The following is a 117,290-nucleotide window of genomic DNA, read 5'->3' as shown; positions in this document are numbered from 1 at the left end:
CTTTCTTCTTTCTTTCTTTCTTTCTCTTCTTTTTCTTCCTTCCTTCCATTCCTCCTTCCTCCTTTTCTTTCCTTCCTTCTTCCTTCCTTCCTTCCTTTCCTCCTTCCTTCCTTCCTTCCTTCCTTCCTTCCTTCCTTCCTTCCTTCTTTTTCAGCCATGCCTGCAACACATGGAAGTCCCTGGGCCAGGGATCGAACCTGAGCCACAGCAGGGAACTTAACCTGCTGGGCCACAAGGGAACTCCTAGAAAGGCTTTTTTTTTTTTTTCTTTTTGTCATTTTCTTGGGCCACTCTCGCGGCATATGGAGGTTCCCAGGCTAGGGGTCGAATCCGAGCTGCAGCCACCGGCCTACGCCAGAGCCACAGCAACGCAGGATCCGAGCCGAGTCTGCAACCTACACCACAGCTCACGGCAACACCGGATCGTTAACCCACTGAGCAAGGCCAGGGATCGAACCCACAACCTCATGGTTCCTAGTCGGATTCGTTAACCACTGCGCCACGACGGGAACTCCCTAGAAAGGCTTTTTGAAAGCTTTTTGGTTACTTACATGATTTTTGCATGGGCTCTGGTACTGGTCACCAAAGCCATGCAAAGTTCTTTATCCACCATGGGAATGTCATCACAAAATATGGCTTCACCCGTGGCATGTTTAAGACCTGAGAGGTGCATGATGGGGCGTCCGACTGGATCTTGGAGGGGCTGGTGAGAATCCACACTCTACAGAGAAAGACAAGAGTTTACCTGGAAAACATTAATCTGCAGAAGCGGCCTGGCCAGGCACCAACATTCCTGATTCTGGATTGAGAAATCTGAGGGTCACCCTTAGGCAACAGACACTGGAGTCTGACACTGGGTCAGATGAGCATGACAATTTAATGCTGTAACTAGCGGGGAGCTGTCATTTCAGTTAGGTTAGCAATGCTTTAGATGAGGCCAATGTTTTGGCAAAACTGTGATGCAGGTGAAGGGGGCACCTCTGCTTCTCCATTTTGGTATCTCTTTTCCCCAAGTGTTACCCCTGAACCCCTTTCCTCTGGAATTCAGAGGGTCTTCCTGTCCGGCTTTCTTACCTTTCCCATGATTAACCTGTTGACACAAAACTGATCATGATAATAAGGTCTAAGGGGATGTAGTTCCTGAGGGTGGCAGACCAAACCCTAAGTCAAAATCCTGCTAATGGACTTGAGCGGGCCCTCTGGCGGGGGAGGGGGGCCATGGCAGCCAAGGTGTAAGGTGCCTTGGCTGCCCTTGTGAGTGGCACAAAAACATCACTGGGGGTACTAGCAGAAGGAGAAAGTGTTTATTCTGGAACCCGTCTCAGGCAAGATCTATCTGTGTGTAGAATGTGTGAAGATAGGGAGGTGGAGGGCTTCTCTCTAACAGATGCTAATAGATACCGGCTAAATTGACCTTCAAGAAGAGGGGGTTCAGTTACTTGCAGGTTTTTTTTTTTTCCCCTCTCTTTTTGCCTTTTTCTAGGGCCGTTCCCGTGGCATATGGAGGTTCCCAGGCTAGGGGTCGAATCAGAGCTGTAGCCACCGACTTATACCACAGCCACAGCAACACGGGATCCGAGCCGAGTCTGCAACCTACACCACAGCTCCCGGCAACGCCAGATCCTTAACCCACTGCGCAAGGCCAGGGATCGAACCTGCAACCTCATGGTTCCTAGTCAGATTTGTTAACCACTGAGCCATGACAGGAACTCCCAGGGCTTTTGTTTTGCTGACTGGAGAGTAAACATTTGCAGGCAGGGCTGGAGGCCGAAACTTGCTACTATCCTGCTTTGTCCTTCTCCCACTGCCTGGCTTAGCTACTCTTCAAACAAATGCACAAGGAACATCTGTTTGAAGAAGCTCTGGCTTATTAGGTGCTCAAACTGCTTCAGGCACGTTCAGCCCTGAAAAAAGGACCAATGCTCCAGCAACAACTTGAAGGTTGGAAGGGAAGATTGCGACTCCGAAGTGCTTACTTGTCCACACAGCTATCGCTGTCCCTGAGTTTCTCCGTTTCCATTACATCAAACTCACTGACCTGGTACCTTTGGACTCCCTGGGGTACAGTGACCGGGGAGTCTTCTAGAGCATTTCGGAATCCGTGTGAAATTTCAGGAGAACAGCAGGTGCCCTGAGAGACAATTCAAAACAAGAGAGATAAGCTGATTGGTCTATGATTAAACTGGGCTTTGAGTTATGTGAAAGTGACTTGGCTAAAGTAGCCAAGAGACCGCAAGGTTCAGGTCGCCTGGAGAACGCAAATCCACATAGCCTCCCAGGATCTTGCTTCCTTGTGCTGTCATCCTTCCCATGGCTGGTTAAATGTGACCCTCCCTCAGCCTGAAGAGGGAGAGGCCTGTCAGCGAGCTGGGCAGAGGCAGGAGGAGAAGCAAGAACATTTGGGGCTGCATAAGCCATTTCTAGAAAGAGCTGGGGTGGTTAACTGTACACCGAAGAGCTCAAATCCTGATTGTTCTCCTCAGCAACGCAGCTTTTCTGGGAGAGCAGTAACACCGGGAAGGTTCTCTGGCTGTCACGGAAACACATCAAGTGTCTTGATTCAGAAATTCAGTGGGGACAAGAAGTGCTCTGGCAAATGTGGTGTGCGAAGGTCTTCATCTGAATGAATGAAAACCAGACAGTTTAGGGCCCCTTGGCTGTTGGGATGGGGTGTGGCTGGAGAACAGAAGTGCAAGGTAGGGTGAGAGCTGTAGTCGTATTTAGGGAGGAAAGATATATAGATTAGAGGAGAGGGGGGACAGGGAGAGAAAACGTTTTGTGTTGGTAACATTCTAGAAATTTATTTATTTATTTCATTTATGAGAGTTACAACATTTATTTCAGGGTCTCCTTCTCCCTCTTTCTTTTAAAGAAATTTGCCACACCCACAGCATGTGGAAGTTCCTGGACCAGGGATTGAACCTGTGCCACACTGCAGGGACCAGAGCCACAGTGGTGAAAACACAGGAGCTTTAACCTGTTAGGCCATCAGAGACCTCCCCAGAAATTTATAATCAGAAATTCTGCGTAAAAGGTACTTAAATATTAGCATATAAATAAATTTTTTAAAAAATTATTTATTTAGTGGCTGTACCTGCAGCATATGGAAGTTCCCAGGCCAGGGATTGCATCTAAGACACAGCTGCCACCTACACCACAGGTCTGGCAACACTGGATCTTTTTAATCCACTGGGTAGGGCCAGGGATCGAAACTGTACCTCCATAGCAAACTGAGCCTCTGCACTCAGATTTTTTTTTTTTCTCTTTCTATTTCTTTTAAGGGCCACTCCTGTGGCATACAGAAGTTCCCAGGTTAGGGGTAGAATTGGGGCCGCATCTGCAACCTACCCACTGAGGGAGGCTAGGGACTGAACTAGCATCCTCATGGATACTAGTCAGATTCTTTTTTTTTTTTTTTTGGTCTTTTGCCTTTTCTAGGGCTGCACCCATGGCATATGGAGGTTCCCAGGCTAGGGGTCTAATCGGAGTTGTAGCTGCCAAGCCTATGCCAGAGCCACAGCAAAGTGGGATCCGGGCCGTGTCTGCAACCTACACCACAGCTCAGGGCAAGGCCGGATCTTTAACCCACTGAGCAAGGCCAGGGATCGAACCAGCAGCCTCATGGTTCTTAGTTGGATTCATTAACCACTGAGCCACCACGGGAACTCCAGTCAGATTCTTAACCTGCTGAGCCACAATGGAACTCCTGCAGTCAGATTCTTAACGCACTGTGCCATGATGGGAACTCCAAGTTTTGGTTTTTTGAAAAATAAAATTTTATTTTACATTTCATATTGAATATAAAATTCTAGAATAGGCTTTTGCCTAATCTATAGTGTCAAAAGGAGATCAGAGGTTGCCTGGGGGCAGGGGTGGGAGAGCTGAAAGCACAGGTCAAAAGGACAATTTTGGAGCGACAGAAATGCTCTACATTTGGTGGCTACACCAGCGTACACATAAAACTCTCTGAGTTTAAATAGGTGCATTTCATTGTGTGTGATTATACTTCAGGGAAGTTGGTTTTAAAAGAAAAAAAATTGCACATGGGAGGCAGGGGCCCCATCATGTGTCCCTGGTCAGGGCATGAGGTAAGCATCTGTGTGCTGAAGACAGTCTGATGTCCTGAGCTTTGCATAGTGGCCCTTCCGGGCTGGATCCTGGAAGCAGGGACAGCTGGAAGCAGGGACAGCTGGGAGCTGACAGGCTGCCCACAGGAGAGTCTGCTAAAGCAATAGGAAAGTCGGGAGCTTATGGCTGCCAGGAGCCCATGAAAGCCAGAGTACTCACAGGCACAGGGAACTGCTCTACTCCCTTCTTCAGTTCCTGCAGAACTTCCAGGTAGAATTTGAAGAAGAAACTGACCACCAGAGTCCTCCGGAATTCCACTCTCCCGCCTGGAGCCCAGCCTGGGAGGGAGACTTCGTCCAGTAGCAGCCTGCAAGCCTCATCCAGCAGCAGCTCATCCCAGCGCCTGGTAGGGTTGGAGGCAGGAAGGAACTGGTCAAAGGGACGGTCTCAGTGACTAGTGGCATATGCTCGATATGGGAGGGTGATGGTTTAGCGACCCCAAAGTCTCATTTTATGAGTTGGAAGGGAATTTGGAAACCATCTAACCAAGCCCTTCAGGAAAACCGTGGCCCGAGAGGCTGCTCTAGGTAGCCAGAACGGGCTGGAACCAGGCATTCAATAAATAGACTGTTAGGGCCAATTCCATTATGGACTGGACAGGACTCAGACTTGGATATCGCCTTTACTGAGAAAGAGTGCCCCCCAGCACTGGGAGTGGTAGATACCACTTCGATGCTGCCTGGCGTAGGTTTGCTGGAGGGCTGATATGCACAAGCGCACTGGGCTCAACGCAGTCCTGGGCCATTTTTGTTGTACCCCTCACCCAAAGAGTGGCACCTAATTAATCAAAGTCAGATAAGGTTGGATTCACTTGGCAAAATGACAGAAAGAACAAGCAGTGATTCTATGTATAGGAGTTTCCATCTTCCCAGGGCTTCACCAACTCTTGCGGGAGCCAAATTTCCACTTTTTTTTTTTTTTTTGACATCAAGCTGTACCACCAGGGTACAGGGTTCGTCGCTTACCTCCCTAGAAGCTGCTGGCAGGACTTTTGTGCACTGACGGTGGCAGACCCGACCCCTCCGTAGGCGATGCTCAGGTCCTCGACGGTGTCCGTGCCATCTCTGAAGAGGACTCGCATGCCAGCGTTCACATCGGCCAAGGCATTTTGCTGGCACTCAGCCTGTCGGAAGGCTGACACAAATTCCCACTGCGGAGACAAAAACCGTTTGGAGTTATTTGATACGTCCAGACTAAGAGCCAGTGTTCTGCTTCTTGGTTCCACTCATGAATCACTTAGACTGAATCTAAAGGAACACAAAGGACAGTTGGCACAACTGGAGGGTGATTGTGCCAAAGTTCCCTCCCCCAATGCCCCATACCCTCCGAGAACGGGGATCACTGTGCATTTTCCCTGCACAGGAGGGCTCTGCACAGAATGCCTGCATCATTGCCAAGGTGGTGCCATGAACTCTCGTCGCCAGGCCCCTTTATCTCCTGCGAGGACGGGGGAGCTCTCCCAACACGGATGCTTTTGCACGTGATTTGCTTAAGGTGCACAAGAGACCAACCGCATCTCTTGGTTTGTAGAAACAGTCACTTTTTCATTTTGTGAAGCTCACAAAGGCACTGAATAGAACTTTCCAAGAGTGAGCTCTGGAGTCTTGTATAAGGAACACGAGACGGGAGGGTGCCGGCTGCCCCCACTGACTCTTGGCAGCATGACGGCTGGCGTGCTGACATGGGGTTAACGGAGACGGCCGGTACCCCAAGTGTGTTTCCATCTCCGTGGCCAGCGAAGGTGCCGTGTTTGGGTCTGCCTCTGTCTGTGTTTCTGTCTGCGGCCTTTACCCAGGTGCAGGCTGGATGAGGAACACATTTCAAAGTTTCCATTCCCGAGGAGAAACAAATGCAGATCTTACGTGGCTGAAAGCATCATAGAAGACCTGTGGCAAAACCAAGCTGACTCCTGGCTTTGGACCACTGTGTGTGTGTGTGTGTGTGTGTGTGTGTGTGTGTGTGTGTGTGTGTGTGTGTGTTGCATTATCCCTCTCTGGGTAGACTGTCCTCTGGGATTCAAGTACAGCTTTGAGGAGAAGCACAGGGACCAGGACCCTTTGCTTTGAGGACAGAGGGCCCCTTCAGAGCTGGCCAAGTGGCCGCATCTACCCAGGGATCCTGTGTCAGGTGCTCCTGTTCCTCTGAACTGCTGGGGTCGGCTGGGGTGGGGAGTGGGGAGTGGGGAGGCCCGGCCCCAGCCTTCGTCTCCTTGTGGGGCAGGCGGAGAAGCTTATTCCACAGCCAGAGGACTTTAATTTCCACCTCTCAGAGTCATATTGGATATGAGGGGGTGTGGAAGCAGGATTGCAGGCCGGGCAGGCCCCACCCAGCAGCTGAAATAACAACCCCGGGTCCACACCCTGGGCTGGAGGGTGGCTGAGGGCCCGGGGGCGGGGGGGGGGCCCACGCCAGGCCGTGGCTGACAGGAAACAGGTTTGTGGGGCAGGCTCATTTTCCTTCCATCTGTTTGCAAATTCCTAAAGATGCCCGGACTCCGTTATGGAAAGAAACAAACAGCTCTCAAAAGCGACAGGCGGAATTCTTACCTTCCGAGAGTGAGGGATATACACAGACTCCAAAATTTCCCCCGGCTTCAGGTCTGCACTTGCCAAGCCAGCAAGAAAATGTTCGCTTAGAGGAATCTGCCGTGTGCCTTCTGTGGAAGAAAATGACATTTTTGCACAGTTGTAGCAGGAATGCGAGATTATTCTGTACTCTTAAATGTCAGCAGCAGAGAAGAAAAGGTCACTTTTCTCTGCATGGAGCGATTATGGGGAGTATGTGACAGACCAGCGCGCCCCCCATCTATCCACAGGGGGCACCTTCATGACAGCAGCTTCATGACATTTATTCTTGTTAGCGCACATGCTATGTGAACTGGCTCTCTTCCTGCCCGCAGGCCTGCCAGGCCCGTTTTCATCTTTTAGCAGAGGCTGGTTAACTAAATCTAACTCGTTCAATACTGTGATCAAGGTAAGGGTGTGACTTAAGCTGAGATGGGGTTTGTTTCCACTGTTCACAGAGCGCAGATCATTGGATTTGCTTTTTTGTCCCTGCTGCTGCTTATTGGCGTCTAAGCTGGATACTCATACCTTTAACACAAAGCGAACGATTCTCTGAACCCCCCTTTCAGCCCAGCTGTCACCACACAGCAGTCAGAGCAGTCCCCACTGGCTCTGAAAAGTGGTTGTGGCCCCACAGGAGATGTGATAGGGAGATCAGACCGCAGCCTGGTGAATCTGACGTGGGTTCAGCTCGAGGCTCAGCAGCATCGTGCTGATGGGGAGGCAGGTGTAGAGGGAGGCAGGAGGGTTGCAAAGGCGCCCCCGTGGACCTTGGCTTCCCGGGTGCTGGGCCAGTGGGCTCACCTACTGGCCCCCCTGGGAGCCGGGCTGAGCTCAGGCTGGCAGAGGCTTTGGCAGAGCTGTGAAAACAGAGACCTTAAGCCAAAGGTAACGTCCTACACCCCAGTAGAAGATAGCTGGTACCACTCCTACCAGCCCTGGTCCCAGTGTAGAAAGCCCCCAGTATAGGGGACCAGGCTGTTCTTGCCATCTTGATGCCCCAGAGCCTAGGCTTCTTCTCTCCTAGTCTTGATGGGGTTGAGCTGGGGTCGTTCTGGCCCCAGGATGGCTCATGGGGCCGGCAGGGGTGAGGGTCTTTTTCTCCTCTCTCCAGGGCAGGCTCCACGCAGAGCTGAATAGGGGCATGAGGGCTTTTCCTCTGCCAGCTGGTTTCTCCCAACATTTCTCAGTTCCCACCAATCGGGGATGGGTTTGTGTTAACCAACACAGCCCTCGGGAGGGATACCGTGCCTGTGAGAGAATTTCTGGTTGGATGCATCCCAAAGTTCATACGGGAACTGCTCCCCTGCACCCCAGTGCCTGGGACAGTGTCAGCCCATAGGAGGGATTTGATGGGTCGTGGGTGAGGGAGGGGGAGGGGCAGTGGAAAGGGGCAGTTAGAAGCCCTGGGGAAGCGGCTGATGGAGAAGAAGCAAGCACGGCTGTTTGGAAATCAGGCAGGCTGGAGCCCACCTCTGCGAGCGATCTCAGCTGGGTGGTGGACATGGGAGGAAAGTACCCGGGAGAGCCAGTAAATGGGAGTGTCAGCATCCCGGGGGCAGGGTGAGGGCTGAGCACTTCTGGAGGGTGTGGGGGAAGGGACGAGGGTGGTATAGCACAGAACAGCCCATGGGAACATCCTTCTCAGCCAGCGTGTAAAACTAGCCATCGCCTTCCTCCTGCCCCCAGGGGCTCAGGGTGTCTGCAGCATGTCCTGTGGCTGCTCGCACAGCGATGGAGAGGGTGTGTGAAGAGGAGGAGGCAGTGGTCCTCAGGCACAGAGAGCCTTCACTTCAGCCTCTGCACACCACCCCTGGGTGCTCGGGGCTGAGTGTTGTGTGTATGTGGGGGTGTGGGGGGAGGTGTGGGAGGAGGCACCAGCCACTCTTTTGCATCTGTGTGACTTCCACCGGGAACCTGAGCTCCCCATGGTGGACTGAGAGACAGAGACCTGGGCTCTGGTATAGCAATTCCTTGAAAAAAGACAAAAAAATCTGCAGGTGTGGTTCAGAGGGTTCTGGGGTCACTTACTTTCTGATATCAGATTGAGGGTAGTGTTGCCCACAGTCAGAATGGGATTCAGATCCGAATAGCAATGCCGGCTTATAATATGTCCTCCTAAGGACTAAGGAGGGAGAGCGTTAGAGCCTCAGTCATTCAATCCCTTAAATCCCAGCCCCACCCGCACCTGCTTCTGGTCTGCTTTGGTAGTGAAAGGGTGGAGAGGAATCTGGGTCTCGCTCTGCAGATGAGACTCAATTCAGATGGTGGGAGGCTCTGAATCAGATGAGGAATGGATGGTATCTAACACTTGCATAGCGTCTGGTATGTTCCACCTGCTGTCTCACCCTTCACAGGTATTTACTCAGTTAATCCTCAGCGCAGCCCAGTGAGATGATGCCCTTATTTCCCTGTTACAGATGAAGACTCTGGGGCACAGAGAAAGGATGAAACTTGATCAACTAGGTGAAACTAGTTGATGAAACTCCCCAGCTAGGAAGGGGCAGGGCTGGGATTCAAACCCCAGCGGTGAGGTTCAGCGGCCAATTCTGAACCACTCGTATTCAGGTGGCACAGGGGGCCGTCGTGCTGGCTACAGAGATGCCACCCGGCCTTGGGATCTCAGCCTCATCTCAGGGCCTCTGAAAGTGCCAGACTTCCCGTGGGCCATGCTGAGGTGCTGGGCATCCACACTGTTGAGGGGGAGCTGCCCTCTTTCTCTTGCTGGGAGACCCCACTCGGACTTGGTTGAGGCTGTAGCATCTCAGAAGGTGGCTGTAGCATCTCAGAAGCATCTCAGTCATCTCAGAAATGACTGGCCATTCCACTCGGGACTCTCCTCTCCGTGAAGCGAGGGAACCCACAGTGACCACCCAGATTGCTATGATCTGGCCCGGAACAGGGGTGGGGACAGGGAAGCCAACCCCTGTTTTTTTATGAATAGCTCGATTTTAAAGTTCTTGTTTCCACTGAGCTGAAATCTGCATCCTGGCTCTCATCTTTTGGTCCTATGTCTACCCTTTGTGATCATGTGAAATACATCACAGCTCTTCTCAGGAGTCAGGATCCCTCTGATGGTCCCAACCATTCCTCTTCCTTTTCTTTCTCTCTCTCTGTCACACCTGTGCAATGTGGAAGTTTCCAGGCCAGGGACTGAACCTATGCCCTAGCAGGGACCTGAACTGCTGCAGGGATGACACTGGATCCCTAACCTGCTGCACCACCAGGGAACTCTACCATTTCTCTTTCCCATGTAGTTTCCAGTCCCTCACTCTCCTGCCACCATCTCCTTGACAGGGTGTCAGTCACAGTTCTTGACATTGAAAGGGATTATTTTGGAATCAGTTGATGAGCTTTTTCAAAGGAAACATGTCCTCCCCTGGTTCTCTCAATCCCAAGGATTTCTAAGCCAGCATTTCGGGTCTGTAAGGGAGGGAGCTGTGAGGGAGGGATCATACGTACTTTTTTTTTTTTTTTTTGTCTTTTTGCCATTTCTAGGGCCGCTTCTGCGGCATATGGAGGTTCCCAGGCTAGGGGTCTAATCGGAGCTGTAGCCGCCGTCCTACACCAGTGCCACAGCAACCTACACCACAGCCAACCTACACCACAGCTCACGGCAACGCTGAATCCTTAACCCACTGAACAAGGCCAGAGATCGAACCCACAACCTCATGGTTCCTAGTCGGAGTCATTAACCACTGAGTCACGATGGGAACTCCCGGATCATATGTACTTTGAAAACCTACTTCTGCTTGGTTCTGAGGTCAAAACCAAGCAGACCTTGAAGGGTGCCTCCCTGATTGAAGCATTATTCTCCAGCTACAGACTGAATAATCTGGGGTGGAGGAGGCTACCCTTCTTATCTTAGGTATTAGACTTTCTGTTAATGCAGGCTAAGACTAAATTAGGCTCTTTGTAGGTCTTATCACAAAATTAGCAAAATCATGATGTTCTTTTCCCACTTATCTTGCTCCTTGGCTGTTGAACTTGATTTAGAGTCTCCTTTTAAATACATTATTATGTAATTAATGTTTGTTCAATATTAAATGTTTATTTATTATGCCTAGTGTTTCAATAGGCTGAGACCCTCTGCATACTGATTCCGCCAGTGCCTATTTCAACATTTCAGTGGGATGAAGAAATAGGTACAGGACAAAACTTTCGTTCAAATAGATACATGCATCCTTTGTTCATCACAGTGCTATTCACAATAGCCAAGACATGGAAACAACCTAAATGTCCATCGATAGATGAATGGATGAGGAAGATGAGGCACAAAAATAAACTCAAAATGGCTGAAAGACTTAAATATAAGATAAGACATCATCAAACTTATGGAAGAGAACATAGGTAAAACACTCTCTGACATCAACCTTACAAATGTTTTCTTCAGGCCAGTCACCCAAAGCAACAGAAATAAAAGCAAAAATAAACCAATGGGACCTAATGAAACTGACAAGCCTTTGCATAGCAAAGGAAACAAAAAACAAAACAAAAACACAACTTACAGAATAGGAGAAAATAGTTTCAAGTGATGCGACTGACAAGGGCTTAATCTCTAAAATATTCAAACAACTTATACAACTCAACAGCAAAAAAGCCAACAACCCAATGGAAAATGGGCAAAAGACCTGAATAGACATTTCTCCAAGGAAGATGTACAGATGGCCAACAAGCACTTGAAACAATGCTCAGTCACTGATTATTAGAGAAATGCAAATCAAAACTACCACGAGATATCACCTCATACCAGTCAGAATGGCCATCATTAATAAGTCCACAAATAACAATTGTTGGAGGGGTTGTGGAGAAAAGGGATCCCTCCTACACCATTGGTGGGAATGTAGGCTGGTACAACCACTATAGAGAACAGTATGGAGGTACCTTAGAAAACTATACATAGAACTACCATATGACCCAGCAATCCCACTCTTGGGCATATATCCAGACAAAACACTCCTTCAAAAGACACACGCACCTGCATGTTCATTGCAGCACTATTCACAATAGCCAAGACATGGAAACAACCCAAATGTCCACTGACAGATGATTGGATTAGGAAGATATGGTATATATCCACAATGGAATACTACTCAGCCATAAAAAAGAATGACATAATGCCATTTGCAGCAACATGGATAGAACTAGAGATTCTCGTCTTGAGTGAAGTAAGTCAGAAAGAGAAACACAAATACCATATGATATTGCTTATATCTGGAATCTAACATATGGCACAAATGAACCTTTCCACAGAAAAGAAAATCATGGACTTGCAGAACAGACTTGTGGTTGCCAAGGGGGAGGGGGAGGGAGTGGGAAGGAGTGGGATGGATGGGGTGCTTGGGGTTAACAGATGCAGACTATTGCCTTTGGAATGGATTAGCAGTGAGATCCTGCTGTGTAGCACTGGGTACTCTGTCTAGTCACTTATGATGGAGCATGATAATGTTAGAAAAAATAATGTATACATGTATGTGTAACCAGGTCAACATGCCGTACAGTAGAAAATTGACAGAACACTGTAAAACATCCATAATGGAAAAAAATAAAAATCATTATGTAAAAAAAAAGAAGATGTGGTACATATACATGATAGAATACTACTCAACCATAAAAAAGAACAAAATAATGCCATTTACAGCAACATGGATGCAACTAAAGATTCTTATACTAAGTGAAGTAAGTCAGAAAGAGAAAGACAAATACCCTATGATTTCACTTATATGTGGCATCTAAAAATATGGCACATATGAACCCTTCTACAGAAAAGAAATAAACTCATGGACATGGAGAAGAGACTTGTGGTTGCCAAGAAGGAGGAGGAGGGAATGGGAAGGACTGGGAGTCTGGGGTTAGTAGATGCAAACTATTGCATCTGGGGTGGATAAGCAAGGAGTCCCGCTGTATAGCACAGGGAACTATATCCAATCACTTGTGATAGAACATGATGGAAGATTTTATGAGAAAAATAATGTATATATATATATATGTATAACTGGGTCACTTTGCTGTATAGCAGAACTTGACAGAACATTATAAATCAACTATAATAAAAAAATAAAAAAATAAAAAAAAGAGAAATAGGTGTAGTGGGCCTAGTGAGTAGCCCAGAGGACATACAGCCATGTTCCGGATCTGCTGGCCTGCCAGACTCTTCAGGTGCTTCAGGAGGGCTCGGTACGTCTGGGTCTTCTCCTCCGGAAGCTCAGATATGCTCTCAGCCAAGATATCATTCACCTGGGCCAGGCTGCAGCCAGCACCTATTGTCAGTCCTGGAAAGCACATTGTTTTTATAGGTGACATGGGAGAAGAAGCTGAATTGTAATCATGGCGCCTGGGCCTTAGCCTTCAGCTAGTGCAGCGGCTCTCCGCACTGACTGCACAAAGAGCCACCAGGAACTCAGAACACCACAGATGCCCCACTCCCATGTCAAGCAAATCAGAATCTCTGAGTGTGGGCTTTCTCAAAATCTCTCAAGGGAGTTCTCCTGGGCAGCCAGGGTTAGGAACCCTTGGGCTGGTCTACACTCTTTGGACAAATGCAAGAAAACAGAGGCTGGAGAGTGGAATGAGAGTAACAATTAGCAGTTGGAAGGACTCAACTAGAACCTTCTGTGGCCCCCTCCTGACTGACCACAGTGAAGCAACACAAAGCTCTTTTGTGATGAAGGGGGATAAATCTGATGGTATTAAACAAATAGATCAAAGGTCTTTCAATTGCCCAGGTCCTTGTCTAAAATCAGCAGAGCTTTGACTGCTGATTTGCTCTTCTGCAGATAGCCTGGCTACTCAACATCTTCAACCAGTTCCATTAGGGGCACTCCCAATCAGAATAGACACAGCCCATGCCAGGAGCTGCCCCTGGCTTTATGTTGGGTGTTGTTGGGTGTGGGGATGTTGGGGGTTCCCAGGGAGGGGCTAGGGAGGCAGGAGCAATGGGAGAGCACTCAGGAGGGTTGGGGCAAAGCTATTTGCTGCTTGGCAAGGAAGTAATTCAGAATTTAAAGACCACTGCAGCCATACTTGTGAATATTGGCAGGATATTAGCACCAGCTTTGGTTTTCTCTGTGGTAGGGATGTAAAAAGGGTTTAGAACAATCTTCGAAAATGAAGTCACCCAAACCACCAGGAGATGACTTAGTTGGCTTTGAAAAATTAATCTTTCACTTCCCCTGGGGTTTGTAGAATGTATCACTAACACACAGAGTATGATTTGACATCACTTCCAGGGCTGGGTTCCTTTTTTTTTTTTGTCTTTTTGCCTTTTTCTAGGGCTGCCCCCATGGCATATGGAGGGTCCCAGGCTAGGGGATGAATGGGAGCTGTAGCTGCCAGCCTACGCCACAGCCATAGCAATGCAGGATCTGAGCCACATCTGCGACCTACACCTCAGCTCATGGCAACGCCGGATCCTTAACCCACTGAGCAAGGGCAGGGATCGAACCCACAACCTCATGGTTCCTAGACGGATTCGTTAACCACTGCGCCACAATGGGAACTCCCAGGGCTGGGTTCTAACTGCCGTTACAGTTAGTCTGCTTTTTTTTTTTAACGGCTACATCCACAGCATATGGAAGTTCCTGGGCCAGGGAATGAATCAGAGCCACAGCTGTGGCAATGCCAGATGCTTTAACCCACTGCGCTGGGCTGGGGATCGAACCTGCTCCTCTGCAGCAACCTAAGCCGCTGCAGTTGGATTCGTAACCCGCTGTGCCACAAGGAGAACGCCACGTCTGTTCTTTTTTTTTTTTTTTTAATAAGTTGCAGACTAGGCTTTGATTTTGTGGATTAATCTTGGAGAATATGTCACCCTCCCACGTAGCTTCATTTTTGTTGATATTAAAAATGTACTTGGCACAGTACTTCCCCCCATTCCTGCCAGCATAGCCCCATAACAGTCCCCGCTGCTTCAATGATCATAGCTAGCCCAACTGATCAGGGAAACCACTAGCTGCTCCTTATTATCCTTATGCTAAGCCAATCTTGCCTAAAAGTGACCAAACTGCTCCTCTCCCCTGGAATGGCTCTCAGCTTGAGTCCTCAACCTGTATCTGCCTCGGTGTCTCATAAAAAGCATTCTATAACAGGGGCTCCCAACCCAGACCCATCTGTGATGGTCTGTTGCATCCCATCAAAGTTCTAATAAAGCTTGGCCTTTAACATCTGCAAAATCCTACCTTCCCTTTGCCTGCAGGAGCATTGGAAGACAATTTCTCTTATGCTATAGACCCAGAGCCTTATTGGGAGAGAAGAAATCGGAAACCAAAGACATTGTTATTATTACTATAATATTATCTTTTTAAGTTCAGAAGCACCCACAGACCAGCATGAGCCTCTCTTACCTGACACAGGTAGAGCAGGGCAGTTCAGTCCCATGAGAGAGTAAAATGCCTGCTGTCTTCTCTACTTACTGCCTGGGTCCTCCTAAGGATGAATTTCAAACTCAGGCTGAGGCCAGACAATCCACTTTGGGGCTTTCGTTTGGCTCTTTCCATTGCTCACATGACCCCCTCCCTTTGTGCCAGGCATGACATAGCTGTACTGAGAAAATTCTGTTTCTTGCACTTCTATTCAAATTTTATTCTATCTTTGGTCAGAAAAAACCTAGCAGGTATTTCAATGGAGTGGAAAGGAGCTTTATATTTGATTCTCAGAATGTGGGTTTTAACTCCGTATTTCTCAGAGTTTGTGGGTCTATGGGTTAAAAATGCAGTAACTTTCTGGAGCACTTACTATAGTAAACATTTTTTTGTGTGTGTCTTTTTTAGGGCCACACCCGAGGCCTATGGAGGTTCCCAGGTTAGGGATCGAATGGGAGCTACAGCTGCCGGCCTATACCACAGCCACAGCAACACCAGATCTAAGCCTTGTCTGCGACCTACACTACAGCTCGCGGCAACGCCGGATCCTTAACCCACTGAGCAAGGCCAGGGATCGTACCCAAAACCTCATAGTTCCTAGTTTGATTCATTAACCACTGAGCCATGATGGGAACTCCATTTTTCCTCAGATTTTAGAACCTGGTTCTACTTTGCCTGCAGAGTCTAGACGTAAAGCCAGTTGGACAGATGTGAGGTGGGCCTGGGAATGCCAGTAACGGCAGGAGTTCTGGAGTGGAAGTGGGAGATGTGCGGCTTGGGGAAGAGCCACAAGCCCATTTGGGGACCTAAGGCAAGTTCACTTTCCCTGAGTCCTGGCCCTGTTGGGGGAAGACGTAGGGGGAGCTCAGTGGGATGGTGAAAAGTCTCACCCCTCCAAACAGTGTAGCTGGTTTCCTTTTGCTAAAATTTGTTTGAGGGCAGGGTTGTGGTGCCAAAGACAAGTTTGAAAACCATGAGGCTAAAGGATGCCCGGGGTGAAGATGAGAAGGGTTTTTCCTGTCTTGAGCTTTTGCTGAAGCTACTTGTCTATACTGCCGAACCACCCATTTGACTATTCCTTCTTCGGCTTCTCTCCCATTTACTCACCCCAAGATTTCAGATAAACTTGAGCACGTTCCCCGAATTTTCTGAGGGGTCTTCAGGTGTGCTGCCTGAGTTGTCCTGAGGCTGAGCTGTGAGGCTGTGGATGCCAGGCAAAGCAGGAAGGGTCCCTTTCCTTGCAGATGGGTCAGCTGAGGCCAGGGAAGGGCAGGCTTGCTGGTCTGCAGCACAATCTAAGTTTGGCTAAGGATGGTTGAGGCTGGGAAGGTAGGACTCCTGGATGGCAGTGATACAGCCAAGGTGGGTCCCTCTCCTGCCAACCTCTGACTTCCACAAATATCCAGCGGCCTACCAGTCAGTCTGGACTAAAGCTTTCAGTTCACCAACTGCTTGGTTCCCCAAGGTAAGGAAGTCATTATTACACTGCATCCCAAATTCAACTTCCTGACTCACGCCTCCATTTGTCTCTTTTTTCCCCATGAAATTGTTTGTCAGTCACTTAGCACATATATGCATGTACCTGGGACATGCACTTATATACTAGGATATCTGGGCAGGTGAGGGAAGGAGTAAAATAAGATGCCTTTCATAAAAATTTTTACTGTGCATTTTTTTTTTTTTTTTTTTTTGCTTTTTGAGCTGCATCCATGGCATATGGAAGTTTCCAGGCTAGGGTTTGAATTGGAGGTAGAGCTGCTGGCCTACACCACAGTCACAGCCATAGCAATGCACGATCCAAGCCACGTCTGTGACCCACACCACAGCTCATGGCAACACTGGATCCTTAACCCACTACGTGGGACCAGGGATCGAACCCGTGTCCTCATGGATACTAGTGAGATTCATTTCTGCTGAGCCACAATGGGAACCTTCCCCATGCATCTTATTATTATTATTATTATTATTATTTTTTGTCTTTTGAGGGCCGCACCCACAGCACATGGAGGTTCCCAGGCTAGGGGTCTGATCGGAGCTGTAGCCATGACCTACGCCACAGCCACAGCAATGCCAGATCTGAGCAGTGTCTTCCATCTGCACCACAGCTCATGGCAATGCCGAATCCTTAACCTACTGATTGAGGTCAGGGATCGAACCCACATCCTCACGGTTACTAGTCGGGCTCATTAACCGCTGAGCCACAATGGGAACCCCGGCCCCACGCATCTTGAAGGCAAAGTCTTGCATGTTTCCTTCCTATTCTGTGAGTGCCAGCTTGCCCGATGCAGTATCTGCACATAGTGAGCCCTTAAGGATGTTGTAAGTGACTGGAGGGTGCTTGTCCTGGTAGATTTTTGTCTAACTATTTTGCCATTGTCCCCATGTGACAAGTGGCATTTGAGTGCCAGACACCATATTGCCTATTTTCCTCCTGCAAACATCCTCCCTCCCTGGAATTGACCATCCAACCAGTGGAGAGTGCCAGTTCTCTCACTAATGTGACCCTGCAAATATACTGCCTTTGGGTCGCCCTGGCTTTTTATAGGCAAGAATCCCGCATATTCAAGGTCTTTCACCATCTCATCTGAGTATCTCACATTCTGTGCAAGCTTTTGACAGTAAAGTTTCATGGTAGGGATTTAATATTACATCAGAAAAATGATGAAAAGTTAGAGACAGGCCGGAAAAAACAAATGTATGAGGAGGTTCCAGACTATTGGACAAGGGTTAAGTTTAGTGCAGGGACTGGCTCATTGATACTTTGCAAAGAACATCTGGAACTCACCATCACTTGTTTTAGACACCACACTCAGCTCAGAAATCCTAGCAGGAGAGAGGAGAACTGGGTGAAAACGTCCTTGGGATTTCATTGCAGGTCCTGAAAGTCAATGCAGAATATATTTTAGAGAGAGTTAGGAAAGAGAAAATGCAGTTTTTTGGCATTGAAAGTTTCTCATAAAACTATTCAGATGCTAATTTTAAAAACTGGCAATAAATGTGTATAGCTGTGAAAGCAGTGGCCATACACCCTGCCAAGTAATTTCATGGTGCATGCTCTCCCACTATATGTATTTATTTAGACTCACTACATGTATATAAAAATAGGAAATAAAATGGAGGAGAAGTTCTTAGAAAACTCTTCTTTTTGGCCATGCCCAAGACACGTGGAAGTTCTCAGGCCAGAGATGGAACCTGAGCTACAGAAGTGACAATGCTGAGTCCTTAAACACTAGGCCACCAGGGAACTCCTCTTAGAAAACTCTTGCATATGGGAACCAGGAGAAACATATAAAGATGTTTTTCATAGCCCAAACTTGGAACACACTCTACGTTTTTGAGCAATAGGGTGGATGAGCAAATTGTGTCCTGGACACACGATAGCATCCAGTCGTTACATGCAACAGGGGTGAATCTCAGTTCAAGAATGCTGAGTGCACAAAGCAAACTGCAGAAAAATAACACCATGTCAGTCTATTTATGTGCAGTTCAAAAATATGCCAGAGTAAGCAACGTATTGCTTAGGGACACAAATATATGTGGTAAAATGATAAAAAAAGGAAGGAGAGATGGACCAACACCATATTCAGGCTGATGAGTAGCTCTGAGAGGAAGGGGAAGGGAGGGACTGTGGTTTGGGGGCACCCACGGGACATCCGGAGCTCTTGGCAAAGCTCGACTTCTTAAGCTTGGGTATGTATTGTTAATATACTCATATGTATTTTATAAAATCCTATTTTCTTTACTCACTATTTAACCTAAACAAAATTAAAAAGGACAAGGTAAGTTAAATGGTAAACAATCCTCTAATACTCTTCCCCCACATCGCCAAGGGTTACACTGCACACTCCCAGGATATATGTGCCTCAAATTTGGGAGACCATTTAGTATATTATAGTATCCTATTTGTACTATAGTTTTAATACTATATATAACTTGCATGCAAAAGTATACATAGCCTATATATGCTAGTATTTTCATTTATATACAATGTTATTATATAAGTAATTATATAACACATATGATACAATATATTAGCACATTTTGCGATACATTATTATTATTATTTTTTTAATTTGCCCACTGTACAGCAAGGGGATCAAGTTATCCTTACATGTATACATTACAATTACATTTTCCCCCCATATTATTATACCATTTTTACTTAAAAAGATGAGGTTTTATCCTTAAAAAGTAGTTTTTGTAGGCTGTGACAGAGGAGAGGACAGGAAGGCCAGCTGGGCAGTAATGGTGGCCTGAGAACCGTCGGAATCACTCACCGAGTGAGGTGTTGCCCATGATGAGAGGAGCATCCCGATATTTCACTTTCAGCTCCAGGAGGTCCTTGAGGGTCCCAGGGGAGATCCAGGTGACCCTCTCTCCACGAAAGGTCAGAGTTCGTTTTTCTGGGTTCTCTGCCATTCTCTGAGTTGCAAATGACAAGTGTGTGTGCACGTGGGCACATCTGTCTTCCTGGGTTATAACAGATCCCAGGCGGAGGTGTAGGCTCCTCTAGAGAGCTGTCAGAAGTTCTGGGGTCCCCTTGACCAAAAAGATAGTCACTCCACCCACTGGCTAATGGCTGACGTTCCAGAATTAGATATTTACCCCTTTAGCTTAAGACTTGTTAATATGTAGTTTTTTGATGACGAGGGACAATATGAGCTAGTACCCGTCAATGACTCTGTGGTATAGATTAATTTAACATAATTGAGTATGATGGTCTTAAAAATCATAATTATACTAATATTCCTAAGTCTTCAGCCTTTTCTCTGAAATCCAAACTCATATACCTGAATGAGTACCTTTTTTTTTTTTTTTTGCTTTTTTAGGGCCACACTCATGGCATATGGAGGTTCCCAGGCTAGGGGTCCAATCAGAGCTGTAGCTGCTGGCCTATGCCACAGCCACAGCAATGTAGGATCTGAGCCACATCTGTGACCTACACCACAGCTCACGGCAACGCCAGATCCTTCACCCACTGAGCGTGGCCAGGGATCAAACCCTTAACTTCATGGTTCCTAGTCGGGTTCATTAACTTCTGTGCCACGACGGGAACTCCTATTTTATTTTATTTTATTTTACTTTTTGCCTTTTACTTCTACACCCGTGGCATGTGGAAGTTCCCAGGCTAGGGGTCAAATTGGAGCTACAGCTGCCGGCCTATGCCAGAGCCACAGCAACACCAGATCTGAGCCGTGTCTGCAAGCTACATAACAGCTCACAGCAACATCGGATCCTCACCCACCGAGCAAGGCCAGGGATAGAATCCGAGTCCTCGTGGATACTAGTTGGGTTTGTTACTGCTGAGCCACAGCGGGAACTCCTCCCTCACTTCCTTTAGGACCATCTTCGAATGCTACCTTTGCAGAGAAGGCTTCTTTGGCCAGTATTTGAAGTTGCACCTCCTGCACCCTATCCCCCGTCTCCATTTTATTCTGTTCTCCTTCTCACTTGCTGACACACTCTGTAATTGATCTATGATCTTGCTCCTTGCCTGTCTCTCTCACCAGATTACAAGCTCATCGGGGGCAGATCACTGTGTGAGTTTTGTCCCCTGCTGTTTATCCAGTGCCTGGTACATTGCTGAATGATTGATATTTGCTGAATGCATGAATAAACACATCAGAAACCCTTCAGAAACAGGTATTTTATAGAATGGGACGAGAAACTGGATGTTTGAGAAAAAAAGAGATGCTGATGGAGGAAAGGCTTGAAGGATAAGGAGGCCCTGGAAAGGCTCCTTGGGGTCGATGTCCTGGAGGGGCTGGAAGGACTAAGTTAGAAGCCGAGAAAAACCGGATTGCTTGGGACAGTCAATAGGGACACATGGCAGATGACAATGATGAGACTAATGATGATATCACTTTGAAAATAGCCTTAGCTGAGGCTTCAGGGGATATGTGTTGGGCATCAGTCAGGGCTTGGTGAGCTGGGCAAGGACAGGCACCCTGATTCAATCAAGGATTTCCACAATTTGATAATTTCACAGGCGGAAAGGCTGGTTTCAGAAAACCGAGCTTATAACCAGTGACATTTAAACAAGCACACAAAATACCCAAATCATCTTACCAAGAGTTCTGGGGGAAATATGAGCTCCTGGGTGGGGTCCAAGGGCTGGAACTCCTCTTTCGCAAATAACTCTGTGCAAATCTTTATAAAGGGCAGAAGAAGATGGTTCTGTCAGCCCCGCTCAACTGGAAACAGCATCATAATTCTTTACATCAGTCAGGCAAAAGGAACATAGTAATAATGCTCCAGTTTTCTTTATATGGGGAAATAATTCAAACCACATAGTTTTATGTCTTATTTATTTATTTTTTTTTTAGGGCCACACCCGTGGTGTATGGAGGTTTCCAGGCTAGGAGTCGAATTTAAGCTGTAGTTGCTGGCTTATGCCACAGCCATAGCAATGCCAGATCTGAGCCGTGTCTGTGACCTACACCACAGCTCATGGCAATGCCAGATTCTTAAGCCAGTGAGCAAGGCCAGGGATCGAATCCATGTCCTTACGGATACTAGTTGGGTTCATTAACTGTTGAGCCACGATGGGAACTCTCCAAACCATATAGTTTTAAATAAGAATCTTGTTATAAGATCAATACTGATTTGACACTAATGTGGTGCTAAAGAAGGGCGTGTTCTATGAAGCAGTTCAAACAGTACCCTGTGAAACACCAAGACAGTCTATTGAAAACAACCAGAGGGCAAACAAGCTCAGGAAATCTTCTCACTGTGCCCCAACCTCTATCTCCTCATCTGTCAAGTCAAGATTCAAAACACTAAAAACTCTGAGAAGTTCCATAGTTTAAGTAGAAAATGACCCTAGACATATACGCTCACGTGTAAACACACACACACCCACACACCCCACTTGCTTTAATACAGTCGTTAACATTTGTGGAGTGTTTACATCCCAAGTGCTTTTACACCTGTGGATTATTTTATTTATTTATTTTTTTGGCTGTGCCTGCAGAAGTTCCTAGACCAGGGACTGAGCCCACGCCACATTAGTGACTTGAGCCACAGCAGTGACAACACTGGACCCTTAACTGATAGGTCCCTGGGAAACTCCTTAATAATTTATTTAATCCTCACAACAGTTGTACAAAGAAATAAATTATTCTTCCCATTTTATCTCTTAGGAAACTAAAGCACAGTAAGAAGTTACTCCAACTGCAATCTTGTAGGAATCAAATATGTTTTGGCCTTGGGAACACTCCCTGGAAAGCTTCCTAAAGAGGTAAGGAGAGCCCTGTGGGATGCAGGGCAAGGTGGGGCTGTGAAGTTGGGGGAGCAGGAGACATGGGGGGCAGAGAGATCTGGCTTCATTCTCAGCTCTGCCACAGCCTGGCTCTCCGGCTCTCCCAATGGGAAAGGGACTTACCCTCTTTAGAGACTAAGTAGAAGTAATGCCTATTTGGAAGGGTAATTGTGACAAGCAGGTTATAGCTCGGTTTTCTAAATGACCTGACATTTGTCCAACATTCCCTCCTTTTTTTTTTTCCCCCTTCCTATCTCTCTAAAGTCTTCCTGGGTTCTAGAACGAAAACTTATAATTGTTCTTTGTGTAGGGTCCTAGTAGGATCACAGACTGAGGCATTACTGACCAACATCTGAAGGATCTGTTTTTTTAAAATTAATTAATTAATTAATTTTTTTGCTTTTTTTGCTTTTTAGGGCCGCACCCGTGGCATATGGAATTTTCCAGGCTAGGGGTTGAACAGGAGCTACAGTTGTCGGCCTATGCCACAGCCACAGCAATGCCAGATCCAAGCCACATTTGCGACTTATACTACAGCTCACAGCAACACCAGATCCTTAACCCACTGAGCAAGGCCAGGGATTGAACAAGTATCCTCAAGGATCCTAGTCTGTTCATTACCACTGTGCCACAACAGGAACTCTCAAAGGATCTGTTTTGTGTTAGTTGGAATTAAAAGTGTGGGCAGTACCTGGGGCGCATTAATGTGTATCTACAAAATCTAGAAATAAGACAGTGTCTGAGAATTAAAATGTAAAACAAACACAACGAATCAGAGCTGAAGACCTGAGCTGTACAAATAAAGCATGTCCATGTGGGAGCTGGGTAAAGTGGAGGTTCAAAGCCCAGGTTCTGACTTCAAGTTCCCCTAAATAGGGGCTAGGCCAAGACTTCACAGCTCCTCTGCAGATGAAACTAACATAGCTTCAAGAGAAGGGAGCATCCTGGGGCAGATGTCACAGGATAGACAAGCTTGCCATGCAGCAGGTTCACCTCATGGACAGGGGTCTTCTCTAATGTTACCCTTAAGTTTAGCCAGCTGCTCTGCCTCCATACCCACCAAGTGACCTTGCACTTACAATGCGGCTTCCTGCGTGTATTTCCCTATAGGGAAAGGTCACGTGGCTCAATGATCATAAGATCCACCTTAAAGTGTGTTTCCTCTTTATAAATGAATATCAGGGCATAGTCCAGTTTAAATATGCTTTTTTTTTTGAGTTTGATTAAAGTGACTCAGGTGGTCCCCAGAGCGCAGTGATGGCCCGAATTGAATTCCTGAGGCCACAAAATCAAGACTCAGACTTTAAAATGAACTGAGCCCTCCAGGGAGAAGTGGTCCTTGGTGCAGTTGTTAGGGGAGGGTGCAGCACCCCTTCCTTGGGGCATCCCCTGCTCCACTGAACAGCTTCCCCAGACCAAGGGAAAGTGACAGGGGAGGCCGAGGATGGGGACAAGGTAGATGTGAAGAATAGAAAGAGACAGAGCTGGGAAATGCCAGGCTCAGTTGCGTCTAAGGCCAGCTCTGTTCTCTTAGAGTTCTCTGTCTACAGGAAGCAGACGTCCCACATTCTAACTTCTCTAAGTAATTCCTTTAGGAACTTGGCAGAGTCTTTTGTGGAAACTAGTGTCTCTCAGAGAGCAGAGCAGACTGGGTGTAGGCTGGACTTCCCAGCTGCAGGGACCGTGAACTTGCCATGTGACTCTGGATGGGCTCCTCAGCCTTCCTGAGGCTGCAGTGCCCTCTGTCTGCAAAGGGGACACAGGGATGAGAGACAGCCCTGCACGAGGAGGGCCAGGCTAGGATGGGACTCCCCAGAGTTGGGGTGGGTCTTTTTTCTCTCATCTGAGTGGTGTATGTTTCATTGTTTCAGCCTTCCAGAGAGGGAAGGGGAAAGTCAGAGCCTGGGCTTTGAACCTCCACCTTACCCAGCTCCCACATGAACATGCTTCATTCGTATATGCACTTGAGACGTGTGTACGAACAGCGGAGAATAACCATCAAAACCAACAAACACAGCTTCCACACTGGCCTGCATTAAGCGATGCTCTCGGGGAGAGGACGAAACAAAGGGACTCACGTCACTTTTTCTGTCGAGTGAGGCAGAATCATTTTCTCCCTGATCCAGGCAGCATTTTCCCGTTCCTTTCTGTTGACAGCCACTTGACTCCTAGGACAGGGAAATGCCTTGAGATGAAAAACTTTTAAACATGTAAATGGGGTGTGTGCCTTGAAGGGTTTGGCAATTTAAATGAGATTCCAAATTTTTAGAGTCATTTTGGGTGGTTTCTGTTGGAAAGGGGTATTCATAAGATTTTTTTAATATATTTTTTAAATAAAATGATACAGATAGAATATATAGACTATAGAATATATACATAATATAACTTGCATAAGACAATAATAAAGAATATGGAAAAGCATCAAAGAAATAAATTATCATTATTCCACTGAAATTTTTTACAGAATATATATTTGCACTATATTTATGGTAGAATATACTTTTTTTTTTTTTTTTAAGGCCACACCTATGGCATATGGAAGTTCCCAGGCTAGGGGTCAAACTGGAGCTGTAGCTGCCAGCCTGCACCACAGCCACAGCAATGCCAGATCCGAGCTGCATCTGAGACCTACACTGAAGCTTGTGGCCATGCTGGATCCTTAACCCACTGAGTGAGGCCAGGGATTGAACCCACATCCTCATGGAGATAGTGTCCTATTCTTAACTCACTGAGCCACAACAAGGACTCCAGAATATACTTTTTACTTTGGTTTTTTGTTCATTTTTTTGGCCTATTGTTTTTTTCATTTATTTGCTTATCATTAAAAAGTCTTTAAAGTATAATTTTGCTGATTGCATAATAGTTCATCTTCTGGTTATTCCGTAATGTACTTGTAACATTTGCTATTGATGTATACTTAAGTTTTTCCCCCCAACATTTTATACCTACAAATAACATAATGAACATTTCTGTTCATTACATGCACAGCTTTGAGTATATCCCTGAATTTTTTCTTAGGTGAATTCCTAGTAGTAGAGTCAATTATAAGTTGCTTTTTAGAGCAATTTATGCATTATCTAGTATATATAAGATTCGACAATACTGAGTATTATCATTTATATAAGGACCTTGAAAAAGAAAAAAATGTAAAAAAGAAAAACGGGAGTTCCCATCGTGGCGCAGTGGTTAACGAATCCGACTAGGAACCATGTGGTTGCGGGTTCGATCCCTGCCCTTGCTCAGTGGGTTGATGATCCGGCGTTGCCATGAGCTGTGGTGTAGGTTGCAGACGCGGCTCGGGATCCCGTGTTGCTGTGGCTCTGGCGTAGGCTGGCAGCTGCAGCTCCGGTTCGACCCCTAGCCTGGGAACCTCCATATGCCAAGGGAGCGGCCCAAGAAATGGCAAAAAAAGACCAAAAAAAAAAAAAAACAAACCGAAAACCATTTTGGAAACAGATCTCCCTGACATTTGTGATCTGCTTGGGATGGACTGGGAATCAATAGACAATCAATTAATTCGTTTTCTTTTTTTTTTAGGGCCACCCCTGTGGCATATGGAAGTTCGCAGGCTAGAGGTCGAATCAGAGCTATAGCTGCCCACCTATGCCACAGCCTTGCAGGATCCAAGCCATGTCTGCGACCTACATCACAGCTCATGGCAACGAAGGATCCTTAACCCACTGAGTGAGGCCAGGGATCGAACCTTCATCTCATGGATACTAATAGGGTTCATTACCACTGAGCCACAAGTGGAACACCGACAATCAGTTGTAAAGAAGTTTTCCATTTGCCGGTTCTTTCATTTCTCATTTCCTCCAAGCTTACCTCTTGTATCTTCTTCCTCAAATAATTTCTCCTAAGTTTCTAGCAAAATAATTTCTTCCAGGCACTTCAGTTCTCCCTCTCTGCACAAGTGTCTCAGGCTGTCACCTTCCTACTTCTGTCCATGGAGCAAAACCAGCTGGGCCAAGGTAGTAGCGCTTCCTCTCTCACTCAAAACTCTGACCGCTTCTGTGATGGGTCCCGAGTGAGTGATAACCGAAGCAGCCAGTCTTCTCTTGCTTAGTCCGTAGCAGCCTCGGGTATTCCCACAGGAGCTCCTGCTCCTTTTAGCCATTAAGTTCCCTGGGGCTGGCTAGTGGCAGGGTGGGTCTCTGACTATATTTTTGCCTTTATCCTCAGAGTCTGTGTCTGGAAAGGTAGATAACACCCACATTCCGGAGGGAGCCAGGTTTCCTTTAACTTCCTTTATTTGTATTTCACAAGTGCTTTTCCATTTACACCAGCAAGTTGATGGGTTTACAAGCTGTTCATTTCATTTCTCAGCGCGTCAACTTTGGCTCCCCCGTGTGGCACTAGAAGATGGGACGCGCAAGCGCCCGGGACCTGCCTGTCGGTCATTCTCGCTTTGAAGAGTATCCGCACAGCCCCCTACTCACCGAGCAAAAGGTCTTTCCACTCTCGAGAATTGGCCGATACCCAGTGCAGCGGCAGAGGTTACCTAATCAGAGAAGAAGCAGTTATCAGTAGGCTTTATTTTTACTGGTTTCTTTAAGAAGTTAAACACAGGTGCTTCGTTTTGTTTTTGAGAATACTTAAATATCTGCCAGATGGTTTACTGCTTTTTTTTTCTTAGATAATTATCTCTCCCACCCCAACAATTCTAGTTTTATTCACTGTTCCAAAAAAGTTAATGGTCTCTCTGGTGCGTTCACTTGCAACCATCTATTAAATTATTCATTCATTCATTTAACACGAATCTATCGACAACTATATTTCAAATACTATGTAAGTCAGGGGATCCTTAAACAAAATAGAGGCCTTTTCTAAGGCTCTATATGAGTGAAATATCATGCCTTAGGCAGCTTGTTTGTAGTGCCTCTCAGTGGATTTTAGGTCACTGCATCAGAATTTCCCGGGAATATTTGCCTAAAATGCAAATCCCTGGCCTTTCTGCAATGTCCTGAATCAGAATGTCGGGGGACAGGCCAAGGAATCTGCATTTAGGAGGTCTGCGGGTAAGTCGATTGCGTGGTAGTGAGTGAGGACCTCAGATTTCCAAGGATGAAGACATGGGCGAGGATGGGGTGGAGGGGGGTCCGTGTGGAACGGAGTTCATCTGGGAAGGCTTCACAATGAGGCTCAGGCTTGAAGGATGAGCAAGCCGTGGTGGGTGGAGAGCAGGGGAGGGGCATTTGAGGTTCACAGAGCAGCATGAGCAAAGGTGTAGAAGTGGGATCGTGCGGAGGATTGAGGGTTGAAAGGAGACGGGCCAGCGGGGATCAAGGAGCTGAGGAGGAAGTTTGAGTTCCGGAAGCCAGGTTCTCTGAGTGGCAGGTGAAGGAGGTAGGCGTGGCCACACCGCGAAGGGGGAGGAGCTGCGGAAGGACCTCAGGCTGGCAGGGTTTCAGGCGACTTGATCTGATTTTCTAAAGCGGAGCAGAGAGGGTACAGAAGTCTGTAAAAGTAACTGGCAGATAGGAGAGTGTGCCCTGTGCGCTCTAAGAACCGTTGTGTATCTAACAGATGTCTTGTTTGGAGATTGTTGACACCTGCATGTGAGGTTTATTGATCCTGTGAAAGGGATGTGTTTATGAATTCCTCCGTAGTAACTTAACCACTGCAAAATTTAAAGGATCCCTTAGATACATGAAGGACTCCGTTATGGGTCAAATCGTGTCCCCCCCCCCCCCCAAAAAAAAGATCTGTTGAGGTCCTAACCTCTGAAACCTGTGAGTGTGACCTTATTTGGAAATCTGCAGGGATGCAGATATAATCAAGTTAAGATGAGGCCCTAAAAGTTCAAGGTCCAGTGACTAGATTATATAGAAGGGAATGTGGACCCAGAGCCCAGGGGAGGAGGCCACAGGAAGACCGAGGCAGAGATTGGAGTGACAAATCTATAAGCCAAAGAACACCAACCACCAGAATCTAGGAAGAGGGAAGGAGGGACCCTCTTCTAGAGCCTTCAGAAGGAGCAGGGCCCTGCCTGGCTCCTTGATTTCAGACTCTTAGCCTCTAGAACTGTGAGAGGAGAAATTCCTGTTGTAAGCTCCGCCCCTTCACCCCATCCAGTTTGTGGTGCTTCGTCATCAGAGCCTACAGGATGGCAGCCACATAAGTCACTGGCAGAGAAGTGAGGGGTCAAAATGGGGCCACGTGCGCTGCTTAGTTCTGTGCAGCAAGACATTCTTCTCTGCTCCTGGGTGAACAGCAGCTACGTCAGAAACAACCGAGGGGGGTCCCTGAGCGGGGCTGGGGGTGGCATTGTGGGGAGGAGCAGCCCGAGGCACACCCCCACCTGGCCTCGGGCAGACCTACCCCCCAGGGCTGCCAGGAGCTGCTCCTCTGAGGGCTGCGGGTGGTTCCTGAGCAGCGCATATATGGACATCACCATCCCCGGGGTGCAGAAGCCGCACTGGGTGCCGTGGCTCTTGGCAAGTCTCTCCTGGAAGGACACGGGGGTGGTCACAGGCCCTGCCTCCCTGCTGCCCCTGCCTCCCGCCGGGTCCACAGTCTGCGTCTCCCTCGCCTTGGTGGAACCCGCTCCCTGAGCAGTGCATCCTCCCCTTGGGCAGAGTGGCGTCCCCTGGCCTCTGCCGCTCCTGGAGGAGGTGACCCCGGAGCCCTGTTCTAGCATCACCGTCGCTTCTCATGCTCCAGGGCTGAGATTCTTCTCCTTGGAAATCAGGAATGCCCAGCCTCCATTCCCAGAATGAGAAGACTTCTCCAGAAATCAATAATCACGAGGAACGTGCGTGTGATTTCAAAAGCAGTTTTCTTGAGCACCCCCACGTCTTTCCCAGCTGGCTCTGACCGTGGAGACCGCTTTCTGATTAACTCCGGGATTCTCCACTGTTGATTTTGCCTTACTCTCTTCTTTGAATTATTTTGTATTGGCTCGAAGGAGCCCTATTTTCAAAGGTCCAAGATTTTGGTCTGTATCCTAGATCTTTGCTATTTAAAGTGTAGTCTGTGGACCAGAAGTGTTCGTTCCACCCTGGGGGAGCTTGTGGGAAACATGGAACCTCATGCTTCTGCTCCAAACCTCTTGACCCAGAATCTGCTTTTTTAAACAAGCTCCCAGCTTATTATTATTATTTTTAATATTTAGAAAAGATTTCTTTCACTCATTTGATAGCCTTTGCTCACATTGCAGGTGCACAATTTTCTTTTTTTTCCTTTTCTTTTTTTTTTTTGTCTTTTTGCCATTTCTTGGGCCGCTACCGTGGCATATGGAGATTCCCAGGCTAGGGGTCCAATCAGAGCTGTAGCTGCCAGCCTACACCAGAGCCACAGCAACTCGGGACCCGAGCCGTGTCTGCGACCCACACCACAGCTCACAGCAATGCCGGATCCTTAACCCACTGAGCGAGGCCAGGGATCAAACCCACAACCTCATGGTTCCTAGTCGGATTCATTAACCACTGCTCCACAACGGGAACTCCTGCATGCTTTTCTTTTAAGTGTGAGTCCGTAACACAATAATTGTGTACTCAGAGGGTTACAGCGTCAACTGGGCAAATGTCCAAATGTCCTTATTTCGCTATCCTAAAGGTACAGTAAGAAGTTGTGGGTCTGCTCCCACTTATTTAATTCCTGGGCCCATTAAAGCTTGAGAAGCCCTGCTCTGGATTCAGAATGTAGTGTAACTCTGGGATTCAGGTTTATCAGCCTTGGTGAGACCATCTTCTCTGACCTTCTCAGAGACGCTAGTATATTCTGCTGGGGCCTTTGCCTTTGCTGACCTTCCTGGAATTGATTCTCACATGGTTAAAATCCAGGCTCCTCCTGCCTAGAAGGACCTGCAGTGTTAGTCGGTCTGGATGTGTAACTCTCCAAACCCCCGTGACAATAACAGAGGAAGTGATGTCTTTCTGCCAACGCATGTCACGGTACTCTTAAAACCAGTCTCTGTGTTCCAGCTTCAAGTTAAGAATTGGAGAAATAATTGTCCTCGTGCTCAGGTACAGTCACCCTCAATTCTGATTTTACTCCAAAGACCTCCATGCCACAGGGAATAATCCTGAATTTTACCCTGTTAGCCTCAGATATGTTTTATTCTATGCATAATACCCTTTGTGCAATATTTATTCTGCATCACAGTCTAATAGGCATTAATCAATGTTTTGATCACACTGTTATCATTCAAGCAGAAAAAAGTCAGATGAAATACAGTCTTCTAATGAAATATGCATGATCTTTAGCTTTCTTTCAAATCACTTAACAGTTATTATTATCTTGATCAATATGCATCCAAAGCTTCTACTTACAGGACCGCAATCTTGAAGCCCTAGGAGGTACAACCAACACGGCATTGATTAGAAAGACAGAGTGAAGCAGTGAGAAAGTTAGGCTGTACGCTCTCACCTGCACGGGGTGAAGCCTGGTTTTGATGCTTCCAACTCCTTCCACAGTGGTGACAGCAGCTCCATACAGAGAGCAGATGGGCACCAGGCATGCGGTGACAGAGAAGTGTCTTTATATGAGAAACACAAGGAAAATCAAAAGGAATAATGTAGTTCTGCCTGGGTGCGAACTGGGAACCAAAAAGGGCAACAGAAACCCCCCCAAGCCCATCACCCAGCCCAGACGATGGGCAACTGGAGGGGTGGCTGGAAGGGAGAATTTAGAGTCCTCCCTGCTGACTCTGTACTATCTGTAAGAACTGGGGATCCTTAGGGGCAATATGGGCATTCTGACCTCAGAACACCTTGCCAAGCCCAGAAGAGGTCTACCTGGGTCTGGATTCATGGGCAATATTCTAACTAGTATTCATCAGGACAGTGGTCCCATAACAGGTAAAAGGCTTTGTTTTTTAACCACATTTAAGACTTTTTTTGCTTGTTCATTTTAAACTCTCTGTGTAAGGTCATTCGGCAGTGTGGGATGGCCAGTGTCCTGAGGCCATTTCTTGATTTCTTGGGCCAGTGGATTTGGGAGCAGCCCAAGGTCTGGAATCTGGCCCTTAATGAAAGGATGGAGTCATGGCCTGGGTCCAGCCCAACAGTAGAAAAAGCATTAGCGTCAGAGCCAGAAAATGTGAGTTCAAGTCCTTGTTCCATGGCTTACTAGTTATATGACCTTGAAACAGTTACTTCATCCTTTTAAGCCTCTGTTTCCCCATGTGTACAGTGAATGGTTAGCCTAAATTGGGGTTTCTTAACCTGGGATGCATTGCTGGGTCTTGGGAGGTCCATGATCTCCTGGAAAGTGGGTGCAAAATGTTATTAATTTTTGTAAAATCTCATAGCTTTATCAGATTGTCAGAGGGGTCTAAGACTTAGAGAGGGTGAGAACCACAAGACCAGAAGGTCCTTAGAAACCTTTCTCAGCTGGGAGATGAGAATGCAAGCCTGGCCTCTGGGCGTCTGGGCAGATACCTTATCTTCTGGGACACGGGGTCTCGCTTCGACACCATCACGGTGCAGGCACCACAGCCTCCTCTTCCGCAGGCATACTTGGTTCCTGTGAGGCATACTGGGAGGGGGGCTGTCAAGGAAAAGACTCCCAAGCAGACACGTCCCCTCCGGTAGAGCTGCCTCCCTCCCTGGGGTGTTGCAGGTGAGAAAAGATCTCCTTTGGGGGGGTGACGTGCAAGTCTGAGAAGTCATTCCCCTGCCTCCAGGCCTGGGTCGGGGACCCTCTGTGTCTTACTAGCTGTGACGCTGGAAGGTCACAGCTAACTAGCCTCTCCCTGCCTGTTTTCGCACTTGCAGCGAGGGAAAAGCAATACCTACCCTATCTTCACAGGCTTGTCATAAGCATCTTGCTGGATAACAGAAGTAAAAACCCTTGGGAAAAAATCTTATTTCATTATAGATGTTCTTCTGGGTTAATCATCTAACTGGAAGAGAAATTTCCATTTAGCAGTTTAATGTATTGCTAGTGTTGCCCAGTAATTTGTACTGCATTTGATACCAAGTGAGTGAGCCCTCAGAGAAAACCCCCATCCTTCTTTTCTTTTTCTTTTTTTTGTCTTTTTGTCTTTTTAGGGCTGTGCCCTCGGCACATGGAGGTTCCCAGGATAGGGGGTCTAATTGGAGCTATAACTGCCGGCCTATGACAGAGCCACAGCAAGGCCAGATGCGAGCCGTGTCTGTGACCTACACCGCAGCTCATGGCAACACTGGACCCTTAACCCACCCTCATCATCCTTAGTCGGATTTGTTTCCTCTGTGCCACGACAGGAACTCCATCCATCCTTATTTTCAAATCCTACCTTTGCTCCTGTTTGGTCCAATCGCAAGCCTCAGCCTCTGCCCCCTCTCTTTAGCCATCCTTCTCCCTCATTGTGGTCTATTTCCACCCAGTTTATGGATTGGATGTAATTACCTAGACTGGCTACAAACACTTCAGGATCATTGACTCTTTTTTTCATAAGCCATATAGCTTGTTCACTGAAGTTAGGTCATAACCATAAATGCTTATCAGAGAGGTCTGTGAATGAGTAGAGTGGGTTGGGTATAATTGGAGCGCTTGTGCTCCGCTTTGGACGGCAGGGGAGTGGGTGGTGATGGACAGTCCCCCACTCAGCTCTAAGCAAGACCGCTGCCAGGCAGGAAGGACTATCTTCCCATTGCTGCATGAGAAACTCCTATTTTTTAAATATGAGATTTCCTAATTTTCAAACAGTCGCCATAAATTAAAAGCTGTGTAGGCTTTCCAATAAAACTTGTAATTTCTATCTTTTGGGGGGGGGGGCTTCTCTGCGAGATTCGATTTACCAATTAAGATAGGTTTGCATCATGAAGATCTACATTTCAGAGTATAGAATGGTGGGGGCAAATCTGCGGTGAGAAAACAGATGTCGAGAAAGGCAATCTTTTCTTACGACAGGTGCTGTCCCTGAATCTGGAGATCTTGGTTGTCCTCCAGGGCAGGGGACGTGCAACACAAAACTCTATTGCATAACCACTCTCTTGGGGATCAGAAGGCCCTTAAAAGAATAATTAGTCCTGAAGTAAAGAGCTTAGCTTCTATTTCATGGCTATTAAATCGAGATATAAGGAAACTCTGGGGAAACTTTATCCTCTCCAAATAGCTCAATTAACTTAATATGCTTAGAACCAGTTCCAAAAGCAAATAGAGAGCAAGAGCCAAGGGGCCTGGCTGTGGGGGGTGGAAAGATCGGATTAATTCTGATAATCTCAGCTGGCCTAAGTTTTAAGGCAAACATAAGACACGGCCAAGACAGATCAAAAGGGTCCAGTTCTTTCGTAGGAAGGTCAGCAGCGTGACTTCTGGGTCCGCATTCCTCTCGATCACCTGCGTTAGCGACAGAAAAGGGATGATGGTGGGGTTGGAGTGGGTGACCCAGCGGAATGCCTGCCGTGGCCGACTTGGTTTATGGACTGGGCTATAGGAGGCCTGATTTCATTTGCCTCTTTTTTTGTGTGTGCTCTAAAGGCAACTTTTTCATATGTTCATAGAGTAGGAGACTCGCCGAGCAACTGTGCAACAACGCTCATCTACATGATGAGAGCTGGGAACCACCACAGTGTAAGATGCCCTGGGAGTTTCATTCTTCATGTTTGCTCCACTATCTAATTTTGTGGAGTCTTCCCACTCAGCCAAGTCAGGCTTTTGTACTCTTGAAATATTTCAAATTGGGGAAGGACTTGGATGCTGTGTGTGTGTGTGTGTGTGTGTGTGTGTGTGTGTGAGGGGGTTCTTGAGAGAAGAAGCTTGAATAGGAAGAGTTTCGATTCTTATTTTTTTTTAAATTTTTTTTATTTAAAGGCTGCCTCCTTGGCATATGGAAGTTCCTGGGCCAGGGATCGAATCCGAGTCACAGCTGAGACCTATGCTGCAGCTATGGCAACACCAGATCCTTTAACCCATTGTGCCAGGCTGGGGATCGAACCTGTGCCTCCACAGTGACCAGAGCTGCTGCTGTCGGATTCTTAACCCACTGTGCCACAGTGAGAACTCCAAGAATTAATATTCTGGCACCTCTGAGACAACTCCTGTGGGGAGCACATTTTGATAATATTAGGGATCCCAAGAATTGGTGGCAGAAAGGGGAAGCAGGGGAAGTGCTGCCACCCTGGTGTAGCCCCCGAGGATGCCAATCCCCTCATGGCAGCATGGTTAATGGTGTGCTTTGTGAGCCCAGCTTGGAACCCAGGGAGGCTCTGGAGGAACACTAGAATTCCTGCCTCCCTCAACTTGAAAAGTGGGGGATTTTTGGGTTCCATCATGGCACAGCGGAAACAAATCTGACTAGGAACCATGAGGTTTCAGGTTCGATCCCTCGCCTCGCACAGTGAGTTAAGGATCCGGTGTTGCTGTGGCTGTGGTGTAGGATGGTGGCTACAGCTCTGCTTGGACCCCTAGCCTGGGAACCTCCATATGCCACAGGTGTGGCCCTAAAAAGGAAAAAAAAAAAGAAAGAAAGAAAAGTGGGGGATTTAGCACTCTCGAACCATGGAGGGGCCTTCCTTGGTGCGTCTTTCTTACTTGCTTGTTTCCTGTGACTTTGCCTTTGGGTGTCCTGCCAATATCTACAACCATTCTGATGCAACAGAGGGAAGGGAGCTACAGTGGGCTGTTCATGTGACATTCTTCTTTCTCCCCAGAAGAAAAACATGCACTTGTGTAGCCCTCAAAGAATAAAAAAAGTACAGGAAGCTGCTTCCAAGTTGAGATATTACAATTCAGCTGCTCTCTGGATCTCCAGGGGGCTGCTATCACTGCCAGAAGCAGCCTCCTCTGCCTGCCCTTACTCCCATCCCAAGTCCTTTGAAAGCATTTGATGAGAATGTGGTTGGATAATACTTGTATTATCTAGCTGACTCTACCCCTACAACACAGTCCGTATTTCCTCTAGCCCTTGGCTTATTCCCTGTTCTGGCTGCAGCCGCTTCCTCCCGGGCTAATGAATCAGAAGGGATGTGGGACAGAACATAGAGCAAGGAGGTTCCAAAGCCTAGGCCAATGGAACAAGCCAGTAAGGACTCAGCTCGTGAGTGAGTTTTGGAAGAAATTATGGTGGCTGCTGGCTGTGGAGACTGGATACAGGAGAGAGAGCTTGAACGGAAATGATGGGAAGAATATAGAGGCTCTGTGTGCTCGCTCATTCCTTGGGCCGAGCCCCTGCGTGGGGCGGGGGTGGGGGTACATGACCAAACCCTAGTTAGGTTTGTGGGATTGGGAGCTGAGGGGCCCTGGAGGAGAGGTGGGCAAGACCCCAGGAAAGCCGCATGCCTTGGAGCCATAGAACGGCTCCCTTGAGAGGCAGATAGAGACGCATGAGAGGCAGATAGAGACGCATGAGAGGCATGGGCCTGGCAGGCGGCACTGAAGGTGATCTTGTGGCCTGTGTGGACTGATGGTGAGGCCTGGAGGGGAGGATGCCAGAGAAATGTCAAAGTTTCCTCCTGGAACCTAACTGCAACTCAGGGAAATAGGGTGGCTGGAAATTGCAATTACATTTCAACTACTCCTGGAGTTCCTGTCGTGGCTCAGTGGTCAAACCCGACTAGGATCCATGAGGACTCAGGTTCAATTCCTGGTTTTGCTCAGGGGGTTAAGGATCCAGCATTGCCATGAGCTGTGGTGTAGGTCGCAGACGCAGCTCAGATTCTTAGTTGCTGTGGCTGTGGCTGTGGCTGGTAGCCATAGCTCCAGTTTGACCCCTAGCCTGGGAACCTCCATATGCCATGCGTGCGGCCCTAAAAGACAAAAAAACAAAACAAAACCCCAAACCAAAAAAAATTTCAACTACTCCTGTATAACGGAAACTCCACAGAAAATTAAGTTCATAAATAGAAAAATAAAGAAACCCCATGATCTTTTCTGGTTTGTCAATAGATCATGGACATATAGGACAGACTCGTGTTTGCTGGTAGGGAGGCATAGGGAGTGGGATGGGTTGGGAATCTGGGGTTAGTAGGTGAGAACTCTTGCATTTGGAGTGGATGGGCAATTAGATTCTGCTGCATAGTGCAGGAAACTATATATCTAATCACTTGTGATGGAACATGATAGAGGATAATGTGAAAAAAAGAAAGTACATATATATGTATGATGGGGTCACTTTGCTGTACAAAGAAATTGACAGAATGTTGTAAATCAATCATAATAAAAAATTAAAAAAATAAATAAGGGGTTGCCAAAAAAAAAAAAAGCTCCATTTCTTATCTTCCTGAGTTTGAGAATCAAGGTATGTTGCTTGATTCTACAAGGTATGTTGTAGAATAGAATGCTTGCAATATATCAGGCCCAGTGCAATGGGCTTATAAGTATTTAAGAGCTTCCTAATCAATGAAAAATCATCTCTCTTTTAATCTTTATAATAGCCATAGGAAGTGGATTCTAAAGGTGGGTACCCGGAGATGCAGGGAGGTGAAGCAACTTGTGGAAGGTTACACAGTAAATGGCAGAGCTGGAATGGATGCCAGGCTGTCTCACCCCAAGGCATGTGATTAACCCCAATGCTTTACCGCCTCCCCGCCTTCCCAGAGGCTGAGCCCTGGCTGAGTGGAGAACAGGCCAAATTAGCCTGGTTCCTGGTCTCTGACTTCTTGTCCCTGCCTGGAAGAGTCCCAACCCACAGAGGCCACAAGTGCTCCCCTCACACTTCACGTTTCCTGCTGTCTCCACAAACAGGGTAGTAACCCCCCCCCATACTTACCTTCCTCCCGTTCACGAAGAAAACCAACTCATCTGATCTGGACGGGCAGGGCATTGCTCCTGCAAGTAAGTTTCTCTTTACAGGTCAAGGTGGGAAGGCTCTTTGGCACCAGCTGCAGAAATGAGCAGAAAGGATTTCGGTCCAAGCAACTGAAATCTCTCCCTGTGCAGAAGCAGATGGCTTGGAGCCCCAGGGCGAGGCGTGGAGAATCTTTTTAAATGGAGGGCCCCCTTGTGGCCCGGCCTCCCAGCTCATGCCTCACTTTGCCTCCTACCAATCCTGGCTTGAAGTGTGCTCTGTGAACAGCCTGCACCCTTTCTTCTTTCCTTGGAGGCTGGAAGCTGGAAGCTGGAAGCTGGAAGCTGGAAGCTGGAAGCTGGAAGGCCTCAGAGTGAAAACTGTAAACAACCATCTAAACATAAACCCGCTCTGCATGCTGCCTCTGCCCCAGGAATGCGTCCTGGATGGATTTCATCCTTCTCAAAGAGAGCTAGCGGTGGGCTTTCTGAGACTCCCGTTTTCCCCAGCATTGTTCTTATTCTAGCTGCAGAAATGTCTTCTTGTAGGAAATCATATGCACAAGCCCAGTCTGTGTCCCAAAGTGGAGGTGTGGGGTGTCACACCAACCGAGTCCCTTCATGCCTTTCCTCTCCACCCACGGGAATATTCCACCGCAAAAAGTGATCTAGTCAAGGGGACCACTTGACAGGTAAATACACTGGGGCCCAGATAGGGGAATTCAGTAGCGCAGGGTCACACAAACAGGCAAAACGGGAACTAAAACCAAGATTTCTTGAATTAAAATAACTTTAGTGTGCAAACAGATTCATTAATTTAAAAAAATATCATTTTTGATATGCTTGAAGATCTCCAGTTAGATATATGTGTATAAATTCAAGCAGTTCTTGGAGTTCCCGTTGTGGCTCAAGGGTTAACAAACCCGACTAGTATCCATGAAGATGCGGGTTTGATCCCTGGCTCGCTCAGTGGGTTAAGGATCCGGCGTTGCTGTGAGCTGTGGTGTAGGTTGCAGACGTGGCTGGGATTCCGAGTTGCTGTGGCTGTGGCGTAGGCCGGCAGCTGTAGCTCTGACTGGACCCCTAACCTGGTAACGTCCATATGCCGCGGGTGCAGCCCTAAAAAGACAGTAACAAAGACAACAAAATCAAGCAGTTCTTCTTTCCGTGAAAAGAACACCTGGGACTGGCTTCCCTGGTGGGTGAAACAGGTTGCGGCCGATTGGTCTGGTTTCAGGACAGGAGGCAAGAGCAGCACTTCCTGGCTCACTGTTGTCGGAATTGCTCCCTTGTCTGAAGGTGACCTCTATGTGGCACCGCCTCAGGCCAGAGAGGGCAAAGACCTGGCATCCTCCTGCATTGCCTAATTGACGAAGATCCTCTTTCCTGCTTGGTCCAGATGTGGCTTCAGAGTCCTTCCCCGTGCAGAGCTCTTCCAGAAAAACATTCCTTGTCAAGTGGAGTTGCCAGCTTCCAGCTCTCTTTAGAATTCTAATTCCTGGGTCCCAGCAGTGCCTGCTTCATATACCCACGGAGATGCGTGTGTCAAAAAGCAGTTAAATGAATCTACAACCGGGGCAGGAGAGGAGAAGTTGGAGATCACACCATGAATTAGAAGGACCTTCAGGTCAGCCTTTTTGACCATGACACTCCTGCTAAAAATACCCCCAGCAGCGTTCCAAGGCTCGGAACCTAAGGTCCAAACTCCTCAGCCCGTGTGAGAAGCCCTCCAGGATCTGCTCTGGTTTCTGGCCTCGCACTCTTGCTCTTCCGGAGATGTCTCCTGCTCCAGCCAAACTGTTCCTCTCATTGTCATCCTCCTGCTTCAACTTGGCATCTCTCTCCTTGGAATCTCCCAGTGGCCCCCACTGCACTTGGCAAAACCCCACAATGCTTTCCATGCAGACCCTGCCCACCTGTCTGAGCACAGCTTCGCTCTTTCCCTTGGTTGTGTCTCTGCATGTGGGCCTTGTCCCTGCTTCTCGAACATGTCCTAGGTCTTGGTGCAGGTTATTCATTTCACCTTGACTTTTCTGCTCTCAGGCGTTGGCCTGGCTGTGCCTTTCTGCTCCTTGGGTCTGAGCTCTTCCCTGATCGCCTCGTTAGGAGGAGCACCTCTGTCACTCCTACTGCTCTGATTCCTTTTCTTCCTAGCATTGCATCCTACCTGAGGGGCATGCTTCTCCACCTGCTATTTGCTTTCTCCACTAGAGGGTAAGCTCCCTGAGGGCACCACTGCATCCTGGGCCTGAAATGGTGCTGACCATATAGAGTATTTTTTTTTTTTTTGCTTTTTTTAGGGCCGCCCCTGTGGCCTATAGAGGTTCCCAGACTAGAGGTTGAAGAGGAGCTGCAGCCCCCGGCCTATGCCACAGCCATAGCAACGCGAGATCTGAGCCTTGTCTGTGATCTATATCACAGCTCACGGCAATGCCAGATTCTTGACCCACTGAGTGAGGCCAGGGATCGAACATGCATCCTCATGGATACCAGCTGGATTTGTTTCTGCTGCACCACAATGGGAACTCCCAGAGTGCCTAAGTGACTGAGGCAGGCTCTTCTGTGTCTGCAATGATAGCAACCTCGTTCCTGTCCTGCTATGATTGTTCGCCGTCCCGCCTTCTCTATTTACTGTCAAAAAGCAGCATCGATTCTCCCTTCTCTCCTGTTCTCTTAATTGTAAAAACATCTGCAGTTCCAACTGACTGCTTCTTTACTTTCCATTTAAAGGAACCAGGAAACCCATCTCTAATCTGCCAGGGATAGTTGGCTGTCTTTTCAATGTTCATCTCTCCTTTTCCCCAATAGGTAACAAGTTCCTGGAGGTTAAATAGCAGGTGATATCCCCCACCGTGCTCAGCACGAATGATGACTCGTTCATTGGAGGGGGTTAATGAATGTGTGTGACTGATGACCGAACCTGCTTTAAGTGAGGGAGCATTAGCGATCATTCCTGCATTCGCTTGGTAGTTACTAAGCATCCGCCTTGAGTCAGGCACTATGCTAGGTGGTAGAGGCACCGTGGAAAACAAGAGCTACGTTTTCTTCCTCCAAAGAGGGTATGGGTAGGTAGAGGGACAATGAACGTGGAATTAAATTTTAACCATTGTGAGAAGCATAGAACAGGGGAATTAGCTTTTTCTGGGGAGTGGGATCAGAAAAGTCTCCATGAGGAGGGACCTTTAGGCTTGTGAAATGACTAGGGGTTGATTCCCAGAGAGTTGGGTGTGGACGGGAGGTGGGCTGGGAGAGAGGGAAAGCAGCCTGGGGAGGGGGGACGAAGGCCCTTCTTTTGGCTGCTTCTGTGTAGGGGAAAACTGACACAGGTATTGTTTTTAAGGGCCCCCAGTTTGTTCTGTCATACACTATCCTTGAAACAGGGCATCCAGTGAGCACAAAAGGCACACAATTCCCATGTGCAGGAGCAGGGGCCCTACCAGTGAAAAGCATGAGTACTGGTGTTTCAAAATATTTTTGAGAATCACTTCTTCAGGGTCAATATAAAACACTGCATTGGGGAGTTCCCAACATGGCTCAGTAGAAACAAATCTGATTAGCATCCATGAGGATGCAGGTTTGATTCCTGGCCTTGCTCACTCGGTTAAGGAACCGGCGTTGCTGTTGCGCTGTGGTATAGGTTGCAGACGCGGCTTGGATCCATCATTGCTGTTGCTGTGGTGTAGGCCAGCAGCTACAGCTCCAATTCAACCCCTGGCCTGGGAACCTCCATATGTCTTGGGTGCAGCCGTTAAAAGACAAAAACAAAACAAAACAAAAATGAAAAAAAGAAAGAAAAACCCACACATAGCACTTAAGGTAGAAGATCCATTTTATCTATGTATTTATTTATTTGGATTTTTTTTTTTGGATTTTTTTGGAATTTTAGGGCCGCACCCGCAGCATATGGAGGTTCCCAGGCTAGAGGTCCAATCAGAGCTGTAGCTGCCGGCCTACACCACAGCCACAGCAACTCGGGATCTGAGCCACGTCTGCGAACTACACCACAGCTCACAGCCACGCCGGATCCTTAAGCCACTGAGCGAGGCCAGGGATCGAACCTGCAACTTCATGGTTCCTAGTCAGATTGGTTTCCACTGTGCCATGACGGGAACTCCGAAGATCCGTTTTAGAGTACTAAAGTTGGACTGCAGTATTAGAGTTGGAAGATATAATTACAGGTACTTGGGATTTACTTTGCACTAGGGAACCAAATACATTGCATGGGAACTGGAAATTGACCTTGACCTTGACCAGGGAAACTTCTGTTTGAATGGTATCTTGTGAAGTGTAAACAACTTTTTAAAAAGGTGACTGCTTAGCCCAGAAGGCTGGGGGTGAGGCCTGAAGTCCTCTGCTTTTTTCTCCCTCAGAAACCCCCAGGGCTCAGGCTGCTGAGTCTAAAGCTCGTGGGCTGCAGTGTAAACAAAAGTTGTTCACAGTAGAAAAGCAGGAGGTTGTCTCTGCCAAGGTCTCTTATTCTCAGATCTTATTCAAGACAATGGGAAAAAAGCAAGGACTGCTTTTTTTTTTTTTTTTTTAAAGAAAAGGGAAGATTGAATTTCTTTACTTTCAAATGGATTGTTCTGGTGGGTGAGAGAAAATGCCACATCTATTGACACAGGTGCTTGTATGTTTGTTCTGAAAAAGATCTTAGTAGTTACATGAAAGAATCTGAGTTACTCAGTGAGAGGATTAATATTGGAAAGGACACTGCCCTTCCCAACAATTCAAACAAAACTATTCCTGGATTAAAAAACTGTAACAAGTCTTGGCCGCGGATGTAAATGGAAAAGTACTGGCCATGACGTCTGTGTCTCTGGGATGCCACCTTATGCTGTGAGCGCTTCAAAACCTGAAGAGGGAACATCAGCCACAGACTGACAGTGGGCACTTTTTACGATCCCTAGGTTGGTCATTAAATGACCTTGAGTTGGGCCTTATGCCTTCTATTCTCAACCTCTTTGTGAAGTCCCTTCTCTTCAGCTCCCAGCTCCCATCATCCAGCCTCTGCTGAGCCAGGTGGCTGCTGGGCTTCTGAGAAACTGTGTGCTAGTGACGCCTGGGGCTGTGTGGGGGAGGGGTTTCAGGCCTGGGGAGAGCTGTAGACCTGCACCTTGAAAATCATGAATCTGGAGGAGGGCTTGGTCCTTTGGGGTGCAGGGTCAGGGCGGGTGGGGACACGGAGAGGAGTTTGACCCTGGTGTGAACGGGAGGTCAGCAGTGCCACATGGGTGGTCCAAGCCCTTCCTTCCCATGGGTCTGGGCCAGTAGGAGGAATCAACGGAGCTGGAAGGTAGAGTTCCCTTTGAGGCTCAGTGGTTAACAAACCCAACTAGCATCCATGAGGACATGGGTTCAATCCCTGGCCTTACTCAGTGGGTTAAGGATTCGGTGTTGCTATGAGCTGTGGTGTAGGTCAAAGATGTGGCTCGGATCCCCCATTGCTGTGGCTGTGGCATAGGCTGGCAGCTGTAGCTCCGATTCGACCCCTAGCCTGGGAACCTCCATATGCCATAGGTACAGCCCTAAAATAGCAAAAAAAAAAAAAAAAAAAAAAAAAATGGAGCTGGAAGGTGAGGCTTCCTCCAGTTTCCTCAGTAGGGCACTGGCAGCCTATGTGCTTCTGCCCTGCCAGGCCATGGGGTAGATTGGGGTCACTTTGCCTTCTATAGTCTGGTGCCTCTTAGGGTACCCCGATAACTCTGGGGCCCAGTGAGCTGACAAATACAAATTTTATTTTTTAAATTAAATTATTATTTTTTGTCTTTTGTCTTTTTAGGGCCGTACCTGTGGCATATGGAGGTGCCCAGGCTAGGGGTCAAAGCAGAGCTATAGCTGCTGGCTTATGCCACAGCCACAGCAACGTGGGACCCTTAACCCACTGAGCAAGGCCAGGGATCGAACCTGAGTCTTCATGGATACCAGATGGGTTTGTTAACCACTGAGCTACGATGGGAACTCCCCTGAAAAATACAAATTTAAGGGGCCTATTGTGGATGGCCTGCTGCATTTTCCAATGTGATCTCATTTGGAAAGTGGGTCTTTATAGGCAGAATCAAATTAAGATGAGGTCACACTGGATTAGTGTCGGCTCTAAATCCAGGGACTGGTATAAGGAGAGGGAGATTTGAAGACAGACTGACATACACGGAGGGAAGACAGACACTTGACGATGGAGGCAGAGATTGGAGGGCTGTGACTACAAGCCAAGGAACACCCAGGGTTGCTGGCAACCATCTCAGCCCAGGGAGAGGCAAGGAAGACTTCTTCTCTGAGCCTTCAGAGGAAGTATGGTCCCTCAACATTTTGATTTCAGACTTCTAGACTTCAGAACAGTGAGAGAATAAATTTCTGTTGTTCTAAGCCAGCCAGTGTGTGATATTTGTTAGGGCAGCCCCTGGAATCATACAGACCCAAGAGCTAGAGAGGATCATTCAAACTAGAACACACCCTGCAAAAGAGAGAGCTCTTGGAGGAGACAACTATCAATTTGAAAAAAAAAAAAAAAAAAGAATGGTGGAGCTCCTGCTATGGCACAGCAGAAACCAATCCAACTAGGAACCATGAGGTTGCAGGTTCGATCCCTGGCCTTGCTCAGTGGGTTAAGGATCTGGAATTTCCATGAGCTGTGGTGCAGGTTGCAGATGCGGCTCGGATCCTGTGTTGCTGTGGCTGTGGCGTAGACTGGCAGCTGTAGCTCTGATTCCACCCTAACCTGGGAATCTCCATGTGCCTTGGGTGCGGGCCAAAAAAAAAAAAATTACTGACCAGCAGCCTCATCAGGGCAGCCCCTTGCAGCAGAGGGCCAGAGTGCAAGGGTCTGGGAGACAGAATGATTTCAAAGGAGGGCCTGCCACTGCCCTGTGCTCATGCTGTAGGCTCCACTCCCCACCCAACTGGTGATGCGAGTCTGAGGGCCTTTGGGTGGTCCAAGCCGCATACCTCCCCCTGCCTGCTGGGTGCACCAGCTGGGTTGTGGCTACCTCTGCCTGTTGTTGGGGGATGGAGTCTCCTGGAGCTGTGCTGGCCACCGCGCAGAGAAGAGCCTGAGGGAAGAACTGCGGCAGACAGTCCCCCCTAGGGCAATGGCCAGCAGAGAGCCCTTGGGTCCACCTCTTGCCCAGCAGAGCTGAGGGGGTAGGATCATTATCCAGTGGGTCCTGAAGGCAGAACGCAGCTCCAGTGGGCCTGGAGGGTAAAATACCTAGCCAATATTCTGGAGCCCTAAGGACTTGGACTTCTCTGGATCTGCCGTTCCTACTTTTTCTTCTTCTTCTTCTTTTTTTTTTTTTCCCTATTCCTCCCTTTTGGAATGGGAATGTCTATCCTCCAATGTATTTGGAGCCAGACGGCATGTTTGACTGCCTAGGGTCACAGCTGGAGAGCAGTTTGCTTACATGGGAGAAGGACTTGAATTTGGGGTGGTGGTGCAGAGATGGAATGCTATGAGCTGAATGTTTGTGTCCCCCTAAATGAATATGTTGAATCCTAATCCCCAAGGTGATGGCATTAGGAGGTGGGGGGCTTTGGGAGGTGGTGAGGTCACAAGAGCGGAGGTCATATGTGGGATTAGTGTTCTTTTTATAAAAGAGACCTCAGAGAGCTCCCTTGCCTCTTCCACCAAGTGTGGACACAGCTGGAAGACTGCAGTCTGTAAACAAGGAAGCTGGTGCTCACCAGACACCAAATCTAGTGTTCTGATCTTGGACTTCTGGCCTTCTATAGGAAATAAATATATGTTGCTTATAAGCTACCTAGTCTATGGTATTTTGTTATAGTGCTTAATGGACCAGACAACATTTGCCCCCAAGCATTCTCAAGGACAAAACCAACCAGCCGACTAACCAATAATTCAGTAGATGGAGGTAGTTTGGAGTCATGTGTCTGAAAGCGGGGAAACACCAAGGAATGCTGACAACGGCCACAAGTCAGGGAGAGACCAGGAAACCCAAGTCAGTGTCTTGGAAGAGAAAGTACAACACATATACCTTAGTACAGAGTAGAGACTTATAGAAGTAGCAATCCTGAAGGGCAAAATAAGAGACCTGGAGCCCAGACGCAAGAGATAAAGCAAAAGAATGGGACAGCTAAAGGAGGAAAAGGACTAGATAAAGGAGAAGCAGCCATTACACACTCGAGGACACTTGGAGCTGGAGTTCCCATCGTGGCTCAGCAGTTAATGAACCTGACTGGCATCCACGAGGATGCAGGTTCAATCCCTGGCCTCGCTCAGTGGGTTAAGGATCTGGTGTTGCCGTGAGCTATGGTGTAGGTCGCAGATGCGGCTCGGATCCAGCGTTGCTGTGGCTGTGATGTAGGCCGGTGGCTACAGCTCTGATTGGACCCCTATATGCCACAGATAGGGAACCTCCATATGCCACAGATGCAGCCCTAAAAAAGAGAGAAAGACAAAAAAAAAAAAAAGACACTTGGAGCTGATGAGAGATCTGAGTCTAGAGACTGGATTGCTCGTCAGGTTCTACGCTGGACTGAAGAGAAAGGACACTCATCTGACATACCTGACACCATTGTTACTCTGAGGAAAGAAAGAATGTCTTACAAGGTACCAGGTTGAAAAACCAAGTTTTTTTTCTCTGAAGGAAAAAGCTTTAGCCTGGCCTCAAACGTCTTGTTGCCACAGTGAACGCTAGAGGGCAGGAGACTCGCAGCTGTGGGTTTGGCTTCTGCGAGGTGAGGAGGCTCAAAACAACCCAGATAAGAACAACCAGATAGGAAAGGTGAACCAAGATAAGAAGCCACCCAGATAAGAAAGGTGAAGAGGAGAGGGAGGCTGAATTATATAAACATATGATATAAATTACATAATTTTCTATATACTACATGCATAATAAATTGGAAAAATAAAAAGTTTAAATAATTATAATTATAAGATATAGAAGTGAAGTAAATATTACCACTTAAAAATAATGCCTAGCAGATTGGATAAGAAAAATACCCCAAACCTAAATATGCACTATTTATAGGAAAAATGTTTAAAGTTAAAAAGAAAGGACAAACTACAGATGGGTCAAAGAGATAACAGGCAAATGTAAACAACGAGACAACTGATTATGGAAAAGGATGGAAAAGATTAAAGCTCTATCACTGAACAACACACCAGGAACAAACGTATTTATAGATGAATTTTACGTAGTTGTTAAGATGATGCCAATGTTATTTAAACTCTCCTAGGTCGTATACAATGGAAATTCTCCTCAATTCATCTTATAAACCTAGTAAAATTTTAATACTGAAACCCAAAATGGACAGTACGAAAAACTGTAGAATAGTTCTGCTTAGGAATATAGACACGAAAGTTCTAAATAAAATACTAGTAAATAGAATCTAGCAATGTACCAAGAGATAATTACCAAGTAAGGCTTGTTTCTGGGACACAAATGTGGTTCAATATCAGAATTTTATCACATTTTAAAACTTAGTTTGTTACATCAAGAAAATAAAGGGTGGAAACTAATCAAATTCATAGTTGCTAAATTACTTGAGACAATGCAGCAGCCATTCCTAAGAAAAACTCTAAATCAAAGAGAACAGGCATAAACTACCAAAACAAAAATACTTACAAAGCCCAATAATTACTATTATTCTTATGGGCAAAATTTTCAAAATTCAATTAAAATCAGGGATTATGGAGTTCCCGTCGTGGTGCAGCAGAAACGAATCCGACTAGGAACCATGAGGATGCAGGTTCCATCCTGGCCTTGCTCAGTGGGTTAAGGATCCGGTGTTGCCGTGAGCTGTGGTGTAGGTTGCAGATGCGGCTTGGATGGAGATGCTGCCATGGTTCTGGGGTAGGCCGGTGGCTACAGCTCCGATTAGACCCCTAGCCTGGGAACCTCCACATGCCGGGGGTGGGTCCCTAAAAATACAAAAACAAAGTCAATATAGTCAACTATCTTAAAAAATTAATATATAAACTTAACATGATTCTAATTAGAATTCCACCTAGGTTTTTTTTTTTTTCCCCCTCTTTTTTGGCTGCCCTGTGGCATATGGAGTTCCTACACTTTTAACCCATTGTGCTGGGCAGGGGATGGGACTGGTGCATGTCCTGGCACTGCTGAGCTGCTGCCTGTACCACAGGAACTCCCTACCTAGGTTTTAATTTTTTTCCTTTTTTTAGGGCCACACCCACAGCACATAGAGGTTCCCAGGCAAGGGGCTGAGCCAGAGCTACAGCTGCCAGCCTACGCCACAGCCATAGCAACACAAGATCAGAGCCCCATTTATGACCTATACCACATCTCACGGCAATGCCAGATCCTTAACCCACTGAGGGATTGAACCTGCATCCTCAGGGATACTAGTCGGTTCATTACCACTGAGCCACAATGGGAGCCCCGCACCTAGGTTTTCGAGGAAGACCAAATCAGTAAGAGGAATGTGAAAAATAACGGTGAGGGAGAACTTGCCGTGGTGCTCAAATTAGAACAAGCAGATCAGTAGAACTGATGAAAGAAGCTAAAAATAGACCCCAGTAAACGTGTGCATTTAATAAATGACAAAGAGTGAGCGTCTCACAGTGAATTCCCTAGCAAGTGAATTGGTTTACTTGAGGAGCAAAGGTCTCTGACTATAATTTTTGGAAAATGTTACATATTAAACATTTCAATCAAAACTTACTTATTCTCATGACTTTTGGGGACAAATATAAGCTTTCTTATAATACTTCTTACATTCTTACATCTGTCAACCCGACCTTAGAATTTTAGAGCTCTGCAGAAAGCCGTATCTTCTTGAACACTTCTACATTGTCACTTATTTATTCTGAGCAAATTAATTTTCTTGACCTAGTGTCAATTCCAGATAATAAAACTCAGGTAAGAGACTTTTTCCCTGAAGTTTTATTTGTAATTAATAAGAGCCTCTGGCACACAGTGAGCTGATAACTGAATTTGACCAATTCATTTGCATAAGTAAGGAAAGCAAATAGTGAACATATAACATGGAGATTTCTGTAGGTGCTGACTTGAAATGCTGCAATGCTCTATATACATAAATCCTGCATTTCTTTGAATGTAAAATTATTCTTTTCTATAAAGGCAATTCATCCAATGAATAACTAAGTATGAATTGCTACTTACATTCTGTCAGATTTGCATATTTGTAAACTCACAAATCAGGAAGGCTCACTTTGGTAGATCTCTGTGGTAGATGGGGGTGAGCTGGCCACCCAGTTCCCCTTAGAGGAAGGACTTGTCCCAGGCTGTGGGAATGTGGTCAGCTGTCAGCGCCCTCAGGGTCTGCCTAGGGCAGAGGAACTTCCTTGCTCAGTCAAGCTTTTCCCAGGCAGTGCCGTGACAGAGTCTCTTGGGGACCCAGAGGTCTGTCCATTTCATCCTGAGCGGGACACTGTCCTGCTGGCTTCCTGTTGCTTCAAGGGGCCTGCGTTGCTTGCTTTCTCCCTCTGCCCAACTCTGCTTCCTCAACCTTCCCTTCTCAGGTATTGATCCCTAAGAAACACCCTGCCCGGAACCTATCTCAGCAACCGCTTCTGGAAAACTCCATCCATTGTAGCTCCCGCTCTGAAAGTATGAAGAATGCGGGCAGTTTACATCGCTGAAAGTATCAAGTGTGGAGGAGGTAAAGTTTTTTCCTTGAAAGAAACAAGGTAGCTCTCCAAGCCCTCCTGACCCTTTTGACCTTTCCAGCTTTTTCACCCCTCCTCCCCTGCCCCATTTCTAAAACTTGAATGCATGTGCATGTCTGCAGGGTCAAGACACTAAATGAAAATAAAGCCCTTCACCACCACGAAACTGTTCATCATTAACTTTTGGTCCAGGAGAAGTAAGACAGCCTTGGCCCCATGGGTCCTTTAAGTTGAATGAACAAAGGCAGCGAGGGTAGCACCTGCCAAGTGTTATTTCCCTCCTAACAACTTTTTTTTTCCCTGAAGGGAATTATTATTTTTTCCCTCCCCGCTGTACAGCATGGGGATCAAGTTATTCTTACATGTATACATTTTTCCCCCACCCTTTGTTCTGTTGCAATATAGTTCTCAATGCTACTCAGCAGGATCTCCTTGTAAATCTATTCTAAATTGTATCTGATAACCCCAAGCTCCGATCCCTCCCACACCCTCCCTCTCATCCCTCCCACACCCTCCCTCTCCCATTGGGCAGCCACAAGTCTTTTCTCCAAGTCCATGATTTTCTTTTCTGTGGAGATGTTCATTTGTGCTGGATATTAGATTCCAGTTATAAGTGATATCATATGGTATTTGTCTTTGTCTTTCTGGCTCATTTCATTCAGTATGAGATTCTCTAGTTCCATCCATGTTGCCGCAAATGGCATTATGTCATTCATTTTTATGGCTGAGTAGTATTCCATTGTGTATATATACCACATCTACCGAATCCAATCATCTGTCGATGGACATTTGGGTTGTTTCCATGTCCTGGCTATTGTGAATAGTGCTGCAATGAACATGCGGGTGCATGTGTCTCTTTTAAGTAGAGTTTCTCCTGACAAACTTTTATTGAACCCACAATTAAGCAATAGTAAAGGGAAGTTTCTACGAGGAACAAGCACTAGCAGTTTCACCCAGAGTTAATAATAATCATGTGCTTTTTTAAGGGTGCTTGACTGTTTACTGAGTCCACTGGTTAAAAAGATCATTTTATATACTTTTAGCATGATGATCACTGTTAATAACATTTACAATTAGACAGATAATAAGATATTTATCTAAATTAGTAATATAGATTACATTTATAAGATACTATACATTGTCAGATTTTAAAGATAATTGAATAGCAACCTTGTTTGAAACTTGTTCTCTGTTAAAATGTACTTTTTTTTTTTTTTGGTCTAATTAGGGATTAGGGCAGTACCTGAGGCATATGGAAGTTCCCAGGAGCTGCAGCTGTTGCCCTATGCCACAGCCACAGCAACATAGGATCAAGGCATGTCCGTGACCCACACCATAGCTCATGGCAATGCCAGGTCCTTAACCCACTGAGCGAGGCCAGGGATTGAACCCACGTTCTGATGGATACTAGTCAGGGTCCTTACCCCTGGGCCACGACAGAAACTCCTAAAATGTGCTATTTTTATAAATTCTTACTCTACAACCTCACTGCTAACATGCAGTTATTGTCCCACCACAAAATTACCTTTTTTTTGGGCTGTGCCCGCGGCTTGAGGAAGTCCCTGGGCCAGGGATCAAACCCATGCTACAGCAGCAACCAGAGCCAGTGCAATGACAACACTGGATCCTTAACCTACTAAGGCACTAGGGAACTCCCCAAATTACTATTAATAAATGCAGAGCTTTAATATCTAGCATGCAGATCCCAACAAATGATTTAGTTTATTTGTTTTCGAACCTCACAGGGAACGGAACATTTTCTTTGGCATGAGACCACATTTTCTTAGGAAAATGCAATTTAAAATAGCTAAGAAATAACTGAAAAAGAACCCAGAGGATTTTGAGGCTCTTGGATATGGCAGAAGGAAGGTGGTGCTGATTTTACTTTTTAGACATTAAGCCAAAGCAAGGGACTTCAAAGGGATTTGAGATTTTTTTTTTTTTTTTTTTCACTCTCTGTCATTTTCCAGGTAAGGAAGACATTGTGTGCATGGCTCATGGCAGATGAGGACCGGGTGGAGGCTCTGGATGGTTTACTTTTCTTTCTTTTTTTTTTTTTGTCTTTTGCCCTTTGTTGGGCCGCTCCCGCCGCACATGGAGGTTCCCAGGCTACCAGTCTAATCGGAGCTGTTGACGCCAGCCTACACCAGAGCCACAGCAACTCGGGATCCGAGCCGCATCTGCGACCTACACCACAGCTCACAGCAAAGATGGATCCTTAACCCACTGAGCAAGGGCAGGGATCGAACACGCAACCTCATGGTTCCTAGTCGGATTCATTAACCACTGCGCCATGACGGGAACTCCAGGATGGTTTACTTTTCTAAGCCTCATCTAAACAAGTGGCAGGGAGTGGCAGGAATCCGAGGATAGTGGGCTTGCACTGCTGGAGATCGTGAGCCGATTTTGAGCATCTTCTCCAATTCTACATTCAGAGACCTCAGGTCAGTGGCTGAGAGTTGGCCAGTGTGGGAGTATTTACACCACGGAAATTGGCAAACACAATAAATCGTGGATTTCTCCAGGGTAGCTGGTTATTTCCGGCACACCACTGGCTTTGGGGAATCCAATCTCCAGAGTTTTCGGGGTGGACAATTTTGGTGGTGAGCAGATTTCTGTAGAACAAAGTCTGAACAGTCTCTCTTGAGTTGTGCTAGGGTAATGGAAACTCCACCATAGTTTAAAACCATGAGGCTGTAGATCTTCAGGACAATATAAAGTGAAGAGAAGAATTTGATTCTAAGTTTCATTTTACATTTTGGTGAAAATATGAATCTTAAAACACAATCATGCAGTGACTTAAACTATAGCGTATACTTAAAAGATGCTAAAATTACCCTTGACATTTGGGAGCGAACCTGTATTTTGCTCAAATATGAAAATTTTAAGGCCCACTATGTATTCTTTCATTTTCTGAGGAAAACATAGGATTAAGACACACGGATGGACCAAGGTGTAAATGTTGAAGGATCATCTCTGGGAATCTAAAAAAAAAGATCAAAGGAAGAAGGATAGTTAGTATTAAAATACTGTTACATGAAAAAAGTTGTAATTCAGAGAAAAGATTATTTTTTAAAAAAGAGCAAATAAATATCCATTTTATTATTATCAAAATTATATAATTTTCACTTTTCTTTCAAGTCTTGAGTCATAAATCTCCTTATCCACATAAGCCTATGTTTGGGATAAGATGCACCTATTCAGAAGCTCTGTAACCACAAGGACATAAAGTGCAATCTCATATTATACTGGAGACTCATTTAAGGCTGCAGTACACAGTTCAAAATAGGAATAGTCTCCATAGGTCTAGATATATTTTTAGCAGCTGGAAAACTGAACTACGTTCTATTAGTGTGTGATTACAAGGGATATCAAAGTGTGCCCAGTGACTCAAAATTTTCGTTTTCTTTTCTTTCTTTCTTTTCTTGTCTTTTTTAGGGCTGAACCTGTGGCATATGGAGGTTCCTAGGTTAGGGGTCAAATTGGACCTGTAGCTGCCGGCCTATGCCACAGCCACAGCAATGGGGGATCTGAGCCACATCTGGAGACACACAGCTCACGGCAACCCTGGATCCTTAACCCACTGAATGAGGTCAGGGATCGAACCTGCATCCTCATGGATACTAGTCAGATTCGTTTTCTGCTGACACCACGATGGGAACTCCCTCTTTTTTCTTTTTTATTAAAGTATAGTTGATTTATAATGTTATGCAAAGTTCTGCTGTACTGCAAAGTAACTCAGTCATACATTATGTATACATTCTTTTCTTTATATTATCTTCTGTCAATCTCAAGAGGTTGCATATAGTTCCCTGTGCTATACAGTAGGATTTCATTGCGTATCCATTCTAAATGTAATAGTTTGCATCTACTAACACCAAACGTTCAGTGCATCCCACTCCCTCCTCGCTCCCTAACTAAATCTTAAAAAACAAAAACAAAAACAAAATCAAAACAAAGAAGCAGGAAAAAAGATAACTGTCTTTATAAGTCTCATTATATATAACACATTATGGGAGTTCCCGCTGAGCCACCAGGGAACTCCCATTATATGCATATCTTGTTTTTTCCTTTTTACTGCTGAAAAAGTATTCCCTTGAATGGTAATCATTATGAATCATAATAATACGTGACTTTCTGTATCTAGCTTCTCTCACTAAGATTTTGTGACAACAAAGGGCCAAAAGAATTAGAATGGAAGCTTGTGGAGGGAACTGGGGATTCCAAAATGGGAGAGAGGCAGAATATACTAGGGTCTTGGCGGCAGCCAAAATGGACCATTTGTGGCCAAGAGAATGGTCTGTGAGAGCCTTCAAACGGGGCCATACTCTGAGTTGGAAGGAAGGTATTGGATGACCTGCATAAACCAGAGATGCAGGAGAGGCAGCATTAGGGGGTCTGGGAGGTGTGTCCATGTTTCCCTTGGAAGAGTCAATCTGGATTCCTGCCTCAGCTAATTGCTGTTGTGAGCTTCTTGTGTTGGCTGAAAACCCTTGTATTTGGCTTTCTTGAGTTCGCTCTATGGTTCTAAAACCAAGCCTGTAGTACTGTTGGATGTATCTCCATTTTTGAGGCCATTTCTTTCTGAAGGCTGGGGGTGGGATATGAGCTTTTATTGAAAAAGAAATTCAAATCTCTCAATTGTTTCTTCATGACCATAGTTCATTTCCTGTGTGGATGTTTCTGGGATTTTCCTTTCGAAATGTCCCCTGGGTCTGACATCCTGTCATCTAGCTCTGCTTCCATGTTCTGGTCCAGTAACCAAAATTTTCATTTAAATTATTTTTATTAGTTTTCTTGACAAATACTTTCTGAATAATTGATCAGATATCTATTTAATCTAACTTAGTTATTGAGATAATTAAAATACCATATCAACTGCATCTTGACAAAATGTTTAAAGAACCTACCATGTTCATTGGAGTTCCCGTCGTGGCGCAGTGGTTAACGAATCCGACTAGGAACCATGGGGTTGCGGGTTGGGTCCCTGCCCTTGCTCAGTGGGTTAATGATCTGGCGTTGCCGTGAGCTGTGGTGTAGGTTGCAGACGCGGCTCGGATCCCGCGTTGCTGTGGCTCTGGCGTAGGCCAGTGGCTACGGCTCCGATTCGACCCTTAGCCTGGGAACCTCCATATGCCGCAGGAGTGGCCCAAAGAAATAGCAAAAAGACAAAAAAAAAAAAAAAAACCTACCATGTTCATTTACTATGAGCACTGGTTCAGTAAAGTGTGCATTTCTTTGGTGTCTGAAACATTTAAACTTTTATTTGAAGAGGGTCACTTGCTTTGCAGTTGTGTTTGCAGTTTGAAGTGTATAGGAAGTAGCAAGAAAAGGCAGAATGAGAATTTTAATTGGAAAAGATGAATCTGCCCTGTAATTTTTTCATGGTTACGAATCCATACCAAGAACCTGAGAGCCCACATAGAGGGTGCTTATGATGGGACCTCTCCTCCCTACACTTACCAAGTCAGTAAACTGGTCCACACAAGTCATCCTAATCAGCTCAGGGGTTGCTGGGCTACTCAGGGTGAAGGTCTTGGTCAGCCCCCTCTCTCTGCGGGCAGCGGTCACTGCATCGTATATGGCGAACAACACGGAGGATCCCATGAACATTGCAGCCTCACCCAACCCCTGAGGAGGAGGACAAAAAGACTGTCAGAAACGCACGGTTCTTTTATAGGACTAATTTGTGCATGTGTGCGTGTCTGCACACACACACAGACACACACACTTCCTTTCCTGGCTTTATAACCCTCCTAATGGAGTGTATCAGAATTATGACATGAATTTTCCTCGTGTTGATTTGTGTGTAGGCTCCTCCTCAGAGTAGCTCATGAAAATGTGCCAGGACATTAGGACTCCAGGCAACTAAAAACTCCTATTTCCCACCCAGGTAAAGTCCTGGAGACAAATGCCCTCAGTGTCTTCTAGGACACTCCAACTGGGGATGCAGACCATTTGTGTTTAACTCAAAACCGTAACAAAACAACCACGGTCTTCATAGCCGAGCTTGCATGACAGTGAGGTGGTTGCCTCTGGAGGGTGGACTGTTCAAGTTTTCATACGAGTTAACTTCCTTGATACGTGTTGGGTGCTTTTGAATTAACAGTGTCAGTGGCATTATATTTGTAATGATTCAGCAATACATCTTTGAACTGATTTTTTTTTTCTTTCTTTCTTCAAAATAGTCTGGTCCTTGGTCTGTGTCCGGGGACTTAAGTGGAGATATGGGACCAAGGGCCCAAGCAGAGAAAGGCTATCCCAGTGAAAAGCTGTGGTTTTCACTCTGAAGCAAATGTGGAGGGAGAGGTGGAGCTGATGGAAGGAGGAGTTTCCTCTGAGGATTGGAGCAGGGGGTGAGGTTGAGAGCAGAGAGCCTAACTGGCAGAAAGGTGGCTAAACCCCAAGGGACAGGGTTGTGCCTGCATAGATTCCCCTGGTCAAAGTCTGGTAAAGTGGAGACAGAGGCTGTTCAAACAGAAGAGTCCTATCTTCCTCTCAACCTTGACCTACTCCTAAGAAAGAGAGGGAACTCTCTGGAAATCTGAGGTTGAAGTTGTGGTCTGTCTGGCCAGATGTGGGTTCAGAACAGAGCTTAAGTTGGAGAAGCTGTGTGTTTTGCACTTGTGTTTGGGGATCTTGTCATAAGTCTTTACAGGCCCGTTAGAGCCTATGGGCTTTAGGGATCATGGAGTCAACACCTCTTGTATCAGTGGCCATTAACACCTCAGAGCAAATTGGCAGTGAGAAGCTTGTATGAAAGTCCTTTCTGACTTGGGAAGGGTGTGGGGAGAAGCAGCATGAGCAAGAAATGGTTGAGTCTGGAGGTCACAGGAAGGGTGCAGAAAAGAAGGCTCTGGGCCAGTGAAATTTGCTTACAGCTTCGGTTTTATCTCATGGTGGCACTGAGCCCAATAATCCAAGATATTTGACTCCTCTTTGACCCTTCTTGCTTGATTTAAACTGTTTCATAATCTCTCCCAAGAATGAAGACTCTACTTGGGCTTCTAAAGTCAGTAAATTCTTGCTTTTTTCCCTTATCCTTTTGGGAATTGCAACTCCAAGGACTAAACAAATTCAGGGGACTGCTTCATTATTCATTTTTTTTTTGTGGGGGGAGGGCTGCACCCTTGGCATGTGGAAGTTCCTGGGCCAGGGATCCAACCTGCGCCACAGCAGTGACAACCCTGGATCCTTAACCTGCTGAGCCACAAGGGAACTCCCATTTTATTTCTTGAAAGAAGATGTTTCTATGGCTGACTTGTGCCCTCCTCAAACTCATATGCTGAAGTCTTAACCCCCAGTACCTTAGAATGTGACCATATTTGGAGATAAGGTCTTTACAGAGGTCCTTAAACTGAAATAAGGATTTTAGGGTACGCCTCAACCCAGTATGACCAGCATCCTTATAAGAAAAATATATTAAGACACATGGAGAGAGACACCAGGCTTGTGTATACACATGATACATGAAGACACTGTGAGAAGGTGGCCCCCTGCAAGCCAAAGACAGCCTTCAAAAGAAATCAAATCTTCATCTCGATCTCTGGCCACCAGAACTTTGAGAAAGTATATCTCTGTTGTTTAAGCAGCCCAGTCTGTGGTATTCTATTATCGCAGCCCTAGCAAACCCACATAGAGGTCTCGAGTTCTTACCTTGGATGAGTAGATGGCTATGGGATTTTGAGAACGCACCAAAGTGACATAAAACTCTTTGGGTATTTCAGTGACGGTGGGAATTTTGTAGTCATCTGGGCCCCGAGAATAAAGCACACCTTCTGGGGAGTATTTCAGTTCTTCTGTGGTATATAGTCCCATGCCTTGGATAAATGCTCCTTCAACCTACAGGCAAAATTTCAGTTTATAAGCATATGATGTTGATCAAATTCCAACGTGACTGGAAATGGAATTCTGGACCACAGCAAGCCATTCCTGAAAGCACTGTGGTGGACTTTACAAAGGGTGCTTTGGGATCTGGTGCCTGCCACCCTGCCTGACCCCATCCCTAGCTCTTTTCACCCAGGGACCCCATACTCCAGGAACCCACACTTGTCAAGTTGTGGGTAATCCTCCAAGCCCACCAGATTTGTCAGACCTCCAAGTCTTTTTTTTTTTTTTTTGTCTTTTTAGGGCCGAACCTGTAGCATATGAAGGTTCCTAGGCTAGGAGTCTATGCCACTGCCACAGATCTGAGTCGCTTCGGTGACCTACCCCACAGCTCACGGCAATGCTGGATCCTTAACCCACTGAGTGAGGCCAGGGATTGAACCCGCAACCTCATGGTTACTAGTTGGATTCGTTTCCACTGTACCACAATGGGAACTCCTAGAGTAGATCAATGTTAAACGAGTTGGACTGGAAAAGTTATTTTTATTAAATTAAATGTATTCAATTAAAAGCCATGTTGTACTCTATTTACAAATGATTGCGCTCTTAGGAAAAAGAGAGGGAGTTCCTGGTGTAGGCCAGCGGTTACAGCTTTGATTAGACCCCTAGCCTGGGCACCTCCATATGCCACGGGAGTGACCCAAGAAATGGCAAAAAGACCAAAAAGAAAAAAAAAAAAGAAAAAGAGAGTTGTGTTTCAAAGGGGTATCCTCCTGGAAGTTAAAAAAACTGAAGAAGAGTTTGTATTTTATTGAAATGTAAAATTAAAGAATAAGGTAAACAAATTTAAACACTAAGTTTGGTTATTTCCAAATACTTGTCTCTGAAGGAAGAGGTCAAATTTCAAGAGTTCCCATCTAACCCATTTCTGGTTTTCTTTCCTTTTCCAAATGGGACAAATATAAGATTTTTCTGATTATGACATCTTTCTTTTTGCCTCTGCTTAAGGGAAAAAAAGACAGGAGTGAGCTGGGAGGAGGAGGATGAAGAGGGAAGGGGAGGCAGGGCCTGGGGCTAGCTGTGGTTCTCAGGCCTTACTGGCTGCAATGAATTCCAGGTGCAGGTTAAGTGTGCAGATTTCAAGTCCCAGCCTCGTAAAGTTATGATAGGGCAAGTCTGGGTCTGGGTGGGCCAGGAATCCTCATTTCCAATAAACACTAAAGGTTCTTCTGTTGTGGGGTCTGAGGAGTGCATTTTGAGAAATATCCAGGGACCCACTTGTTCTTTTTTTTTTTATTTGTCTTTTTAGGGCTGCACCCATGGCATATGGAGGTTCTCAGGCTAGGGGTCGAATTGGAGCTACAGCTGCCAGCCTACACCATAGACACAGCAACGTGGGATCCGAGCAGAGTCTGTGACCTATATCATAGCTCACGGCAAGGCCAGATCCTTAACCCACTGAGTGAGGCCAGAGATGGAACCTGAGTCCTCATGGATACTAGTCAGGTTCATTAACCACTGAGCTACAGCGGGAACTCTCCACTTGTTCTTTATAAAGCGCATTGGCCAATCTGGATAAATCATTCTCCTAGGACTTGGGACAGTGGGAAGCTGTTGACACATGAAGGTACCACAGGTCTGTTGGGTTTGATGCTGGGCTGCTTGCTCAGCCTGTTCAGACTGCTCCCCAGGGATGGACTGAGGACCAGGTGACTCCCCTCACCAGGAGCTGGTTGGCAGGTCTCAGGAGGGTTGATATGGCTGGTTTTTGGAACCTACTTTGAGTAACAGGCTAGAAAAAAGTAAAGCTACAACAGCTAGAAAAGTTTTTTGTTTTTTTTTGTTTTTGCTTTTTAGGGCCAAACCTGTGGCACATGGAAGTTCCCAGGCTAGGGGTAGAATTGGAGCTGCAGCTGTAAGCCTACACCTCAGCCACAGCCACATGGGATCCCCAACTCACTGAGCAAGGCCAGGGATCAAACCCACATCCTCATGGATACTAGTCATACTCATTTCTGCACAATGGGAACTCCTCAGCTAGAAAGGTTTTAACTCAGAATTTAAAAGGACTTTGGCTGTGTTAATTTTACTTATTTGTGCAATAAAAATCAGAAATTCAGCAAGGGGGAAAAATGTTTAAGCATTTCTTTTCTCTTATATTTCTCCACACAGTGGGCTATTTAAATGCCTTATTAATTTGAATACTGTTGTAATTTTATTATTATATATTTATAGCATGTTCCCTAATTATGAACATTTTGATGTTCACTGAAGAAAAATTAGAAAGCACGGAGAATTACAAAGCACGTTAAATCACACACATACCTGCCATGCAAGGAATGTTAACTTTTTCATGCATTTTCTTCCAATATTTTACCTCTTTGTGTGTTTAATATATAATATACCTGCAGAACACTTGCACCAGGTATAAACAACATTTTGAGGACTCTGGGAAAGAATATTCTGAATGGAACTGACCAAAAAGCCCTGTGGGGGCAGTTCTGGTATCACGCACCTGTCCAATATCCAGGGCTGGGTTTATGCTGAAAGCAGCATCCACAAAGATGTCAGTCCTAAGGAGCTGTGTCAAGAGAGAATATATAATGGGAAGTATTATTTCCTTAAAATAGATCTTTACTAAAATGATAGATCTGTCATTGGTTCTTCCGCCAGGAGGATCAAGTTGACTTAGAGCATCGAGAAAAATGCTCGTGAAGACGAAGAACACGCTGTGCTCTTTACCTTATGAGCCCCCGTCAGACAGTCGACTTCAACCTCAGAACAGGATGCTCCACAGACAAAATACGGGTAAGGGTTCCCTTTCCCCTTCTCCCAGTCCATATTTGTTTGGTAGCCTCTGAGAAATCAGGAATGAAAAGAAAAGGCATTTTTCCCATTACTGGACAGACTGCCTGCCGTGCTCTGGGTCCCGGCGATGAACAGAGCACTCCCCGTGGCTGAAGACCTTCTTCCCCTTCCCCTGTGAGGGAGACCTTGGGATCAGAATTGCAAGAGAAGGAGTTCCCATCGTGGCGCAGTGGTTAACGAATCTGACTAGGAACCATGAGGTTGCGGGTTCGATCCCTGCCCTTGCTCAGTGGCTTAAGGATCTGGCGTTGCAGTGAGCTGTGGTGTAAGGTGCAGATGCGGCTTGGATGGAGATGCTGCCGTGGCTCTGGGGTAGGCCGGCGGCTACAGCTCCGATTGGGCCCCTAGCCTGGGAACCTCCATATGCCGCGGGAGCGGCCCAAGAAGTGGCAAAAAGACAAAAAAAAAGAAAAAAAAAAGAACTGCAAGAGAACCCTGTAGACACAGGGAGAAGGTCCGCTGGTGCCCAACCCCACCCTCCAGCGCTCCGTTGCTGGGGTGGGTCCGAGTGTCCCTCCACTGTGGCAGCTCGTTGTGGTGTCCCTCCAGGTTGGTAAACAGCTGTGGCCCTGAGGAATCCCTGGCCCTCCCTAGACCTCCCTGCCCTGACTGAGGGTTAGCACTGGGCCCAGCGGAGCGCCAGTGCTCCCCGGGCATCTGTTCAGAGAGGTGAGCACACACCACCCCTGCCCAAGTGTCACCGCAGTCCAAGTGAAAATGTCCTTTACTTGAAATATCCGGTAGTTGAGAGACTGATGGATTCCTCAAAGGCTTTTGCAACCTGGAAGAGATGATTAGTTACAAAGAAATATAAGTGTGGGGAAAGTAATGAAAAAGGGCTTCCACGGGGGGCTTGAAGCCTCCTCTTGTTTGCACCAAGCTCTGCATGTGCGTCCACCCTGAGCGAGACCTATGTCTGTACAGCCCACCCAACAGGTCATGCTTTTCAAGGGAGGTGCCGAAAGGCAGCTGCTGGCTATGCTTTGGGATCCTCTATTTTTTGAGACCACAGTGTACAAGTTTATTATTTTTTCATCCTTTTTGGCTTCTTAAATTAGAAAAGGAGCTAGGCCACATTCATATATGCACACAGGGATGCATATATGTATATTTAAACACGTGTATAGGTGGCTATATGTGTGCATGTATATATGTATGTATATGTTTTCACTCTTTTCCCCCAAATAGTTCAAGTGGTAGTCCCAGTATATTATGGCAGCTTCCCTGCTGGAGTAAACTGGGTAGGGCTGGGAATAATACTACTAACGGTAATAAAAAGAATAAGAATTAAAAATAATTCTTAATAATAACAATATCATTATGACAAAATTATTAAAAATGGAGTAATTCTTTGATATTAGGACCACTATTATCTCATCTCCATTGCTCTGGTGAGAAAATCAAGGCCCCGAGGCACCGAGAGGGTAACTGTCCCACAGAGCTAGTAGTGACCAGGCAGAGGCAGCAACACTAGGTGTGTTTTACCTTACAGCTTATGCTGTTATCATGCTCCATGAGAAATTAGGCTCTGGGAGTTTCCGTTGTGGTGTAGAGGAAACGAATCCAGCTAAGAGCCATGAGGTTTCGGGTTTGATGCCTGGCCTCGCTCAGTGGGTTTCCTTGAACTGTGGTGTAGGCCGGCAGCTACAGCTCCGATTCGACCCCTAGCCTGGGAATCTCCATATGCCGTGGGTGCGGCTCTAAGAAGCCAAACAAGCAAACGACAACAACAAAAAAGTTAAATGCTTGGTTTGACCCAAGTGGGTGTGTTTGCCTTTTTCCTGCAGGGATAATAAAGAGAACACTCACCCAGTCCTCCCATGTTCCCTTAGGGTTTTTCCTGATGACCGGCTGAAGACGGGCCATGAGAATTTGGCAGGCGTTCTAAAAATGAAATACTTGAAATGACGTAAGAAAGAAAAGGCACAGGGAATAGCAACACGTGAAATATTTAAATCAACTCAAATGTAGACTGTTAGTTTTGTGAACCTGCCACAAGCACGGCCCCCCAAAAATAATAAAAAACAAAATAAAAGATACATTGCTACTAAAAAAAGAAAAGAAAAGAAGACTCTCCCATTCCTCTGCCTCCCAGCTCCTGGGAACCTCTAATCTTTAAATTTCAGAGGACCCCATGTATCAAGGCTTCCTGCAAGGGAGGAGCTGTCTCTGCAGAAAGAGGCCAGAGGTGGCCTGGAGCTCAGGGTGGGCCTGGGGAACCTCACAAGTGGCTAAAGCCGTGGGAGAGGCACCGCCAATGTCAAAGATGCCCAGAAGGGATGCTAAGGAGTTCAGAGTGGTGTCCATGAGGGAAGAAGTCAGATGTAACAGGGCCAGACCACATCGATGCCAGCCAGTAAAACCCACTCGGCCTCTTTCCTCTGTGCTCGCTCTTCCCTGGACTTTACAAGGGTCTGAAATGTAGGCTAGGAAGGTGGTGGGAGGCAAGAAAGTCAGGGGGGGAAATGGAGAGAAGCCACACCGGCCCCTTTCTACCTGCAGGCACAAGCTGGGAAGGAGTAGAGACACTGCAATTTGAAGTACATTTTGGAATTTTGGACCGGACTTTTAAATTACTGAAATGAGACGGTTTCTGTTAATAAACGTGACCAATGGATTTTAAGTTAGTTGAGTGATGAGAAAAATTATAGTTAGATTTTATTCAAGTGTGGGAAGAAGAGGCCCACAGAGGGAGCTGGAACCACTTGGAGTCTTGGCTCTGCCAGTGATTTAGAACCTGTCGCTTGCCCCCTCTTGGCCTCAGTTTCATGTTTCATGAAAGAAGGGATGGGACAAAGTCCCTTCCAGCACAGTCACTGGGTGACCATGAAGTGAAAGAAGAGTCACCTGCACGGCCTTCCCGTTGATGTCTGTCCCCATTGACCCGGCCGTGAAGACAGCGTTGGGTACCGTGATTGTGCTTGTCTCAGGCAGGTGTATATACGATTCGGGGATGTTCAGTTCTCGACTCGCCACCTGCCAGGAACAGAAGAAAAATATTATTTATTTCACTGACTCTAATTCTCCCTCTTCACACGCTAAAAACCTTTTAATTCTTCTTTGTACTGGGTATAAAGCCTGGCTATCCTATAGTGACAAACACTTAAGAGAGCATCTTAGGTTTTACATACAGATTATTTGAGTTTGAAGTTTTTTTTCATTTTATTAAAAATTTTTTTATTATAGTTGATTTATGAAGTTGTGCCACTTTCTGCTGTGCTGCAAAGTGACCCAGGCATACATATACATACCTTTCTTTTCTTATATTATCTTCCATCATGGTCTAACTCAAGAGACTGGATACAGTTCCCTGTGCTACACAGTGGGACCTCATTGCTCATTCATTTTAAATGTATAGTTTGCATCTACTAACCCTAAACTCCCAGTTCATCCCACTCCCCTCCTCTTCCCTTTGGCAACCACAAGTGTGTTCTCTATGTCTGTGAGTCTGTTTCTATTTTGTAGATAGCTTCATTTGTGCCATATTTTATATTCCACATATAAGTGATAATATAGGGTATTTATCTTTCTCTTTCTGACTTACCTTGCTTACTGTGAGAATCTCTAATTGCATCCATGTTGCTAGAAATGGCATTATTTTGTTCTTTTTATGGCTGAGTAGTATTCCATTGTAGGCACCACATCTTCTTACTCCATTATACATTAATATATATTAATCCATAATACATTGTATGTACCACATCTCATTAATCCATCTGTCTATGGACATTTAGATTGTTTCCATATCTTGGCTATTGTGAATATTATTGAAATGAACATACAGATGCATGTATCTTTTTCAAGGAAAGTTGTCCGGATATATGCCTAAGAGTGGGATTGCTGGGTCATATGGTAGTTCTATATTTAGCTTTCTGAGGTACATCCATACTGTTTTCCATAGTGGTTGTACCAATTTACATTCCCAACAGCAGTGTGGGAGGGGTCCCTTTTCTCCACACCATCTCCAGCATTTGTTATTCGTAAACTTCTTAATGATGGCCATGCTGACTGGTGCAAGGTGGTACCTCATTGTAGTTTTCATCTGCATTTCTCTAATAATTAGTGATGTGAGCATTTTTTCATGTGCCTATTGGCCATCCAAATGTCCTCTTTGGAGAAATGTCTATTTAGGTCTTCTGCCCAATTTTCGACTGGGTTGTTTGTTTTTGTTGTTGTTGAATTGTTTGTATATTTTGGAGATTAAGCTCTTGGTGGCTGCATCGTTTGCAACTATTTCTCCCATTCTGCAGCCTGTCTTTTTTTTTTTTTTTTTTTAATGGTTTCCTTTGCTATGCAAAAGCTTGTAAGTTTGGATATGTCATTTTCCAGAGACATGTGGCCAACCAAAGAATCTTTCTGTATTTTCTTTTACAGCAGTTTCACAGAAGGCATGTGGCAGGCAGTATGGTCACTCTGAGACATCTAGTTTAGTACGACACACGCAGACAAGGTTGAGGTCTGGTCTTACTGTTTTACCTTCATCTTTTCCTCATTGTTCAAGACAATTCAGCAGATTACGTTTCTTTTGTGGGGCATTTTGCAGGCAAAACATTTTGATTTACTTATTTATTTTTTTTTGGTTACACAAAAGTTCCTGGGTCAGGGATTGAACCTGTGCCACAGCTGTGACAATGCCAGACAGTTAAACTGCTGAGCCACCAGGAAACCCCCAAAAAGGTTGTTTTTTTTGTCTTTTTTTGCTATTTCTTGGGCCGCTCCCGCGGCATATGGAGGCTCCCAGGCCAGGGGTCTAATCGGAGCCGTAGCCACAGGCCTACGCCAGAGCCACAGCAACGCAGGATCCGAGCCGCGTCTGCAACCTACACCACAGCTCACGGCAACGCCAGATCCTTAACCCACTGAGCAAGGGCAGGGACCGAACCCACAACCTCATGGTTCCTAGTCGGATTCGTTAACCACTGCGCCACGACGGGAACTCCAAAAAGGTTTTTTTTTTTTAAGGAAGTAAGATATATTCAAAGAAGGTCTTGTGGATTTTTGTGATTTCCTATTTCTAAGCACACTATTAAATAATACTTTTTCCGTAAAGAAAGTATCTTCTATTTCTTATTGTGAGAGAGGATTTTTCTGCCTGTCTCCTCACCCTCATTTTTGGTTCAGATTTCAAATTCAACAAATTCTTATTTAATATTGAAAAAAGAAGAAAAATTTCCTATTACCAGGAATCTCCTGCTCTTTCAACAGTATTAGAAACATTTCTTTGAATTAGCACATATAATGGCCAGTCATGTGGAGTCCCTAAGCAGCCTGTGAATTCTAGGAACATAATTTCCTATTTCCATAATTTCCTAACCATATTCATCTCTAATGAAGATTTGAATTAGCACAGTATTGCTTTCAGCAGTTTCTGTAAAACCAAAAAAATATTTCATTTGAAAATTGAAATTACATTTTTCAGAAGACCCAGGGACTTGGTTCTTTGGTATACAGAAGGAATAATGTGACATATTTTCTCAGGTCTAACACCCACTTCTCTCACCCCTCCTGCATTTTTGTGTTCCTGAAATCAAAATGTCTTACAATTGACGTGTACATTCAGAGGAATGGTCAACAAGATAAAAAGCTGTTCAACTGGCTGTAAGGTGCTACACTCATATGATGGAGAAAAGGGATCTGTATCTCACCTGGATCATTTTGGTGTGAAGACCTTGTCCTATTTCACAGCCACCATGAATCACCAAGACAGAGCCATCGAGATAGATGTGGACTAGAGCAGCAGCCTGGGGGGTATTAATTGTAACACCAGTTTGGAAATGGATGTGGCCAAACGTTGCTGTGAGTTTAGCTGAGGTTACCCAATGAATGGTTTTGCTTCAATGAGCCAGTCTCTCATTGTTCACACTGGAGAAAAACGCCCATTACAGGTAGCTACAGGTAATCCCTTTCAATAAACCCCAGACTTGAAAACCAGCAATGCAGAGACATGAACCGTGGCTCATCTCCACTCCCACTGTTCTGCCCACGGAAGGCATTGCGTGGTTGCCTTGGAAGCTGCCTCTGCAAAGCCCCAACCTATACAAAACTCTGTTATCCTTTCTTCCTTGAACATGAAAATTAATTTTAAAGCAAATGGAGTCTATATAAATAAATTTCTAGGCACAACCTGCCCTGGATACTAGAGATGCTGGAAGAAACTTGAGATGTTTTAATAGTTTCCAAATGCTGCTGACCTTCAGAATCATAGTGGGGAGGGGTGTGGGGCCCATTATGGAAATTCTGATGCAGTACAAGGTTGGACTTGGAGCTCATGTAATCGTTTTTTAAACTCCCAGGTGATTTTGATAGTTGGCCAGGTTTGGGATACACTGATCCAAATTCTTCACTTCGCATATGGAGGAATAGAAGCCTACACAGGAGGAGGCTTGGCCAAATCCAGGTGCCTGGTTCTGCAGTTAAGTCAGGACTGGGACCCACAACGCCTAATTTGAGCCCAGCATCCTCCACACCCATGCTGTGCTGCCTCCCTCAAACTAATTGCTGTTTCCCTCTGTGGGGCTGGTTGTTCCAATGGAAGATTCCAAGGGTGGGCCTGTGGCTCCAGGGACCAGGTGACAGGAAAGTGGGTACTGTGCTATATTGGCTGGTTCTGCAGGTCACTGGAATTTTTATGTAAAGCAATCTCTGTCATAAGCTCACGCACTTGGTCCAGCATCCTGCATCCACCCCCTTGGGGTCACTCCCCTCCTGTTGTGTCCTCACCACCACAAATTCAAAGTATCAACTAACTTAGCTCCGCCAGTCTCTGGGTCTGAGACTATGTTTTCAGGACTGTTACATTGTCTTATTTTTTGGTCTTTTTGCCATTTCTTGGGCCGCTGCCGCGGCACATGGAGGTCCCCAGGCTCGGGGTCAAATCGGAGCTGTAGTAGCCAACCTACACCAGAGCCACAGCAACACAGAATCCAAACTGTCTGGGACCTACACCACAGCTCACGGCAACGCTGGATCCTTAACCCACTGAGCAAGGCCAGGTATCGAACCGGCAACCTCATGGTTCCTAGTCGGATTCGTTAACCACTGCGCCACAGTAGAAACTCCAGGACTGTTACATTTTCTATAGGAGGTTTCAACTTTGTGCTTTCACCTCATGGCAATCTAATAAGAGAAATGGATGAACAAGTATCAACAGTACTGCCACGTGTCAGAGCCCGTGTCAGATTTTATGTAGATGATTGTATAATCGCTCTGACTGATGGGGTATATAATCGCTCTGACTGATGGGGTATATTAGAGGAGGGCAGTGAGGCACCACATACTACATAGACACTTTGGATAAAGACTTTAAAATGCCCTGTGCAGCGGCAGCCAGAACCACCATCGTTCTGTTCTGTGAGGATTTAGTTTTAGAAAAGCAACATAATCCACTATGTTAAGTTAATGTCACTATTTTGAACATTACTGGCATTTACAGTACTATTTTTATTTAATTTCCATATTTGTGTTTTATAAAGGCATAAGAGCTAAGAAGCTTATTCTTGGAGTTCCTGTCATGGCTCAGTGGTTAACGAACCCAACTAGCATCCATGAGGGTGCAGGTTCGATTCCTGGCCTTGCTCATGGGCTAAGGATTTGGCGTTGCTGTGAGCTGTGGTGTAGGTCGCAGATGCAGCTCGGATCCCGTGTTGCTGTGGCTCTGGTGTAGGCCAGCAGCTACAGCTCCGATTCGACCTCTAGCCTGGGAACCTCCATATGCCGCCAATGTGGCCCTAAAAGACAAAAAGACAAAACAACAACAACAACAAAAACAAAAAAATGAAAAGGAGCTTCTTCTTTGTTTTGTGGTTTTGCACAGTTAAAAAACATTATTAAATTATATAAGTAACCATTGAGAGTCTATAAGCATTTTTCTCCTTTAAAGGGGAACAGTGTGTGATTGCGAAATACCACCTGACCATCTGCTCCAGACTCTCCTGGCCTTCCCTCCCTCCCTCTCACTTTGCTTTCCACCTTGTTAGCTGTCTCCGAGGAAGGGTGTGTGAGGAAGGTCATTTTGGAAAGAGACAGCTTGGCTACACTTCATTCACACCAAGAAGGGGGCTGTAGTCTTTTCTTTGTATGAGTTTGTTTGTGAGGATATTTCAGACATTGATGGGGACAGAAGCAAAAAATAAAAGAATCAGAAATAGAACCCTATGAAAAATTGTTTAAGGTGAAATTAAAAAGGAGGCAAAGTAGTTGCAGAGCCTCAAATAGGAATTCCAAGTTTCTGTGTTAATGGGAGTAGCTCTATTCTTAGCTATTTTTGAATCTCTATCTTCAAATGACCTGGTGTCACTAACAAATTAAGAAAGAGAGAAAGGGGTCATCTTGTTTCCCCCAGTTCCAGCCTGGATTTGAGGTTTGGCCCCACACTCTAATCCTCACACTCGAGGCCCAGCCGAAAGCCCAACTCCAGGAGCTGGACTGTTGATTGCTTCTGAAGTCCCTGGGACTGTGTCACCCCAGGTCTGCTCTGACATCCACAGTCCACATGCTTACCTAAATCCACTTTGTTTCCTGCTAGAGGAAACGGCCCCATTTCTTTTCCTCTCTGGGGGGACCATCCTTAATTGTACATGATTGCTTTTTTCAGACAATCATGGGGAAAAGAGCTGGTGGTGAGAAGACATCTTCTCGACCTCACCTGATTGTAGTAGGTCAGGGGGATCCCAATGGTAAATTTCATGGGGACCACAGCAAGCCCCCTCTTCTTCCAGTAATTGTTTTTGTTGAATTCCTCTGCAGCCTGTTTTCTAGCAGAGAATGAAGATTTCTCCAGACATTCTTTCCAGCATCTTCTCAAGAGCGCTGGATTAAATGTCTGCCCATAGGCTGTTTCGCTAGTTCTTTTATACATGTTTATTTCTTTAACCTAAAAGACAAGAAAATAAAAAGGATTTGAAGGATATATGCTTATTTTCTATGTGAGGCACATATTTTTGTTATATAATCTGATATGAAGAAAATATTTCTAGAAAAAGAAACAACTATTTAATATCTATGGATAAGTAAGTGCAAACATACGTGTGTAAACTTAATGATAATAACAATAACCATAATTACAATGGAAACTACTAATGAACACTCCCCATGTTCCAGGTTGTTGGCTAAGTGTATTCTCACCACTTCATAATAACCCTGAGAAATAATAGGTACTAACTATTATTTAGTCACAAGTTTTGTTAATATTGAGACAAAATTCTTCTGGCCCCCACATCCTTTTACTCACACATAATATTTCCTTATTTTTAACCGTTCTCAGATTAATTCATCAAAACCTTGGAGTTCCCATCGTGGCACAGCAGAAACAAATCCGACTAGGAACCATGAGGTTGTGGGTTCGATCTCTGGCCTCACTCAGTGGGTTAAGGATCCTGCGTTGCTGTGGCTGTGGCATAGGCCGGCGACTAAGGCTCCGATTCGACCCCTAGCCTAGGAACCTCCATATGCTGCAGGTGGGGCCCTAAAAAGGCAAAAGACAAAAAACCAAAACCAAAACCAAAACTTTCAACTGCGGTAGAATGTTTGCACACATGGCCATAATTATTCCATTCTCGCTGTTCATGCCCTTCAGTACTTTTGCACCAACTCTAGGATTGGCCATGTGACTCGTTTGGCCAGTGGGACAATACAGGCAGGGACCTGAGAAGTGCTTGTGCATTAAGGCTTGCCATGTTCGTGCTACTATTGGGAATTCTCTGAACCACTGTGAGAAATGATCTTGGCTGGCCCACGCAAGGATGAGAGACTCTGTGGAACAGAGAGAGCTTTCTCAGCCGAGACATCCCCAAAGACCACCAGACAAGCTGCCTTAGACTAAAACTCCAGTTGAGCTCACCCTGACCAGAAGACCTACCCAGCTGATCCACAGAATCGGAGGAGCTATTTCTTGTTTTAATTTACTAAGATTTATGATTGACTTGGTACACAGCAAGAGCTAACTGATGGACAGATGATATACTTTATTTCTTTGAATCTACTTAGAAGCTGGCATAAAGCTGTATGCAGGTATTCAACATATATTTGAACGAATAATGTCAGAGTTTTGTTAGGGCATTCTGACTGATTACCTACCTGTTCAGGAGGTAAGTTACACTGAGAAGCCACTGCAGTTATGTAAGCTTCGACTACCACTGTGGCCTGGGGGAAGCCAAATCCTCGAAAAGCAGTATTGGATGGCAAATTCGTTTTGCAAGCCCTGCCCCGGCACCGGAAATTAGGAATATCATATGCATTTTCAGATTTCAGCACAATGAACTCGATCACCTGAATTAAAACAAAACTTCATATCTATCAAATATTCAAAACCACTTATCCAAATTTTACCTTTAACTCGAACCTTTCACAGAATTTATCTAATTTGTATGAGCAATATTCACGCAAATAAAGTGTGGCACAGACAGCTCAACCGGAAACCTAGGGGAAAGGCATATTTCTTATTTACCATCTCAGACTCATCAGGAGTGCATCCGCCATTGATATAATATTCAACATCAGCAGCTTTGATCACACCATTGTTCATGAATCCAATCTGCAAAGTGATAGAACAAGTAAAGCCATTTCCTCACTGGTCTTTTATATCCAGACCGTGCTGTATACAAACACACATGATCACAGTTGTCACTCCACACCTAGCTTAGGCACATGAAATGATGTGACAGTCACCAGAGGGACACCAGAGGATGGTGCCCAAGTTGACCATAATTCCAAGGGAAAGTTCTGATTAGTTTTACGCAGCATCCAAATATCCCTTTCAAGTGGTATGGAATTTAGTGATTTTCTGTGCTATTGGTTGGTTATCACTGGACAGCGTTTTAAGTGGTTTCTTGAAATTTTTGCTTTTACTCACTTTGTACTTTCCGAAAAGTGGGTGGCGGCCAGCAGTTATCAACATGTCATCACCACGTTCCAGAACAAATCGTATTGGGCGGCCGGTCCTATAGGAAATGACTCTGTTAATATCCTGGATGCTTCATAGAGTTGTAGGAATGTCAAAAGGGAAAGGAGGCTTAAGATAATCTGGATTAGCATAGGGAACTCTACCTAATATTCTGTGATAATCTACATGGGAAAAGAATCTGAAAAAGAATGGATGTGTGTATATGTATAACTGAATTAATTTGTTGTACTGATTCAGTACATTGCAAATCAACTATACTTAAATAAAATTAAAAAAAAATGTTTAGGCGTTCCTATTGTGGCGCAGTGGGAACGAACTGAACTAGCATCCATGAGGATGTGGGTTCGATCCCTGGCCTTGCTCAGTGGGTTGGGGATATGGTGTTGCTGTGAGCTGTGGTACAGGTTGCAGAGGCTTGGATCCCACGTTGCTGTGGCTGTGGTATAGGCCAACAGCTGTAGCTTCAATTCGACCCCTAGTCTGGGAGCTGCCATATGCCGCAGGTGCAGCCCTGAAAAAAAAAACCAAAGAAAAAAATTTTTTTTTTTAATTAAAAAAATCTGGTTTAGTGGCTTTCAGTAGGAGTAGTAACATGCCTTAAACAACATTTTGGAAATGTGTGGAGGCATTAAAATGCGAAAAAACCCTGCCTATTGCTATAACTATTCTGGTTTAGACACATCTGAAAATTTAGATGTTGAAAAGATACATTATTTGATTATAAGTTACTGTCCTTTTATTCCTTTTTTATGTTACATTAAGGCACTGTATGATTATTTTGCAATTATGTGTATAAGTAGGTTATAGTATCATGAATTTCACTTTGGGATATTAAAAGAGTAATTAAAATATTTGTCATAAGAGGCTAAAAGGGCTGAGAATCAATGCTTTGTTAAGGTCCCTCACTCCCCCATTCAGACTCTTCCTTCATAAAGTGCCTACTGAAGACTCTTCTGGCTTCTGGAGGCCTGCACACCTGTTCTTAACAGACAGTTTCTCTGTTGTTGGAAAGTGCCAATGAGGAGTTCCCGTCACGGCTCAGTGGTTAATGAATCCGACTAGCAACAACGAGGTTGTGGGTTCAGTCCCTGGCCTCGCTCAGTGGATTGAGGATCTGGCGTTGCTGTGAGCTGTGGTGTAGGTCGCAGATGTGGCTCAGATCCCGAGTGGCTGTGGCTCTGGTGAAGGCTGGTGGCTACAACTCTGATTGGACCCCTAGCCTGGGAACCTCCATGTGCTGCAGGTGCGGCCCTAGAAAAGGCAAAAAGACCAAAAAAAAAAAAAAGTGCCAATGAGCTAAAACATTCATAGTATTTATTTTTGTAGTGGTAGCCACGTTAAGTTTGTCCTGAATATACTTAGAGAATTTGGTAGTTACAAGATTCATTCACAAAAGTCATGGCTACTCTTGGGCCTGGTTATTTTACCCAGATGATGCAGAGGCTAAGAGAACATTCCTAGGCATCAAAAGATCTGGCTTATTTCATAAGAAAATGTGGCCCTTGTAAGGTTGGGATTCTGACCCTTTCTCCCCTCAACCAATCTCAGCTTCATTTATGTTAATGGTTTAAAACATAAACATTTAAAAGTGAAAGTCAATGCAGTTCATGAAAAAGGAAGACATATTTACATCCATGCAATGAGTCAAAATTCATAGTGATTATGCTTATTTTACACAACAATCTTGGAAAACAGGTAGCTATCATAGGTGAGGAAACAGGTGACTTGCCCAAGGTGACCTTTGAGTGAGTGGGCAGAGCAGGGCTTGCTCATAAGCCCTCCTGGCTCCAGGCCCAGTGTGATTTCACCCATATGCTCACCATACCCTTTGGAAACAAAGGGCTATGACCAACAGGATGAAAGCTGGGGTACAGTGCTGGGGGGACATGGGTGGCACCTGCCCTGCAGTCACTGTGACTCTTACTTGTTGGCAGCCACAGCACAGACAGCGCCTAGCAGAGCAGGTTTGGTCACTTTCCCCCCAAATGCTCCTCCAGCTCTTTTCATGTGACAGGCGATTCTGCTTCTTGGGACATTTAGTGCTGCAGCTACATATTCCTACAAGAGATAAGTCCCCAAAGTCACATAAATACAATTTAATGGTTTATTTCCTTACTTACATATTTCTCCTCTGCCTAATAAAAGAAATTCAGTAATTGAACAAATACAACAGTTACAAAACTATATGCAGCCATTGTCATAATCTGATTTTAGAATATTTTAAGCCTTCTCCAAAGACACCTTGCATTCACTAGGTAGTCACTCCTAATCTTTCCCTAACCTTAACCCCCTAGAACTAGGCAGCTACTAATTTGCTTTCTGTTTCAATAGACTTACCTGTCTCAATAGGATTTACATAAGTGGAATAATATAATATGTGGTCTTCTGTGACTGGCTTCTTTCAGTTAGCATTGTGTGCTCAAGGTTTGTCCATATTGTAGCACAGATCTGCATCCATTCCTTTTTATGGCTGAATAATATTCCATTGTACAGATATGCCAGATACTTTAATCCATTAATTAGTTGGTGGACATCTGCTTTGTTTTGGCTATTGTGAACAATGTTGCTATAAACATTGGTATGTGAGGTTTTTGTTTTTTATTTTTATTTTTTGCTTTTTAGGACTGAACCTGCAGCATATGGAAGTTCCTGGGCCAGGGGTTGAATCAGAGCTACAGCTGCCAGCCTACACCACAGCCACAGCAACTCAGGATCCAGGCCGTGTCTGCAACCTATGCTATAGTTCACGACAACACCGGATCCCCAACCCACTAATTGAGGCCAGGGATTGAACCCGAATCCTCATGGATGCTAGTTGGATTCGTTTCTGCTGCACCACAATGGGAACTCCTGTGTGTGAATTTTTGAATGGACACATATTTTCTTTTCTCTTAGGCAGATACTTAGTTGTGAAATTGCTGGATATATGGTCACTCTATCTTTGACATCCTGAGAAACTGTCAAGATGTTTTCCAAAGTGGCTGTGCCATTTTTCATGCCTACTGCCAAGGTATGACTGCTCTAATTTCTCCACATCTTCACTTGCTGTTGTTTGTCCTTCTGATTAGCCATTCGAGTGGTGTGGTATTGTGGTTTTCATTTGCGTTTCCTTAGTGACAAATGCTGAGTGTCTTTTCACGTGCTTATTAGTCATTCATAAACCTTCTCTGGAGAAATGTCTTTACTCAAATTCTTCACTGAGCCTGCTGTAATGCTGTCCCAGGTTCTGTGGTGACCTTGGGACATTATTCCTTTGGAACCCGGAGTCACACACTCTCTGCCAAAAGAGACCTCAGATGTTGTCTTTATCAACTCCCTCAATTTATAGAAAGCGATACTGATGCCTAGCTGCTTGTAGGGGATCATGTGTCTTCTAAGGGACAAAGTCCATTTCCTCTCACTCCTCTTTCCATTTCAAAACTTGCAGGTGTGGAGGCCACAGCTACATCCCAGCTCAGCATCAGTCCCCTCAGCCTTTCATTTTGCCTTGAATAGCAGCTGGGAGCTCTCTCCTCTCACTGAGGCTAGCCACCTCTTCAGGACTCAAGGTACCAACTCACTGTGCTCCACCAGGAAGCCCCCAGCATTCCCCCCCAGATTGTCATCACTCCTCCTCCTAGAAAAACTGGTTAAGTATCCCCCTGTGTCTGCCACTATTCTAGGACCCACAACTCCACATTTCAGAAGAGGGGACTGTCACAGGATTTTCTTTACTTGCCTAGGTGTGGCAGTGCCTTCCATCTCAACCACTAGAACAGAATTAGGATTCATATGCTAATATGCTGGGCTTGGAAATGCAATCACTTTACATGTGCACCATTGATAACATGAAAACATTCATATAGAGAAGCAACACAGGGGAACCACAAAGGGAAATGTCAATGTAGTATTAAGGCTTTGCCCTTCCTGAGATTAAATTTTACACTATCAGTTTTTTTTTTTTTTTGTCTTTTTGCCATTTCTTGGGCTGCTCATGAGGCATATGGAGGTTCCCAGGCTAGGGGTCCAATTGGAGCTGTAGCCACCAGCCTACACCACAGGCGCAGCAATGTGGGATCTGAGCCACGTCTGCAACCTACACCACAGCTCCTGGCAATGCCGGATCCTTAACTCACTGAGCAAGGCCAGGGATTGAACCCGCAACCTCATGGTTCCTAGTCGGATTCGTTAACCACTGAGCCAGATGGGAACTCCAGACTATCAGTTGTTTTAAGGGAAAGAGGGACTTGGCTCTCTAGCAACATTTTCAGATCTCTTTGAAAGATCTGCCCTTTCTTCCATTCTGGACTTCAGCCAGGGTCAAGTATGCGGGAAGTTTGAGGCACAGGAGTGGGAAGAATCAAAAGGTCCCTAGAGTGGAATGTCTGGTTGTAAGGCCACCATCATACAGCCATCTGGAGTCTCACTTTCCAAAAACATCCTAATACCTGCACATGGGTTGGAAACTGTGTTCCTAGGTGGAGCACCATTTCTTTATCTTCTTCTTGGGGAATAGCCAGGACGGTTTGCGTTTCCATGTAAAAATGTTCCTGTCCTTCCACATGGACCTCACCTGTAAGAAAAGAAAGCATAAATACAGGACCATTTTTTCTTCAAAGTCCTGACTTGGGGGTTCTTGGTGGTGTTTCGTTTGTAAAGAGCACGTGGCTTCAGTTTATGACTGTTGGCCCTTGTATCATTTGGTTCAATCACCTTTTCTCATTCATCCTCACTGTGCCCCACCAACTGCATGGCCCTGGTGACTCACTCCCCTCTTGGCCTGTCTGGAGTGTGGCGAGACCCATGATGTGCTGGACCCGAGCGCATAGGTGAACCTGGCCATACATCCTGGCTCCACCATCTCCTTGCTCAGTGAATCTGGCCAGGTTATTAAAGTCTTGTTTCCAGAGTTCCTGTCGTGGCTCAGTGGTTAACGAATCTGACTAGGAACCATGAGGTTTTGGGTTCGGTCCCTGCCCTTGCTCAGTGGGTTAAGGATCCAGCGATGCCATGAGCTGTGGTGTAGGTCGCAGATGTGGCTCGGATCTGGCATTGCTGTGGCTCTGGTGTAGGCCAGCGGCTACAGTTCTGATTAGACCCCTAGCCTGGGAACCTCCATATGCCGAGGGAGCAGCCCTAGAAGAGGCTAAATAAATAAATAAATAATAAAATAAATAAATAAATAAATAAATAAATAAAATAAAGTCTTGTTTCCTCATCTGTAAAATGGGGGGCAGTGATGGTGATATGTACCCTAATTAGGTGATGTCAGGATTATTGAGATTCAGAGAGGAGAAGTAGTTTGCTAAAGGATAAAAGGTTCACAGCGGTGGAGCTGAGGTGTTTCCTACCCTAAAACCAGTCTGCTCTTCCTGGTTTAGTGGAGATTTGTGGCTTGTACAGTACATCCTTATTGTTTTGTGGGCTGTATGGAGAGAGGCATTTGGTCCTTGTTTAAATATTTGGATGGTTGTACATTTACTTTAAAACTAACCAAAGACTCCCATGCTGTTAAGATACGTGAATTTTGCCCGGAGACAAAGGATTTTTTGAAATTATTTCTTGGGACAATGGAACATGTCCCCCCTACATGCACCAAAAAAAAAAAAAAAGGTTTGCTTTCAGCATGTATATACTGAATTTAATCCAAACCCAAGTTTATTTAATAACTAAATAGTTTTTACATATGCTAGGTATTGTTTGAGGCCTACACACTTGACAGATAATTAATTTATTTAATCCCCATACCAATCCTATGGGGCAGATATTATTAGGAAACTGAGACACCGAAGGTTAAATAAGCTTCCCCAGGTCACAGAGCCAGTATAGCAGAGCTGGGATCTAAATTCGGGCAACCCAACCCCAGGATACATGCTCTGAACTATTACAAGACACTATGTTCTCTGTAACTCTTTGTCATTTCTGCCTCAATTCCAAATTGTCTTAATATTTCAAATTTCCCACTTGTCCCCAAATTTTGAAGTTCCACAATTGCCAAAATCCTGAATGACAAAGACCTAGCAACTGTTACTCGTGGTGAGAACCACAACAGACTATACTATTGTGGTTAGGAGCAAAGGCCTGAGAATCAGCTGCGGGGAGCCAAAGAGATGCAAGGACTCAAAAAAAGGACCTTGCCTGATGGCAGAAAAACCTGAAGGCAGGTTCCTAGCTGAGGAAGGGAGCTTGCCTGAACAGTGCAATTCCGAAGGCAGGCTCCTAATCAGAAAAAGGGGCCTGCCTGAACAGTGCAGTTCTGAGGACAAGCTCTTAATAAGGAAAAGGGGCCTGCCTGAATGGTGCAGTTCCAAGGGCAGGTTCCTAAACAAGGGGATGCCTGCCTGCACAGCACAATTCCGAGGACAGGGCCCAGAAGACAATAAGGCTCGCCCGCTGAGATAGGTGGAAAACTAAATTTCCCAGGAAATAATTTCCATTTTGTGTTGCTGAGTGGGGATTGTTCCATGGATGACTTAGTCTTTTCTGTTATTCACTTGTTATTTAGTTTTCCTCAGTCTTTCCTGATTATTTACTCATTATTCTTATTTTCCATTCTTATTTTCCTGTGGTGATTTGTGATTTAACAAAATTACAACAATAATATAATAAGAATTTCATCCTAAAGGACTTTTCCCTATTCAAATCCAACTTAATTAAAACATAGTGTTTATCTACTAACTAGTTATACAGTAAACTTTAGAGTTAGGATTTTAATGAGGTTCATAGAAGTTAGACATATATTATTCTTGATCAAAAGAAACCCAGCTGTGCGTTTTGTCCTTGATTTTAGAAGCTTCTAAGCAGTAGCTAATTAAGTTGATTTATATTTCTTATACTGTCTTCCTGCCATAACACTTAAAGATGTACATTAGTCTAAAAACAAGATTTGTAAATGCCAGATTTTTGTGTCTGTAACCTCTTCAGCTTGTGAAAATTGGCTGGCCATGAGATGGTTTGTGCTGAGTCTCCTCTTTCCCACATGATATGCTGCACCTGTTTGTCCTTGAATTGTACTCATTAAATTTAGTTAAAGATTTTAGAATGTGACGTATTGCTACTGTACCATGTGATCTAAAAACAAAGCCTAATAGTTAACCAATGTACTTTTAACACTATGATGTAATCTGTAGTAAAAAACTGTCTATATAATTAACCACTTATGCCAATAAAGTTTGAGCAGTCCAGCGCCCTGAAAGAAGGGACAAAGAGGCTGTCTCCGTATCAAACAAATGCCGACACTGTCCATCTTCTTCAGGAAAGCGTACACTCCCTGGCTGCCGGAGCTGGCCTCCAGCAATCAGCCAGTCCTGGGCTCCATCCTAGTTCTACTGCTAACTGAATATGAGACCAGAGCCAATTATCTAACTTTTCTAAGCCTCAGTTTCCTCATCTGTAAAATGGAACTACTGACATATTCCTTCTCAGAGATGTTCTGCTTGTGTATCAAATAGTAAGTAATAACACTTAGCAGCTTAGAATACTATTTTTTTTTTAGGGCCGTACCCGCAGCATATGGAGGTTCCCAGGCTAGGGGTTGAATCAGAGCTGTAGCTCCTGGCCTATGCCACAGCCATAGCAACGCCAGATCCGAGCTGAGTCTGTGACCTACACCACAACTCATGGCAATGCCGGATCCCCGACCCACTGAGGGAGAGGCCAGGGATCAAACCTGTGTCCTCATGGATGCTAGTTAGATTCATTTCTACTGAGCCATGATGGGAACTCCTAGAATAGTTCAATAATAATACCCATTTATTAGGGTTGTCAGGATTAACTAATATAACACATGTGAAATACTTAGCATGGTGTCTGGCACAGAAAGTACTGGATAAATGTTAGCTGATATCATTGTTATGACTAAACAACTTTTAGCCCAAATTTATAGTCTTTGTAAAATCTCATTTAGTTTCTTCTATAAAATCTATTATGGAGTAATGAATGCCTGGCACAAGAGCATTTGAGCATCTTTCATGGCTTTGCTGGTTGTATTTAACTACTCTTCTGAGGCAATAAATTGTTTTTATAATTGGCAGTTATTCTACACTTTCTGCTTAAACAGAATAATATTGGGAAACAAGTATTCTAAAGGTCTCCCCTAGGTTTCAGTGAGAGATAAAAGCCTACAGCACTTGCCGTTCCAGGTAATAGATTTTAAAATTACTGTAAAAATCACTATTTTCTTTTACCCAAGATGAGTGGTAATTCTCTCAGTAAAGAGAGCTGTGACTCTCAACATTGGCCACACATTAGACTCACTCATCTGGGGATCCTTTAAAAAAATACTGATGCTCTGATGCTCTACTCCAGGGTTCTGATTTCATGGATCTGAGGTGGGATCTGGGCATTGGTACTTTAAAAATTCATCCTAACTAGGTCTTATCCAGTGCAATAAGTCAAGACAAACACACAAGCAAGCAAATAAATATAGTCAAGATTGGGGAAATAAATAAAACTGTCATGACATGATAATATACACAGAAATTCAAGAGAATCTATAAGACTATTAAAATAATAAGTGAATTTAGCAAAGTTCCTGGCTATAAGATCGGTATGCAAAAACAAACAGTAGCTTTATATATTAGATACAAAATAAGTAGAAAATTAAATAAAAATACATTTACAATAACATTATAAAACAAGTACTGGAAAGAAATGTTAAGAAAGATGTGCAAGAACTAAACTAAAAAGACTGATAATAATAAAAGAACAATGGAACTCTCACAATTGTTTTTAGGGGTAAAATTGGAAAAAAATTTTCACGTTTGGCATTAACTAAAGGTAAGCATATTACAGCACTATTGCTTGGCAATTAATTCTACTCCTGGGTATATGTCGTTGGAAATGAATGCTTATGTTCATCAAAAGACATGTATAATACTAATGTTTATAGAAACTAGTCATAATAGCCCCAAGTTCAAAAAAAAAATCAAATGTATATCAATGATAGAATGGATGAATAAATTATGGAATATTTATGCAATGGAATACTCCTGAACAATAAAAAAGAACAGTGCATCTATGCAAAAACATGGATGACTCTTCCATACATAATGTTGGATAAAAGAAGTAGGCATGCAAAAGAAGTTGTATTGTTTTCTTTTCTTTTTTTTTTGTCTTTTTGCCATTTCTTGGGCCACTCTCACGGCATATGGAGGTTCCCAGGCTAGGGGTCCATTCGGAGCCGTAGCTGCCAGCCTATGCCAGAGCTACAGCAACTCAGGATCCGAGCCACGTCTGCAACCTACACCACAGCTCACGGCAACGCTGGATCCTTAACCCACTGAGCAAGGCCAGGGATTGAACCCGCAACCTCATGGCTCCTAGTTGGATTCATTAACCACTGAACCATGAGGGGAACTCCAGAAGTTAAATTTGAGTCCTTATACAGGAAGTTCAAAACCAGTAAAATAATCTATAGTTGGTCAAGGTTAGAATAAGATCTTTGGGAGGATTTCTGACTGTGAAGAGGCACAAGGAAGCTTTTGGGGGTGCTGGAAATACTCTATATCTTGAGGTGGAAGTATTTTCATAGGTTTATGCATATGTAAAATTTATCAAGTTGTAAATCTATTATTTGTGCATTAAAAATTATGATATAACAATCACATTAGGGTTGAGAAACTCTGTTTTAGAGTTTTAGTATTTCTCAAATCAGATGACTGAATTCAGAGGCTTCCCTTTTTTGGCCCAAGACCACTTACCTTCAATGATTTGGTCGACATATTTAAAGGCTTGCTCTACATTTCCTTGCTCAATTTTTTTCTCAACAGAAAGAAATGAATTGTGCTCTAAGGCTTGCTGCAGGGGAAAAAACCAAAAGAAACAAAATCATGTTTATTAAAAAGATTCTAACAAGCCATTCGTCCTTTATCAAAACCGCAGGCTTCTCCTTTATCAGACCTTCACACATCAAGACAATCCAAGTGGTGAGGAGAGACAGCAGAAATTGGGTTAAAGTGGATTACAGGTGTTGCCGACTCTTTCGTTCGGTTCAGAGCTGTGAGGAAGAGCTGACTGGGAGACAAGGATAGATATATAAAATATGATCCTACTCTTTAGATTGCTGAGTAAAGCCCAAGGAATTTTGGTATCAAAGTGCCAATTTTGTGGTCAGGGGGGAAAATAACAGAGTAAAGAGAGGCCAAGAGGAGTTCCCAGTGGGTTAAGGATCGGGTGTTGTCACTGCAGTGGCTCGGGTCACTCCTGTAGCTCAGGTTTGATCCCTGGCCCCAGAATTTCCAACTGCCTGGGGCACAGCCAAAAGAAAAATAAAAGAGGCCAAGAAGGGAGAGGTTGGTGGGGCCAGGCATGCTCGAGGGGTACTGAATTGGATGAGATTAGGACAGTTAGAGAAGAGAGGGAAAAGCATTTAAAGTCAAGGGCATCTCATAAAGCAAAAGTTTGATGTTGAAAGCAAGCTGAGGGGCCAAAATGAGAACAAGGCCAAGCTGAGCAGGTAGAGGTTTTCTATCAGGAAGAAGTTGGATGAGCTTGAGAGGTGGCTTGAAGTTGGAATAAGAAAGACCTTGAGCTCCATACTAAGAACCTTATCTATGGGGATGCTGTTGTATAGGAAAAGTGACCTGATGAGCTTCTTGGCTTAGGAAGTTAACGTGATGGAGATGGGCTGAAATAGAGAACAAGAGCCTCTTTATTATTTATTTATTTAGTTATTTATTTACTTTTTGTCTTGTAGGGCTGCACCGGCAGCACATGGAGGTTCCCAGGCTAGGGGTCGAATTGGAGCTGTAGCCGCCCGCCTATGCCACAGCCACAGGAACTTGGGATCTGAGCCACATCTGCAACCTACACCACAGCTCACGGCAATGCCAGATCCTTAACCCACTGATCGAGGCCAGGGATCGAACCCGCGTCCTCATGGATGCTAGTCGGGTTCGTTAATCACTGAGCCACGATGGGAACTCCCAAGAATCTCTTTAAGTGGTTATTAAAGTAAATCAGACAATAGGTGGTGATGACTGGACTGAAAGGCGAGATGGGAGTGAAAAGTGAGAATGGAAAGAAAAGGGCAGACTTCAGGGGCTTTTAAAGAATAAATGGGAGTTCCCGTCGTGGCTCAGTGGTTAACGAATCTGACTAGGAACCATGAGGTTGCGGGTTAGATCCCTGGCCTTGCTCAGTGGGTTAAGGATCCGGCGTTGCCGTGAGCTGTGGTGTAGGTGGCAGACGTGGCTCAGGTCCCGCGTTGCTGTGGCTCTGGCATAGGCCGGTGGCTACAGCTCCGATTAGACCCCTAGCCTGGGAACCTCCATATGCCTCGAGAGCAGCCCTAGAAAAGGCAAAAAGACAAAAAGAAAAAAAAAAAAAGACTAAATGACCTGACCTTGCTGACTGCTGGAAAGATTGGAGGAGAATCAAAGTGGATGATGAAGATGGCCTCCTACCTGGCCAGGTTTAATCCTGGCCAGGTTTAATCCATCCCCCCCCCCCCATTTACAGGTTTAGTGCTTCACCAGGTCCTGGGGTTATAAAGCACCATGAATACGTTCTTGGCCTCATTAACAGCTAAAACCAAAAAAAAACAAAAAAACCCAACACAAAACAAAACAGCTAATGCTTATTGAATGTGTTCCCTGTCCCAAGTGCACTTCTTCTTCTTCTTTTTCTTTCTTTTTTTTTGCATTTTAGGGCTGCACCCATGGCATATGGAGGTTCTCAGGCTAGGGGTCCAATAGGAGCTACAGCTGCCAGCCTATGCCATAGACACAGCAACGTGGGATTAGAGCAGAGTCTGTGACCTACACCACAGCTTAGGGCAACGCTGGATCTTTAACCCACTGAGCAAGGCCAAGGATCAAACCCAAAGCCTCATGATGCCTAGTCGGATTTGTTTCCGCTGCGCCATGAGAGGAACTCCCCAAGTGCTAGTCTAAGCTTTGGAATGCTTTCCTTCAAACCCCACAGTCATGTTTTGGTGTAGGCACTTTCAGGCATCCCGTTTTACAGGTGAGGAAATGGAGGTATGAGGAGTTTAAGCAACTTGCCAAAGCTTTCATTGCTACTGCAAGCCCATTAAATGACAAGGTCAGACAGTGAGTCAGAGTCTTATCTCTAGAGCTTGAGTTTAAGCAAGAAGTGGGCGAGGAGACAGGGGACCCAAGATATAATTCAGTAAATGTTATGGCTATTCTGAGTTTCGCAGTGCTCTGGATTTTCCCACTGCCTAGTTTTGCATGCGAGCTCATAGAATATTCATTCCCCTGGTTTTCTCTGTTTTGTGTCCACGCCTTGGCACAAGGCCATGGGAGAAGAAGGGGGCTCCAGGAAAGAAAATTATCAGTATTATCTAAAAGTATAGATAACTCTGAACCCAGTATAGGTGGAGCCCAAATTACACTGTTTTGTGACTCCAGGGGTTGAGTTCTGTCAAAATTATACCACCTGAGTCATTCTAGAAGACACAAAGTGGCCTGCATACCTCTATTGTGATAATCCTGGGCTCTAGGTCTTCATACGCAATCTTCACTTTCTTAGCAGCCTCTTTTGCATGAGCATAGGTATCAGCAGCCACGGTGCAGACAATCTGACCCACGCAAATTACCTGCCGAAAAGCCACACTGTATTATTTTCAATCTCTGAGAAGAGGGACTTGGTACAAAATTTGGATGCAGGCTTTAATGAGCTGGTCTGTGATTGTCTTTGGCTGCATTCCTCCCCATTCCCACATCACACAAAATAATCCAGTTATCCTGAAATTCTGTTGGTTCATGTAACATTCTATGCTCTGTATTGCATCTATAGTGTTCATGACTTTTTAGAAGCTCTCCTTGAGAGGGCTTATGGCCTTTTAGCAGAATCTCAAAAGGGTCCACACCACTCAAGAGATATATATATATATATATATTTTTGGTCTTTTCAGTGCTGCACCAGTGTCATATGGAGGTTCCCAGGCTCGGGTCCAATCGGAGCTGTAGCTGGTGGCCTACACCACAGCCACAGCTATGTATCTGAGCTGTGTCTGTGACCTACACCACAGCTCATGGCACCGCTGGATCCTTAACCCACCGAGTGAGGCCAGGGATTGAACCCACATCCTCATGGACGTTAACCGCTGGGCCACGATGGGAACTTCAAGAGAGAAGTTGAGAATCGCTGAGGCGGAAGTCACTGGGTCCCTGCATGCCTTTGTGATGTGAACAGGAATCCATACCAGTAATCATTTTGGCGTTTTCAGCAGAGCATTGGAATAATAAGCCACACAGAAATCACACACCTCATTCTGTGCATAGAAAATCTCTCCTTGATGGTTATTATCTCCTGGAACATCCTCTGCTGTTATCACATCAACAACACCTGGAAGTGCCAGGGCTTCTGAAGTATCGATTGATCTAGGAGGGAAAATTTGAAAGCACATATTAAAGTTGCAGGGGTAAGTTCAGGGTAATACAAAACTCTTCTCAAACAATGGGAAAAACTATAGGGGACCTCATATAAGTCCTGGGCAGTACTCTATGTTGAAAAGTGCTAGCAGTTAGCTGGTGTCCTGACTTTGGGTGATAGAGTCTTCATAACTTTGCTTAAAAATGATTGATTTCCAGAGTTCCCATCATGGCTCAGGAGTTAACAAACCCTACTACTATCCACGAGGACACAGGTTCGATCCCTGGCCTTGCTCAGTGGGTTAAGGATCCAGTGTTGCCGTAAGCTGTGGTGTAGGTCGCAGATGCGGCTTGGATCCCCAGTTGCTGTGGCTCTGGTGTTGGGCCAGCAGCTACAGCTCAGATTTGACCCCTAGCATGGGAATTTCCATGTGCCTCGGGTGCATCCCTAAAAAGACAAAAGACTGAAAAAAAAAAGTTTTATTCCCATGCAAAAGAAGAGATTATTCTTAATTGACTCATACATAATAAATTCTCAATTTGAATATGAACTTGTGAAATGCAATTCCAGTGGCATACAGGAACATTTTATGTTTCCTTACATGATCTTTGCATGAGCTCTGGTGCTGGTGACTACAGCCAGGAACAGTTCTTGGGCGATGGGGGGCATGTCATCAACAAACACAGCTTCCCCTGTGGCGTGTTTAATGGCTGACTGGTGCATGACTGGGTGGCCGACTGGATCTTGTGGGGGTTGGGAGGGATCCACACACTGTTTATGAATAAAGCAAGAGATTTTACTGCCAGGCATTCTTATGCACTGAAAATTGGGGCTGACGTATCTGGCTTACCCCAAAGTCAAGAAAAACTATAGGCAATTGAGTATCCATGTCTGTGAGTCAAAATTAATGCATGTCCATTGGGTACTATGGTAAAGGATAAATTTTGGTTAAAACTACTCTTTTGTTCCCCCCTCAAAAGAAAGATAATTTTTCCTGTTCTCAAAGCTGCTACAACCTTGTTGAGGTATCCAAACACACACAAACATGTTAACATAATGTAATCAACTTTGTATAGCAATAAAGAATAGTTTACACAACTAATTTGGTGCAAGAGAAACACATAAGTTCCTAGGAGATTTAGGATGGTTGTCATGAAGCAGGGAAGTTTTTCTAGAAGCAATAAATGTTGAGTGAGGTTTTAAAGGACAGACATTGGCCAAGAAAAGGAGGAAATTTTAAACAGCAAAACTGAAAATAGTGGGGAAAGGAGAATCTAATTCCACTGGTGGCCTTGAGTAAAAGCACAGACGCTAAACCAACCAAGTCATGTGTGGGTGACAATGGGTAACAACAGCTGGCTTTAGCAGATTTTATCTTTACATGTAATAAAAAATATAGTTATTGAAATGAAGGGAGATGCATGCATAATGCATACATCTAAATCACAGACTGATTAAAAAACAAAAAAGCCCTGCCTACTGACCTGGAACATCTGAATTCCTTGGGGTGTTTCTATGGGAAAGTCTTCCAGAGCACTCAGGAACTTTTCTGGGATATTGGGAAACTTCTGGGGATCCTGAGAAGAAGATTATTTCACATTTAATTTTACAATATGAGTGACTAGGTTGGGAAGACACATGTAGAGAAATAAGTTATCCAATTTATTCTCCCAGATATTAGACACTAGTTTTGCTGGAAGAGAGCCCTGAGGGTTGAGATCCCTATAACAGTAGCTATTATTTGAAGAAGTACATCTCCTTATGCACACAGAAAGGTGAATGTTATTTCTGGAAAGTGAAGACCTCCCTTTACGACAAGGTCTCCCTTTGTTTTTATTTTGTTTTGTTTTTTTTATAGCTGCCCTTGCAGCATATGGAAGTTCTTGGGCTAGGGGTTGAATTGGGGCTGCAGCTTCAGGCCTATGTCACAGCCACAGCAACACCAGAGCGAGGCCAGGGATAAATCCACATCCTTACAGACACTGTGTTGGGCTCTTAACCCACTGAGACACAGTGAGAACTCATAAGGTCTCCTATTAAAAGGAGGGAAATACGTAACTTCTAATTGGAGACTGTGCTTTCAAATCCAGGCCAATCTTCTGGGCACATATCTCAAAGAAGCTACTGAGGGAGTAGACAAAAATTAACCTACAAGGATGTTTGAGTACAGACTATCTGTGACAGTGAAGAAGCTAGAATTAACATAAATATCCAACAAAAAGGAAATGGATAAACCATAGTACATCCATAAAATACAATATTCTGCAGTTACTAAAAATGATTTTGGGAGTTCCCGTTTTGGCTCAACAGAAACAAATCCAACTAGTATCCATGAAGATGTGGGTTCGATCCCTGGCCTCCCTCAGTGAGCTGGGATCTAGCATTGCTGTGAGCTGTGATGTAGGTTGCAGTTGCAGCTCAGATCCCATGTTGCTGTGGCCATGGAGTAGGTTGGCAGCTGCAGTTCCGATTCAACACCTGGCCTGGGAACTTCCATGTGCCACGGGTGCAGCCCTAAAAAGCAATTAAAAAAAAAAAAAGATTGAAGTTCCCATCGTGGCTCAGTGGTTAACAAACCCGACTAGCATCCATGAAGACTAGGGTTCGATCCCTGGCCTCACTCAGTGGGTTAAGGATCTGGCGTTGCCGTGAGCTGTGGTGTAGGTTGCAGACGAGGCTCGGATCCTGTGTGGCTGTGGCTGTGGCTGGTGGCTACAGCTCCGATTTGACCCCTACTAGCCTGGGAACCTCCATATGCCACAAGTGCAGCCCTAAAAAAAAAAAAAAAAAAGATTTTGTAGCACTGTACTACTGGCATTTGTCATACAAGTTTAAGGCAAATGGAATAACAAAGTTGTCCTCTTCTCAGCTCAGGAGTAAGGGAAGTGAGGAAGAAGGGAAACCCGAAGGGCCAGGAGGAAGCTGCTGGAGCCTGGGAAGGATGCCCTGAGGGCTCTACACCCGACACCCTCCAAGTGTTGAGGAGGTCCTTCTTGTGCAGACTCATGCCTGCCATGCCAAGGTACCCAGAGACCCTGAGAGGTCAGTTACCATTTTATTCAGTCCTTGTCTCACTCTGAGGTAGAATTTGAAGAGTAAGCTGATGATGAGGGTTCGCCTATATTCCACCATGCCACCCTTAGCTGCTGGCGGGATGTAAATCTCATCCAGCACCAACCGGCAGGCATCACTCAGCATTTGGTCATCCCATTGCCTAGTTGGAAGGAATGTAAGCATTTCATGGGAGAGGCAGACAGACAAGAATCTAATGGAGCAAGAAACAATGGAGAGCAATCTCTCTTCATCTTTGATGTCTACACAGAATACCTTCAGATACCTCAGTAGCTTTCTTTAGAATCCGATGCAGTGGTTCCCAAATTTCCCTTACCAAGTCCTCCTTTTTTAGAATCCTTTGTAGAATTTTAATTTTCATTGCAATATAATTGACATATAACATTATATTAGTTGCAGGTGTGTAACATTATGATTTGATATTTACATGTATTATAAAATGATCACCACAATAAATCTAGTTAACATCCATCACCACACACTGTTATGATTTTTTTCGTGTGATGAGAACTTTTAAGATCTACTCTTTTAGCAACTTTTAGATATACAATGTAGTATTACTAACTATAGTCACTGTGCTGTCATGTTACATCTCTGTGACAATTACTTTACAGCTGGAAGTTTGTACTTCTTTAACCCCCTTTACCCATTTGCCATGCCACCCTTCCCCCAGCCACCCAGGAAACCATCAATCCATTCTCTGCATCCATGAGCTCAGTTTTTGTTTTGTTTTGTTTTATATTCCACATATAAGTGAGATTGTACAGTGTATGTTTTTCTCTGACTTATTTCACTTAGCATGATGCCTCTGAGGTCCATCCATGGTGTCACAAATGGAAAGATACCCTTTTTTAATTATGGCTGAATAATATTCACATACATCTCCTTTATACATTCATTCATTGATGGAAACAGGTTGAATGGACACTTAGATTGCTTTCATCAACATAAATAATGCTGCCATCAACATGGGGTTGCTTATGCCTTTTGAGTTAGAGTTTTCATTTTTCTGGGATAAATACCCAGAATCAGGATTCTTTGAACATATAGCAGTTCTATTTTTAATTTTTTGAGGAACCTTAATACTGTTTTCATAGTGGCTGCACTATTCCCACCAATGGTGCATAAGGGCTTCCTTTTCTTCACATTCTTCCCAACCCATGTTACAGTTTGTCGTTCTTTAAAAAATTTTGGCCCTGGTGTGCACCTGCTTGATGTGGGGTCTCAATTCCCAGACCAGAGATTGAAAGCTGGGCTGTAGCGGTAAAAGCACTGAGTTCTAAATCACTAGATCATCAGGGAACTCCCTGTTTCCTGCCTTTTTGATGACAACCATTCTAACAGGTGTGAGGTGGCACCTTATTGGTTTGGACTTGCATTTCCCTGATTATTAGTGTTGAGCACCTTTTCATATGCCTGTTGGCCATTTTTATTGTGTTCTTTGGAAAAATGTCAACTCCGACTCTCTGCCCATTTTCTAATCAGATTGTCTGTTTTTATTATGTTTAACTTCATGGCCTGGGAATGTTGATTTACCTCAAATAGCTTGGGTAAAAACAGAACTAAAATCAAGCTTCCCAAGATCTGGGACTTTGCCTTGTTCACTGCTCTATCTCCAGTAACTAGACCACGCCTGGCACAGGCACCACACAGGTAATGAATGTATTGTTGATGATATTTGCAATATTTTTCACAAATGAAAGTTTCTATATAAATGATTTGGAAGCACTGAGTTATTTCAGTACCTGAGAAAAAAGTTGCATTGAGTTCTAACTGTTGACAATGAATATGATGGGTGGATAAAAATTAACGTGAAAACACTAGTTGGAAGAATTTTTAAAACTTACTTTCCAAATGCTAGAAATTATGACAATGACAGAAGGAAGGCCAATTAACCTTTCGGAATATTTCATCTTTTTTAAGCTGTTTAAGGACATTTTCTGTTGCCTTAGAACACAGTATTGGAAACATTTATTTATTTTGCACGTTAATTAAAAGTGAAATTTTAAAGTTAATATCTACTTAGATTAACTTGCACATTAATCTTATAGAAACTGCAACACAAGAATCATTGTATCTTCAAGGAGGTTGGTTTTGGGTGGTTTTTATTCCCTTTGTACTTTATTGCAGTGCTTAAAATTTCTGCACAGTTATGTCTATATATATATGTTATATATATGTCTATATATATGTTATATATATATAGTTATGTCTATATATATAATTATGCATATATGTTTCATAATTGGAAAAAGTTCTCCATGTGCTATTTTCATTAAAATACTAAGATGGAAAGGGCTGCATTCCACATTCCAGATGTGCTATGACATACCTCCCAATAAGCTTCTGGCAGGCTTGGCTGGCAGAGACAACAGTGGGGCCAACACTTCCGTAGAACATTTGAAGGGCCTTGATCCTGTCTGTGCCTTCCTCAAACTGCACACTCATCCCGGCATTGGCAATGGCAGAGGCATTCTCTTGACGTTGGGCCATCCGGAGTCCTGACACAAAGTGCCACTGGAAACAGAAAAACACTGGCTTATCTCCAGTGTCCAATGTACAGCAACAACTATGATGGTTATTCATAATGAAAAGTATCCTGTGAATGACATGCGTTCTCGCCTAGGTGTGGTTATTGGGTATAGTGCTGACTGCGTGTGAGTGCTGCCCTTGTGCTTTGCATGTATTAATGTTTAATCCCCACAACAGCTCTACTCATGTCCAATTTACTAATGAGGAGACTGAGAGGTTGAGTAACTTGACAATGTCACACAGTAAGTGGCAGTACTGGTGTGTTGAAATCCAAGCAGTCTGGCTCCAGAGTCTATGCTTATCCACTTTTGACTCTGAATCATACCACGTGTGGCCTTGGGCAGGTGACTTAAACTGTTCCAGTTTTATTTATTTATTTTTTATTTATTTTTTGTCTTTTGTCTTTTTTGTTGTTGTTGTTGTTGCTATTTCTTGGGCCGCTCCCGCGGCATATGGAGGTTCCCAGGCTAGGGGTCGAATCGGAGCTGTAGCCACCGGCCTACGCCAGAGCCACAGCAACGCAGGATCTGAGCCGCGTCTGCGACCTACACCACAGCTCGCGGCAACGCCAGATCATTAACCCACTGAGCAAGGGCAGGGATTGAACCTGCAACCTCATGGTTCTTAGTCGGATTCGTTAACCACTGCGCCACGACGGGAACTCCTGTTCCAGTTTTAAAACAATAAGATTAAATTTGATCAGGTGGTGCCTCAGGGGCTGCTGAGAGGGGTGAGGGGAAATCAGGAGGCGGGGCGCCTCTCACAGTGACTATATCACCTCCACTTGTAACTGTTTCAGTTTGGTGTTCTGTGTAGTTTTTATTTGAATAAAGAGTTCTACTGTCAAAAAAAAAAAAAAAAAAAACATAGGGAAGATATTCTCCAAAGTGCTTTCTAGGTTTAAATCTAGAAAGGTTAAATATCTAAATTTCATTACTAGTGTGCAACATTGGAACCATCAAGTAGGAAAGCCTCTCAGTGTGGCCAGTATCTCGGTGGGGGTGGGGGAGAAATTAAACCCAACTGTCATGGACCCTGCTGAGGACAAAACTTTTCTCTTTTTTGCTTTTTAGGGCCACACCCACAGCATATGGAAGTTCCTAGGCTAGGGGTCCAATCAGAACTGTAGCCACCGGCTTACACCACAGCCACAGCAAACGCCAGATCTGAGCTATGTCTGCGACCTACACCACAGCTCACGGCAACACAACACTGGATCCTTAATCCACTGAACGGGGCCAGGGACTGAACCTGCATCCTCATGGATACTAGTGGGATTCATTAAATGCTGCGCCATGACAAGAACTCCTAAAACATTTCTGATATAGAAAGCAAAGGGATGAAGTGTTTGAGACACACTGATCATACTTGCTCTATAGTACCAACTGGTGAGGGCTTTCCCCTCCACTCCTCATTACCCTCTTCCACCTGAATTATTTCATTAGCCTCCTAACTGGTCATTCATTCAACTTTCAGTCTATTCTCTAACCAATATCTCCTCTATCTTTCTAGTGATTGATATTTCATTAAGATTTTCCGTTGCCTTAAAGCTTTCAGAGGGGGCTGTTTGCTAGGACACGTACAATCTCCTTGATGGAGCAATAGATGTGCTTGGTGATGGTGCCCCACCTCCTGCACAAACTCATCTCCAGGCTGCTCCAGCCCTCCTGCCCTGCTGCCTGGCCCCCAACCTGCCATCCCCCATCCCCATCCCCATGCTGTTCTCCTGCCTAGAATGACCACCCCTGATCTTTGCTGATCCCAACTGCCTCCCCTTGCCTTTAACAACACCAGGGCAGGCCTCTCCCCGTCACCAGAACTACTTTAGCTCTTCGTCCACTCATCTCCTGTCTGAGATGATTAGTTTTTCCCTATTCCAAGCCCTTCCCCTTAGACTTAGAGACCTTTGAGGACAGTACCCTGTGTCTTTTCAATCCTTGTAGTCTTCGGAGTTTAGCACTGTGCCCAGCATGTTGCATGGTAGGTATTTAATCAGTCAATAAATGTATTTAAAATATTTGGTTAATAAATGCTGGCTGACTTGGAAGTATCTTTACGGTGATGAACTTTCAATTTACAGTCAACTTGCTGATGACATTGACTATGGTTTTACTCAGTCTTGGCTAAGTTATGTATTTGTCTGAAGCCCCAGATTCAGCTCTTCTTTTGTACCCTTTAGGCAGAGAAATAGGGTTCAGGGAAATGTTTTCATTTCTCTTAAAATCAAAAGAAAAAAATGAGTATAATAATAATGAATATATAACATTGAAGGCAGCCTAGATTATATTCATATGTACAGTCGTGTGTACTTTTTTACTTGATCTTTTATGGAGGGAGAGACTCATCAAGGCAAAGTGCCTAGAGCCCACAAGGTCCTACTGTGGCCCTGATATGAGAGCAAATCCAATGGTCACCTGGGAAGGTTCCCCTTCCTGTGAGCAGCCCCAGAGGGCTCCCTGCAGCAGGTGGTTGGAAATGGAGAAGACATCACTCCCTTGGATGCCCATCTGTGGCCCACTGCTTGGGGTGAGTGGGGCGTCCCTGGGGTAGGTGCAGGTCAGGGTGCCCTTACCTGAGGAGAGTGGGGAATATACACAGATAACACAACCTCTTCGGGCTTAAGGCTGGCATCAGGTGATCTCTCAAGGAAATGGCCGTCTAAAGGAATCTGTCGTTCTCCTTCTATTAGAGAAAATGACTCTGATTAGGATGAATTTGCCAAATTGGAGAATATTCGGTGAGGGGCAGATGTGATGCCTCTGGAAGAAAAGAGGGAGAGCAGCTGGGAGCCAGGTAGGTGGGTTCTCATTCTGGCTCCCAGGCTGGGTCACCTGAGGCAGGTCACAGAACCTCTGGGCTTCTTGTTCCTCATCTGCAGAATGGCAGAGTCAGATCTGATATGCTAAAAAGTCTTTTCTGGTTCTTATTGCCCACATACACCACTCACAAAATTTTGGCTTTGAAGAACTTTAAAGCTATTTGGAAACAACCCAGGGCAATGTAGGTTCACAGAGAGAAAACAGGCAATGGTTAAAATGCATTTCACGAGTGGAAAAGCTGAGGCCCAGGGTCTAGAGAGGTCAAGCGACCTGTCCAAAGAGCTAGAGACGGGATGAAGGGCAGAGGTGGCATGCTTGATACAGCATTTTTTAAAAAAACAGTTTACCATACTCTCGTATTTGATCCACCATATTTTAAAAATTTTGATTTTAATCGAAGAGAAGATATATCAATAGCCCTATGACAAATGTGCATTTGTCCTTATTTCTCTAAGTTTAAATCATTTTCCCTTGGCAAAGCTCAAGCTAATCATTGACCAAAGAGAGAAGTAATGAGTCATATGCCCCCAAAACTTGATTTTATTTAAAATGAAAAGTACTATAAGGAAAATTTGCACCTTTATGAAGCTCTGAAATGAAATATACCTTAAGACTTTAAAATCACAGATATACATCTCATTAAAAATTTTAAACTGCTTTGATTCTACAATTTGGACTGTACATAAACATGGGCAAATAGTTAAGAAAAGTTGTCAGGTTAACTTATCTGACCTACAAAATATAGAACATCTAGAGAACAGGGAGAATGACCTCAGTTTTATCCTTATTTTTGAGGTAATGTAGATATAGCCTATATATTTGGTGAGTCTAAGATATATTTGGATTTCTAGTCCTTAATTTTCAGAAGGAGCTACATAACTGATGGTGATAATTCTAAAACAGAATGTCTAAACCTTAATCTCTTACCTTTAGATATCAGATTGATGATGGCATTTCCTGCTGCTAGAATGGGATTTAGGTCAGAATAGTTAGGCCTGCTCACCACATGTCCCCCTAAAGTCTAAATACAAAAGAAAAGATGACATTTAAAAACTACTTGTAGTTAATTGACAAATAAGGAGTTATGTATATAGGGACCTGGGGTAGGTTTTTAAAATTCTCTTCTTTGTTTCATAGAAAGACCTGGCAAAGTTTGGGGGCAGCTAAATATAGTCAGACAACACACTGTCCAAGATTCTCATCCCCTGATCTCAGTTTAAATGTATTACTTGAAAAATATTGCTTCTCCATGTGCAATGAGGAGAAAACCTACTTTGAGAACTGACCCCAGCATAAGTGTCCAATAACATGGGGGAGAGCGGAGACTGGAACGTGAGTTACTCTAAAGACCCAGGATCTGTAGATTCACACTCAAATGTGTGTGTGCTACTGTGCAACAGAATTCTTATTGCCTCAACCCATCAATACAGCTGCTTTGACACAGCCTTGAACAAGGACCTTTGAGGGGAGTTAAGGGGGCAAGCCAATGTCAAGAGGAATAAAGTGGTGCAGAAAAAGTGACAGAAGATGCAGAAGGTGAAAACATAATGTAGATTTTGAGAATGGAGAGAAACAGGGCCAGAGACAATCAGGAGACATGCCCCTACCAAATCCTGGTGAACTACCCACCATGTGTGGAACGGGTAAGAGTTTCAACCGATCACTCTTAAATCGTAGATAATAAGGAAATCTCGGTCAGCTAGAAAACGGGGACATCCAAAACAGACCTGTTTGGAAACCAACCTCAGCGCAAAGGTCTAAAAGGAGAACTAGCCAGAAAAGTGTATTTTGGAAATGTAGGACCTTGTTCACTACACTTGGTTAAAGACAGATTTCACAGACTGTCAGAGCTGCACATGGACCATTTGGGTGAGCTCTAACTTTTATTTTTTTTGTCTTTTTGCTTTTTCTAGGGCTGCTCCTGTGGCATATGGAGGTTCCCAGGCTAGGGGTCAAATCGGAGCTGTAGCTGCCAGCCTACGCCAGAGCCACAGCAACACGGGATCCGAGCCACGTCTATGACCACAGCTCACGGCAACGCCGGATCCTTAACCCACTGTGAGATCTAATTTTTAAAATAAAGAAACAGTGGCTTAAGGAGGTCAAGTGGCTTCTCGAGGATCATGCCACTCCCAGATGACAGGTTGGATGAGAATTTGGGCATAGTCATAAAATATAAAATGCTCCTTCTTTGGACACACACACACATGATGTGATACTCCTCACTTTGGGCACGTACATACACACTCACGTCCATCCTGTAGAGACTTGTTTGATATGAACTTGAGATTCCTCTTCAGAATAGCATTTGCTAGACTGAACAGAACTGCATGCCTGTGTCTAACTGTGGCTACTTCTTTTTTTTTTTTTTTGTCTTTTTGCTATTTCTTTGGGCCGCTCCCGCGACATATGGAGGTTCCCAGGCTAGGGGTCAAATCGGAGCTGTAGCCACTGGCCTACGCCAGAGCCACAGCAATGCAGGATCCGAGCCGCGTCTGCAACCTACACCACAGCTCACGGCAATGCGGGATCTGAGCAAGGGCAGGGACCGAACCCGCAACCTCATGGTTCCTAGTTGGATTTGTTAACCACTGCGCCACGACGGGAACTCCTAACTGTGGCTTCTTAATGCTAGAGAACATACCGCCATATTCCTAATCTGGGCTCCAGCCAATGTCCTCAGGTGCTTCAGGAGAGCACGGTAGGTCTTTGTTTTCTCTTTTGGTTGCTCAGAAACAATAAATTGTAAGGCATCATTCAACTGGGCCAGGCTGTATCCTGCACCTATTGTCACCCCTGAAAGTAAGGAGTGGAATATAAACTTAAAGTGAATGGTAACCAGACATATAGGCTGCTGGGAGACATCTTTCAAATATATCTTCTCTTTTCACATTAACTTAGAAAGACAGTAACTAGAGATAAATATATTTCTGGATTTGCTTTATTCTCAAATATTAAGTACCAAAGTTTTTTTCTCAGTCATGTATATAGTCATATATGCCTTATATTTTAGGACATATCAACCACAGATATCTGAAATTCATTACATTGTTTATTCCCATTTTAGAGTTTTCCTGAATAAATTGATCAAATATGAAAATTTCAGCCAAGGTTCTGTAAGACTTTTAAAAAATCATTATGCCCAAGTGAGAGTTGACCAGCAAGTCTGCGTTAACCACTTTCCCTTCTCCACAGCCATCTCTTCCTACTGTTCCCTTATCAGAACAAGAACAGATACCTGTCTGTACTGTGGGTCAGTCTGATTTGCACGTGTTCTTACAAGGGAGTGCTTGGAGCGGTGATGTCATCAGATTCATGCATCCTCATTGGGGGCAATCCTGCCCCCAAGTGGGGGGGATCTTATTGTTTTAATGTATAAAGCCCTGCTACACATACAGTTACACTGTCTGCCTGTGCTGTTTAAATTTCGTGGAGGGATGATTAGGGATGCCTAGCTCTCCTTAGAGAGGCAACAATGAAAAGGTTGAGAAACATGGACCTAACTCTACAGACTCTAACTCGCCAGTACCTCCACCTCCTCCCCACTCTAACCAAGTACCCCATGCCTTCCTCCCAGCCCTCTCCCTATAGCCTGGTCTCCCCAGACTTCACTTCCTCCCGTAGGTCCACTGACATGGACTTCCTGATGGGTTAAAAAAAAGAAAAAAAAAAAAAGAATAGGTAGACTGGCTAAGATTGGCAGATGAGAGAGGAAAGCTGACAATTTTCCATTTGATTTCTGTTTAATTATGGAAGATTTACTCATATGTAGGATTTTTAGCTCCTATAATCTGTTATCCATTCACATGCTGAGTTTGGGGAGTGGGCAGGGGATCTGTTTCTCTGACAGCCTTATTTGGTGCATTATGAGGAAGGAAGACTTGACTAGGAGTAAGAAGACTTAGGATCTAGTCGTGATTTGACCATGTGTCAGCTGTGTGAAGCTGGGAAGTTACTTAAGCCCTTTGATTCTTTAGGAAAATGGAGATTCCAAGGCTACCTGCTGTGTCCACCTCCCAGGGTTGTCACGAGGATGAAAAGAAACAAGAGATGGGAAAGCACTTTGTAAACTATGAAAAGAGTATAAAAATAAATAAGGTTGCTGTTCACAGTTAAATTTTCAAGTCTTGTGGCCAAGACAGTTTTTCTTTTTGGTGAATGTATATGTGTATAGGATGAGCTTCAAGCAAATTTGTGAATCAGGAAGTAATAGCAGGGGAGAAACTTTCCTACTGGCCAGCCAGTGTCTTAAGTTTTCCTGTTCAGTCAATCTCTCCATACTTGGCTGAGGTATGTGCCATCTCCCACCATATAGCTCCTAGGACAACGTGGTACATCAGGACACAGCTGAGCGAATGAGTTTGAAAAAGCTCATGGAAGACACATAACAGATGCTCAATAAATATTTTTGAATGAATAAATGAGGTCAGATATTGTATGAAGTTCTCAAATTAGCCCAGTGCATGTAATTGATTATTAACAACTCACAAACAGCCAATGGTTACATCCTATTAGATCAAAAAAGGTACATACCGTCATCTGTGCTGTCCACAAAATAAAGGTCTGGAAGCCCAAGTGGAGATATAAAAACTGGATGGAATTTATTGCTGAATTTAACACTGGGTCCTTAAGGAGAAAAGCATTTAAAGCAAACAGGTAAGAAAGACAATGAACGCTAATATACATTGCTTGCTGATAATCCAGAATGAAATTTACAAGGCAAATGACTCATTCACAAGAGAAAACAACAAAGCATTCTAAAGGATCGTAGTACGTATCTATTAACAAAAGTGAATCACATTTATGAAGCGTTTGAAAAGAGATACAGATGTTTGGGTTATCTAACCTAGACTAAAAAACTTGCTTAAAAACCACTTACCCACTGTAGTGTTCCCCATGATGAGGGGGGCTTTGGGGAAGTTGGTTTTCAGCTCCAGAAGGTCATTCAAGGTCACAGGGGTGATCCAGGTGGTTCTTTCCCCTTGGAACACTAGCCTTCTTTTGTTTGGATCTTCTGCCATTCTCTGCAGGGAAGCAAAGCCAATAGGCTTTCAAGGAAGGCTGTTGAACTACGTGCTGTGAAAATATCCACTGCTCTAGGTATTCAAGTGGCCTGTTAATCATTTTAGCTTTTTGAGGCGACTTAATTTCTAAGAATCAGGAAAGGTTGGCCTTGTTTGAAACCACCTCGATTGGTAAGATCTGTGTGGGCAACTTTGAATAAACATCATAATAGGGGTCTGTCCACCAACAACTGCATATGGAGTAGAGCAAATTTTATATTTGTGAAGTGAGTGTGCTAAGAGGAGGCAGCATGATATAGTGATGGTGTCTTAGCCTGGAATTAAAGGGCTAGGCTTCTTGTTCTTGTTCTGCCCTGACAGTGACTCCGAGGGGCCTGTCCTTTGGAGATTAGACTTTTCTTTTCGGTAGGAGAGAAACTGGTTAGAGGCAAAATTATCCTTGGGGAAAAAAAAAAATCCCTTAAATCATTCACCAGGTAGAGTGTAAATGGCTATTTTTGCAACTTTACAAATAAAGACGTAGATATCTCTAAATTTATATCTATCTACATATCTTTATATAATCTTTAAGTACTAAGTGTGTCCAAGTTCTCACACTCTGAGGGGTGCAGAGGGACTGAGGTCTTCTGAGAAGCCAGCAGAATCGTGTCCCTCGTCGCACGCGCTCTCCAGGGAGTGGTCAGAGAATAGAAGGATGGGCACTCCACACTATTTGTACATTCTCTCTTTCTCCCCGCTGAGTTGAGATCTCAGAGGTCAATGGTAGGAATAATAAAATTCCATTATAGTATAAGTACCATCTGATTTTTACTGTACCAGTTTTACAGAATGCCTCTAACACATCTCACAGTTAGCTGTGTGACCTTGGTAACGTCACCCACACCCTCTGAGCTCAGGATAGTCAATGGCGAAGGTGGACCAAAACAACCTCTCTGCAGTCCTGGTGGCACCACTCTCCTAAGCTGTCTGTTTTGTGTTATTCACAGTGAAGCAGAGCACGTTTCTAATAATGGGTTTTTGTGTTGGACACACTTCCAACTTTTAATATCCCAAACTCCGCAGTCCTATAGTGTAATATAAAAAGGCTTATATCCCACCATGTTATGAGACAACAGAAGCAAAGTATCTTACTATCAGTTCAGGAGGGAATATAGGTTCCTGTGTTGGATCCAAGGGCTGGAATTCATCTTCATTGTACAGTTTGGTACATATCTCAACAAAACAAAACGAAAATTACAAATACAACTTGAGAGATGCTGAGAGACATCCAGGAATCTCCAAGTGTGAGACTTGAGAGACTCTGGCTTTCTGGATATTAAGTGGAGGTGCCAGAGCCACAGGGCGTGCCTGGTGGGATTCTTCCCACCCTCAGAGGACCCTTATGGTCTCCCTGGCAGATCTGCTGGGCTCCGGTTTCCTCTTTCGGTGTCAGGAATTGGGTTTTAAGCTTCTGTGCTGGGTCTCAGGTATCATTGCCAGATATTTACTTAGCATGAGCATGCAGATGCACCACTGCTTTCACCTCTGTGGTGCTTGTTAGGGGTGGGAGTGAAGGTAAACCATGACCCAGGCACAGAAAGTTACAATGCTTCTGAAGGAAAACAGCCTTCTGCGGTGATGCGACTGGCTTTGTGAAAATCATGGGCTTGCTAATTTTTGGAGCTGCCAAAGGCTTTTTAAGCGCTGAATTCACTTACTTTATACTTACTGAACATAATAGACAAATAAATTTGGATTGAGGTTGGTATTTTTCAGTTAATCCCAACTAAAATAGGATATCCGATACTTACCTCTTCCTGTTTATTTGAAAACGACCTCTCTTCTTGATCCATGCAACATTTTCCGGATCCTTTCATTTGACAAACAGCTGATTCCTTAAGAAGTAATGTAGTTTATAACAAATTCATTCATCAACCCTTTAAACACCTACCTGAGTACCTGGCAGTGCCCAGGCCTCACAGGAGCTATGGAGGAAGTATCAGAGCACATCCTTGCCCTCAAAGACTCTGTCACGGGCTGGGACAGAGGTCAGGCTATGCCATCACTAAAGGATTAGAGAAGACCCAGGGAGTGTGCACCCATGTTCCCGATAGGGTCTTGTAAAGGTGTCCCAAGTCTCTGGGGAAGGCAAAGGGGGCTGGAGGAGTGTAGGTCAGCCAGCTAAAGCTTCCTACTGGAAGTGAGGTAAATGGAGTATAGTGATTAAAACGCCAAGAAGACAGTTCTTCATCATACACGTGTAACTTTAATGAGGTCCTGGGAAGATAAACTGCCTTGAAGACGTCCAGCACACAAATATAAATAGATTGGAAACCTGAGTTTACTGAGATGTTATTGGAGCTATTCTCGAGGACTTAGACAACTCAAGTCCCAAAACATCTTACTTTGATTTTTAGGACATTTCAGGCAGACCCGAGGTACTGTTTTTGGCCTGAATTCACTGGTCAGTTCCTGCAACTCTCAGACTAATCCTTTCATCTTGTTTGCCCTTTTCATATGCAGAAAGAGCCTAACCGTCTGGTCTGCGGTGGTTTGGAGACCTCTAGGTTGGCTTTACAGATGGACTCAAAGAGATCTGGGCTCTAGTTTCTGCTTTAACACATATTAGCTGGGCTGAATTTGTTAAATTAGGAAAATAAACCCCACCCCAAATAGGTTTGTTAGATTTGAACATGTGACAGGTATGCACAGTAACTGACACATAGGAAGAGTTGCAGTAGTGGTGGCTGATAGATTTATTTGTAAGGTAGTTGTCCACAGAGTTAAGAAGGGATCTGGATTTTTTGTCAGTGCTGCATTCAATAAAGGGACTAACTACAAGTGACTGAATCTAGGGACTCAGAATGAATGTGACAACAATACCTATCTTGGCACAGATTTTGTCTCTAGGAAAACAGTAATAGGTTGAATCATGCTGTTTTGTGGGTCAACATGGTGGGTTATTGGCCATGCCTATGGTACAATATAAGCAGTGTGTCACCCAGGATTTAAAATTAACTAACCTGTAGTTTGAAAAGCTTTTTGAAATTTTTTCTCTGTGTCTTCCTTTCCCACTCATTCTCTTTAATACATGTTCCTCTAAAACTTATTTACATGGTAGAGAGGATATGCTGAGCTTGTAATATCTTGCTTTCCAATTATGTGGTTATTGTTTTTTAGTGTATATTTCATTTTCCTCAATAGACTTTGTATTTCTCGAAGTCATGGACCATATACTTTACTTCTTAAGATAGTGCCTAATTTAGGGCTATAAACAAGATAGATGCTAAAGCTCTCTTAAAAAAAAATACCAACAGTGGCATTTAACAACTTTCAGTGGTTAGAAAGGTCAACATGGGGTGATTTTAGAGATAATTGAATGCTATAGATAATTTTACGCAAGGGTTTATGAACATTGCTAAATCAACTGAAAAAATGTTTTTTATTATAACTTACCACACAGAAAGTTTTTCCACTTTCTACAATTGGTCGGTATCCAGTACAGCGGCACAAATTACCTGATTAAAAAGAAATTGGCTTTTTTAGGGTCACACGCATGGCTAGTTCCCAGGCTAGAGGTGGAATCGGAGCTACAGCAGCTGGCCTACACCCCAGCCACAACAACTCGGGATCTGAGCCGTGTCTGCGACCTACACCATGGCCACGGCAATGCCGGACTCTTAACCCGATGAGCGAGGCCAGGGATCGAACCCATATCTTCATGGATCCTAGTTGGATTCGTTTCTGTCGCACCACAATGGGAAGACCCAGAGAGTGTGTCTCCCAAGAAATCAATTTTTAAGGAATGATATAGGAATATATTGCATGTGTGTGCTTCTTTTCAGTGGACTAGCTAGATTAGTCATTAGATTCTTTTTTGCTTCCCAAACCATTAAAACGGCTCTTGGGGACAGAGATGTTCTTCAAAAATAGATCTCGTGATTATATTTTCTTCTTGAAATATCACAAGGATCTGTAAAAGTTTTCTCAATCCTGCCTTATTTCCCACCCATGCCTAACTCATGTAACCTGTCACCCCCCAAAACATCTCATATGTAGCCCTTTGTTAAGCTTTTCTCATGCAGTCTCTTCTGCCTCAACTGTCCTCCTGTGGAGAGTGTGTCCATTTGTGAGGGCCCCATCTCCCCTTCTCCATGGGGTCTGCTCTAACACCCCAGCCATAGCTGAACACTCGTCGTCTGCATCCTTCTGCAGGCCCGTTGCTGACTGTGTCAGAGTAAGTAATTTATGTATGTGCCTTATCTCCCTCATTGGCTCTTAAGCTCATGGAATAAGCAAGGACTGTCTTTGATGTCCATCTCTATAAACTGTCTGTGACTATTCAAAGAAACAAAAACATTAAGGCAAATCACAAGATTAATGATTTTCTTTCCTTTTTTTTTCTTTTTAGGCTGCACCCACAGTGTATGGAGGTTCCTAGGACAGGGGTTGAATCGGAGCCACAGCTAGCAGCCTACACCAAAGCCACAGCAACGCCAGATTCAAGCAAGCTGCATCTGCGACCTATACCACAGGTCATGGCAACACTGGATTCTTAACCCACTGAAGAAAGCCAGGGATCGAACCCAAAACCTATGGCTCCTAGTCAGATTCTCTTCCACTTCGCCACTATGGAAACTCCAGATTCTTACTTTTCGAAGCTCTAAAAATCTTATTAGCGTGGATGATTTTATTAAACAAAAGTATCTACAGTTCAGATCCATTCAGGTTTAGTTGAAATAATTATTATAATCATAGGCCAAAATTTTAGTAGTACTTAATCAGAAATTGAAAAATGTTGAGCGTAGTTGATGAGGGATGAGGGAAAATATTAGAGAATATTTATATTCCAGTTATCGTAAAATTTAAGTTGAATTTTTATTTTGTTTTAGTCTGTATCTCTTCATCATAAAACTGAATTTCTATGTAGGAAATTTTATTGAAGGAACAAAGAGCTTTCTTTTAATGTTTAGAGGTTTGCCTTCGCAGCTTTCTTTTAAGAACTGGTAACCAGTTACATTGAACCTAGGATGTTTGTTACAGAAAACTATATTTGTTAACTTTTTTTTTGGTAGTAAATTGTGTTTGTTCATTTAAATTTGATAGCTATTTTGTCATAGGAGGCTGAATTGCTCATGAAGCTTGTCTGTGATAACTAATTGGTGTCTACGGCCTCCTTGATTTTGTTTGTTTTGGCCACAGCCATGGCATGTGGAAGTTCCAGGGCGAGGGACTGAACCCACTCCACAGATGCTACCTGAGCCACAGCAGTGATAATATTGGATCCTTAACCTGCTGTTTCACCAAAGGAACTCCATGGCCTTCTTGATCTTACAATGAACCCAACCAGAACATAAAAAGGTAAAGTATCTATTTGTCCTCTTTGGAAAATTAATTTTAGTAAGTAGAGTTAATGAATGGTTCTAACAGATTAATTTTAAAATTAACAAAAATTCTTTCTCATGACCTAAACTTCCACATTTGGAAAATACCATATTAGAAGTATTGGAAACAGCCTATTTGAATGCCTTTGCAGAGTCACGACAGGCTCCATTAAGGGAGAAAGGTTTGTAATGAAACCGGTATGGCCCCAATTCTTGGCATTAAATGCTGGCAAAATGAGGCAGCACTTCCCAGAAAGGACCAGGGTCAAGGTGGGTACTAAAGAGGCCTAGATGTTGGCCAATGTCTGGAGCCCCAAAGCTGTGCCACAACCTCTCTCTGTGGGCCGGAGCCTCCTTCCTTCATGCCTCGGGCACTTTCCACCCAAGGTCCCGCCTGCTGAGGGTGGAGAAGGCTCACCTCCAAGAGATTCAGTTATCTGCTCAGGGGTGGGCTCCGGGTGGTTCCTCAGCAGCGTGTAGATGGACATCACCATCCCTGGGCTGCAGAAGCCACACTGCGTGCCGTGACACTTGGCAAGTCTCTCCTGGGAAAAATTGGCACATTATTTATACTTTAAACCAGCTGTTTCCCTACCTTGGACACCAGGAAGGAGCAAAGCTTATATATTCAGCTTTCCAGAGATAACCGTGGGGTAAATGTTGTCACTCTGGAAGAATAATACTTCTATTTTTTCAAATCATATGCTTCCTCCACCTCCCCCACTAGAAAAGCCTACTGGCAGGTTGTTAATTAAGCCATTTTACTTTCTAGCTTCCGGTACCTTTATCTGTGAAACAGGAAGTGTAGTCTAAAGAACAAGCAAAATGCTTTGGAGTCATGCTCATGTGAGTTTTGGTCTTTGCTGTACTTCATTAATTGTGTGACCTTGGATGATTTACTTGACTTTTCTTCATCTTTAAAATTAGAATAATAATGGTATCTATTGTAAAGAATGGTTGTGAGAATAAATGAGTGAGTATACACAATTGTCTCTGGCAAGTAAATTCCATCCCCTTTTTCATCTATACTGTAGAATTTTTGATTTATTAAATGATACAATCTATAACTGCTTTGAAAATTGCAAAGTGTAATTTAGCAGTGTTGTGCCACTTATTTATTTATTTATTTATTTTTTGTCTTTTTGCCTTTTCTAGGGCCGCTCCCGCGGCATATGGAGGTTCCCAGGCTAGGGGTCGAATCAGAGCTGTAGCCACCAGCCTACACCAGAGCCACAGCAACGTGGGATCCGAGCCGTGTCTACGACCTACACCACAGCTCACGGCAACGCTGGATCATTAACCCACTGAGCAAGGCCAGGGATCAAACTCGCAACCTCATGGTTCCTAGTCGGATTCGTTAACCACTGTGCCACGATGGGAACGCCACACTTATATATTTAATTTATGCACATTCACCTTTATGCCTTTAAACGCCATAAAATAATAAAAAGAGAAAGTGAGAAATAGAATGACAAGTGACAGTTTACTTTGTCCCTTCTATACAAAGACTCAACACATGAACAGATGGGAGTCTTGACTCTGTGGGACCCACTGTGTGTATCTGTCCCATGTGTCTCCCAGAGGACGCTTGACGCGCTGCCTGAGTGTGATTCAAATGCTTTTAAACAAACATTTTTCTAACAGTGTGATCCCTAAGATGAAAGCCAACCATTTCACCTATGGCTCAACTGAGAGGACAGGCATTATTCTAATGCAGAGGAGAATTTGGTTGTGTTGGATTCATTGCTAGAAGGCAAGCTGTTTCAGATGTGTCTATAGTCCTGGCTGTACGTGTGCTGGTAAATGTTTAACTGGATCTCTGGGAAGAAAGTCTACATTTGTAGCTTCTACTAATTTTAGTAGTATAAATATTTCCATGAAGACTGATATCAAGCTTCCAACGTGATGTCACTGAATGTGGATCTGGGAGGGAAGTGCGGGGCACCTTTCTGTGGTACTTCCACCACGTGGCTGCAAAAGATGTAAATGTCCCCAAGAGCATAGATACTGTAAAATGTAGGAAAATAATTAGGAGATGATAAATATTGCTATTTATTAACTTTGTTGTTCATATTATTTATTTACTTTTAAGTTTGTATAGTTTCATTTTTAATAATGGCTGTGCTTAAAGACCATCTCACAAAATGACTGACAATTTAACAATCGGCTCTTACACGTCAGTCCAAGCCTGCAAGGGTGCTCCTGAAAGTACTGATAATATATGAGAGAAAGAAATCTGATAAACTGCAGCATGAGGTTGCTTCCATAACTGTTAAGGTGATGAGCCAAGTGTGGGGTAAGACCTTAATAAGATCAAAAAGTCGTTAAGTTTATTATGGAAGGACGGGCACCATCACCATGAGCCTGTCAATGCAACACATCGTCAGAGGATGCTCTCCGCCTCCAAGTTCCAAACACGATCTTCCAAGAGAAAGAATTTCAAGAGAGATTATGACTGTTCATCATTTTCTTTCTACATCCTATTTTTAAAACTTAACTTCTGAAGAAACTCTTATTCTAGTATGTAAAAATAACATGGCAACTTCTTCAAAAAGTCCTCTAGGTTTTAGTAAATGCTTTGTCATTTTAGTTGTTTTATTGTAGCTTGGTGTTCAGCTACTCAGCAAACATTTGGGGAGTCTTTGGGTCGTACTTGTCCAAATAATTAGCCTCTTACGCATAGTTAAGTAATTTTGAAATGTGGTAGACAGCTAGGATCTTCTATAAACTTTGAGTTTCCTATCTCATTCTCTTACTAGACAGGACTCTCCTTGTTTTAGTTTAGGGCAAGGGTGGGGCTGGAAAGTTAAGGTATATTAAAATAAATGAAGGAATCTTGGTTTACACACCAATCTCTGAAAAGATCCCTAGCTGTGAAGCACCGAATCTCACAAAATGAGAATTTACAAGCACAAAGGATTACAAAGTTGGTGACCTGATTGGAGTACGTTAGGTTATGTGGGGTGCCTATCCCAACGCCTGGTCCCAATTGCATTGCACTCTTACCTGCACGGGATGAATCCTGGTTTTGATGCTTCCTACTCCTTCTACTGTGGTGACAGCAGCTCCATACAGAGAGCAGATGGGCACTAGACACGCTGTAACTGGATAATGGCTGTGATGGAATTATGTAAAGAGAATACATTGGAATTGCAGCAGGTGGGCAACATAATTCAGGGAGTGATTCCAGTCTAGGAAAAGTCATGAGACTGTATTTCTCTGAGAATACAGAGAGGTTTTACAGAGATATAAAACCGTAAATTTTTGGAAGTGTCCAAGAAAGGACTTAAATATTGGCTGGAGAAGAATGGACGAGAGAAATGGAAAAAAAGAACATGAGGTTTGTGTAGGACCTCCAAGAGACCCTCACTCTCCATTTATTTATTTTTTTTATTCCAGGGGAAGAAAGTCTGTTACCCATCATAAGATGATAGAGTGAGTTATGTAAACAACCATGAAATACCCCAGTGACTCTCAACTGAACAAAGTTTTTAAAAATACAAATACTCTGGTTGCATGCTGGTCCAATTGCATCAGAATCTCTGAGATGCAATCAATCCATCACTTTGCAAAGCTTCTCAGCTGATTGCAACATGTTGCCAAGTTTGGAAGCCACATATTTATGTCCTCATGTTGACCTTTTCTTGCACACTGGTGACTGTATTAATGACATGGCACATGTGGTTAGCACCAGATTCTCTTCTGACTGTGGAAATGGAGTTCATTAGTCCAATTTACTTTCCTTATTCGTACTCGGGTGAAGTCCTATTCTTTTTGTGGCATGGGAAATTGTCCTTCCTTCTGGAGCTGCTTCCTTTATTCTCCTACCCAAGATGAGAGTGTGAATGTTATTCATCAGAAGAAAAGACGGTGCTGCTCTTGCCTCCACCAGCCCTCTGATCATCAGAGATGCTTGGAACCACCTGGCTGACTAGCTAGGGGCCCTGGAAGAGTGCTTGGTGTACAGAGCAAGAGTGAACCAGAGTTCATTGTGCAATAGATACATTTTGTATTTTCTGTCCTTCAAGCCCCCCACCCCTGCCCCAATTAAATTTACTTTCCCTAATGTCCTCTCTCTCTCCCACTCCCTTTTCTCTCAACTCTGCCAGTGTTCATTGCTCTCCAGTCTTACTCTTATGCCTCATGCAGGAAATAGGGGCAGGAGCTCCCTTCACTGCCCAGCACCCTGCCCCCACAGCTTCTTCAGAACTGCAGTCAGCCTCACCCGCACTCCAGAGGGTGAGGAATCCCTCTATCTCCTCCCCTGGGCTCTGGATCCCACCCACTCTTGTCTCCCCATGGACTTGCTCCATTATCAATTGCCCTTCTAAACTCTTCCTTTCTGGGGTCTCATGCCCCTAAATTCCCTTGAACTAGAAGTAAATTCAAGTGTTTACTCTGCTGAAAAAAACCCAAAAAATCCTCATGTCAATGTCTCTCTTCAGCTCCCGGCCCATCTTTCTTCCTTTCTTAGTCAAGCTGCTTTAAGAGCTGTCCATGATGTCCTGGCCCCCAGTCATTCCTGTGCCATCTGTACCTCGCCTTCCACCCCACCTCTCTGCTGACATTGCTCTGGGAGCAATCTAATGGCAATTGGGCCACTCCATGGTGTTTCATACCATGTACTTCTACCATCTTGGAACTCCTCTAGATGCTCTTCCTTCAATTCTGTTTGTGCCCTCTTGGTCTCCTTTGTGGCGGTGTCTTTGTCCATTTCCCTGTCTCCCATTGTACAGTGTCCTGCACTTATAAGCTCTCCTGTGTTCCTGCTACATTCCAGATGACCAGTGCTAAAAACCTGCCTTCACCACCAACTGGCCCCCATGACCTTGACAAGTTATTTAACTTTCTTTGTCTCTGTTTCCTCTTTTTTCACTATGAGTGATAGCCAAGCCTCTCTTAAAGTTGTTTTGGGGACTGAATATAATCACATATGTAAGCTACTTTGAACAGTGCCTAGCAGTCAATAAATGCTATTTTTATATTATCATTTTTAGCATTTATGTTGATAACTTCTGAGACCACTTCTGTAACATATCTGTCTCTGTAGATACCTGAGGACAATCCTCTTAGATGTCCCATAACTACTGCAATGCAATGTGTCCAAGGCCAAACTTAACACTTTTCCTCCTCTGTTTCTCCTCTTCCTTGTTTGTGATCAGCATCACCCAGGGACCTAAGACAAAAACTTGGGAGTCATGCTAGACAACTCCTTCCTCACCACATTCAGTCAGTGAGCAAATTTACATTTTAGGTCAAGGTGGTGCTGGCTTGGTCATGTACCTTGAGTTGAGGTCTCATTCAGTCGTTCCAGGGGACTAACTCTCCTTGTGTAGGTGACCTAAATTTTCTACCAGGACAGTGCATCACTTGTGTTTAAGCCATTCTTGCTGACACCACTTTGAAATCCCCTGTTCATAAGTAAAGGAAGTATTTGTACAGTAATAGAGAGTGTGACTCGGAGATACTAGCATGCAGGACAGATATATTCTGATGGGAAGAAAGCCCATGGGAAAGATTTGGAGCTCAGGACGTTGCAGGAGAGCAGGCCTGGAGGTGGTGTGAGTGCAATGGACATCAGGGGAAAGGAGGAGGGACATAGAGATAGGAAGTGGAAGTACTGCATCCTTCCCAGAAGTGCCCAGAGCAGGGCCCAGGTCAACACAAAGGATACTGGATCTTCTTGGTCTTGGGATTGTATCTTGACACCATGACAGTGCAGGCACCGCAGCCTCCTCCTCCACAGCCATATTTTGTGCCCGTGAGGTGGACTGGAGAGAAGGGAGTCAAGGAAAAGAGGGACCTAGGCTACTCTGCTTTCCATGCTTTTCTTCCTCGGATACTGATGACAAGTACCTCGTTTTCTTGAGTCTCCTACCAAGGTTTCCTGCTTAAGAGTTGTTCCACTTTTTTGCATATAAATTAATTGATGAAAAGTGAGAAGAAATCCCTACAGACCCACACCACACTGCCTTATCTGAAAACCCAGATGCACTTCTGAATGCAAAATTTTTCTGGGTTTTAGAAAGAATAGTACAATAGCACGCCAGGTGGGGCTAGAGCAGCACCTTGCAATCAAACACTAATGCTTAGGCAGTGAGTCAAATGGATATGCACGCTGAGGGGACTAGGTAGATGAGGATCTGCAGCCAAATGAGTATGAAAAAGCCTGCACTGCAGAATTCAGGGTTGTGGGCAATGGAAATCTTCACTCACTGCGGAGGTGCTGGAAGTTGGTTCCTGTGCAAAACTTAGAAAACTGCTCCCGCCACAGGGAATTGTAACTTTCCCTGGCTCAGCAATATAATACTTCTACTTTCTTATGGAATTAGAGCATATTAATGAATAACCTTAGCTACTGAACCAGTAATGTCAACAACCACTGTGTACCTTTTCCCTGTAATACCTTTGCATATTTTCACAAATAAAGAAAAAACAATATATGTAAATCCTCTACTTCTATTTGAATCTGGAATTTGCTTGAGGCCCTTTTCTGGGTGAGGTTTAAAAAGGATTTCAAGGGTGCCGACTATAATTGGCTTGGGTAGAGATTAAGACTAGTTCATCTTGGAACTGGCTGCCCACGAAGAGGCTATACTGAATCAGGACACCCTGGAGGAAAGAGCTGAGTATCTCTGCAGAGGTCCAGAAAGAGCACGCCCTCTAAAAGCTCTGTTCTTTTGTCCCCAGTCTGAGGTTTCTGTCTTCAGGCAGAATCGGGTGGGTGATACCTTAGTGAGAGGGCACCACTGACTGGAACAGAAAGCAGAGAAGCTCTTTCTCTGCCTTGGGTTCCCTATATTTCCAACCAAAGGAATCTAGGAGCTGTCTGGCTCAAAGATGGAGGCAAATGTTCACTTTTTATTCTATTGGACCCCTAAAACAGCTCTGTGATAGGCATTTAAACATTGCCTTGAGTGAACAAGGAAAAGTCAATTTCAACCAGCTGTTTGGCCCTCTGGTCACCATACAACTAGTTTGATGCCTCCTTCCCTCCTGCTTCCGCCCCGCACCCCCTCCCCAGTGCCTAACTCAAGCAGTTTCTTTCATATGCATCCTAAAGCTCATCATTAGGTAGGGGTGCCATATAAAACACAGGACACCCAGTCAGATGTGAATTTCAGATAAAAAAAATTTTAGAATTACATTTTGGTGTAAGTATGTCCTATGTATTCAAATTCAAATTTACCTGGGTGTACCGTAATTTTATATGCTAAAGCTGGCAATACTACTTGGGTTAAATACAAACAATAGTAGGTCAGAATTTAATTTCTTGGTCCTTTAAGAGTTTTCTCCGTGCCCCCAAGATACACAGCTCTATAGCATATCCAGAAGTTACTCTGAGACTACATGCTGGTGGCCAGTATGTACATTTGACTCTGGAGTTTCCATTGGCTTCTGGTCCTTTATCAGTGAGTTACAGGCAGGGAATGTGACATCAAGATCAAACTTGATTCTTTGCCTCAAGGATCTCATTCCTCCTTCATTTCTGCTACATCATCCCACCCCAGTCCTCAACTCTTCACATCCATCAGAATAAACTGCTTTTGGTTCCTCAAAAGCAATATATTCTCTTGTCTTTGCACTGGCCCCATCCCTCTTGTGCTGCTAACAAGAATACCCTCGGCCCCAAGCCTCCCCTTTGCCCAGCAACTCCTGCATAACCTTCTCCCTTCCTGGTCTCCCCAAGCCTGGTAGGAGTGTCCTGTCTAGGTCCCCACAGCACGGCACTCATCGCTCTTGCTGTCTGCCTCATCACTAGACCGAGGCTGTATCTTCTAGCTGATTTCTAAACATCCGGTGCTTGGTAAAGTTTGTTAAATGAATGAAGAATTGTTTTCAGAACTGCAAGAGGCATTAGGGTTTCAGTGGTGGGTATGAGAAAGGTGTGGGAAACTAAGGACAAATAGTGACACTCTGAGGCATCCCATTTCCCCTGTTTTATCCTAGAACCAGAATCTCATGGAGATTAAGCAACTGTCTAATGACACACCTTCTCTGACCCAAGTAGCTGGGAGCCTTTCACTCTTTGTGGTGCGAAATCTTGTTATCTGGTTCTGCAGATCAGAGTGCTTACAGCAGGCCAGGAGGTGTCATGTGGAGGGCAAGGCGACAGGGGATCCTGCCCAGCAGGTCTGGGCTGGGTAGCTGGCTGGGTGCGTGATTCAGTGGGAGGCTCTGACCTTGGGTAGGGAAAGAGTGGGATGGGGGAAGGGAGATGGAGATGCCTACAGAAAAAGTTTGCGCTTTTTTTTTTGACTGGGTCCTATTCTAGAAATGATACATACCTAAGCCAGGCTCTATGTCAGCAGCAAAGTGGGGTTTCGTGGCAGCCCGAAGTTTTTATTATATTGGAGTCCTGCCTTAAGGAAAAATTATAAAATTATGAATACAACTTAGGCAGAGGGCTTTGGAAGGGACCATGAGAGTCCCGTGAAAAGTGAGGTAGGCCAGTGCTGGTGTACACCTGTGAGGTGCTCTCTGGCAGAAAATCTGTGGTTATTCATAAACATGCATGATAATCACCCAGCTGAGGACCAAATTAAAGATAAAGTCCTTGGCCCCATCCCAGAACTGTTGACCTCTCTAGTCAGAAGTTGGGGCCTAGAAGTCTTAGGCGAGTCTCATTTCCTCAGAGGACTTATTATGACACTAGGCACCAGAACGGAATGAAGAGAGGCGGACACTGGGAAGATGGGGAAAGGGAGAGCCCCAGGGGTGATTCTGCCCAGGGCTGCCTCTGGGGAGTCCATGAATTTCTAGCTAGTTCCTAAAACAGAATTCTTCATTTTTGGATGTCTAGAGAAAGCATGGTAAAGTGCGTAGTGGGTTTAGAAGTGTAATAAAAGGGAAGTGATAGTGTGTGCTGACTAACAGGGAGATTTTGAAGTTGGGTAAACGGAAGATTGTGAAGCCAGTGAGGGAGGAGTTGGTCTTTTTTTGTTTGTTTGTTTGTTTTGTTTCAACTATAAGCCCCATTCCTGGAGTTGTGAGTGGAATAGGGACACTGGGGAACAATACTGGCTTGACTGATAAAATAAAGGGGCAGCAAACCAGACTGAAAGGTTAAATAGTGAGAGATGAAGTCTGGAGAGAAAATGAGGCATCTGGTACACATAATTTATTAGAAAAGCTTGACAAAGAGGAAAAGGGGAGAAAGGAAGTAGTGTGTATCCTGTGCTACCTTTTTATAGGTGCACCCAAACCCAGGAATTCCTCTTTTTTTTTTTTTTTGCTTTTAGGGTCACACCTGTGGCACATGTAAGTTCCCAGGGTAGGGTTCGAATTGGAGCTACAGCTGTTGGCCTATGCCACAGCCACATCAAAGTAGGATCCAAGCCACATCTGTGACCTAGACCACAGCTCACGGCAATCCCACCGATCCTTGACCCACTGATCAAGGCCAGGGGTTGAACCCGCATCCTCACTGATACTAGTCGGATTCATTCCTGTATGCCACAACGAGAACTCTAGAAATTCTTTTTTTTTTTTTTTGTCTTTTTGCTATTTCTTGGGCTGCTCCCTCGGCATATGGAGCTTCCCAGGCTAGGGGTCTAATCGGAGCTGTAGCCACCGGCCTACGCCAGAGCCACAGCAACGCGGGATCCGAGCCGCGTCTGCAACCTACACCACAGTTCACGGCAACGCCGGATCCTTAACCCACTGAGCAAGGCCAGGGATCGAACCCGCAACCTCATAGTTCCTAGTCGGATTCGTTAACCACTGCGCCATGACGGGAACTCCTAGAAATTCTTTTTGAATGTTTACTGAAGCTTCAGGAGGAGTGAGCAGTGCAAAGAGAGAGCTGGGACTGCATTAGCTACACGTAGGGATTTTGAAATATGTTTCTAAAACCTTGTTTTTTCCAGTTAGGATTATGAAAAGGTATGAGTGATGAGTCAATGAAATGCCAGTGACATGCACCCCTGAGCGATTGGCTGGACACGTTTACATTCTCAGCCCTGAATATAAAGCCATCATCAGGGTGACCATGGGGCTCAAAAGTCATAAACGCTATCATGCTCATGGTTGACTGGATGATTATTTTAGTTTTGCTCAGGTGAAAAATACAACAAACAAAGCACAAATCTATCAGTTTTAGATGAATTCGCTGAACTCCAACTAGACACTACAAACTGAACACAGGGATATTTACCTAGAGCAAATACAGAGCGGCTACTTCAGAAGTCTTGGCATGTTCACTTTTCAACCACCCCATGCAGCTGGACTACAGTGAAATATAAGGATACGGACTTTCCTCAAGTAGAAGAGTAGATTTACTTCAGGATCAGCATTCTTTTCTATGACCTATTATTGTGAAATAAGAAGAGATTTTAGGAAGATAACACCAACATGTTCTAGCAACTGCATCCATTGTTTTAGGGGCATGCTTTTGATAGGTAGGGCTTCACAAGAAACACCAACCAAGAAAACCTTTCTTAACACTTGGAAGCAGAATTTTGGAGAAATAATGAAGCATTTCAATGTCTCTGCATTTTCTACTATACGTGATAAATATAAATTTTGGATTACTTTTTCTTTAGAGTTACCTGGAAAGGACCCAGATGGGAAAAGAGATACCTAAATTCCAAAACGGACTCAGGAGAAGTCATAGCCACATAAGGTCATAAAAAAGAAGCCAGAGAAGATTCCCAAAGGGAGTCGTAAGGGAGTATGTTCTGAGGGAGCCCCTCTTGTCCCCATCCCCTCCCCTCTCCCAGAGAAATGGAAGGAACACTGAAAGGGAACATGAATCTCCCTCTACCCCTCCTGTCTGCTCCAGGCTGAGACTCCCAGTAGATCAAAGCTGGTACTGAGATGAAAGCTATCTGCCTTCCCTGGCTCAGGCAGCTCCTCAGCTGGGTACAGTCAGATAAGATGAGAGAGGAGAATTGGAGAGAAACTTATTCAGAAGGATAGTAACACTGACCCCAGAAAAAGAGGACATCATTCCACTAACAGTGTTTTTTATCACCCCACAAAAAGCAACAAATTGTAATAGTATTCAGAACTGCCTGCTATTCTCTTTTTCTTTTTTTTATCACTCAATGAATTTATTACATTTATAATTGTACAATGATCATCACAATCCAATTTTGTAGGATTTCCATCCCACACCCCCAATGCATCCCCCCACCCCCAACTGCCTCCTATTTTCAAATCTCCTTCCGAGTCCTCCGAAGATTCCCTTAGCCAGAGGTGGGCTCAGCACCACTTCACCTGGAAACTTAAAAGTGTGGACGGGGCTAAGTAGAGTGGCATTGCCAAAGCAAAGCGTTAGAGTTGGATTTGCTTTAACATCCTAACTGTGTGGCTATGGAAATTAATAATAATAATAACAGTTTTTTCTTTTTAGGGCTGCACCCTCAGCATGTGGAACTTTCCGGACTAGGAGTAGAATCATAGCTATAGCTTCCAGCCTATGCCACAGCCACAGCAATGCTAGATCCGAGCTGCGTCTGTGACCTACACTACAGCTCACAGCAACGCTGGATCCTTAACCCACTGAGCTAGGTTAGGGATTGAACCCACATCTTCATGGACTAGTCAGATTCTTAACACTCTGAGCCACAATGGGAACTCCTGGCTGTGGAAATTATATTCAAAGGTGGGAATAAGATGAGGGGGTAAGGAGTGATGGCCTGCAAGCTAAGGCTACTATACTTTGCTCCTCTCCCCTACATCGAGGGGATACAGCCTGATGACTATTCTGTGCTATAAAGACACCAATAAACGTGGGTATACATTCCAGGTAAATGTTCCCCAACCACTCTGGCTGATTGATCAGTAGTGCACTTGATTTAATGCTGGCCCTTCAATTGTGACATTGCTCCAGACCCCAAATAGCAGGCAGAGGATGCTATAGCCTCTAGGTTAACAGATCAGCCTGTGAGTATGTATCATGGCAAAATAAAATCATTCTTTGTCATTATCCTCCTCAATGTCATGTGTGCCTTCTGATAAAATAGCATTAGTGATCTCAAGTAAAGCTAATATTCAAATAAAGGGGGGATGACAGTTTTTCATACCTGTGTCAGAATTCACTGTTTTTGTAATATAACAAAAAAAAAGGAGAGTTCTTTACTGATTCCAAAAGGAAAGAGCAAGAAAAGACACTCCCGCCGTGCTTTAATAATTTTGCAGCAAACCCTGAGCTAAGGACCCATGTTCACGTTCATACCACTATACACGACTTGAAAAAGACAGAAAAGAGAGAGGTTAAAGAAATAAGGCATCTGGTGAAAAAAAATCAGCTTGCTGTTTATCCCTGATATACAAACATTCTTATTAATCATATTATAAACTTACCTTTCTTCCATTCACAAAAAAAATCAACTCATCAGAATTGGAAAAAGAAGGCATAATGCAGGAAAAAAATGCTTCTACCAGGATAGAGGGTTATTCAGAAGAGCAGATATGTTAGAGCAAAAACCTGGATACTTAGTAGCCTTGGGGAAGCCCGAGCTGCCAAAGCAGGCAGACACGAGGTGATTTATAGCCACCCTGGCAGACGTGGAGCACCAACCGGGGCTCCCCACCCACTGCTCACAGTGGCTCTTGGCAGCGCCCTGTCTCCTCCTTTTCCACCAGTCAGTCAAGTCAGAGATTTCATCTGTCCCCTTCCAAGCTGAAGACTGTTTCCCTGGAGGAAGGTGTTTAACATCAGGAACAAAAAAAGAAAAGTGAGTTTTAAATAGGCTATTATTATTTTGTAAACCAACCGAGTCATCAATTAATACAATGTTATTAAAACTCATGAAACTTTCTCAGGTTTTTCTTGCATTAAAGGAAAAAGATTAGGGAGATTTCACTGTGAACATAACTTCACTATAAAGACTTCATAAAAATGTGTCCTTAAACCTAATTATAACAACCTTCAGGTATATTCTTTTAATCTTTTTTATACTCATTTGTTTCTTCAAATTTAAGGGTTCAGGACATCAAACTACCTAAAACCAAAAAATAGGCACCTAAGCTTGCTATGCGCTGGAGACGTTCTCAGGACTCCCTTAAGCCTATAGTGTCTTGGTACAGTGTTATAATTATCTTCACTTTAGAAATGCAGAAACTGAGGCACAGAGATATTAGACAACTTGTCCAATGTCACACAGGCAGTAGTGGCAGCGTTGCTCCAGATGCAAACATGGTAGGAAATGAGGCCAGAGGAGTGGCCAGTGACCAGAGTCTGGACCAGAGCATGTTGGGAAGCCTTGTAGGCATGGTAAGGGTTTTGCTGAGTCATCTAAATATGATGAGAAGACACTGGAGGGTTTTAAGGAGGGGGTGACAGGGTCTAAGGTTTAAAAAGGCTGCTTGGCTGCTTTACAGAGAATGAAGGTCAGGAGTAAGGGCAGGATGTGAGAGATAATTAGAAGTATGACAATGGCAGAGTTAAGAGATGATGAGGCTTGGCCTAGGGTGACAGTGGGGAGAGTGGTAAGAAGGGGCCAGATTTCACAAATGAACCTATCTACAAAACAGAAACAGATTTACAGACATACAGAACAGACTCGTGGTGCTTAGGAGGAAGGGGGAGGAAGTGGAATGAACTGGAGAGTTTGGGGTTAGTAGATGCAAACTATTACATTTAGAATGAATAAGTAATGAGGTCCTACTGCACAGCACAGGGAACCATATCCAATCTCTTGGGCCAACTTGAGACCATGATGGAGGTAATAAGAAAACTAATGTATACATACACACACATATATGTATATATGTATATGTACGACTGGGTCATATGCTGCACACCAGCAATTGGCACAACAACTGTAAATCAATTGTACTTCAGTAAAAAATAAATTAAAAAAAAGAAGGGGCCAGATTTAATGATGGATTGGATGTGAGAGGTTTTGTGTGTGTGTGTGTGTGTGTGTGTGTGTGTGTGTGTGTGTAAATTCTGTGGGAGCCTTAAAGTACTAGTTAAAATGCCATGTATTTCTTTCCTTTTTTTCAGGGCTGCACCCACAACATATGGAAGTTCCCAGGCTAGGGGTCAAATTGGAGCTGCAGTAGATGGCCTATACCACAGCCATGGCAAGACCAGATCTGAGCTGTGTCTGTGACCTACACTGCAGCTCATGGCAATGCCAGATCTTTAACCCACTGAGCGAGGGCAGGGATTGAACCCAAGTCTTCTTGTATACTAGCAGGCTTTGTTACCGCTGAGCCACAATGAGAATTCTATGCCATGTACTTCTAATGTGGTAGGGTAATAAACTAGATAAATAAGTTAACACCAGGAAACAGTAAGCCACGTGATAAAGAGGGTAAAGTGATAAAGACTAACTTAAAAGACTAGTTTAGTTTTGGGTAGTCAGCCTGGAGTGCATTTGAGCTGAGTCCTAAAGGCAAGCCCACTGAGAAAAGGCATGGGAAAAGAGCCTCAAATGGCCTCAAGGAAGAAATTAGGTTGGCATGTTGAAAAGCAGACAGAAGGCTGGTGTGGGTGAATGTGGAGAGTAGGAGGGAAGGTCGGAGAGATGGCAGGGCCAGGGCAAGGGGTTTGCAGGTTTCTAGGTTGGAAGGGATGCCATTGGAAAGTTGTGAGCTGGGGTGTAACATGATTTATATCAGATCATTCCATTGAATAGTGAGTAAGTCGCTGCTGATAAGAGGTAGCATGGAGACTAGATCTCTGTACCCTGCTAGGGGCTGATGGGGACTTGGCCTAGGGTGTAAGGTGGTGGTGTCAGAGATGGAAAGAAAGGGACAGACTTGATATGAATTCTGGAGGTAGAACCAGCTGGATCAGTTGATGGATGAGACGTGGCAGAGGTAAAGGAAAGAGAGGATTCAAGGATCCTAGGTTTCTGGCTTGAGCAGTTGGGTGAAGGGTGGGACCATTTGCTGAGAGAGTTAACACTGGAGATGGGGAAAAGGGAGCCAAGAGTCTTGTCCTGGGTCTGTTCAGTTTGAGTTGCTTGGCTTTCAAGCGCACATGTCAGTTGGATGTAGAAACCCAGAGGTCGGAGGAGTTGTCTAGACT

At 44.6% G+C, this 117,290-nt stretch overlaps 2 protein-coding genes across 2 annotated transcripts in view; both read right to left on the bottom strand.

Moving 5' to 3' along the window:
• The window catches only part of LOC125123424 (aldehyde oxidase 2), a 94,182-nt gene extending 57,050 nt beyond the window's left edge, over positions 1-37,132 (bottom strand). Inside the window, exons 1-17 of the mRNA XM_047773184.1 lie at positions 36,952-37,132; positions 33,509-33,581; positions 31,697-31,793; positions 30,684-30,792; positions 28,635-28,761; positions 26,753-26,814; positions 24,392-24,481; positions 21,122-21,202; positions 19,330-19,474; positions 17,838-17,930; positions 12,813-12,964; positions 8,724-8,817; positions 6,675-6,784; positions 5,094-5,278; positions 4,288-4,471; positions 2,039-2,131; positions 552-721 (exon numbers count right to left, since the gene is read on the bottom strand). Coding sequence (XP_047629140.1) covers positions 552-721; positions 2,039-2,131; positions 4,288-4,471; positions 5,094-5,278; positions 6,675-6,784; positions 8,724-8,817; positions 12,813-12,964; positions 17,838-17,930; positions 19,330-19,474; positions 21,122-21,202; positions 24,392-24,481; positions 26,753-26,814; positions 28,635-28,761; positions 30,684-30,792; positions 31,697-31,793; positions 33,509-33,581; positions 36,952-37,005 — 1,919 coding nt within the window. The 5' untranslated portion in view covers positions 37,006-37,132. The remainder of the gene's footprint in view (positions 1-551; positions 722-2,038; positions 2,132-4,287; positions 4,472-5,093; positions 5,279-6,674; positions 6,785-8,723; positions 8,818-12,812; positions 12,965-17,837; positions 17,931-19,329; positions 19,475-21,121; positions 21,203-24,391; positions 24,482-26,752; positions 26,815-28,634; positions 28,762-30,683; positions 30,793-31,696; positions 31,794-33,508; positions 33,582-36,951) is intronic.
• A 13,707-nt stretch (positions 37,133-50,839) lies between these two features.
• LOC125123423 (aldehyde oxidase 4-like) lies at positions 50,840-114,766 on the bottom strand. The gene is made up of 35 exons (XM_047773183.1): positions 114,611-114,766; positions 112,552-112,609; positions 107,976-108,072; positions 105,308-105,416; positions 102,720-102,846; positions 100,374-100,435; positions 98,729-98,812; positions 98,070-98,150; positions 96,794-96,938; positions 96,448-96,540; positions 94,559-94,710; positions 92,842-92,935; positions 91,668-91,777; positions 88,896-89,080; positions 86,543-86,705; positions 84,976-85,068; positions 84,093-84,262; positions 83,385-83,499; positions 82,590-82,712; positions 79,852-79,948; positions 74,599-74,723; positions 72,096-72,229; positions 70,121-70,208; positions 69,716-69,802; positions 69,346-69,537; positions 67,916-68,143; positions 64,917-65,012; positions 62,119-62,247; positions 61,081-61,155; positions 60,000-60,052; positions 59,146-59,260; positions 58,919-58,984; positions 56,233-56,418; positions 54,040-54,207; positions 50,840-51,560 (listed from the first exon to the last, which is right to left on the bottom strand). Exons 1-35 carry the CDS (start codon positions 114,662-114,664, stop codon positions 51,507-51,509), a joined length of 4,008 nt encoding a protein of 1,335 aa, XP_047629139.1. The 5' UTR covers positions 114,665-114,766; the 3' UTR covers positions 50,840-51,506.
• Between the last annotated feature and the right edge of the window lie 2,524 nt (positions 114,767-117,290).

The sequence above is a fragment of the Phacochoerus africanus genome, chromosome 3 (genome assembly GCF_016906955.1).
Source record: "Phacochoerus africanus isolate WHEZ1 chromosome 3, ROS_Pafr_v1, whole genome shotgun sequence".
NCBI lineage: Eukaryota > Metazoa > Chordata > Mammalia > Artiodactyla > Suidae > Phacochoerus > Phacochoerus africanus.
The sequence above is the reverse complement of the archived record's forward strand: the minus strand, read 5'-3'. Positions and strand labels throughout refer to the sequence as shown.

Coding starts and splice junctions, on each gene's coding strand:
- LOC125123423 (XM_047773183.1), bottom strand. CDS start 114,664: ATGCCTTCTTTTTCCAATTCTGATGAGTTGATTTTTTTTGTGAATGGA. Junction 83,500..84,092: donor AGAGCTCATGCAAAGATCAT/GTAAGGAAACAT, acceptor TTTCCCTCCTAG/ATCAATCGATACTTCAGAAG. Junction 69,538..69,715: donor CTCCTGATGAGTCTGAGATG/GTAAATAAGAAA, acceptor GTTTTAATTCAG/GTGATCGAGTTCATTGTGCT.